Source organism: Mauremys reevesii, linkage group 4 (genome assembly GCF_016161935.1).
Source record: "Mauremys reevesii isolate NIE-2019 linkage group 4, ASM1616193v1, whole genome shotgun sequence".
Lineage (NCBI taxonomy): Eukaryota > Metazoa > Chordata > Testudines > Geoemydidae > Mauremys > Mauremys reevesii.
Genome location: NC_052626.1, coordinates 147070029 through 147200306, shown reverse-complemented (window position 1 = coordinate 147200306; position 130278 = coordinate 147070029). Strand labels below are relative to the sequence as shown.

General features: G+C 45.1%; 11 protein-coding genes and 4 pseudogenes across 13 annotated transcripts; 14 read left to right on the top strand and 1 right to left on the bottom strand.

Annotated features, from left to right (window-relative positions):
- Positions 1–3388: 3388 nt before the first annotated feature.
- Positions 3389–4159, bottom strand: LOC120404094 (olfactory receptor 5W2-like). Its single transcript, XM_039536098.1, has one exon. It carries the CDS (start codon positions 4151–4153, stop codon positions 3389–3391), a length of 765 nt encoding a protein of 254 aa, XP_039392032.1. The 5' UTR covers positions 4154–4159.
- A 2860-nt stretch (positions 4160–7019) lies between these two features.
- On the top strand, positions 7020–9935 carry LOC120403462 (olfactory receptor-like protein OLF1). 2 transcript variants are annotated; one of them, XM_039534531.1, is made up of 2 exons: positions 7020–7028; positions 8997–9935. In XM_039534531.1, the coding sequence occupies exons 1-2, from the start codon at positions 7020–7022 to the stop codon at positions 9933–9935; spliced, it is 948 nt and encodes a 315-aa protein (XP_039390465.1). The 2 variants fall into 2 exon arrangements, with proteins under 2 accessions (XP_039390465.1, XP_039390466.1); XM_039534532.1 differs by lacking the exon at positions 7020–7028 and having other exon boundaries at positions 8991–9935.
- Positions 9936–20330: 10395 nt separating this feature from the next.
- Positions 20331–21269, top strand: LOC120403429 (olfactory receptor 8U9-like). Its single transcript, XM_039534499.1, has one exon. It carries the CDS (start codon positions 20331–20333, stop codon positions 21267–21269), a length of 939 nt encoding a protein of 312 aa, XP_039390433.1.
- Positions 21270–30531: 9262 nt separating this feature from the next.
- On the top strand, positions 30532–31467 carry LOC120403449 (olfactory receptor 5W2-like). The gene has a single exon (XM_039534518.1). The coding sequence runs from the start codon at positions 30532–30534 to the stop codon at positions 31465–31467; it is 936 nt and encodes a 311-aa protein (XP_039390452.1).
- Positions 31468–39696: 8229 nt separating this feature from the next.
- Positions 39697–40634, top strand: LOC120403430 (annotated as a pseudogene).
- Positions 40635–46231: 5597 nt separating this feature from the next.
- On the top strand, positions 46232–47176 carry LOC120403478 (olfactory receptor 1038-like). The gene has a single exon (XM_039534549.1). It carries the CDS (start codon positions 46238–46240, stop codon positions 47174–47176), a length of 939 nt encoding a protein of 312 aa, XP_039390483.1. The 5' UTR covers positions 46232–46237.
- Positions 47177–55319: 8143 nt separating this feature from the next.
- LOC120403432 lies at positions 55320–56257 on the top strand (annotated as a pseudogene).
- A 6161-nt stretch (positions 56258–62418) lies between these two features.
- Positions 62419–63357, top strand: LOC120403422 (olfactory receptor-like protein OLF1). The gene has a single exon (XM_039534491.1). The coding sequence runs from the start codon at positions 62419–62421 to the stop codon at positions 63355–63357; it is 939 nt and encodes a 312-aa protein (XP_039390425.1).
- A 10703-nt stretch (positions 63358–74060) lies between these two features.
- Positions 74061–74995, top strand: LOC120404093 (annotated as a pseudogene).
- A 5836-nt stretch (positions 74996–80831) lies between these two features.
- On the top strand, positions 80832–81770 carry LOC120403424 (olfactory receptor 1019-like). The gene has a single exon (XM_039534493.1). It carries the CDS (start codon positions 80832–80834, stop codon positions 81768–81770), a length of 939 nt encoding a protein of 312 aa, XP_039390427.1.
- Positions 81771–86282: 4512 nt separating this feature from the next.
- Positions 86283–89170, top strand: LOC120403463 (olfactory receptor-like protein OLF1). The gene is made up of 2 exons (XM_039534533.1): positions 86283–86291; positions 88232–89170. Exons 1-2 carry the CDS (start codon positions 86283–86285, stop codon positions 89168–89170), a joined length of 948 nt encoding a protein of 315 aa, XP_039390467.1.
- A 6349-nt stretch (positions 89171–95519) lies between these two features.
- LOC120403435 (olfactory receptor 1038-like) lies at positions 95520–96458 on the top strand. Its single transcript, XM_039534504.1, has one exon. The coding sequence runs from the start codon at positions 95520–95522 to the stop codon at positions 96456–96458; it is 939 nt and encodes a 312-aa protein (XP_039390438.1).
- Positions 96459–103418: 6960 nt separating this feature from the next.
- Positions 103419–104357, top strand: LOC120403427 (olfactory receptor 1019-like). The gene has a single exon (XM_039534497.1). The coding sequence runs from the start codon at positions 103419–103421 to the stop codon at positions 104355–104357; it is 939 nt and encodes a 312-aa protein (XP_039390431.1).
- A 4510-nt stretch (positions 104358–108867) lies between these two features.
- On the top strand, positions 108868–111693 carry LOC120403461 (olfactory receptor-like protein OLF1). 2 transcript variants are annotated; one of them, XM_039534529.1, is made up of 2 exons: positions 108868–108876; positions 110755–111693. In XM_039534529.1, the coding sequence occupies exons 1-2, from the start codon at positions 108868–108870 to the stop codon at positions 111691–111693; spliced, it is 948 nt and encodes a 315-aa protein (XP_039390463.1). The 2 variants fall into 2 exon arrangements, with proteins under 2 accessions (XP_039390463.1, XP_039390464.1); XM_039534530.1 differs by lacking the exon at positions 108868–108876 and having other exon boundaries at positions 110749–111693.
- A 9709-nt stretch (positions 111694–121402) lies between these two features.
- LOC120404092 lies at positions 121403–122333 on the top strand (annotated as a pseudogene).
- The last annotated feature ends 7945 nt before the right edge of the window (positions 122334–130278 follow it).

Below are 130278 nucleotides of genomic sequence, written 5' to 3'. Positions count from 1 at the left end.
AAGTAGGATTTAAGTGGTTTTAAGTCGTTAATACACAGAACAAAGTAAGTCACAAAGCTAAATAAAACAAAACACAGAAGGCTAAGCTTAATACACTCAGAAATCAGTTACAAATGTTAACTTCTCACTCCCATTGTTACTTCAGGTAAAATCCTTATCAGGTCCGATGCCTTTTCTGACCTGGGTCCAGCCTGTTCTCACCCACCCCTGTGGCTACAGTCCTTTTGTTTCCAGGTGCTTGCAGGTATCTCTGTGGGGTGGGGAGGTCGTCTCTTAAGCCAGCTGAAGACACTCATTTTTTGCCTTCCTCACTTCATATAGAACATCCCTTTGTTTGGAATTCCAACCTCTCTAGAAAAGTACCAGTTTCAAGATGGATTTCACTATCTGGTGACATGGTCACATGTCACTGTAAGACGCCAGTCTGACGCACCCGATAAGTATTTATGGAAATATGCTTATGAATATAAATATGACATAATTGTAAAATGTTTTATGCTAGATATGCCATGTAACATATGTCAACAAATGTTATGATCTATTGAATACATTCCTCCTATTTGTATGAATGTATCATTTTTGTATTCAAAGTTATGAATATTGGCTATGTACTTGTTTAATTTTAAATACCCTCAGTGAAGCAGTTGGACAGCTTTGTTAGAAAAGACTATTCTCTGTAAGTGCCCAATCAAGAACCACTTAAGCCAACAATAAATTGGAGATTCCAATCCACATCTGAGCTTTCCCAGGAATGTGGCTTGGCTGGTAAGGAACTCAGTCAGGCATGGACATGTGACTCCAAAACTCCATTTTGTAGCTGGGATTCTACGCAGGGACAGGGAGGGGTGTCCATCCCAAAGGATACCTGAAAGAAACTGGAATAAAGGACAGTAACCACAGGGGGTGTGAGTGATTGCTGGACTCAGACTAGAAGGAGACTAGTCTGTAAAAGGAAGCTTCCTGGGTCACCTCTGAGGGTGAGGTTTTATCTATATTCAGTTTTCTTACTGTATGAGGCATAGACTTGCGTGTTCTATTTTATTTTGCTTGATAATTCACTTTGTTCTGTCTGTTACTACTTGGAACCACTTAAATCCTACTTTCTGTATTTAATAAAAATAACTTTTTACTTATTATTTAACCCAGAGTATGTATTAATACCTGGAGGAGCGGGGAGCGAACAGCTGTGTAAATCTATCTATAAGTGTTATAGAGGGCGACAAATTCAAGAGTTTACCCTGTATAAGCTTTATACAGAGTAAAACGGGTTTATTTGGGGTTTGGATCCCATTGGGAGTTGGGCATCTGAGTGTTAGAGACAAGAACATTTTTTAAGCTTCTTTCAGTTAAGCCTGCAGTTTGTGAGACATGATTCAGACCTGGGGGTTTCTGTGATCCAACCAGTCACATTCTTCCTGGGTTGGCGCACAGGAACAAAGGAAGGCTTGCAGGTAAACAGAGCCATTCACAGTTCAGTGATTCTGATGCACCCTTAATGGCCTTCACTTAATATGTCTACATCAGTGATACACGTTTATATCTTATTCTCCTAACTCCAGACATAGAAATAATCCATGTAAACAAATGGGATGAACACACTTGGTAGATTATGATCTTTATAATAATATGTTACATGGGGCACTTAGCATAAAGCATATTCCAGTTATGTCATATTCAGAAGCATATTTTCATCACTAACGAGGGTCAATCGTTAGTGATGAAAATGAGAGAATGAAATTGAGTCATTCTCTCTTTCTTGCCCTGTGATTCTTCCTGTGTTTTATCCACGATGCAACAGCTTCAATGGGAGAGAATGAGGCCATATCTACACTACTGGCTAAATCGGGACTACAACGATAGAAGAAATGGTGTTGATCGAGTAGGTCTGGGGAAGACATGATAAATCAATGGGAGAGTTCTCACCTGTTGAAGTCTGTACTCCAGCTCCTTCAGACACTGTGTTCCATCATGGACCTTTCTCAGGGCTGAGCTACACTAACGCTGTCGGCTGATGTATGTTACACAACTTCAGTTACGTAACTCTCCTGGTGACATAGCACGGTGTGGACACCGCTGTAAGTCAGACTAACTTAGTCAACTTGAAGTAGCGTAACTGAGGCAATTTACAGCAGTAGAGTAGACCAGTCCTGAGAATGATGCAGGACAGCATAGAACCGAGTCGCCAGGGCACTGACCGGCAATGTGGGAGACTCACTTTCAAATGGCTTCTCCCCATCAGACAGACGGGGGAATCTCCCACATCCCATGGTCTAATCACTGGGATAAAGTCTACAAGGGATGCAGAGCCATTACCGCCTCTTCCATCCATTTTGTCAGTCTGGCCCTACATTATCTTTGTTTTTACATTGAAAAGTATCCAGAAAGGAAAGGAAATGTTCCATTTCTGGTCATGCTGAATATTTCCTTTGATCCCAAAGGATATTTTTGTCAATGTTTTATATTTGCCAAACATTTAGGAATTCTCAGATTTGTTTCAGGTTGAATTGAATTTTTCAATTTTTTGTAACCACCCATGAACTAAAAAATCAGCTATTGGCCCAGCTCTATCCATTTCTCATGCACAGTAACCAGAGCTGTACAATTCCCAGAATCCCTATTCTTCAGAGTCCATAATACTTTGCAACTGAACTAAGAGTAAGAACTCACAGCTAACCTGCTGATGTGGTACATACATCCAGTATCTGATATGACTTTTTCTTACTCTTTAATTTATATGGTAGAGAAAACTCACCCTTTCCATATTGTTTTGTATTCAGTTCAGTGCAGATTCTCACAGAGGATGCACACACACCATGCTCTCTTTTGGAAATGTTACCCTTGTTCTTATTTGTTTTGTTGGTCGCTTAACTTAAAATAAAGGCCATTGTGATGGAAATCACTTTTCTCCACCACATGCACGGATACAAAGTAGGTGACAATCTCAACAGCAACTCCACAGAGGACATGAAGGGCTGTGGAGTATCAGGAGGGTGTGCAAAACCCCCTTTGGTTCAGCCATAGAAATAATAAACTTCATACTTGCAACTGCATAACAAAACCAAACTCACTACAAAGCAGAGGGAGATAGATGTGATGCCCCCCTTTTGTTTCCCAATACAAATAGCTCTATGCTTTCAAAGCACATCACAGATATTCACACATGTGAAACAGGCACCTCCTGGAATTTTGCTGGGGTAATACCCTAATAAAGCCCCGATCTTAGTTGGGGCCTGCAGACTTTGTTGGAATACAAAGAAGTTAATAATAAGAACAATACAATAATGAACAATACTATCACGGGCTTTGCGATATTACCTTGCAATGGGCTGGGAATTGAATTCACCTGTTTCCACTTCCCATCACTAAACCAGTACAGAGTTAAACAGATTCAGGAATTGGCTAGGAGTTTATTCATTGCTCTCCTCAGGGCATCCTTCACCTCCGTGTTCCTCAGGCTGTAGATAAATGGGTTCAACATGGGGATCACCAGCGTGTAAAACACTGAGGCCACTTTGTCCGTGTCCATGGAATAGCTTAAGGTGGGACGTAAATACATGAAGAGGAGAGTGCAAAAAAACAGGACCACAGCGGTCAAGTGGAAAGTGCAGGTGGAGAAGGCTTTGCGCCTCCACTCGGCGGAGCGGATCTGCAGGATGGTGGAGGCGATATAGACATAGGAGAGAAGGACAGTTACAAGGCTGCTCACTCCAGTGCAGCACATGATAGCAAACATCAGAATCTCATTGATGCGAGTGTCAGAACAGGAGAGCGCCAGCAGTGGAGGGATGTCACAAAAGAAATGATTGATGATGTTGGAGCTGCAGTATGACAGCCGAAATGAAAAACATGTTTGTATCATTGAATCCACCAACCCCACAGCGTACACCCCAGCCACCAGCTGCTTACAAAGCTGCCTGGACATGGTGACCGTGTAGAGCAGTGGGTAACAGATGGCCACATAACGGTCATATGCCATCACAGCCAGCAAGAAGCACTCAACATCTGCAAAAACAACAGAGAGATACAGTTGCACAGCACAGGCAGTGTAAGAAATGCTTTTCCTCTCGGCTAAGAAATTCAGCAGCATCTTAGGGGAAATTATCGTGGAATAGCAGAGGTCACAGAAAGACAAACTACTGAGGAAAAAATACATGGGGGTGTGGAGTCGAGGGTCAATCTAACAGTCTATAGAGTCAATCGTGATTAACAAGATCATCATCACTATAGACTGTTAGTTTGGGGCACTAAGATGCTCAATTTCATGTCTCTGTTCCAATGGTTATTTAATTTATTATCCACCGTAGAAAAACTTTGAAAGGAGAGATCAAGAGCAACCCAGATTGGAATAGCACATCACTCAGTGGCTGGGATGCTTTCTGTAAATACAGGAAACCCAAGTGCACATCTTTGCCCAGCACTGGACAGAAGGGGAAATTGAACCAGGATCTCCCAACTCATAGGTGAACACCCTAACCATTGAGCAAAAAATTACAAAGAGAGGGAGCATTACCACCTCCTACCAGTGGCTACCTTGTGACCCGCACCTACATCCTCTTCCCCCACAGACATTGTTTTGGGAAAAGGCTATTAGAAGACTTTGTAACACATTGTGAAGAGTTTCAGGTCAACCCCAACTGCATTGTTTTTCACAATAAATTATTCGTCCTGAAGAAATCCACCCATTTCTAGACACTTTCATGTCCCAATGCTGGGAAATTAAACAGACTTTTGGAGAGGTGACCAACACATGAAATGGAATAGATTCACCTCAGTTTTGTATCATATTCAAAAGACCTCAAGGGCGAGACAGCGATCCAGACCAGTTAGTGCTCTGGCCCTCTGTGTTCCATTTCCACAAGGAAAGACATGGTCACAACATTAATTGCATGTGCTGTGCACACCTGTTGTCCTGGGAGAAAAGATGCTCCAGGGAACAAATCTCAAAGTCATTCCAGGAAGCAGCTCCAGAGGTATTAAGGGTAATTTGGTTGTGGTTAGCAAACAGGGCAAGATTCAACTCTTAGTCTGATTTTAGGGTTCTGAGCAGGTACTGCTTCCATCCGCAACTCATTGTAAGTGAAGGGAGGAAAAACAAAGAGGTACCACCAAGTCGTGTCCGTGCATGTGGTGGGGGGTACAATAGAGCTGGATGTCAAGTGTAGGCAGGTGCGTGTCCCTTCCCCTTCCCACTGCTCAGGCTGGCATCCCCCCTTCTCTCAGTGCACGACTCCTTCTGAGACCATAGAATCATAGGACTGGAGGGGACCTTGAGAGGTCGTCTAGTCCAGTCCCCTGCACTCATGGCAGGACTAAGTATTACCTAGACGATCCCTGACAGGTGTTTGTCTAACCTGCTGTTAAAAATCTCCAACAGTGGAGATTCCACAACCTTCCTGGGCAAGTTATTCCAGTGCTTAACCACCCTGACTCTTGGGATGTTTTTCCTATTGTCCAACCTAAACTGCCCTTGCTACAATTGAAGTCCATTGGTTCTTGTCCTATCCTTCCCCCGCCCCCCATTGTTTTGCAATTTTACTCTGTAGCCTGGGCTGATTGAGAGAAAGCAGGCCCAGCTGTGGCCAGGTCCCAATCAGGCCCAGCTGGCCCCTGGTAAGAGGCAATGAGCCAGGAGCCCAAACGGTCTCTCTCTGGCTGTAGAGGGAGAAGGGCCTGGCTGCAGGGAGCTAGACAAGGTACCTCAAGTAGAGCAGGGCTGGGGAAAGGCAGAGGAGCTGGGGATCTCCTGCCTCGAAAGCCCCAGGCTGCCGCCTAGCATTAGGCCAAGAGGTACTGGGGGTTGCAGAGGGCAGCCCAGGGGTAGGCAAAGACAGCAGGTCCAAACTCCTTTCGCTATGATGAGTGGCTGATACTACAGTCTGCCCCAGTGAACAGGGGCTAGATGGAGAATGGGCAGTAGCCAATACAGAGGCAAAGTGGGGATAGGTGGGTGGGGTTCCCCTGGGAGTGGGAGACCCAGTTAACAGAGGCACAAGGGTCCAGGGAGGGACTCAGGGCCAGAGGACAGGCAGATCACTGGCCTGCAGAGGGTGCTCCGGGCTGGAAATTGAGCTAATTCCCGAAGATGACCAGCAAGAGGCGCCGCAGGGGTGAGTCGGCCCGTCTACATACTCCTAAACTTGGTTTCAAGGACTATAAGTTATGGGAAATAAATAAAAGTAACAAAAGAATTGGGAGGGAGCTGTAACATACCAGGGTCCAACCCAGACTAAGCAACAGGTTTGTCACCTGCAACCTTGCAATGCCTTACTGAAGTGGCTTCCAACTGGGCCAGTCACAAACAAATCACATCCTGAGCATCTGTGTGTAACTGCAGCCTGGCCAGGAATAGTTGGGTTACACTCAGGCTCTCACCACCCTTGGTTATCCTGCAGGGTGACCCTAACACGCTCTGCAGTCTTCGATTTCCCTCCCGAATTTCACATCCTGTGCTGCCCAGTCCTCTCCTGGACAATGCAAGTTACATTGTCCATTATTTCATTAATAGCACTAATATGTATGCAACTTAGTTTCTCAGACACTTTTATTGAAACACACTGGATTAGATACAACAATAAAACAAAGTTTATTGACTACAAAGATAATTTTAAGTGAGTACAAATAAGGAGGCATAGAAGTCAGACATAGTTACAAGAAAAATAAAGCTAGAATTCAACTTGTGCCTAAGTTAGCAAATGATGTGAATTTCAAAGCAAAAGTTTCCTCACCATGTGCTTTCAACAGTCTTATTGACCAAATTTCATAAGTAAGGACCCCTCCACGAGTCCAATGGCTGCTTCCTTTATCTCTTCAGATGCAGTGAATCAAGGGGGGGAAGAGAGAGATAGAGAAAGAGAATGAGAGTGGTGCCTTGGGATGTCTATACCCTCTTTTTAGAGTCCTATCCCCCCTTTGAGAAACATTTCCATCTGGTTACTGGAAGACAAAAACTCTATGTAGAAGGATGTTCCCTGCTGCTTTTCCTCACCTTTTTAGGGTACGTTTGTTTCCCTTTCTGCTTAATGACTATGGTTACTGTTTAGATACAAAATTAAGCAGAGCACACATTTCTTTGTTTAAAACAGACCAGTTTGCCAGCCTCGGTTTGGAACATGCATTAATAACACCATACAGTGTCATCTTATAACTTCACATACATTATAAAAAATGTATTAATATTTGCAGTGAGAGTATCAGTATTTCTAGTTGACTCATAGATTTACTGACCATCTTAAAGGTGAGCTCCATGTGCGGATAATATGCCTGCAAGAGGGATAGTTTGTTAACGGCAGAAGTCCGTAACATACTGTGCTCTCCTCCTGAGATCCTCTGGTCACCATGTGGTCTTCATCAGGCAAAAATAAGTGAATCTATCTTTCCGATTTTGGGGAGTAATCTAGCAAGGGAAGGACATAGGATACCATGGTGATTGGCATACTATAAATAGCTAGATTATCTGGAGTACTCTTACATATCTTACAGGTTTTACTCCATCTACTGGGGCCGGGACAATGAGGTGATTCTGAAACCAGGAATGACTGAGAAGACATCAGTTACAGCTGCAAACAATTAGTACGTTTCTCCAATATCTAGCTTTCTGTTTCTTTGATTCCAAATTTATTGCTAAGGCTGGTTGAAAATTTTTCTTGAGAAGATTTTTGGTGTGAAATTGGATTTTCCATTCCACTATTTTTTTTCCATGAAATTCTCTTTTTCCTGGAAATTATAAGATTTCCAATAAAAAATACCAAACTCTCTTCCTCCCTAAATCATGGCTGTGGGATTCTGGAGAAGTTCCAGGGCAGTTCAGCAAGAGGAGAGACCAACATGCATCATGGGGGATGTAATCCAGCTGGGGAGCCTGGCTCATGGAAGAGATTGGTGATGTGTGGTATCTGAGGCACCCCCGTGGTATTTCCGAGTCGAAATATTATGTTTTTAGCAAAAAGGTTTCAGTCTCCTCACACACACAAAACCCCTCTGTGGATCAGCTGTACACAGTACCCAACTTGCACTAAAAACAACACGATGAAATATACCCCTAACCTCATACTCTGTAAATCTGGTAGAAATTGCATCATTTCATAACACAGTAAAAAAGAGTAGGTCAAATTAATCCCCAGGGCACCAATTACACCAAGGTGGCCTTGGTTCACTGAACACATTAATTAGGTGTGGTGTCTCTCTGAGCTCAGGTATTCCCGGTTGCATCAGGAATCATGTCTCACAGATCACACATCTCAGTATAAAACATCCCGAATGCTCCAAACTGGCAGTTTATATCGATGGGGAAATGCCAACACAGCTCTCTCTCTCTTCTCAGCAGGTACGTGCGATTGTCCTGAATTACAGTCACACACACACATGGACACCATGGGGATCAGCAGGTATTGACTTCAAGACCTCCAGCACTGAAAGCCTCAGTCCCAGCTCCTACCCCTTCAGCTAAAGGAGCGACCTCCTTGGTTGGAAAAAATAGGCAATTACATAGCCACTGAAGCCAGTGCTTTCCAGTGTATCTCTGGGTTTTCATACGGGCTAAAGTAAATGCCAAAAAACTTAATTAGCACATTAAGCAACTTTATCCCAAACCGACATGCCAAGCCACAGAGCTCCCCTTGCCCAAAGATAGTAGAAAGATTGACACTCCTTTACAAATAATCTCCTCACACTGAAATAATCTTCACCCTGATTCTCTTACAGCAGAGTCACAAGTCACTGTTTTCTGCTTGGATTAGTGAACAGGAGTGTTCATGTGTGGGGCATGATTAACCTGTGTGTCACTGTATTTATGCAGTGTGTATTTTATCAAACAACAGGAATGACAAGCTGTGAACATCTGTCTCTGTGGACTAAGCCCTTCCCTGAGCGGGTACTGATGTCCATTTAGAAACTGAACTCCATTTATCTTCATTTACTTCATTACAGGGAAGGGACAGGTTTTCCGAACCATCCACCTGTCCAGATCTCTGTAGCTGCCTCATCTCTGTTCAGAGGAGATGGAAAAGGGAAATCACTCGGAGGTGACTGAGTTCATTCTCTCAGGACTGACAGATCGTCCAGAGCTGCAGGTTCCCCTGTTTGTGTTGTTCCTACTGATTTACGGTATCACCCTGTTGGGCAATGGGGGGATGATCTTGTTAATCACGATTGATCCCCGGCTCCAGACCCCCATGTACTTTTTCCTCAGTAATTTGTCTTTCTGTGACCTCTGCTTTTCCTCAATACTTTCCCCTAAGATGCTGCTGAATTTCTTAGCCGAGAAGAAAAGCATTTCTTTCTCTGCCTGCGCTGTGCAAATGAATCTCTGTATCATTTTTGCAGATGTTGAGTGTCTCTTGCTGGCTGTGATGGCATATGACCGTTACGTGGCCATCTGTAACCCGCTGCTCTATACGGTTACTATGTCCAGGCGGCTTTGTAAAGAGTTGGTGGTTGGGGCATACGCTGTCGGGTTGGTGGATTCAGTGATAGAAACGTGTTTTACATTTCGGCTGTCATACTGCAGCTCCAACATCATCAATCATTTCTTCTGTGACATCCCCCCACTGCTGGCGCTCTCCTGCTCTGACACCCGCATCAATGAGATTATGATGTATGTTTTTATGAGCTGCATTATAGTGAGCAGCCTTGTAACTGTCCTCCTCTCCTATGTTTATATCATCTCCACCATCCTGCAGATCAGCTCTGCCGAGGGCCGGCGCAAAACCATCTCCACCTGCTCTTTCCACTTGACTGCTGTGGTCCTGCTTTTTGGCACCCTCCTCTTCATATTTTTACGTCCCCCCTCCAGCTATTCCATGGACACAGACAAAATGGCCTCGCTGTTTTACACGCTGGTGATCCCCGTGTTGAACCCCCTCATCTACAGCCTGAGGAACACGGAGGTGAAGGACGCCGTGAGGAGAGCAATGAATAAACTCCTAACCAATTCCTGAATCTGTTTAACTCTGTACTGGTTTAGTGATGGGGAGTGGGAACAGGTGAATTCAATTCCCAGCCCATTACAATGTAATTTCGCAGAGTCCGTAGGAGTGTTGTTCATTATTCTATTTTTATTATTATTTATTTGTTTGTATTCCAACAAAGTCTGCAGGCCCCAACTCAGATCAGTGGTCAAAACAGAGGAAGAATCACATGGGCAGAAAAGGAGAATTATTCTATAGGCTGGGTGATAGGGGCTTCCACTTAGAGGGTGAGATACTCAACTTCATGTCTCTGTTCCAATGATTATGTATGTATCTATCTAAGTTTGAAAGGAGAGACTGAGAGCAACTCAGACTGGAATAGCACATCCCTCAGGGGCTGGGATGCTTTCTGGAAATGCAGGAAACCCAAGTGCATAGTGTAACGGGTTCGGTCTCAGAGACCCCCACTGGCACTGTCACCTGATGTTCTTAAATTTCCTCTGCTCCTATTTTCCCTGCCAGCTTAATCCTCTGAATCCTGTCTTGTTGAGTCAGACACGCTAGCCTGCTGCAACACAGACCCAGGGTCTGGGCCGCATCCCCAAAACTGGAGATCTAGACTGAGACCAGCTCAGGAGGATACACGTCTCCATCACGCAGACACCCAACTCCCAATGGGATCTAAACCCCAAATAAATCCATTTCACTCTCTATAAAGCTTATACAGGGTGAACTGATAAATGTTCACCCTCTATAGCACTGCAAGAGAGAGAGATGCACAGCTGTTTGCCCTCCAGTAACAATTACTTACACTGTTTATAAATAAACAAAAATGATTTTATTAAGTATAAGAAGTAGGATTTGACTGTTTTTAAATAGTAACAGACAGAACAAAGTAAGTCACAAAGCAAAATAAAGCAAAACACGCAAGGCTAAGCTTTATACACTTAGAAATCAGTTACAAATGTTAACTTCTCACTCCAGTTGTTATTTCAGGTAAAATCCTTCTCAGGGCAGATGCCTTTTCTGACCTAGGTCCAGCCTGTTTTCCCCGACCCCTGGGGCTACAGTCCCTTTGTTTCCAGGTGCTTGCAGGTATCTATCTGGGGTGGGGCGGTCGTCTCTTAAACCAGCTGAAGACACTCATAATTTGCCTTCCCCACTTCATATAGAACATCCCTTTGTTTGGAATTCCAACCCCCTCTAGAAAAGTACCCGTTTCAAGATGGATTTCAGTATCAGGTGACATGGTCACATGTCACTGTAAGACCCGAGTGTGACATTGCACCCCATAATTCTTTATGGAAATATACTTATGAATGTAGATATGACATGACTGGAATATGTTTTATGCTACATATGGCATGTAACATATCGCTGCAAAGGTTATGATCTGCTAAATACATTCCTCCTATTTGTATGCATGTATAATTTTTGTATTCAGAGTTATGAATATTGGCAACGTACTTGCTTAATTTTAAATACCCTCAGTGAAGCAGTTGGTTAGCTTCCTGGGAAAAAACTATTCTCACTAGGTGCCCAGCCAAGAACCACTTAAGCCAACAATAAACTTGGCTGGTGAGGAACTCAGTCATGTATGGACATGTGCCTTGCCCATGTGACTCCAGAACTCCATCTTGGAGCTGGGATTCTATGCAGGGGGAGGGAGGGGTGTCCAGCTACAAGAGAAAGTCGATTTAAACCCCTGGGAGAGCCCTCCATTTTGTCTTCAGCTGGCTCCACCCCTAAGGATACCTTAAAGAAACTGGAACAAATGACAGTAACCACAGGAGGTGTGAGTGACTGCTGGACCCAGATTAGAAGGAGACTAATCTGTAAAAGGAAGCTTATTGGAACTCCTCTGAGGAGGAGGTTTTATCTGTATTCAGTTTTCTTTCTGTATTAGGCATAGATTTCCGTGTCCTATTTTATTTTGCTTGGTAATTCACTTTGTTCTCTCTGTTACTCCTTGGAACCACTTAAATCCTACTTTCTGTATTTAATAAAATCACTTTTTACTTATTATTTAACCCAGAGTATGTATTAATACCTGGAGGGGTGGGGGGCGAACAGCTGTGTAAATCTGTCTATAAGTGTTATAGAAGGCGACCAATTCAATAGTTTACCCTGAATAAGCTTTATACAGGGTAAAATGGATTTATTTGCTGATTGGATCCCATTAGGAGTTGGGCATCTGAGTGTTAGAGACAGGAAAACTTCTTCAGCTGCTTTCAGTTAAGCCTGCAGTTTGTGGGACGTGGCTCAGACCTGGGTCTGTGTTTGTAGCGGGCAAGTGTGTCTGGCACAACCAGGCAGGGTTCTGGAGTCCCAAATTGGCAGGTAAAGCAGGGGCAGAAGCAGTCTTGGCACATCAGTTGGCAGCCCCAAGGGGGTTCTGTGATCCATCTAGTCACATTCTTCCTGGGTTGACTCACAGGAACACAGGAAGGCTTGCAGGTAAACAGAGCCATTCACAGTTCATTGATTCTGAAGCACCCTTAATGGCCTTCACTTAATATGTCTACATCAGTGATACACGTTTATATCTTATTCTCCTAACTGCAGACATGGAAATAATCCATGTAAACAAATAGGAAGAACTCACTTAGTAGATTACAACCTTTCTAATGATATGTTACATGGGGCACTTAGCATAAAGCATATTCCAGTTATGTCGTAGTCAGAAGCATATTTTCATTAAGCATATGGAGTGCAGTGTCACACGTGGCTTTGCCCAGCACTGCAGAGACGGGGGAACTGAACCCGGATCTCCCACCTCACAGGTGAACACCCCAACTATTGGGCTAAAAATTACAAGGGGAAGGACCACGACCGACTCCTACAGTGGCCGTATTGTGACCAGAACCTAAATCCTCCCCCCGCACACTCACATTGCTTTGAGACAAACCTATTAGGAGTATTTATAATGCATTTGTGAATAGTTTCCGGTCAATCCAAACGCTATTGGTTTTGACAATAAATTATTTGTCCAGAAGAAATTCACAGATTTCTAGACACCTTTGTGTCCCAACACTGGGAAATTACTTAAAGAGACATTTGGAGAGGTGACCAACAAATAAAGTGGAATAGATTCACCTCAGTTTTGTATCATATTAAAAGGACCTCACGGGAGAGCCAGCAATCCAGACTAGATGATTCTCTGTCCCTCTGTGTTCCATTTCCACAAGGAAAGACAGGGCAACAACATTAATTGCATGTGCTGTGCACACCTGTTGTCCTGGGAGCTAAGATGCTCCAGAGAGCAAATCTCAAAGTCATCAAAGCCAAATTTAACCTCTGCGACTCAAGCAAGCAGCTCCAGAGATATTAAGGGTAACGTTGGTGTGGTTAGCAAACAGGGCAAGATTCGACTCTAAGTCAGATTTTTGGGTTCTGAGCAGGTACTGCTTCCCTCCTTCTCAGTGCATTGTAAGTGAAGGGTGGAAAAACAAGGAGGTACCACCAAGTCATGGGCAAACAAGTCAGTTTCAGAGCATTTTGGCCTTTAATTGAAATGACAGTGAGCCTTTCATGGGAGGGGAAAGAAGAAATTATCCCGAGAGGGGAAATTTCAACTTTCCTGAACATATTTACCTATCAAAAGAAGCTATGGTGTGCAGCAGCCCCATAGTGGAGATGCTTTCCACATTGATGGAAGGGTTTTTCCTTTGATGTAGTTAATTCATGTCTCTGACAGGCAGTAGCTAGGTCAATGGAAGAATTACACTGAGGGTCAGTACAAGCTAACTGCCTTGTACAGAGTGTGAAAAATTTCCCCACCGGGTGTGCCTTAGTTTTCCCTTCCACTCAGCAGCCTCTCTGGGCTCCCCTCTGAGTCAGACACTCCTGCGTCCCCCAAAAGGGAAGGTGACCTTGCTCCAGTTGTGGGTTCACAGTTACCAGCTATGACAGACCCTTCACAGGCAAGCAAAATCCCCCTCTTTCCCTCAGGTTGGGCTTGCTTCCAGCTACAGAGTCCCTGGCATCTGTTCCCACCACAGCGGTACCAGAACCCCAACTTCCACCTTTGGGGTACATGTTTCTGTGCACCCCAGGGCAGGCCCTGTCCCTGATGACCTGAATCTTCCTGGAAGTCAACCCTGGGACAGATTCTGCCACATCAAAGAAATCATTCCCCAGTAGAAACGGTGCAAAATTGTGTGCCACTGTTGGAAAAGTCTGCTCCGCTTGCAAATCACCACTTTCCATGTGTACCTTAGCTAAAGGTGCAAGGACTTTGTAACCTCCCACCAGTTCTAATTCTGCCATTTTCCCTGGCAACAAATCCTGCTCATGGGTCAGGTCCCTCCTGACCACAGAAATCTCTGCACCCGTGTCCCTCGTTCTTAGAAGTACTTTCCCATTCACTTTAACAGCACGCATATGCTCACTGCTTGGTTGTGTAGAAGCAACCTTTACAAATCCTTCATGAGTTACCCACTGCCTGTTCCCACTCAGCAAGGGACATTTATTCCTCTGCGCCCAGTGGACTTACAATGATAGGACCTCTTGGACTCCTCTGCTTGTACAGGAGATTTGGGTTGAGTAGCAGGGGAATGGGGAGGTGAACTCCCAGTCTCCTTTTTCCCAGGGGTAAAACGGTGATTCTGCTTTCCCCCAGCCCTGTACCCCTCTGCCAGCAGTTTATGTTTAACTGCAGCAGCTTGTGATGGCTCAAAGGAGTTTTCAAACTCAGCCAATCCATCCACTGCATCCACCTTTTTGTCCCACAAATACTGTTTTACATCATCATGGCACATATTCAGGAATCGTTTCTGAGTCACCAAATCACACATTTCTTCCAACCTTGTAATGCCTTTTCCCCTCACCCACTTATCTAACACATCTCTCATTTCATTTATATAAGCCACATTACTCAATCCAGATCCTCTTAAGACTCCTGAATTGAACCCGTAGGTTTCTGGTGTAATCTGAAACTGTTTCAAAACCAGTTCTTTAAATTTACCATAGTTTCAAGCATCATTAATAGGTATCTTATTTACTATGTCCAGAGCTCTTCCAGACAATTTTGCTACCAATGTGGTCATTCTTGGATTGTCAGGAATTGCATGGAAGGTGCACAGTTTCTCAAAGGTGATGAAATATTGGGCAATGTCACTCATCATACTGCAGACCTAGTCATTCCAATTTGTGTATTTTTGGGGAGTGGGGCCAGCTGCTGGAGAGTTTTGTCTCTTCCACTCCATAACAACCAGTTCATGCTTCAGGACCTCAATCTGGGCCTGTATTTCTCTGTCTCTTAACTCCAGGGCCAATTTATCCATGGCTGCCTCTGCTTTCATAGCCCTTTTGTGAAAATCTTCCTCCCTGGCGGCCTCTGCTTCCATAGCCCTTCTGTCCGCAGTTGCCTTGCTTCTTTGAGCTTCAGTTGAAACTCCCGATCCTTTGCTTTCTCTTCTGCTTCCAGTCTGGCCAGCTCTAGTTTAGCAGCTGCCTCACAGGTAGTCATTTTCCTGCTTCCTTGTGCTGGGCCACACCCCTCTGCAGTCCACTCTAACTGAAATGCACTCAGCTCAGGGGCTTCTTAGCTAACAGTCTGAACCACGTCCCGCACAAGCTGCAGGCTTAACTGAAAACAGCTTAAGAAGGGCTCCTGTCTCCAGCACTCAGACACCCAGTTCCCAATGGGGTCCAAACCCCAGTTAAATCTGTTTTGCCCTGTATAAAGCTTATACAGGGTAAACTCATAAATTGTTCGCCCTCTGTAACACTGATAGAGAGAGATGCACAGCTGTTTGCTCTCCTCCCAGGTATTAAAACATACTCTGGGTTAATTAATAAGTAAAAAGTGATTTTATTAAATACAGAAAGTAGGATTTAAGCAGTTCCAAGTAATAACAGACAGAACAAAGTAAATTACCAAACAAAATAAAATAGAACACGCAAGTCTAAGCCTAATACAGTAAAAACTAAATGCAGGTAAATCTCACCCTCAGAGATGTTCCAGTAAGACTATTTCCCAGACTAGACTTAATCCTAATCTGGATCCATCAATCACTCACACACCTGTAATTACTTTCCTTTGTTCCAGTTTCTTTCAGGCATCTCCTTGGGGTGGAGGGGCTATCTTTTGTGACAGCTGAAGACAAAATGGAGGGGTTTCCCCAGGGCCTTATATAGTCTCTCTCTTGTGGGTGGAAACCCCTTCCCATCTCCTCTGCAGAATCCAGCTCCAAGATGGAGGTTTGGAGTCACATGGGCATGCCACATGTCCATGCATGAATCAGTTCCTTACAGGCCAACGCCACATTCCCAGGAAAGCTCAGATGTGGTTTGGCGTCTCTCTAAGTTCATTGTTAGCTTAAGTGTTTCTTGACTGGGCGGTTACTGAGAAAAGTTTTTTCTCAAGAAACTGACCATCTGCTTCACTTAGGCTACTTAAATTCAAACAAGTAGACAGCCAATATTCATAACTTGGAGTAAAAAAATTATACATGCATACAAATAGGATGAACGTATCTAGTAGATCAGGGGTTGGCAACCTATGGCACGTGTGCCAAAGGCGGCACCTGAGCTGATTTTCAGTGGCACTCATACTGCCCGGTTCCTGGCCACCAGTCAAGGGGCTCTTATGCATTTTAATTTAATTTTAAATGAAGCTTCTTAAACTTTTTAAAAACCTTATATACTGTACATATATATTACAGACTTATAGAAAAAGAACTTCTAAAAATGTTAAAATGTATTACTGGCACGCAGAACCTTAAATCAGAGTGAATAAATGACGACTCACAGCACTTCTGAAAGGTTGACGACCCCTGCAGTAGATAATAACCTTTGCAAAGATATGTTACATGGCCTATCTAACATAAATCATATTCCAGTTATGTCATATTTAAAGCCATGAGCATATTTCTATAAGCATTATGGGGTGCAATGTCACACTCTGTTTCATGGACTATAAGTTATAGGAAATAAATAAAATTAAGAAAAGAATCAAGAGGGAGCTAGCATGCTCGGCGATACTTTGTAGCAGCATCTCCAGAGATCTTCAGTGTTAACCATCAGTTTGGGAATATCCTCCTTTTTTCAGCCTGCCACGACATTGGCATTTTCAGTGAGGACTGCCCGAGGCACCTCCGGGTCACAGGAGGCAGAGAAGCCGGAAGGAGGATTTGTGAGCATGACTCCTAGAGGAAGTAGGGGCATAGTGTTTCCTGGGCACAGACCTGGAGTGTCAGACTTGGGAGTTTCTGAATACAGAGATTGCTGGCTGCTGGTTGTTTCTACTGATGTTCAGGGAATCGGGACTTTGTGTACATTCTTTAACACCCATCCACCAAGGATTATACCAAAGAATAGAGCTGACTTGGATCTTCAATTTTTCCTCCTAATACAATCAACCCTGCAATGCCTCACAGGTTGGCACCACTTAGGAGAAGGGGGCACCGACATGCCCCGGAGCACTGATAATACCAGCCAAGCCTGCACACCCCTGGGGGATAATTTCTGCTAACATAGTGAGAAAGAGAAGTGTCATCACTGGGCCTCCCATGGAGATGGGGAGGTGATGACATCCATGTCCTTGTTCATCTGCAGCCATGGATCAGTGCATGGGCCCATCCGTGTGGTGACCTCCCCCTTTCATGTCAATCAAACACTACTGTCACTCAGCACCACACCTTTGGTGTTACTGGGATAGTTTCTAGGTTGGTGGCTGTGTCACACCTTCCTGCAACCTTGTAATGCCTTGCTGAAGTGGCTTCCACCTGGGCCACTCACAAACAACCGTCTAGCAGGCAAATCACGCCCTGAGCATGTGTGTGTAATTGCAGCCGGGCCAGGAATAGTTGGTTATACTGCAAGGTGACCCCAACACACACCCCAGTCTTCGATTTCCCTCCCAAAATGTACATCCTGTGCTGCCCAGTCCTCTCCTGGACAATACAAGTTACATTGTACATTATTTCATTAATAGCACTAATATGTATGCAACTTAGTTTCTCAGACACTTTTATTGAAACACACTGGATTAGATACAACAATAAAACAAAGTTTATTGACTACAAAGATAATTTTAAGTGAGTACAAATAAGGAGGCATAGAAGTCAGACATAGTTACAAGAAAAATAAAGCTAGAATTCAACTTGTGCCTAAGTTAGCAAATGATGTGAATTTCAAAGCAAAAGTTTCCTCACCATGTGCTTTCAACAGTCTTATTGACCAAATTTCATAAGTAAGGACCCCTCCACGAGTCCAATGGCTGCTTCCTTTATCTCTTCAGATGCAGTGAATCAAGGGGAAGAGAGATAGAGAAAGAGAATGAGAGTGGTGCCTTGGGATGTCTATACCCTCTTTTTAGAGTCCTATCCCCCCTTTGAGAAACATTTCCATCTGGTTACTGGAAGACAAAAACTCTATGTAGAAGGATGTTCCCTGCTGCTTTTCCTCACCTTTTTAGGGTACGTTTGTTTCCCTTTCTGCTTAATGACTATGGTTACTGTTTAGATACAAAATTAAGCAGAGCACACATTTCTTTGTTTAAAACAGACCAGTTTGCCAGCCTCGGTTTGGAACATGCATTAATAACACCATACAGTGTCATCTTATAACTTCACATACATTATAAAAAATGTATTAATATTTGCAGTGAGAGTATCAGTATTTCTAGTTGACTCATAGATTTACTGACCATCTTAAAGGTGAGCTCCATGTGCGGATAATATGCCTGCAAGAGGGATAGTTTGTTAACGGCAGAAGTCCGTAACATACTGTGCTCTCCTCCTGAGATCCTCTGGTCACCATGTGGTCTTCATCAGGCAAAAATAAGTGAATCTATCTTTCCGATTTTGGGAGTAATCTAGCAAGGGAAGGACATAGGATACCATGGTGATTGGCATACTATAAATAGCTAGATTATCTGGAGTACTCTTACATATCTTACAGGTTTTACTCCATCTACTGGGGCCGGGACAATGAGGTGATTCTGAAACCAGGAATGACTGAGAAGACATCAGTTACAGCTGCAAACAATTAGTACATTTCTCCAATATCTAGCTTTCTGTTTCTTTGATTCCAAATTTATTGCTAAGGCTGGTTGAAAATTTTTCTTGAGAAGATTTTTGGTGTGAAATTGGATTTTCCATTCCACTATTTTTTTTCCATGAAATTCTCTTTTTCCTGGAAATTATAAGATTTCCAATAAAAAATACCAAACTCTCTTCCTCCCTAAATCATGGCTGTGGGATTCTGGAGAAGTTCCAGGGCAGTTCAGCAAGAGGAGAGACCAACATGCATCATGGGGATGTAATCCAGCTGGGAGCCTGGCTCATGGAAGAGATTGGTGATGTGTGGTATCTGAGGCACCCCGTGGTATTTCCGAGTCGAAATATTATGTTTTTAGCAAAAAGGTTTCAGTCTCCTCACACACACACAAAACCCCTCTGTGGATCAGCTGTACACAGTACCCAACTTGCACTAAAAACAACACGATGAAATATACCCCTAACCTCATACTCTGTAAATCTGGTAGAAATTGCATCATTTCATAACACAGTAAAAAGAGTAGGTCAAATTAATCCCAGGGCACCAATTACACCAAGGTGGCCTTGGTTCACTGAACACATTAATTAGGTGTGGTGTCTCTCTGAGATCAGGTATTCCCGGTTGAATCAGGAATCATGTCTCACAGATCACACATCTCAGTATAAAACATCCCGAATGCTCCAAACTGGCAGTTTATATCGATGGGGAAATGCCAACACAGCTCTCTCTCTCTTCTCAGCAGGTACGTGCGATTGTCCTGAATTACAATCACACACACACACACATGGACACCATGGGGATCAGCAGGTATTGACTTCAAGACCTCCAGCACTGAAAGCCTCAGTCCCAGCTCCTACCCCTTCAGCTAAAGGAGCGACCTCCTTGGTTGGAAAAAATAGGCAATTACATAGCCACTGAAGCCAGTGCTTTCCAGTGTATCTCTGGGTTTTCATACGGGCTAAAGTAAATGCCAAAAAACTTAATTAGCACATTAAGCAACTTTATCCCAAACCGACATGCCAAGCCACAGAGCTCCCCTTGCCCAAAGATAGTAGAAAGATTGACACTCCTTTACAAATAATCTCCTCACACTGAAATAATCTTCACCCTGATTCTCTTACAGCAGAGTCACAAGTCACTGTTTTCTGCTTGGATTAGTGAACAGGAGTGTTCATGTGTGGGGCATGATTAACCTGTGTGTCACTGTATTTATGCAGTGTGTATTTTATCAAACAACAGGAATGACAAGCTGTGAACATCTGTCTCTGTGGACTAAGCCCTTCCCTGAGCGGGTACTGATGTCCATTTAGAAACTGAACTCCATTTATCTTCATTTACTTCATTACAGGGAAGGGACAGGTTTTCCGAACCATCCACCTGTCCAGATCTCTGTAGCTGCCTCATCTCTGTTCAGAGGAGATGGAAAAGGGAAATCACTCGGAGGTGACTGAGTTCATTCTCTCAGGACTGACAGATCGTCAGGAGCTGCAGGTTCCCCTGTTTGTGTTGTTCCTACTGATTTACGGTATCACCCTGTTGGGCAATGGGGGGATGATCTTGTTAATCACGATTGATCCCCGGCTCCAGACCCCCATGTACTTTTTCCTCAGTAATTTGTCTTTCTGTGACCTCTGCTTTTCCTCAATACTTTCCCCTAAGATGCTGCTGAATTTCTTAGCCGAGAAGAAAAGCATTTCTTTCTCTGCCTGCGCTGTGCAAATGAATCTCTGTATCATTTTTGCAGATGTTGAGTGTCTCTTGCTGGCTGTGATGGCATATGACCGTTACGTGGCCATCTGTAACCCGCTGCTCTATACGGTTACTATGTCCAGGCGGCTTTGTAAAGAGTTGGTGGTTGGGGCATACGCTGTCGGGTTGGTGGATTCAGTGATAGAAACGTGTTTTACATTTCGGCTGTCATACTGCAGCTCCAACATCATCAATCATTTCTTCTGTGACATCCCCCCACTGCTGGCGCTCTCCTGCTCTGACACCCGCATCAATGAGATTATGATGTATGTTTTTATGAGCTGCATTATAGTGAGCAGCCTTGTAACTGTCCTCCTCTCCTATGTTTATATCATCTCCACCATCCTGCAGATCAGCTCTGCCGAGGGCCGGCGCAAAACCATCTCCACCTGCTCTTTCCACTTGACTGCTGTGGTCCTGCTTTTTGGCACCCTCCTCTTCATATTTTTACGTCCCCCCTCCAGCTATTCCATGGACACAGACAAAATGGCCTCGCTGTTTTACACGCTGGTGATCCCCGTGTTGAACCCCCTCATCTACAGCCTGAGGAACACGGAGGTGAAGGACGCCGTGAGGAGAGCAATGAATAAACTCCTAACCAATTCCTGAATCTGTTTAACTCTGTACTGGTTTAGTGATGGGGAGTGGGAACAGGTGAATTCAATTCCCAGCCCATTACAATGTAATTTCGCAGAGTCCGTAGGAGTGTTGTTCATTATTCTATTTTTATTATTATTTATTTGTTTGTATTCCAACAAAGTCTGCAGGCCCCAACTCAGATCAGTGGTCAAAACAGAGGAAGAATCACATGGGCAGAAAAGGAGAATTATTCTATAGGCTGGGTGATAGGGGCTTCCACTTAGAGGGTGAGATACTCAACTTCATGTCTCTGTTCCAATGATTATGTATGTATCTATCTAAGTTTGAAAGGAGAGACTGAGAGCAACTCAGACTGGAATAGCACATCCCTCAGGGGCTGGGATGCTTTCTGGAAATGCAGGAAACCCAAGTGCATAGTGTAACGGGTTCGGTCTCAGAGACCCCCACTGGCACTGTCACCTGATGTTCTTAAATTTCCTCTGCTCCTATTTTCCCTGCCAGCTTAATCCTCTGAATCCTGTCTTGTTGAGTCAGACACGCTAGCCTGCTGCAACACAGACCCAGGGTCTGGGCCGCATCCCCAAAACTGGAGATCTAGACTGAGACCAGCTCAGGAGGATACACGTCTCCATCACGCAGACACCCAACTCCCAATGGGATCTAAACCCCAAATAAATCCATTTCACTCTCTATAAAGCTTATACAGGGTGAACTGATAAATGTTCACCCTCTATAGCACTGCAAGAGAGAGAGATGCACAGCTGTTTGCCCTCCAGTAACAATTACTTACACTGTTTATAAATAAACAAAAATGATTTTATTAAGTATAAGAAGTAGGATTTGACTGTTTTTAAATAGTAACAGACAGAACAAAGTAAGTCACAAAGCAAAATAAAGCAAAACACGCAAGGCTAAGCTTTATACACTTAGAAATCAGTTACAAATGTTAACTTCTCACTCCAGTTGTTATTTCAGGTAAAATCCTTCTCAGGGCAGATGCCTTTTCTGACCTAGGTCCAGCCTGTTTTCCCCGACCCCTGGGGCTACAGTCCCTTTGTTTCCAGGTGCTTGCAGGTATCTATCTGGGGTGGGGCGGTCGTCTCTTAAACCAGCTGAAGACACTCATAATTTGCCTTCCCCACTTCATATAGAACATCCCTTTGTTTGGAATTCCAACCCCCTCTAGAAAAGTACCCGTTTCAAGATGGATTTCAGTATCAGGTGACATGGTCACATGTCACTGTAAGACCAGTGTGACATTGCACCCCATAATTCTTTATGGAAATATACTTATGAATGTAGATATGACATGACTGGAATATGTTTTATGCTACATATGGCATGTAACATATCGCTGCAAAGGTTATGATCTGCTAAATACATTCCTCCTATTTGTATGCATGTATAATTTTTGTATTCAGAGTTATGAATATTGGCAACGTACTTGCTTAATTTTAAATACCCTCAGTGAAGCAGTTGGTTAGCTTCCTGGGAAAAAAACTATTCTCACTAGGTGCCCAGCCAAGAACCACTTAAGCCAACAATAAACTTGGCTGGTGAGGAACTCAGTCATGTATGGACATGTGCCTTGCCCATGTGACTCCAGAACTCCATCTTGGAGCTGGGATTCTATGCAGGGGGAGGGAGGGGTGTCCAGCTACAAGAGAAAGTCGATTTAAACCCCTGGGAGAGCCCTCCATTTTGTCTTCAGCTGGCTCCACCCCTAAGGATACCTTAAAGAAACTGGAACAAATGACAGTAACCACAGGAGGTGTGAGTGACTGCTGGACCCAGATTAGAAGGAGACTAATCTGTAAAAGGAAGCTTATTGGAACTCCTCTGAGGAGGAGGTTTTATCTGTATTCAGTTTTCTTTCTGTATTAGGCATAGATTTCCGTGTCCTATTTTATTTTGCTTGGTAATTCACTTTGTTCTCTCTGTTACTCCTTGGAACCACTTAAATCCTACTTTCTGTATTTAATAAAATCACTTTTACTTATTATTTAACCCAGAGTATGTATTAATACCTGGAGGGTGGGGGCGAACAGCTGTGTAAATCTGTCTATAAGTGTTATAGAAGGCGACCAATTCAATAGTTTACCCTGAATAAGCTTTATACAGGGTAAAATGGATTTATTTGCTGATTGGATCCCATTAGGAGTTGGGCATCTGAGTGTTAGAGACAGGAAAACTTCTTCAGCTGCTTTCAGTTAAGCCTGCAGTTTGTGGGACGTGGCTCAGACCTGGGTCTGTGTTTGTAGCGGGCAAGTGTGTCTGGCACAACCAGGCAGGGTTCTGGAGTCCCAAATTGGCAGGTAAAGCAGGGGCAGAAGCAGTCTTGGCACATCAGTTGGCAGCCCCAAGGGGGTTCTGTGATCCATCTAGTCACATTCTTCCTGGGTTGACTCACAGGAACACAGGAAGGCTTGCAGGTAAACAGAGCCATTCACAGTTCATTGATTCTGAAGCACCCTTAATGGCCTTCACTTAATATGTCTACATCAGTGATACACGTTTATATCTTATTCTCCTAACTGCAGACATGGAAATAATCCATGTAAACAAATAGGAAGAACTCACTTAGTAGATTACAACCTTTCTAATGATATGTTACATGGGGCACTTAGCATAAAGCATATTCCAGTTATGTCGTAGTCAGAAGCATATTTTCATTAAGCATATGGAGTGCAGTGTCACACGTGGCTTTGCCCAGCACTGCAGAGACAGGGAACTGAACCCGGATCTCCCACCACAGGTGAACACCCCAACTCTTGGGCTAAAAATTACAAGGGGAAGGACCACGACCGACTCCTACAGTGGCCGTATTGTGACCAGAACCTAAATCCTCCCCCCGCACACTCACATTGCTTTGAGACAAACCTATTAGGAGTATTTATAATGCATTTGTGAATAGTTTCCGGTCAATCCAAACGCTATTGGTTTTGACAATAAATTATTTGTCCAGAAGAAATTCACAGATTTCTAGACACCTTTGTGTCCCAACACTGGGAAATTACTTAAAGAGACATTTGGAGAGGTGACCAACAAATAAAGTGGAATAGATTCACCTCAGTTTTGTATCATATTAAAAGGACCTCACGGGAGAGCCAGCAATCCAGACTAGATGATTCTCTGTCCCTCTGTGTTCCATTTCCACAAGGAAAGACAGGGCAACAACATTAATTGCATGTGCTGTGCACACCTGTTGTCCTGGGAGCAAAGATGCTCCAGAGAGCAAATCTCAAAGTCATCAAAGCCAAATTTAACCTCTGCGACTCAAGCAAGCAGCTCCAGAGATATTAAGGGTAACGTTGGTGTGGTTAGCAAACAGGGCAAGATTCGACTCTAAGTCAGATTTTTGGGTTCTGAGCAGGTACTGCTTCCCTCCTTCTCAGTGCATTGTAAGTGAAGGGTGGAAAAACAAGGAGGTACCACCAAGTCATGGGCAAACAAGTCAGTTTCAGAGCATTTTGGCCTTTAATTGAAATGACAGTGAGCCTTTCATGGGAGTTGATAGAAGAAATTATCCAGAGAGGGGATATTTCAACTTTCCTGAACATATTACCTATCAAAAGAAGCTATGGTGTGCAGCAGCCCCATAGTGGAGATGCTTTCCACATTGATGGAAGGGTTTTCCTTTGATGTAGTTAATTCATGTCTCTTACAGGCAGTAGCTAGGTCAATGGAAGAATTACACTGAGGGTCAGTACAAGCTAACTGCCTTGTACAGAGTGTGAAAAATTTCCCCACCGGGTGTGCCTTAGTTTTCCCTTCCACACAGCAGCCTCTCTGGGCTCCCCTCTGAGTCAGACACTCCTGCGTCCCCCAAAAGGGAAGGTGACCTTGCTCCAGTTGTGGGTTCACAGTTACCAGCTATGACAGACCCTTCACAGGCAAGCAAAATCCCCCTCTTTCCCTCAGGTTGGGCTTGCTTCCAGCTACAGAGTCCCTGGCATCTGTTCCCACCACAGCGGTACCAGAACCCCAACTTCCACCTTTGGGGTACATGTTTCTGTGCACCCCAGGGCAGGCCCTGTCCCTGATGACCTGAATCTTCCTGGAAGTCAACCCTGGGACAGATTCTGCCACATCAAAGAAATCATTCCCCAGTAGAAACGGTGCAAAATTGTGTGCCACTGTTGGAAAAGTCTGCTCGCTTGCAAATCACCACTTTCCATGTGTACCTTAGCTAAAGGTGCAAGGACTTTGTAACCTCCCACCAGTTCTAATTCTGCCATTTTCCTGGCAACAAATCCTGCTCATGGGTCAGGTCCCTCCTGACCACAGAAATCTCTGCACCCGTGTCCCTCGTTCTTAGAAGTACTTTCCCATTCACTTTAACAGCACGCATATGCTCACTGCTTGGTTGTGTAGAAGCAACCTTTACAAATCCTTCATGAGTTACCCACTGCCTGTTCCCACTCAGCAAGGGACATTTATTCCTCTGCGCCCAGTGGACTTACAATGATAGGACCTCTTGGACTCCTCTGCTTGTACAGGAGATTTGGGTTGAGTAGCAGGGGAATGGGGAGGTGAACTCCCAGTCTCCTTTTTCCCAGGGGTAAAACGGTGATTCTGCTTTCCCCCAGCCCTGTACCCCTCTGCCAGCAGTTTATGTTTAACTGCAGCAGCTTGTGATGGCTCAAAGGAGTTTTCAAACTCAGCCAATCCATCCACTGCATCCACCTTTTTGTCCCACAAATACTGTTTTACATCATCATGGCACATATTCAGGAATCGTTTCTGAGTCACCAAATCACACATTTCTTCCAACCTTGTAATGCCTTTTCCCCTCACCCACTTATCTAACACATCTCTCATTTCATTTATATAAGCCACATTACTCAATCCAGATCCCCTCTTAAGACTCCTGAATTGAACCCCGTAGGTTTCTGGTGTAATCTGAAACTGTTTCAAAACCAGTTCTTTAAATTTACCATAGTTTCAAGCATCATTAATAGGTATCTTATTTACTATGTCCAGAGCTCTTCCAGACAATTTTGCTACCAATGTGGTCATTCTTGGATTGTCAGGAATTGCATGGAAGGTGCACAGTTTCTCAAAGGTGATGAAATATTGGGCAATGTCACTCATCATACTGCAGACCTAGTCATTCCAATTTGTGTATTTTTGGGGAGTGGGGCCAGCTGCTGGAGAGTTTTGTCTCTTCCACTCCATAACAACCAGTTCATGCTTCAGGACCTCAATCTGGGCCTGTATTTCTCTGTCTCTTAACTCCAGGGCCAATTTATCCATGGCTGCCTCTGCTTTCATAGCCCTTTTGTGAAAATCTTCCTCCCTGGCGGCCTCTGCTTCCATAGCCCTTCTGTCCGCAGTTGCCTTGCTTCTTTGAGCTTCAGTTGAAACTCCCGATCCTTTGCTTTCTCTTCTGCTTCCAGTCTGGCCAGCTCTAGTTTAGCAGCTGCCTCACAGGTAGTCATTTTCCTGCTTCCTTGTGCTGGGCCACACCCCTCTGCAGTCCACTCTAACTGAAATGCACTCAGCTCAGGGGCTTCTTAGCTAACAGTCTGAACCACGTCCCGCACAAGCTGCAGGCTTAACTGAAAACAGCTTAAGAAGGGCTCCTGTCTCCAGCACTCAGACACCCAGTTCCCAATGGGGTCCAAACCCCAGTTAAATCTGTTTTGCCCTGTATAAAGCTTATACAGGGTAAACTCATAAATTGTTCGCCCTCTGTAACACTGATAGAGAGAGATGCACAGCTGTTTGCTCTCCTCCCAGGTATTAAAACATACTCTGGGTTAATTAATAAGTAAAAAGTGATTTTATTAAATACAGAAAGTAGGATTTAAGCAGTTCCAAGTAATAACAGACAGAACAAAGTAAATTACCAAACAAAATAAAATAGAACACGCAAGTCTAAGCCTAATACAGTAAAAACTAAATGCAGGTAAATCTCACCCTCAGAGATGTTCCAGTAAGACTATTTCCCAGACTAGACTTAATCCTAATCTGGATCCATCAATCACTCACACACCTGTAATTACTTTCCTTTGTTCCAGTTTCTTTCAGGCATCTCCTTGGGGTGGAGTGGCTATCTTTTGTGACAGCTGAAGACAAAATGGAGTGGTTTCCCCAGGGCCTTATATAGTCTCTCTCTTGTGGGTGGAAACCCCTTCCCATCTCCTCTGCAGAATCCAGCTCCAAGATGGAGGTTTGGAGTCACATGGGCATGCCACATGTCCATGCATGAATCAGTTCCTTACAGGCCAACGCCACATTCCCAGGAAAGCTCAGATGTGGTTTGGCGTCTCTCTAAGTTCATTGTTAGCTTAAGTGTTTCTTGACTGGGCGGTTACTGAGAAAAGTTTTTTCTCAAGAAGCTGACCATCTGCTTCACTTAGGCTACTTAAATTCAAACAAGTAGACAGCCAATATTCATAACTTGGAGTAAAAAAATTATACATGCATACAAATAGGATGAACGTATCTAGTAGATCAGGGGTTGGCAACCTATGGCACGTGTGCCAAAGGCGGCACCTGAGCTGATTTTCAGTGGCACTCATACTGCCCGGTTCCTGGCCACCAGTCAAGGGGCTCTTATGCATTTTAATTTAATTTTAAATGAAGCTTCTTAAACTTTTTAAAAACCTTATATACTGTACATATATATTATAGACTTATAGAAAAAGAACTTCTAAAAATGTTAAAATGTATTACTGGCACGCAGAACCTTAAATCAGAGTGAATAAATGACGACTCGGCATAGCACTTCTGAAAGGTTGACGACCCCTGCAGTAGATAATAACCTTTGCAAAGATATGTTACATGGCCTATCTAACATAAATCATATTCCAGTTATGTCATATTTAAAGCCATGAGCATATTTCTATAAGCATTATGGGGTGCAATGTCACACTCTGTTTCATGGACTATAAGTTATAGGAAATAAATAAAATTAAGAAAAGAATCAAGAGGGAGCTAGCATGCTCGGCGATACTTTGTAGCAGCATCTCCAGAGATCTTCAGTGTTAACCATCAGTTTGGGGAATATCCTCCTTTTTTCAGCCTGCCACGACATTGGCATTTTCAGTGAGGACTGCCCGAGGCACCTCCGGGTCACAGGAGGCAGAGAAGCCGGAAGGAGGATTTGTGAGCATGACTCCTAGAGGAAGTAGGGGCATAGTGTTTCCTGGGCACAGACCTGGAGTGTCAGACTTGGGAGTTTCTGAATACAGAGATTGCTGGCTGCTGGTTGTTTCTACTGATGTTCAGGGAATCGGGACTTTGTGTACATTCTTTAACACCCATCCACCAAGGATTATACCAAAGAATAGAGCTGACTTGGATCTTCAATTTTTCCTCCTAATACAATCAACCCTGCAATGCCTCACAGGTTGGCACCACTTAGGAGAAGGGGGCACCGACATGCCCCGGAGCACTGATAATACCAGCCAAGCCTGCACACCCCTGGGGGATAATTTCTGCTAACATAGTGAGAAAGAGAAGTGTCATCACTGGGCCTCCCATGGAGATGGGGAGGTGATGACATCCATGTCCTTGTTCATCTGCAGCCATGGATCAGTGCATGGGCCCATCCGTGTAGTGACCTCCCCCTTTCATGTCAATCAAACACTACTGTCACTCAGCACCACACCTTTGGTGTTACTGGGATAGTTTCTAGGTCGGTGGCTGTGACATACCAGGGTCCAATCCAGACTAATCAGCACCTGTGTCACACCTGCCTGCAACCTTGCAAAGCCTTCCTGAAGTTGCTTCCACCTGGGCCATTCACAAACAACTGTCTAGTAGGCAAATCACACCCTGAGCATGTGTGTGTAACTGCAGCCTGGCCAGGAATAGTTGGGTTACACTCAGGCTCTCACCACCCTTGGTTATTCTGCAGGGGGACCCTAACACACACCCCAGTCTTGGATTTCCCTCCCAAAATGTACGTTCTGTGCTTGCCAGTCCTCTCCTGGATAATACAAGTTACATTGTCCATTATTTCTTTAGAAGCATTAATATGCATGCAACTTAGTTTCTCAGACACTTCTATTTAAACACACTGGATTAGATAAAACAGTAAAACAAAGTTTATTAATAATATGCATGCAAGAGGGATAGTTATGTGAACGGTAGAAGTCCGTAGCATGCTGTGGTCTGCTCCTGAGCTCCTCTTGGTGGTGTGTCGTATCTGAGGCACCCCCGTGGTATTTCCAGTTGAAATATTAAGTTTTTAGCAAAAAGATTTTGGTCTCCACAAAAAACAAACAAACAAAAAAAACCCTTTGTGGATCAGCTCTATGCAGTACCTGGCTTGCACTGACAACAGCGGGATGAAATGTACCCCAACCTCATACTCTGTAACTCTGGTAGAAATTGCATCATTTAATAACACAGTAAGAAAGCGTTGGTCAAATTAATCCCCAAGGCACCAATTACACCAAGGTGACTTTAGTTCACTGAACCTATTAATTAGGTGCTGTGTCTCTCTGAGCTCAGGTATTCCCGGTTGATTCTGGAATCATGTCCCATAGATCACTCATCTCAGTATATAATTTCCTGCATGCTCCAAATTGGCAGTTTCTATTGATGGGGAAATGCCACCATCTCTCTCTCTCTTTTCTCAGCAGGTACGTGCGATTGTCCTGAATTACAGTCACACACACATGGACACCATGGGGATCAGCAGGTATTGAATTCAAGACCTCAAGCACTAAAAGTCTCAGTCCCAACTCCTACCCCTTCACCTAAAGGAGCCTCCTTGGTTGGAAAGAATAGGCAATTACATAGTCACTGAAGCCAGTGCTTTCCAGTGTATCTCTGGGTTTCATACAGGCTAAAGTAAATGCCAAAAAGCTTAATTAGCACATTAAGCAACTTTACCCCAACCCGACATGCCAAGCCACAGAGCTCACCTTGCCCAAAGAGGGTGGAAAGATTGACACTCCTCTACTCTCACCTTTTCTTTAGCTCAGAAATAATCTCTTCAAACTGATTGTCTCATAGCAGAGTCACAAGTCACTGTTTACTGTTCGGATTAGTGAACAGGAGTCTTTGTGTGGGGGGCATGATTAACCTGTGTGTCATTGTATTTGCACAGTGTGTTCATCTTATCAAACACCTGGAATGACGAGCTGTGAACATCTGTCTCTGTGGACTAAGCCCTTCCCTGAGCGGGTACTGATGTCCATTAAGAAACTGATCTCCATTTATCTTCACGTACTTCATTACAGAGAAGGGACAGGTTTTCTGCACCATCCACCTGCCCACAGCTCTGTAGCTGCCTGATCTCTGTTCAGAGGAGATGGAAAAGGGAAATCACTCGGAGGTGACTGAGTTCATTCTCTCAGGATTGACAGATCGTCCAGAGCTGCAGGTTCCCCTGTTTGGGGTGTTCCTAGTGATTTATTATATCACTCTGGTGGGGAATGGGGGGATGATCTTGTTAATCATGATTGACCCCCGACTCCACACCCCCATGTACTTTTTCCTCAGTAATTTGTCTTTCTGTGACCTCTGCTTTTCCTCAATAATTTCCCCTAAGATGCTGCTGAATTTCTTAGCCGAAAGGAAAAGCATTTCTTACACTGCCTGCGCTGTGCAAATGGTTCTCTCTGTTTTTACAGATGTTGAGAGCCTCTTGCTGGCTGTGATGGCGTATGACCGTTATGTGGCCATCTGTAACCCGCTGCTCTATACGGTCACCATGTCCAGGCAGCGTTGTAAACGGATTGTGGCTGGGGTGTACGCTGTGGGGTTTGTGGATTCAATGATATGCATGTGTCTTATGTTTCATCTGTCATTCTGCAGCTCCAACATCATCAATCATTTCTTCTGTGACATTCCCCCACTGTTGGCGCTCTCCTGTTCTGACACCCGCATCAATGAGATTGTGATGTTTACTTTAGTGTGCTGCATTATAGTGAGCAGCCTTGTAACTGTCCTCCTCTCCTATGTCTATATCATCTCCACCATCCTGAAGATCCGCTCTGCCGAGGGCCGGCGCAAAACCTTCTCCACCTGCTCTTTCCACTTGACTGTGGTGGTCCTGTTTTATGGCACCCTCTTGTTCGTGTATTTACATCCTACCTCCAGCTATTCCACGGACACAGGTAAAGTGGCCTCAGTGTTTTACACGCTGGTGATCCCCATGTTGAACCCCCTCATCTACAGCCTGAGGAACACGGAGGTGAAGGACGCCCTGAGGAGAGCAATGAATAAACTCCTATCCAATTCCTGAATCTGTTTAACTCTGTACTGGTTTAGTGATGTGGAATGGAAACAGGTGAATTCAATTCCCATCCAATTGCAATGTAATTTCACAGAGCCCGTGGTAGTATTGTTCATTATTCTATTGTTATTATTATTCAATTGCTTGTATTCCAACAAGGTCTGCAGGGCCCAACTGAGATCAGTGAACAAAAACAGGAAGCATCACAGGAAATGCGGGAAACCCAAGTGCATAGTGTGCCGGATTCGGTCACAGAGACCCTTATTGGGACTGTCATCTTTTCTGCTGAAATTACCTCTGAGACTGTTTCCCTGCCCGCCTGGGCCTTCAGAACCCTGCCTTGTTGGTCCAGACACGCTAGCCTGCTGCAACACAGACCCAGGGCCTGGGCAATGGCCTGAAAGCTGCAGATCTAGACTGAAATGAGCTCAGCAGGTTACCTGTCTCCAGCACACAGACAGCCAGCTCCCAATGGGATCCAAATGCCAAATAAATAAATCTGTTTTACTCTGTATAAAACTTATACAGTGTAACATGATAAATGCTTGCCCTCTATATCCCTGCAAGAGAGCTATGCACACCTGTTTGCCCCCCAGGTAACAATTACTTACACTGAGTTTATAAATAAACAAAAGTGATTTTATTAAGTAGGAAAAGTAGGATTTAAATGGTTTTTAGTAATAACAGACAGAACAGAGTAAGTTACTAAGTGAAACAAAACAAAACACAGAAGGCTAAGCTTAATACACTCAGAAATCAGTTACAGATGTTAACTTCTCACCCAAGTTGTTACTTTAGGTAAAATCTTTCTCAAGTCAGAGGCCTTTTCTGACCTGGGTCCAGCCTGTGCTCACCCATCCTTTGTGGGGAGGGGAGGCTGTCTCTTAAGCCAGCGGAAAAAACTCATTGTTTGCCGTCCCCCACTTGATATAGAACTTCCCCAAGGTGGGAAACCTTTGTTTGGAATTGCACCCCCCTCTGGAAAAGTACCAGCTTCAAGATGGATTTCAGTATCTGGTGACATGGTCACATGCCACTGTAAGACCCCAGTCTCCATTCTTCCAGGGTTGCCCCACATGTACACAGGAAGGCTTGCAGGTAAACAGAGCCATTCACAGATCAGTGATTCTGAAGCACCCTTAATGGGCTTCACGTAATATGTCTACAAGTTTATATCTTATTCTCCTAAATCCAGATATAGAAATAATCCATGTAAACAAATAGGATGAACACACGTAGTAGTTTATAACCTTTCTAATGATATGTTACATGGGGCCGTTAGCACAAAGCATATTGCAGTTATGTCATATTCAGAAGCATATTTTCATAAAGCATATGGAGTGCAATGTACACGTAGCTTTGCACAGCACTGGACAGAAGGGGGAATTGAACCTGGATCTCCCACCTCACAGGTGAGCACCCCAACTATTGGGTTAAAAATTACAACGGGAAGGACCACGACCGCCTCCTACTGTGGCTGCGTTGCGACCGGAACCTAAATCCTCCCCCTGAACACACATGTTGTTTTGAGACAAACCTATTAGGAGTATTTGTAACACATTTGTGCATTGACTCAGCTATCGCATGCAGCAGCCCCATAATGTAGATGCTTTCCACATTGATGGAAGGGTTTTTCCATTGATGTAGTTAATCCATGTCTCCGAGAGGCAGTAGCTATGTCAATGGAAGAATTTCACTGAACATCAGTACAAGCTAACTGCCTCAAACATAGTATGAAAAGTTTCCCTGCTCTCTGTGATGGAGCTCGATTGATATAATTTTTAAGCATAAACCAGGCCTCAGAGAAGCTGACGATCTAAAATACCAGTTGGGAAATCTAGTCCTATCTCCCTGCCAGGGCAGCAGAATCCCCTTCGGTTCACTTTGTTCAGGCTGATTGGAAATATTCCAGCTGTCCCAGCTTCCCAGCAGAGATTATTCTGCGCTCTGATTGAGCTCAGTGTCACTCTGTGTGTGTGTGTGTGTTTTTGGTGTGTAGTGGGCACTGTGTGTGTTATGTGTGTGATGGGGTATACAGTGGAGCTGAATGTCAAGCATAAGCTGGCATTCCCCAAGCCCAGCCCACCCCCCGGTGCAGGGCCCTTTGTGAGATCATGGAATCATAGGACTGGAGGGGACCTTGAGAGGTCATCTATTCCACTCCCCTGCACTCATTGCAGGACTGAATATTATCTAGAGAAATCCTGACAGGTGTTTGTCTAACTCATTCTTAAAAATCTTCAATGATGGACATTCCACAACCTCCCTGGGTCAGTTATTCCAGTTCTGACCCACCTTGATAGTTAGGAAGTTTTTCCTAATGTCCAACCTAAACCTCCCTTGCTGCAATTGAAGCCCATTGTTTCTTCTTCTATTCCTGAACTCTGTTTCATGGACTATAAGATATAGGAAATAAATAAAATTAGCAAAAGAATCTGGAGGGCCCTGGCATGCTTGGCGATATTTTGTAGCAACATCTGCAGAGAACAATTACATTTTTCGCTTCAGCATCACATTGAATGGGCCTCAATTATCGTTTGTCTGGTCTTATTGAACACTTTATATTTTGATCTTCCACAAGCTGTAAGTCTAGCTACTTGGCAACATTAAATAATACAAGCCAGTAAACGAGAGACATGAGAAATGACTGAAAGCAACGGTGGTAAGACTGAAGTCCCAGTGCAGAGGGACAGAGGGAAAGTTAAAAGGTATAACTACAGTGGGAAAGGGTCTGATTTAAGAGGAGACTTGATGAAAAGGGGAGAACTGAGTGGTTCAGGGATACTTTGTGTTGGGCCAGATTTCTCACTGCCCAAACAACTATCCTACTCCAACACACGTACACGGGCCTATTGTCAGAAGAACATATGTCCCTTGTTTTTGATACTTAACCTATCAACAAGTATAAAACCTGAAATAAACAACTAAGGGGCAGAGGTTTTCATTCTACCTCCTTTCCTTTTCACAACCCTCCCACCCCGCCCCACCCCATCCTGTCCCGCTACGACCCAAACAAAAGTTTCCCCTTAGCTCAGGAGACAGCCGAGTGGACTGCAGAAGTGTTCATTTCTCCCTAAACTGTTGACTAAGACAGTGGTTGCCCAATTTTTGTATCAAAGAGGATGGGCAGCTCAAAAAGGCCTGTTGATGAAAGAAGGAAACCCCTAAAGTCCCTTGAATCAGGCCTTGCCAACACCCAAAATCAAGCAGCTAATCAAGGGATGTTATATGGGCCAAGTTGTGGGGACTGAAGAAACAAATGTACCATTGACACAACTGGTGTTTGAGAGAGAGGAACCAGGCCCTTAAACATAAGGCTTTTGGACATGAGAAGACAATCTGGTGCCCAGTGCTTCTTTAAAGGGTGTGTGGCTATGGGCAATCTGGGGCTATAGATGGTGTAGGTCAGGGGTTCTCAACCTTTTTCTTTCTGAGTCCCCCCCAACATGATTCCCTGCCCCCGCCTGTGCCACAACAATGTTTTTTCTGCATATAAAAGCCATTGCTGGTGTAGGAGGTAGCAAGCCGGGCAATTGCCCAAGGCACCACACCATAGGGGGCCCTGTGAACTGACATTGCTCAGGCTTCAGCTTCAGCCATGAGTGGGGGGCTTTGGGGTTCTGGTCTTCAGCTCTCTGCCCTGTGCCCCAGCAAGTCTTACGCCCACCCAGCTTGGCTGACCCCCAGGGAGCCCTGGACCCCTGATTGAGAACCATGGCACTATCGGTGTGATGGCTGTACTCTGACAGGCTTTGCACTACGGGCAGAATAACTGTGGGTTGATCTGATCATGTGACACGGGCCCCCTGACAGAGTGGACCACATAAAACACATTCTTCACACCGCCATCTTCAACTGACATGTTATTTACAACATGCACACCTTTTTATTTTATTCTGACCCTCACAGTTTTTGTTCCCTTACACACTCTAGCTTTCAGGGTCTTTTTTACAAATTTTTTACTAATCTATTAGAATTCTTTGAAGGGGTCAACAAACATGTGGACAAGGGGGATCCGGTGGACATAGTGTACTTGGATTTCCAGAAAGCCTTTGACAAGGTCCCTCACCAAAGGCTCTTATGTAAATTAAGCTGTCATGGGAAAAAAGGGAAGGTCCTTTCATGGATTGAGAACTGGTTAAAGGACAGGGAACAGAGGGTAGGAATTAAAGGTAAATTCTCAGAATGGAGAGGGGTAACTAGTGGTGTTCCCCAAGGGTCAGTCCTCGGACCAATCCTATTCAATTTATTCATAAATGATCTGGAGAAAGGGGTAAACAGTGAGGTGGCCAAGTTTGCAGATGATACTAAACTTCTCAAGATAGTTAAGACCAAAGCAGATTGTGAAGAACTTCAAAAAGATCTCACAAATTAAGTGATTGGGCAACAAAATGGCAAATGAAATTTAATGTGGATAAATGTAAAGTAATGCACATTGGAAAAAATAACCCCAACTATACATACAACATGATGGGGGCTAATTTAGCTACAACGAGTCAGGAAAAAGATCTTGGCGTCATCGTGGACAGTTCTCTGAAGATGTCCACGCAGTGTGCAGAGGCGCTCAAAAAAGCAAACAAGATGTTAGGAATCATTAAAAAGGGGATAGAGAATAAGACTGAGACTATATTATTGCCCTTATATAAATCCATGGTACGCCCACATCTCGAATACTGTGTACAGATGTGGTTTCCTCACCTCAAAAAAGATATTCTAGCACTAGAAAAGGTTCAGAAAAGGGCAACTAAAATGATTAGGGGTTTGGAGAGGGTCCCATATGAGGAAAGATTAAAGAGGCTAGGACTCTTCAGTTTGGAAAAGAGAAGACTAAGGGGGGACATGATAGAGGTATATAAAATCATGAGTGATGTTGAGAAAATGGATAAGGAAAAGTTATTTACTTATTCCCATAATACAAGAACTAGGGGTCACCAAATGAAATTAATAGGCAGCAGGTTTAAAACAAATAAAAGGAAGTTCTTCTTCATGCAGCGCGCAGTCAACTTGTGGAACTCCTTACCTGAGGAGGTTGTGAAGGCTAGGACTATAACAATGTTTAAAAGGGGACTGGATAAATTCATGGTGGTTAAGTCCATAAATGGCTATTAGCCAGAATGGGTAATAATGGTGTCCCTAGCCTCTGTTCGTCAGAGGATGGAGATGGATGGCAGGAGAGAGATCACTTGATCATTGCCTGTTAGATTCACTCCCTCAGGGGCACCTGGCATTGGCCACTGTCGGTAGACAGATACTGGGCTAGATGGACCTTTGGTCTGACCCGGTACAGCCTTTCTTATGTTCTTATGATGCTTTTTCCTCACCTTTTGGGGCTTCCTTTGTTTCCCTTCCTTCTTGATGACTCTGGTTACTGTTTAGATACAAAATTAAGCAGAGCACACCTGTCTTTTTTTTGCCAGCCTGAGTTTGGGACATGTATTAATAACCTGATACTGTGTAATCTTATAACTTCACATACAGTAGCTCCTCACTTAACATTGTAGTTATGTTCCTGAAAAATGCGACTTTAAGTGAAACGATGTTAAGCGAATCCAATTTCCCCATAAGAATTAATGTAAATAGGGGTGGTTAGGTTCCAGGGAATATTTTTATTTGGCAGACAAAAGGCACTATATACATTTTAAGCAATCATAAACATGCAATTTAATACAGGTATAAGTTTTTAAAACAATGTTAAAGAAACAGTTTAATACTGCAATCATCATTGCTGAGTATGAAGCAATGGGAGGTGCCCCCACCTTACACCGCACAGGCACAGCCCAGTGGCACTGCAGACAATGAGGCAGGCAAGGAGGCTGAAGTTCCGTAGGTTAGGAGAAGCAGGTTGCGCAGCACCAGCGGCAGCTTCCCCTACTCTGCAAGCACCAGGGGCGGGAGGCTTAACCCTCAGCCTGCCCACTCCACCCCTTCCCCCAAGACCCCACCCTTAAGCTGCCTCATCTCCCCCCACCTCCTCCCCCTTTACTCCACACGCCGCATCCTCCCTCCTCCCCCTCCCTCCACTGACTCCTGAATGCTGCAAACCAGCTAATTGCCATGGGCGGGGGGGGGGAGAGGAAGCAGGGGGAAGGCGCTGATCTATGCAGTCTGCCAGCAGGAGGCGCTGCGGGGGCATAGAGGAGCTGATAGAGGGGCTGCCAGCTGTGGACAAACGAGCAGGTTCTGTAATGGAGCGGTGACGTAAGGTCGAAACAATGTTAAGCAAGAAGATGTTAAGTGGAGAGTTACTGTACATTATCAAAAATATTGTATTAATATTTACGATGAGAGCATGACTATTTCTAATTGACTCAGAGCTTTATTTAGCACCTTAAAGCTGAGCTCTGTGTGCAGATAATATGCATGCAAGAGGGATAGTTTGTGAACTGCAGAAGTCTGTAGCATGCTGTGATCTCCTCCTGAGCTCCTCTGGTCATCATGTGGTCTCCATCAAGCAAAATGAGAGAACCTATCTTTCCTACTTTGGGGAATAACCTAGCAAGAGAAGGACAAAGCACACCATGGTGATTGGCATGCTACAAAGAGCTAGATAATCTGGGATACTATTACATATCTTACAGGTTTTACATTCCATCTATTGGGGCCGGGACAACGAGGTGATTCTGAAACCAGGAATGACTGAGAAGACATCAGTTACAGCTGCAAACAATTAGTATGTTTCACCTGCATCTAACTTTCTGTTCCTTTGATTCCAAATTTGTTGCTAAGGCTAGTTGAAAATTTTTCTTGAGAAGTTTTTTTGATGGAAAATTGGATTTTCCATTCAACTATTTTTTCCATGAAATTATCTTTTCCCTGGAAATTATCAGCTTTCCATCAAAATTCCAAACTCCCCTCCTCCCTAAACTGTGGCTGTGAGACTCTGGTGATGATCCAGGGCAGTTCAGGAAGAGGAGAGACCATCACACATCATTAGGGATGTAGTATAGCCTGGGAGCCTGTAACATGGAAGAGATTCGTAGTGTGTGGTATCTCATGCACCCATGTGGCATTTCTGACATGAAATATGAAGTTTTTAACAAAAAGATTTCGGTCTCCACACACAAACCCGCTCTGTGGATCAGCTCTACACAGTACCCGGCTTGTACTGAAAACATCAGGATGAAATATACCTCTAGCCTCATACTCTGTAACTAGGGTACAAATTGCATCATTTAATAACACGGTAGAAAAGAGTGGGCCAAATTAATCCCCAGGGCACCAATTACATCAAGGTGGCTTTGGTTCACTGAATGTATTAATTAGGTGTTATGGCTCTCTGAGCTCAGGTATTCCCACTTGCTTCAGGGATCATGTCCCATAGATCACACATCTCACTATAAAACTTCCCAAATGCTTCAAACTGGCAGTTTCTGTCAATGGGGAAACACCAACACATCCCTCTCTCTCTTCTCAGCAGGTACGTGCTATTGTCCTGAATTACAGTCACACACACAAACAGACACCATGGGGATCAACAGATATTGAATTGAAGACCTCCAGCACTAAAAGCCTCACCCCCAACTCCTACCCCTTCAGCTAAAGGAGCGACCTCCTTGCTTGGAAAATATAGGCAATTACATCGTCACTGAAGCCAGTGCTTTCCATTGTGTCTCTGGCTTTTCATAAAGGCTAAAGTAAATGCCAAAAAGCTTAATTAGCAGAGTAAGCAACTTTACCCCAAACTAACATGCCAAGCCACAGAGCTCCCTTTGCCCAAAGAAGATAGAAAGATTGACACTCCTCTACTCTCACTCCTTTTTGAGTATCAGAGGGGTAGCCGTGTTAGTCTGGTTCTGTAGAAACAGCAAAGAATCCTGTGGCACCTTATAGACTGCAAAACATCTTTAGTCTATAAGGTGCCACAGGATTCTTTGCTGTTCCTTTTTGAGCTTACATATAATCTCCTCACAGTGAAACAATTTTCACCATGATTCTCTTGCAGCAGAGTCAGAAGCCGCTGTTTGCTGCTTGGATTAGTGAACAGGAGTGTTCATGTGTGGGGCATGATTAACCTGTGTGTCATTGTATTTACGCAGTTTCTATTTTATTGAACAACTGGAATGACCAGCTGTGAACATCTGGGTCTGTGGACTAAGCCCTTCCCTGAGCGGATACTGATGTCCATTAAGAAACTGATCTCCATTTATCTTCACTTACTTCATTACAAAGAAGGGACAGGTTTTCTGCACCATGCACCTGCCCACATCTCTGTAGCTGCCTGATCTGTGTTCAGAGGATATGGAAAAGGGAAATCACTCGGAGGTGACTGAGTTCATTCTCTCAGGACTGACAGATCTTCAGGAACTGCAGGTCCTCTGTTTTGGTTGTTGCTACTGTTTTATGGTATCACCCTGGTGGGGAATGGGGGGATGATCTTGTTAATCATGATTGATCCCCGACTCCACACCCCCATGTACTTTTTCCTCAGTAATTTGTTTTTTTGTGACCTCTGCTATTCCTCAACAATTTGCCCTAAGATGCTGCTGAATTTCTTAGCGGACAGGAAAAGCATTTCTTACTCTGCCTGCACTGTGCAAATGTATCTCTCGGACGCTTTTACTGATGTTGAGTGCCTCTTGCTATCTGTGATGGCATATGACCGTTATGTGGCCATCTGTAACCCGCTGCACTATACGGTCACCATGTCCAGGCAGCTTTGTAAGCAGCTGGTGGCTGGGGTGTACGCTGTGGGGTTGGTGAATTCAATGATAAGCACGTTTTTTACATTTCGGCTGTCATTCTGCAGCTCCAACATCATCAATCATTTCTTCTGTGACATCCCTCCACTGCTGGCGCTCTCGTGTTACGACACCCACATCAATGAGATTGTGATGTTTGCTTTCACGAGCTGCATTATAGTGAGCAGCCTTGTAACTGTCCTCCTCTCCTATGTCTATATCACCTCCACCATCCTGGAGATCAGCTCCACCGAGGGCCGGCGCAAAGCCTTCTCCACCTGCACTTTCCACTTGACTGCTGTGGTCCTTCTTTTTGGCACCCTCCTCTTCATGTATTTACGTCCCACCTCCAGCTATTCCATGGACACGGATAAAGTGGCCTCATTATTTTACACGCTGGTGATCCCCATGTTGAACCCCCTCATCTACAGCCTGAGGAACACGGAGGTGAAGGACGCCCTGAGGAGAGCAATGAATAAACTCCTAACCAATTTTTGAACCTGTTTAACTCTGTAATGGGTTAGTGATGGGGAGCGGAAACAGATGAATTCAATTCCCAGCCCATTGCAATGTAATTTTGCAGAGCCCGTGGTCGTATTGTTCATTATTGTATTGTTATTATTATACATTTGTTTGCATTCCAACAAGGTCTGCAGGGCCCAACTGAGATCAGTGGACAAATCATGGGAAGAATCACAGGTCCAGAAAGAGAGAATGATTTTATAAGCTCGTGGCTGGAGGCACCCACCTAGAGTGTGAGATGCTCAACTTCACGTCTCTGTTCCAGTGGTTATTGAATTAATTATCCCCGTTAGAACAACTTTGAAAGGAGAGAGTGAGAGGAACCCAGACTGGAATAGCACATCATTCAGGGGCATATCCATGTGCATAGTGTGACAGGTTTGGTCACAGAGACCCCTATTGGGACTGTCACCTGTTATGCTGAAATTACCTCTGATCCTGTTTTCCCTGCCAGCCTGGGCCTCCAGAATCCTGCCTTGTTGAGCCAGATGTGCTAGCCAGCTGCAACGCAGCCAAAGGGTCAGGGCCTCACACCCGAAACTGCAGATCCAGACTGAAACCACCTCAGCATTATACCTGTCTCCAGCATGCAGACACCCAGCTCCCAATGGGATCTATACCCCAAACAAATCTGTTTTACTCTGTATAAAGCTTGTACAGGGTAAAATGATAAATGTTCACCCTCTATATCACTGCAAGAGAGATGTACATTACTCTTCCCTCCCTCCCGCACCCTGTAACAATTACTTACACTGAGTTTACAAATTAAAAAAGTGATTTTTTTACGTATAAAAAGTAGGATTTAAGTGGTTTTAAGTCGTTAACACACAGAACAAAGTAAGTCACAAAGCTAAATAAAACAAAACACGCAAGACTAAGCTTAATACACTCAGAAATCAGTTACAAATGTTAACTTCTCACTCCCGTTGTTACTTCAGGTAAAATCCTTCTCAGGTCTGATGCCTTTTCTGACCTGGATCCAGCCTGTTCTCACCCACCCCTGTGGCTACAGTCCTTTTGTTTCCAGGTGCTTGCAGGTATCTCTGTGGGATGGGGAGGTCATCTCTTAAGCCAGCTGAAGACACTCATTGTTTGCCTTCCCCACTTCATATAGAACATCCCTTTGTTTGGAATTCCAACCCCCTCTAGAAAAGTACCAGCTTCAAGATGGATTTCACTATCTGGTGACATGCCAGTCTGATGCACCCGATAAGTATTTATGGAAATATGCTTATGAATATAAATATGACATGACTGGAATATGTTTTATGCTAGATATGCCATGTAACATATGTCAACAAATGTTATGATCTATTGAATACATTCCTCCGATTTGTATGAATGTATCATTTTTGTATTCAAAGTTATGAATATTGGCTATGTACTTGCTTAATTTTAAATACCCTCAGTGAAGCAGTTGGACAGCTTCATGAAAAAAGACTATTCTCTGTAAGTGCCCAATCAAGAACCACTTAAGCCAACAATTAATTGGAGATGCCAATCCACATCTGAGCTTTCCCAGGATTGTGGCTTGGCTGGTAACGAACTCAGTGATGCGTGGACATTTGACTTGCCCATGTGACTCCAAACTCCATTTTGTAGAAGGGATTCTACACAGGGACAGGGAGGGGTGTCCACCCCAAGGATACCTTAAAGAAACTGGAATAAAGGACAGTAACCACAGGGGGTGTGAGTGATTGCTGGACCCAGACTAGAAGGAGACTTGTCTGTAAAAGGAAGCTTACTGGGTCACCTCTGAGGGTGAGGTTTTATCTATATTCAGTTTTCTTACTGTATGAGGCATAGACTTGCATGTTCTATTTTATTTCGCTTGGTAATTCACTTTGTTCTGTCTGTTACTACTTGGAACCACTTAAATCCTACTTTCTGTATTTAATAAAAATAACTTTTTACTTATTATTTAACCCAGAGTATGTATTAATACCTGGAGGGGGGGAACAGCTGTGTAAATCTATCTATAAGTGTTATAGAGGGCGACAAATTCAAGAGTTTACCCTGTATACGCTTTATACAGAGTAAAACGGATTTATTTGGGGTTTGGATCCCATTGGGAGTTGGGCATCTGAGTGTTAGAGACAAGAACACTTTTTAAGCTGCTTTCAGTAAAGCCTGCAGTTTGTGAGACATGGTTCAGACTTGGGTCTGTGTTTGTAGCAGGCAAGTGTGTCTGGCACAACCAGGCAGGGTTCTGGAGTCCCAAATTGGCAGGGACAGTTTAATACTACGATCATCATTGCTGAGTATGAAGCAATGGGAGGTGCTCCTGCCTAACCCCACACAGGCACAGCCCAGTGGCACTTCCCCTACTGTGATGCCCCAGGGGCGGGGAGCTCAACACTCGGCCTGCCCATTCCACCTCTTCCCTCAAAACTCTACCCTTAACCTGCCTCTTCTCTCCTGCACCTCCCCCACTTTACTCCACACGCAGTGTCCTTGCTCCAACCCCTCCCTCCCCTGCCTCCTAAACACCGCAATCCAGCTGATTGTCGTGGGCGAGGTGGGGGGAGCAGGGTGAAGGCGCTGATCTGTGGGGTCTGCCAGCGGAAGGCGCTGTGGGGGGGTGTATGGGAGCTGATACGGGGGCTGCCAGCTGTGGACAAAGCAAGCAGCCAAACAGTGTTATAGCGTAGCATTGCACAATTTTAAATGAGCAGGTTCTGTAATGGATCAGGAAAGTAAGATCGAAACAATGTTAAGCGAGAGGATGTTAAGTGGAGAGTTACTGTATATAATCAAAAATATTGTATTAATATTTACGATGAGAGCATGACTATTTCTCATTGACTCATAGCTTTATTTAGCATCTTAAAGCTGAGCTCTGTGTGCAGTTAATATGCATGCAAGAGGGATAGTTTTGTGAACTGCAGAAATCAGTAGCATGCTGTGGTGTCCTCCTGAGCTCCTCTGGTCATCATGTCATCTCCATCAAGCACAATGAGTAAACCTATCCTTCCTACTTTGGGAAGTGAGCTAACAAGGGAAGGACATAGAATACCATGGTGATTGGCGTGTGTGATGTTATTCATATAATCTGGGACCATACAGAACATGGTTGCAACCAAGGTCCTGTAGTGGCACCAAATCTTATGTAAAGGGGGTCATATAAGGTGTCTAAAACCAGGTTATGGGTTGCTGGTTATGATTATGCTGTCTGTATGTATCATTTTGTAGTTGAAGTTATGAGTATTGGCTCAATACTGTCTGTATTTCAAATTTGTGCTCTGCTTCTGGGAAACATCCCAGACAAGTTGGTGTTAGCTCTGCCTAGCCTGCTTGATGACCCATTAAGGACCATCAGCTACACAATTGACCCTTGTAACTCAGCAAAGTATGCAGGGACTTGCCCATGTGACTCCAGACTCCATTTTGCTATAATTTCCCACAGTAAGAACAGAGGTGTGTTCTTACACCTGGGAAAAGCCTAAAAAAGGCTGATGCCTCGTCTCCATTTTGTCTTCAATCCTGCTTTTTACCTCTAGAGAAACTTTGCTACAAACTGAAGCTCTGAACAAAGGATTGAATGACCCATCTCAGCTATGGATGTTCTCCAGAGACTTGATTTGAACCTGCAGTTTACTCTATCACTGCTACAAGCCTAAACTAAGAACTTTGCCATTACTGTATGTATTTGATTCCATTTAACCAATTCTAGCTCTCATCTATATCTTTTTTTTATGAATAAACCTTTAGATTTTAAATTCTAAAGGATTGGCAACAACATGATTTGTGGGTAAGATCTGATGTGTATATTGACCTGGGTCTGGGGCTTGATTTTTTGGGATCGAGAGAACCATTTTCTTTTATTGGGGTACTTGTTTTCATAACCATTCATCCACAGGACGAGTGGCACTGGTGGTGATACTGGGAGACTGGAGAGTAAAAGGAAATTGCTTGTGTGACTTGTGGTTAGCCAGTGGGATGAAATCAAATTCCTCTTTGTCTGGCTGGTTTGGTTTGCCTTATAGGTGGAGAAACCCCAGCCTTGGGCTCTAACTGCCCTGTTTAAGCAATTGGTCCTGAATTGAGACTCTCAGTTGGGTCCCGCCAGAACCAGCATCATCAAAGGGTACTATAAAAAGATAGATAATCTGGAGTACTCTTACAGGTTTTACATTCCACTTATTGGGGCCGGGACAATGAGGTGATTCTGAAACTAGGAATGACTGACAAGATATCAGTTACAGCTGGAAACAATTAGTACATTTCACCTGTATCTAACTTTCTGTTCCTTTGATTCCAAATTTGTTGAAATTTTTTTATGAGATGTGTTTTTCATGGGAAATTGGATTTTCCATTCAACTATTTTTTCCATGAAATTCTCTTTTACCTCGAAATTATAAGTTTCCCATCAAAATACCAAACTCCCCTCCTCTCTAAACTATGGCTGTGGGACTCTGGTGATGTTCCAGGGCAGTTCAGCAAGAGGAGAGACAATCATGCATCATGGGGGATGTGATCCAGCCTGGGAGCCTGGCCCATAGAAGAGATTGGTGCTGTGTGGTATCTGATGCAACCCCGTGGTATTTCCAAGCAAAAAGATTCAGTCTCCACAAACAACACCCCTTTGTGGATCAGCTCTACACAGTACACGGCTTGCTCTGAAAACAGGAAGATGAAATACACCCCTAACCTCATACTCTGTAACTCTGGTAGAAAATGCATCATTTAATAACACAGTAGGAAAGAGTGGGCCAAATTAATCCCCAGGGCATGAATTAAACTGAAGGTGTCTTTGGTTCACTGAATGCATTAATTAGGTGTTATGGCTCTCTGAGCTCAGGTATTCCCACTTGCTCCAGGAATCATGTCCCACAGATCATACATCTCAGTATAAAACTTCCCGAATCCTCCAAACTGGCAGTTTCTGTCGCTGGGGAAACACCACCACATCTCTCTCTTCTCAGCAGGTACGTGCTATTATCCTGAATTACAGTCACACACACTCATACATACATCATGGTGATCAGCAGGTATTAAATTCAAGATCTCCTGCATTAAAGCCTCAGTCTCAACTCTACCCCTTCAGCGAAAGGAACAACCTCCTGGGGTGATAAAAATAGGCAATTACATAGTCACTGAAGCCAGTGCCTTCCATTGTGTTTTCATACAGGCTAAACTAAAGGCCTAAAAGCTTAATCAGCACAGTAAGCAACTTTATCCCAAACTGGCATTGCAAGCCACAGAGCTCCCTTTGCCCAAAGAGGGTGGAAAGATTGATACTCCTTTCCTCTCACCCCTTCTTTAGCTAAGAAATAATCTCTTCAGATTGATTCTCTCACTGTTTTCTGTTCGGATTAGTGAACGGGAGTGTCGGGGGGGGCATGATTAACCTGTGTGTGATTGTATTTCCACAGCATGTACGTTGTATCAAACATCTGGAATGACCAGGTGTGAACATCTGGCTCTGTCAACTAAGCCCTTCCCTGAGCAGCTACAGATGTCCATTAAGAAACTGATCTCCATTTATCTTCACTTACTTCATTACAGAGAAGGGACAGGTTTTCTGCACCATCCACCTGCCCACATATCTGTAGCTGCCTGATCTCTGTTCAGAGGAGATGGAAAAGGGAAATCACTCGGAGGCAACCGAGTTCATTCTCTCAGGACTGACAGATCGTCCAGAGCTGCAGGTTCCCCTGTTTGGGGTGTTCCTAGTGATTTATTGTATCACCCTGGTGGGGAATGGGGGGATGATCTTGTTAATCATGATTGATCCCCGACTCCACACCCCCATGTACTTTTTCCTTAGTAGTTTGTCTTTCTGTGACCTCTGCTATTCCTCGACAATTTCCCCTAAGATGCTGCTGAATTTCTTAGCCGAGAGGAAAACCATTTCTTACACTGCCTGTGCTGTGCAACTGTATCTCTTTGTCTCTTTTGCAGACGTTGAGTGCCTCTTGCTGGCTGTGATGGCGTATGACCGTTATGTGGCCATCTGTAACCCGCTGCTCTATACGGTCACCATGTCCAGGCAGCTTTGTAAACAGCTGGTGGCTTTGGTGTACACTGTGGGGTTTATGGATTCAATGATACACACGTGTTTTACATTTCGGCTGTCATTCTGCAGCTCCAACATCATCAATCATTTCTTCTGTGACATCCCCCCACTGCTGGCGCTCTCGTGTTCTGACACCCGCATCAATGAGATTTTGTTGTTTGCTTTCACATGCTGCATTACAGTGAGCAGCCTTGTGCCTGTCCTCCTCTCCTATGTCTATATCACCTCCACCATCCTGCAGATCCGCTCTGCCGAGGGCCGGAGCAAAACCTTCTCCACCTGCTCTTTCCACTTGACTGCTGTGGTCCTTCTTTTTGGCACCCTCCTCTTCATGTATTTACGTCCCACCTCCAGCTATTCCATGGACACAGACAAAGTGGCCTCAGTGTTTTACACGCTGGTGATCCCTATGTTGAACCCCCTCATCTACAGCCTGAGGAACACGGAGGTGAAGGACGCACTGAGGAGAGCAATGAATAAACTCCTAACCAATTCCTGAATCTGTTTAACTCTGTACTGGTTTAGTGATGGGGAGTGGAAACAGGGAATTCAATTCCCAGCCCATTGCAATGTAATTTTGCAGAGCCCATGGTAGTATTGTTCATTATTGTATTGTTATTATTATTAATTTGTTTGTATTCCAAAAAGGTTTGCAGGGCCCAACTTAGATCAGTGTACACATCACGGGAAGAATCAGAGGTTCAGAAAGAGAGAATGATTTATGAACTTGTGGCTAGGGGCATCCACTTGGAGTGTGAGATGCTCTACTTCATGTCTCTTCCAATGGTTATTGAATTAGTTATCCACCGCAGATCAACTTTGAAAGGAGAGATTAAGAGGAACCCATACTGGAATAGCACATCATTCAGGGGCATATCCATGTGCATAGTGTGACAGGTGTGGTCACAGAGACCCCTATTGGGATTGTCACCTGATGTGCTGAAATTACTTCTGATCCTGTTTTCCCCGGCAGTCTGGGCCTCCAGAACCCTGCCTTGTTGAGGCAGACACGCTAGCATGCTGCAACGCAGCCAAAGGGTCAGGGCCACACACCCCAAACTGCAGATCTAGACTGACACCACCTCAGCATTATCCCTGTCTCCAGCATGCAGACACCCAGCTCCCAATGGGATCTAAATCCCAAGCAAATCCGTTTTACTCTGTATAAAGTGTATACAGGGTAAAATGATAAATGTTCCCCCTCTATATCACTGCAAGAGAGATATGCACAGCTGTTTGCCCCTCCCTCCCAGGTAACAATTACTTACACTGAGTTTATAAATAAACAAAAGTGATTTTATTAAGTATAAAAAGTAGGATTTAAGTTGTTTTAAGTAGTAACAGACAGAACAAAGTAAGTCACAAAGCTACATAAAACAAAAAAAGCCAGGCTACGCTTAATACACTCAGAAATCAGTTATAAATGTTAACTTCTCACTCCCGTTGTTACTTCAGGTAAAATCCTTCTCAGGTCCGATGCCTTTTCTGACCTGGGTCCAGTCTGTCCTCCCGTACCCCTGTGGTTACAGTCCTTTTGTTTCCAGGTGCTTGCAGGTATCACCGTGGGATGGGGAGGTCGTCTCTTAAGCCAGCTGAAGACACTCATTGTTTGCCTTCCACACTTCATATAGAACATCCCTTTGTTTGGAATTCCAACCCCCTCTAGAAAAGTACCAGCTTCAAGATGGATTCCAGTATCAGCTGACATGGTCACATGTCACTATAAGACACCAGTCTGACACACCCCATAAGTCTTTATGGAAATATGCTTATGAATATAAATATGACATGACTGGAATATGTTTTATGCTAGATATGCCATGTAACATATGTTGGCAAAGGTTATGATCTACTGAATACATTCCTCCTATTTGTATGCCTGTATCTTTTTTGTATTCAAAGTTACGAATATTGGCTAGGTACTTGTTTAATTTTAAATACCCTCAGTGAAGCAGTTGGACAGCTGCGTAAGAAAAGACTATTCTCAATCAAGAACCACTTAAGCCAACAATAAACTTGGAGATTCCAATCCACATCTGAGCTTTCCCAGGAATGTGGCTTGGCTGGTAAGGAACTCAGTCATGCCTGGACATGTGAGTCCAAAACTCCATTTTGTCGCTGGGATGCTACGCAGGGAGGGGTGTCCACTCCAAAGGATACCTTAAAGAAACTGGAATAAAGGACAGTAACCACAGGGGGTGTGAGTGATTTCTGGACTCAGACTAGAAGGAGACTAGTCTGTAAAAGGAAGCTTACTGGGTCACCTCTGAGGGCAGTGATGAGCTGTCAAAATCTTAATAACCGGTTTCTAATAAATTTTCTGATTTAAGGGCGGGGAGTGGGGGAGGGGCCGGGGCGGGGGAAGACATACTCGTGGGACCGGGGGACCCTGCAGGGCCTGGGGAAAATTGCTCCCCGCCAGCGGCCCTAGAGCTTGCAGCCCCCCCCCCCCGCTTACCTTGCCTGCAGCTCAAAGCAGCAGGACGACTAAGGAGCTCAGCTGAGCCGCCCAGCTGGTGCCGGCAGCTGGTCCCGCTGCAGCTGGGGGAGAAATGGGGGAGGGACCAGGGGAACCTCAGCCTCCCCAGCTGGGGATCCTGGGAGCAACAGGATGGTCCAGCCCACGGACTGGAGTTCTTTGCCCACCCACTGGCCCTTTAACAACCGGTTCTCCATGGTGGTCTAATTTTAGCAACCGGTTCTTGGGAACTGGTGGGAACCCGCTCCAGCTCACCACTGTCTGAGGGTGGGATTTTATCTATATTCAGTTTTCTTACTGTATGAGGCATAGACTTGCGTGTTTTTTTTTATTTTACTTGATAATTCACTTTGTTCTGTCTCTTACTACTTGGAACCACTTAAATCCTACTTTCTGTATTTAATAAAATCACTTTTTACTTATTATTTAACCCAGAGTATGTATTAATACCTGGGGGGGGGGGAAACAGCTGTGTAAATCTATCTATAGTGTTATAGAGGGTGACAAATTCAAGAGTTTACCCTGAATAAGCTTCATACAGAGTAAAACGGATTTATTTGGGGTTTGGATCCCATTGGGAGTTGGGCCTCTGAGTGTTAGAGACAAGAACACTTTTTAAGCTGTTTTCGGTTAAGCCTGCAGTTTGTGAGACATGGTTCAGACCTGGGTCTGTGTTTGTAGCAGGCAAGTGTGTCTGTCACAACCAGGCAGGGTTCTGGAGTCCCAAATTGGCAGGTAAAGCAGGGGCAGAAGCAGTCTTGGCACATTAGTTGGCAGCCCCAAGGGGGTTACTGTGATCCATCTAGTCACATTCTTCCTGGGTTGGCCCACAGGAACACAGGAAGGCTTGCAGGTAAACAGAGCCATTCACAGTTCATTGATTCTGAAGCACCCTTAATGACCTCCACTTAATATGTCTACATCAGTGATACATGTTTATATCTTATTCTCCTAACTCCAGACATAGAAATAATCCATGTAAAGAAATGGGATGAACACACTTAGTAGATTACAACCTCTCTAATGATATGTTACATGGGGCACTTAGCATAAAGCATATTCCAGTTATGTCGTAGTCAGAAGCATATTTTCATAAAGCATTTGAGTGCAGTGTCACACGTGGCTTTGCCCAGCACTGGAGAGAAGTGGGAACTGAACCTGGAGCTCCCACCACACAGGTGAGCACCCCAACTATTGGGCTAAAAATTACAAAGGGAAGGACCGGCACCTGAATCCTCCCCCCGCTCCACGCATTGTTTTGGGACAAAGCTATTAGGACTATTTATAAAAAATTTATGAATAGTTTTGAGTCAATACAAATGATTTTATTTTTGACAATAAATTATTAGTCCAGAAGAAATTCATCATTTTCTAGACACCTTTTTGTCCCAACTCTGGGAAATTACTTAAGGAGACATTTGGAGAGGTGACCAACAAATAAAGTGGAATACATTCACCTCAGTTTTGTACCATATTAAAATTACCTCACATGAGAGACAGCTATCCAGGCCAGCTGATTCTCTGTCCCTCTGTGTTCCATTTCCACAAGGAGAGACATGGCAACAACATTAATTGCATATGCTGTGCTCATCTGTTGTCCTGGGAGCAAAGATCCATGGGGAGTAGTGGGGGCAAAAGACATATCTGGCTTTAAGACTAAGCTTGATAAATTTATGGAGGGGATGGCATGATGGGATAGCCTAATATTGGCAATTAATTTGGCAATTGATCTTTGATTATCAGCAGGTAAGTATGCCCAGTGGTCTGTGATAGGATGTTAGATGGGTTGGGATCTGAGTTACTACAGAGAATTCTTTCCTGGGTGCTGGCTGGTGAGTCTTGCCCACATGCTCAGGGTTTAACTGATCGCCATATTTGGGGTCGGGAAGGAATTTTCCTCCAGGGCAGATTGGCAGAGGCCCTGGAGGTTTTTCGCCTTCCTCTGCAGCATGGGGCACGGGTCACTTTCTGGAGGATTCTCTGCAGCTTGAGGTCTTCAAACCGCAATTTGGGGACTTTGATAACTCAGACATAGGCTAGGGGTTTGTTTTAGAAGTGGATGGGTGGGATTCTGTGGCCTGCATTGTGCAGCAGGTCAGACTAGATGATCATAATGGTCCCTTCTGACCTTAAAGTCTATGAGTCTATGAGTCTATAATCCTCTGCAGAGTAAATCTCAAACTCATCAAAGCTAAATGTAACCTCTGCCACCCAAGGAAGCAGCTCCAGAGGTATTAAGGGTAACGTTGGTGTGGTTAGCAAACAGGGAAAGATTCGACTCTAAGTCTGATTTTAGGGTTCTGAGCAGGTACTGCTTCCGTCCTTCTCAACTCACTGTAAGTGAAGGGAGGAAAAACAAAGAGGTGCCACTAAGTCATGGGCAAACAAGTCAGTTTCAGAGCACTTCAGCCTTTAATTGAAATGACAATGAGCTGTTCATGGGAGGAAGGAAGGAATTATCCTGAGAGGAGAAATTTCAAATTTTCTGAACCTATTTACCTTTCAAAAGAAGGAAAGAGCTTTACCAAGGGAGGGAGAAGAGTGACTGGACAAGGAGAGAAAAATAGCTTTAATAGGAAGGGGGAAAACTCCCCCATTGATTCAGGGAATGTCTAAGCTGAAGCCATTACATTGACTCAGCTATGGCATGCAGCAGTGCCATAGTGTAGATGCTTTTCACATTGCCGGAATGGGTTTTTCCATTGAGGTAATTAATCCACATCTTCGAGAGGCAGTAGCTAGGTCAATGGAAGAATTACACTGAGGATCAGTACAAGCTAACTGCCTCAAACATGGTATGAAAAGTTTCTCAGTCCTGTGCCACAGAGCTCGGTTGATCTAATTTTTAAGCATAAAGCAGACGTAAGAGAAGCTACTGATAGAAAAGACCAGTTGGGAAAAGTAGTCCTATCTGCATGCCAAGGAAGAAGAATCCCCTTCGGTTCTTTTTGTTCAGGCTAGCTGGAAATATTCGAGCTGTCCCAGCTTCCCAGGAGAGATGATTCTGCATTCTGACCAAGCTCAGTGTCCAGCTGTGTGTGTGTAGTGGGGACTCTGTGTGTGTGTGTTTGGTGTGCAGTGGACACTGTGTATTGTGTGTGTGTGTGTAGTGGGCACTGTGTATTGTGTGTGTGTGTGTGTGTGTGTGTGTTTGGTGTGCCGTGGGCACTATGTGTGTGATGGGGGATACAGTGGAGCTGAATGTCAAGTATAGGGAGGTGTGTGTCCCTTGCCCTGCCCAGTCCTCAGGCTGGTGTTCGCCCAGTGAAAGGCTCTTTGTGAGATCATAGGACTAGGAGGGACCTCGAGAGGTCATCTATTCCAGTCCCCTGCACTCATGGCAGGACCAAATATTATCTAGACCATCCCCGACAGGTGTTTGTCTAACCTGCTCTTAAAAATCTCCAGTGGTGGAGATTCCACAACCTTCCTGGGCAAGTTATTCCAGTGCTTAGCCACTCTCACTGTTGGGATGTTTTTTCCTAATGTCCAGCCTAAACTGCCCTTGCTGAAATTGAAGTCCATCGGTTCTTGTCTTAACCTTCCCCCTCTCACCCACTGCTTTGCAATTTTATTGCTAAACTCTGTTTCACGGACTATAAATTACGGGAAATAAATAAAATTAACAAAAGAATCAGGAGGAAGCTGGCATGCTTGGAGATATTTTGTAATAGCATCTGCAGAGATGCTGCAGAGATCTTCAGTGTTAACCACCAGTTTGGGGAATATCTTCCTTTTTGCAGCCTGCCCTTGTTACACCCCAAGGCCCCCTTTCTTAGGGAGTCCATTGGGAAGGCAGATTAGCATTGTGTATTGCTAATGCTGTTGCTAGCATTGCAAACCTGTTTGGGGAGTGTTAAAGGTGTGTGAGTGGGGAGTGAAAGTTTTTTTGCAGGTACAAAAGGCCAAGTGGGGCGGGAGGGGAGCAAAGAATGGGTTAATTTAACACTGCAGCTAGGAAGCTTAGTTTATAAATAAAAAGCTAACTTTAGCCTGAGACCAGCTGCTATCTGCCAAGACAGAAGGGGGGAAGTTTAATCCCCCCCCCAACCAGCGGTAAAAAAAATTGTTAAACAAAATGCAGGGGCCGGGGGGAAAAATGGCAAAGGTCAGCCAGGAACAAACAAAGAACTGTTTTACAGCCCTGAAACTGGTTGTTTGGGGAAAGCTTAAAAAAAAACATGGAAGACCAGTATAATCTGACAGAAAGGGCACCAGGAGCAGAAGTTCCCGAACAGAGCACCCCACCCCCACCCTGAGGAGCCAGAACTTAAAACCCTTCTGAAAGCTGAAGCAATTTGGAGAGCCCAGTGGGTTTTTGGATGGCCTGGGCCCAGGACAGCACTACGGTTCACCTTTCCCCCCACCCTTCTCACTTTACACCCAGACTTGGCCAGTCTGGGTTGTGCATGTGTAAGTATGAAAGTGGGTTAGGGCTTGGGGCATTGACGTTTTCTTTCTTCCCCTGAGTAACGTGAAAGCGTTCCCAGCACTCTCTGCTGTTGTTTTATTATTTTATCAATAAAGATTTAAAATTTAGACCCTTGGTGTGCCTCGTCATCTCCTCCCCCCAAAAAATCCTGTGGCCCAGCCTCATCAACTGTGGCCCCAGGCAGATTGCTAACAAAAATCTGTCACACCCTGACTTTGGCATTTTCACTGATGACTGCCCCAGGCACCTCCAGGTCACAGGAGGCAGAGAAGCCAGGAGGAGGAGTTATATGTATGAGTCCTAGAAGAAGTAGGGGCATAGTGTTTCCTGGGCACTGACCTGGAGTGACAGACTTGGGAGTTTCTGAATACAGAGATTTCTGGCTGTTGGCTGTTTCTACTGGTGTTCAAGGAACGAAGACTTTGCGTACATTCTTTGTAACCCCTCCCTCAAGGATTATACCAAAGAATAGACTTTATAAGCTTCCCATCAAAATACCAAACTCCCCTCCTCTCTAACCCATGGCTGTTGGACTCTGGTGATGTTCCAGGGCAGTTCAGCAAGAGGAGAGACCATCATGCATAATGGGGGATGTGGTCCAGGCTGGGAGCCTGGCCCACAGAAGAGATTGGTGCTGTGTGGTATCTGATGCACCCCTGTGGTATTTCCAAGCAAAAAGGTTTCAGTCTCCACAAACAACACCCCTTTGTGGATCAGCTCTACACAGTACACAGCTTGCACTGAAAACAGGAAGATGAAATAAACCCCTAACCTCATACTCTGTAACTCTGGTAGAAATTGCATCATTTAACAACGCAGTAGGAAAGAGTGGGCCAAATTAATCCCCAGGGCATGAATTAAACCGAAGGTGTCTTTGGTTCACTGAATGCATTAATTAGGTGTTATGGCTCTCTGAGCTCAGGTATTCCCAGTTGCTACAGGAATCATGTCCCACAGATCACACATCTTAGTATAAAACTTCCCAAATCCTCCAAACTGGCAGTTTCTGTCGCTGGGGAAACGCAAACACATCTCTCTCTTCTCAGCAGGTACGTGCTATTATCCTGAATTACAGTCACACACACACATACATACATCATGGTGATCAGCAGGTATTAAATTCAAGACCTCCAGCACTGAAAGCCTCAGCCTCAACTCCTACCCCTTCAGCTAAAGGAACGACCTCCTTGCTTGGAAAAAATTGGCAATTAAATAGTCACTGAAGCCAGTGCTTTCCATTTTCTCTCTGGGTTTTCATACAGACTAAAGTAAATGCCAGAAAGCTTAATTAGCAGAGTAAGCATCTTTACCACAAAGCAACATGCCAAACCACAGAGCTCACCTTGCCCAAAGAGAGCAGAAAGATTGACACTCCTTTACTCTCACCCCTTCTTTAGCTAAGGAATAATATCTTCAGATTGATTCTCTCACAGCAGATTCACAAGTCACTGTTTTCTGTTTGGATTAGTGAATACGACTGTTTGTGTGTGGGGCATGATTAACCTCCGTGTCATTGTATTTGCACTGTGTGTGCATGTTATCAAACACCTGGAATGACCAGCTGTGAACATCTGGCTCTGTGGATTAAGCCCTTCCCTGAGCAGGTACTGATGTCCATTAAGAAACTGATCTCCATTTATCTTCACTTACTTCATTACAGAGAAGGGACAGGTTTCCCGCACCATCCACCTGCCCACATCTCTGTAGCTGCCTGATCTGTGTTCAGAGGAGATGAAAAAGGGAAATCACTCGGAGGCAACCGAGTTCATTCTCTCAGGATTGACAGATCGTCCAGAGTTGCAGGTTCCCCTCTTTGGGGTGTTCCTACTGATTTATGGTATCACCCTGATGGGGAATGGGGTGATGATCTTGTTAATCACGATTGACCCCCGACTCCACACCCCCATGTATTTTTTCCTCAGTAGTTTGTCTTTCTGTGACGTCTGCTATTCCTCGATAATTTCCCGTAAGATGCTGCTGAATTTCTTAGCCGAGAGGAAAAGCATTTCTTACACTGCTTGTGCTGTGCAACTGTATCTCTCTGTCATTTTTGCAGATGTTGAGTGCTTCTTGCTGGCCCTGATGGCGTATGACCGTTATGTGGCCATCTGTAACCCGCTGCTCTACACGGTCACGATGTCCAGGCAACTTTGTAAACAGCTGGTGGTCGGGGTGTACACTGTGGGGTTGGTGGATTCAATGATACAAACGTGTTTATATTTTGGCTGTCATTCTGCAGCTCCAACATCATCAATCATTTCTTCTGTGACATCGCCCCTCTGCTGGCGCTCTCCTGTTCTGACACCCACATCAATGAGATTCTGATGTTTGCGTTCATGTGCTGCACTGGAGTGAGCAGCCTTGTGACTGTCCTTCTCTCCTATGTCTATATCGCCTCCACCATCCTGCAGATCCGTTCTGCCGAGGGCCGGCGCAAAGCCTTCTCCACCTGCTCTTTCCACTTGACCGCGGTGGTCCTGTTTTTTTGCACTCTTCTCTTCATGTATTTACGTCCCACCTTAAGCTATTCCATGGACACGGACAAAGTGGCCTCAGTGTTTTACACGCTGGTGATCCCCATGTTGAACCCATTTATCTATAGCCTGAGGAACACGGAGGTGAAGGACGCCCTGAGGAGAGCAATGAATAAACTCCTAACCAATTCCTGAATCTGTTTAACTCTGTACTGGTTTAGTGATGGGGAGTGGAAACAGGTGAATTCAATTCCCAGCCCATTGCAAGGTAATATCGTAAAGCCTGTGATAGTATTGTTCATTATTGTATTGTTCTTATTATTAACTTGTTTGTATTCCCACAAAGCCTGCAGGCCCCAACTAAGATCGGGGCTTTATTAGGGTATTACCCCAGCAAAATTCCTGTGATGTGCATTGAAAGCATAGAGCTATTTGTATTGGGAAACAAAAGGGGGGCATCACATCTATCTCCCTCTGTTTTGTAGTGAATTTTGTTTTGTTATGCAGTTGCAAGTATGAATTTTATTATTTCTATGGCTGAACCAAAGGGGATTTTGCACACCCTCCTGATACTCCCCAAACCTGCTCAATCAACACCATTTCATCTATCGCAGTAGTCTCGACTTAGCCAGTAGTGTAGATATGGCCTCATTCTCTCCACTGAAGTTGTTGCATTGTGGATAAAATACAGGAAGAATCACAGGGCCAGAAAGAGAGAATGACTCTATAGACTGGTAGTTCGGGGCACTGAGATGCCCAACTTCATGTCTTTGTTCCAATGGTTATTTAATTTATTATCCACTGTAGAAAAACTTTGAAAGGAGAGATCAAGAGCAACCCAGATTGGAATAGCACATCACTCAGTGGCTGGGATGCTTTCTGTAAATACAGGAAACTCAAGTGCACATCTTTGCCCAGCACTGGACAGAAGGGGAATTGAACCAGGATCACCCACCTCACAGGTGAACACCCTAACCATTGAGCAAAAAATTATAAAGAGATGGAGCATCACCACCTCCTACCGGTGGCTGCTTTGCTCCCCTCCACACACATTGTTTTGGGAAAAGGCTATTAGAAGACTTTGTAACACATTGTGAAGAGTTTCAGGTCAACCCCAACTGCATTGTTTTTCACAATAAATTATTATGTCCCAAAGAAATTCACCCATTTCTAGACACTTTCATGTCCCAATGATGGGAAATTACTTAAAGAGACTTATGGAGCGGTGACCAACACATGAATTGGAATACATTCACCTCAGTTTTGTATCATATTCAAAAGACCTCAAGGGTGAGACTGCGATCCAGACCAGTTGGTGCTCTGGCCCTCTGTATTCCATTTCCACAAGGAAAGACACGATCACAACATTAATTGCATGTGCTGTGCACACCTGTTGTCCTGGGAGAAAAGATGCTCCAGGGAACAAATCTCAAAGTCATCCCAGGAAGCAGCTCCAGAGGTATTAAGGGTAATGTGGTTGTGGTTAGCAAACAGGGCAAGATTCAACTCTTAGTCTGATTTTAGGGTTCTGAGCAGGTACTGCTTCCATCCGCAACTCATTGTAAGTGAAGGGAGAAAAAACAAAGAGGTACCACCAAGTCATGTCTGTGCATGTGGTGGGGGTACAGTGGAGCTGAATGTCAAGTTTAGGCAGGTGCATGTCCCTCACCCTGCCCACTGCTCAGGCTGGCATCCCCCCTCCTCTCAGTGCAGGGCTCCTTCTGAGACCATAGAATCATAGGACTGGAGGGGACCTTGAGAGGTCGTCTAGTCCAGTCCCCTGCACTCATGGCAGGATTAAGTATTACCCTAGACGATCCCTGACAGGTGTTTGTCTAACCTGCTATTAAAAATCTCCAACAGTGGAGATTCCACAATCTTCCTGGGCAAGTTATTCCAGTGCTTAACCACCCTGACTCTTGGGATGTTTTTCCTATTGTCCAACCTAAACTGCCCTTGCTACAAATGAAGTCCATCGGTTCTTGTCCTATCCTTCCCCCGCCCCCATTGTTTTGCAGTTTTACTCTGTAGCAGGGTGGTCCCCTGCTCCTGCCCTTCAGGGCTTAAAACAGCCCAGGAGAGGGCTGTGGCTGGGGCAAGAAGCCTGGGCTGATTGAGAGAAAGCAGGCCCAGCTGTGGTCAGGTCCCAATCAGGCCCAGCTGGCCCCTGGTAAGAGGCAATGAGCCAGGAGCCCAAACGGTCTCTCTCTGGCTGTAGAGGGAGAAGGGCCTGGCTGCAGGGAGCTAGACAAGGTACCTCAAGTAGAGCAGGGCTGGGGACAGGATGAGGCGCTGGGGAGCTCCTGCCTGGAAAGCCCCAGGCTGCGGCCTAGCATTAGGCCAAGAGGTACTCGGGGTTGCAGAGGGCAGCCCAGGGGTAGGCAAAGACAGCAGATCCAAACTCTTTTGCCTGTGATGAGTGGCTGATACTACAATCTGCCCCAGTGAACGGGGGCTAGATGAAGAATGGGCAGTAGCCAATACTGAGGCAAAGTGGGGATAGGTGGGTGGGGTTTCCCTGGGAGGGGGAGACCCAGTTAACAGAGGCAGCAGGGTCCAGGGAGGGACTCAGGGCCAGAGGACAGGCGGATCACTGGCCTGCAGAGGGTGCTCCGGGCTGGAAATTGAGCTAATTCCCGAAGATGACCACCAAGAGGCACCGCAGGGGTGAGTCGGCCTGTCTACATACTCCTAAACTTGGTTTCAAGGACTATAAGTTATGGGAAATAAATAAAATTAACAAAAGAATCGGGAGGGAGCTGTAACATACCAGGGTCCAACCCAGACTAAGCAACAGCTTTGTCACCTGCAACCTTGCAATGCCTTGCTGAAGTGGCTTCCAACTGGGCCACTCACCAACAAATCACATCCTGAGCATGTGTGTGTAACTGCAGCCTGGCCAGGAATAGTTGGTGTCATAGGTCTCACCCCCACTTAGAGATGTTGGGTTCCAATATGGGGACCTGTATGAATCCTTCTTCTAAACTAAAATCCTAGTTTAGATCTGGTAAAGCTGCCACCACTCAATCAGGTACGTGGATTGGGACACAGTCCTTCCCCAAAATCCTTGGGGATCCCAAGAACCCCAAATCCATGGAATTCTTACACCCAGGAGAAATAAACCATTCCCCCCTGCTTTCTCCCCCCCTCCCTTTTCCTAGGAGAGATACCGGGATCCAACTACAGAGGGATACCTCCCTCCTCTCCTTTCCCTGAGAATCCACCCAAGGAAAGACCAACCAAGTCCTTAATAGAAAATAATTTATTAAAGAATTAAAAAAGAAAGTCACTATCTCTGTAACCAAGACGGAACAATATACAGGTCTAAACTTACCAATCTCTGGAGAGAATCCCCCCTCCTTTCTTTTTCAGTAAAAGCAATAATAGTACAGAATTAAAGAAATTCCTTCAGCAACACACAATTGCAAATGTATAAATCAAATTATAAGACTAATCCGCCTTTCTAATTAATACTCACTATTGAATAGTAGAAACTATTCCAGGAGAACTTGGAGACATGACTGGCCTCTCTTAGATCCAAAAAGAGAACTCTAACAAAGAACACAGACAAAGGCTTCCCTCCACAGAGATTTGAAATTATCTTGTCTCTGATTGGTCCTCTGGTCAGGTGGTCATCAGGTACTGCATGTTAACCCTTTACAGGTAAAAGAGACCTTAACCCTTAACTATCTGTTTATGACAGTTGGGTTACACTCAGGCTCTCACCACCGTTGGTTATACTGCAGGGTGACCCTAACACGCTCCACAGTCTTCGATTTCCCTCTCAAAATTTTACATCCTGTGCTGCCCAGTCCTACCCTGGACCATACAAGTTACATTGTCCATTATTTCTTTAATAGCACTAATATGTATGCAACTTAGTTTCTCAGACACTTTTATTTAAACACACTGGATTAGATACAATAATAAAACAAAGTTTATTGACTACAAAGATAATTTTAAGTGAGTACAAATAAGGAGGCATAGAAGTCAGACATAGTTACAAGAAAAATAAAGCTAGAATTCAACTTGTTCCTTAGTTAGCAAATGATGTGAATTTCAAAGCAAAAGTTTCCTCACCATGTGCTTTCAACAGTCTTATTGACCAAATTTCATAAGTAATGACCCTTCCACCAGTCCAATGTCTGCTTCCTTTATCCCTTCAGATGCAGTGAATCAAGGAGGGGAAGAGAGAGAGAGAGCGAGGTGCCTTGGGATGTCTATACCCTCTTTTTAGAGTCCTATCCCCCCTTGAGAAACATTTCCATCTGGTTACTGGAAGACAAAAACTCTGTGTAGAAGGATGTTCCCTGCTGCTTTTCCTCACCTTTTAGGGTACGTATGTTTCCCTTCCTGCTTAATGACTATGGTTATTGTTTAGATACAAAATTAAGCAGAGCACACATTTCTTTGTTTAAAACAGACTAGTTTGCCAGCCTTGGTTTGAAACATGTGTTAATAACACGATACAGTGCCATCTTATAACTTCACATACATTATAAAAATATATTAATAATTGCGTTGAGAGTATGAGTATTTCTAGTTGACTCATAGATTTACTGACCATCCTAAAGATGAGCTCTATGTGTGGATAATATGCCTGCAAGAGGGATAGTTTCTTAACTGCAGAAGTCCGTAGCATGCTGTGGTCTCCTCCTGAGATCCTCTGGTCACCGTGTGGTCTCCATCAGGCAAAAATAAGTGCATCTATCTTTCCGATTTGGGGGAGTAATCTAGCAAGGGAAGGACATAGGATACCATGGTGATTGGCATGCTATAAATAGCTAGATTATCTGGAGTACTCTTACATATCTTACAGGTTTTACATTCCATCTACTGGTGCCGGGACAATGAGGTGATTCTGAAACCAGGAATGACTGAGAAGACATCAGTTACAGCTGCAAACAATTAGTACGTTTCTCCAGTATCTAGCTTTCTGTTCCTATGATTCCAAATTTATTGCTAAGGCTGGTTGAAAATTTTTCTTGAGAAGATTTTTGGTGGGAAATTGGATTTTCCATTCAACTATTTTTTCCCCATGAAATTCTCTTTTTCCTGGAAATTATAAGATTTCCAATAAAAAAATACCAAACTCTCTTCCTCCCTAAATCATGGCTGTGGGACTCTGGAGAAGTTCCAGGGCGGTTCAGCAAAAGGAGAGACCAAAATGCATCATGGGGGATGTAATCCAGCCGAGGAGCCTAGCTCATGGAAGAGATTGGTGGTGTGTGGTATCTGAGGCACCCCGTGGTATTTCCGAATCGAAATATTACGTTTTTAGCAAAAAGGTTTCGGACGCCACAAAAAAATAACCCTCTGTGGATCAGCTGTACACAGTACCCAACTTGCACTAAAAACAACACGATGAAATATACCCCTAACCTCATACTCTGTAACTCTGGTAGAAATTGCATCATTTCATAACACAGTAAGAAAGAGTAGGTCAAATTAATCCCCAGGGCACCAATTACACCAAGGTGGCTTTGGTTCACTGAACACATTAATTAGGTGTGGTGTCTCTCTGAGCTCAGGTATTCCCAGTTGCTTCAGGAATCATGTTTCACAGATCACACATCTCAGTATAAAACATCCCGAATGCTCCAAACTGGCAGTTTCTATCGATGGGGAAACGCCAACACATCTCTCTCTCTCTTCTCAGCAGGTACGCGCGATTGTCCTGAATTACAGTCACACACACACACATGGACACCATGGGGATCAGCAGGTACTGAATTCAAGACCTCCAGCACTGAAAGCCTCAGTCCCAGGTACTATCCCTTCAGCTAAAGGAGCGACTTCCATGGTTGGAAAATATAGGCAATTACATAGTCACTGAAGCCAGTGCTTTCCAGTGTATCTCTGGGTTTTCATACGGGCTAAAGTAAATGCCAAAAAAATTAATTAGCACATAAAGCAACTTTAGCCCAAACCAACATGCCAAGCCACAGAGCTCCTTGCCCAAAGATAGTAGAAACATTGACACTTCTTTACGGTCTCTCTTTTTTGAGCTTACAAATAATCTCCTCACACTGAATTAATCTCCCCCTGATTCTTTTACAGCAGAGTCAAAAATCACTGTTTGCTGCTTGGATTAGTGAACAGGAGTGTTCGTATTTGGGGCATGATTAACCTGTGTGTCACTGTATTTATGCAGTGTGTACGTTATCGAACAACTTGAATGACCAGATGTGAACATCTGGCTCTGTGGACTAAGCCCTTCCCTGAGCAGATACTGATGTCCATTTAGAAACTGATCTCCATTTATCTGCATTTACTTCATTACAGAGAAGGGAAAGGTTTTCCGAACCATCCACCTGTCCAGATCTCTGTAGCTGCCTGATCTGTGTTCAGAGGAGATGGAAAAGGGAAATCACTCGGAGGTGACTGAGTTCATTCTCTCAGGACTGACAGATCGTCAGGAGCTGCAGGTTCCCCTCTTTGGGGTGTTCCTACTGATTTATGGTATCACCCTGGTGGGGAATGGGGGGATGATCTTGTTAATCACGATTGATCCCCGTCTCCACACCCCCATGTACTTTTTCCTCAGTAATTTGTCTTTCTGTGACCTCTGCTTTTCCTCATTAATTTGCCCTAAGATGCTGCTGAATTTCTTAGGCGAGAGGAAAAGCATTTCTTACACTGCCTGCGCTGTGCAACTGTATCTCCTTATCATTTTTGCAGACGTTGTGTGCCTCTTGCTGGCTGTGATGGCGTATGACCGTTATGTGGCCATCTGTAACCCGCTGCTCTATACGGTCACCATGTCCTGGCAGCTTTGTAAAGAGTTGGTGGTTGGGGCATACGCTGTGGGCATGGTGGATTCACTGATACACACGTGCCTTACATTTCGGCTGTCATTCTGCAGCTCCAACATCATCAGGCATTTCTTCTGTGATATCCCCCCACTGCTGGCGCTCTCCTGTTCTGACACCCGCATCAATGAGATTGTGATGTTTGCTTTCACATGCTGCATTCAGGTGATCTGCTTTGTGCCTGTCCTCCTCTCCTATGTCTATATCATCTCCACCATCCTGCAGATCCGCTCTGCCGAGGGCCGGCACAAAGCCTTCTCCACCTGCTCTTTCCACTTGACTGCTGTGGTCCTGCTTTTTGGCACCCTCCTCTTCGTGTATTTACGTCCCACCTCCAGCTATTCCATGGACACAGACAAAGTGGTCTCGCTGTTTTACACGGTGGTGATCCCCATGCTGAACCCCTTCATCTACAGCCTGAGGAACACAGAGGTGAAGGACGCCCTGAGGAGAGCAATGAATAAACTCCTAACAGATTCTTGAAACTCTCTAACTCTTTACTGGTTTACTGATGGAGTAGAAACAGGTGAATTCAATTCCCAACCAATTGCAATGTAATTTCAGAGCCCATAGGAGTATTGTTCATTATTCTATTGTTATTATTTTTCATTTGTTTGTAGTGCAACAAGGTCTGCAGGCCCCAACTCAGATCAGTGGTCAAAACAGAGGAAGAATCACATGGGCAGAAAAGGAGAATTATTCTATAGGCTGGGGGATAGGGGCTTTCACTTACAGGGTGAGATACTCAACTTCATGTCTCTGTTCCAATGATTATCTATCTATCTATCTATCTATCTATCTAAGTTTGAAAGGAGAAACTGAGATCAACTCAGACTGGAATAGCACATCCCTCAGGGGCTGGGATGCTTTCTGGAAATGCAGGAAACCCAAGTGCATAGTGTGACGGGTTCGGTCTCAGAGACCCCCACTGGGACTGTCACCTGATGTTCTTAAATTTCCTCTGCTCCTATTTTCCCTGCCATCTTAGTCCTCTGAATCCTGTCTTGTTGAGTCAGACACGCTACCCTGCTGCAACACAGACCCAGGGTCTGGGCCGCATCCCCAACACTGGAGATCTAGACTGAGACCAGCTCAGCAGGATGCACGTCTCCATCACGCAGACACCCAACTCCCAATGGGATCTAAACCCCAAATAAATCCATTTTACTCTCAGCTGTTTGCCCCTCCCTCACAGGTAAAAATTACTTACACTGTTTATAAATAAACAAAAATGATTTTATTAAGTATAAGAAGTAGGATTTGACTGGTTTTAAATAGTAACAGACAGAACAAAGTAAGTCACAAAGCAAAATAAGCAAAACACGCAAGGCTAAGCTTTATACACTTAGAAATCAGTTACAAATGTTAACTTCTCACTCCAGTTGTTATTTCAGGTAAAATCCTTCTCAGGGCAGATGCCTTTTCTGACCTAGGTCCAGCCTGTTTTCCCTGACCCCTGTGGCTACAGTCCTTTTGTTTCCAGGTGCTTGCACGTATCTTTTTGGGGTGGGGAGGTCTTCTCTTAAGCCAGCTGAAGACACTCATAATTTGCCTTCCCTACTTCATATAGAACATCCCTTTGTTTGGAATTCCAACCCCCTCTAGAAAAGTACCAGCTTCAAGATGGATTTCAGTATCAGGTGACAGGGTCACATGTCACTGTAAGACCCGAGTGTGACATTGCACCCCATAATTCTTTATGGAAATATACTTATGAATGTAGATATGACATTACTGGAATATGTTTTATGCTACATATGGCATGTAACATATCGCTGCAAAGGTTATGATCTGCTAAATACATTCCTCCTATTTGTATGCATGTATAATTTTTGTATTCAGAGTTATGAATATTGGCGAGGTACTTGCTTAATTTTAAATACCCTCAGTGAAGCAGTTGGTTAACTTCCTGGGAAAAGACTATTCTCACTAGGTGCCAGTCAAGAACCACTTAAGCCAACAATAAACTTGGAGACGTCAATCCATATCTGAGCTTTCCCAGGAATGTAGCTTGGCTGGTGAGGAACTCAGTCATGTATGGACATGTGCCTTGCCCCTGTGACTCCAGAACTCCATCTTGGAGCTGGGATTCTATGCAGGGGGAGGGAGGGGTGTCCACCTACAAGAGAAAGTCAATTTAACCCCTGGGAGACTCCTCCATTTTGTCTTCAGCTGGCTCCACCCCTAAGGATACCTTAAAGAAACTGGAACAAATGACAGTAACCACAGGGGGTGTGAGTGATTGCTGGACCCAGACCTAGAAGGAGACTAATCTGTAAAAGGAAGCTTATTGGAACTCCTCTGAGGAGGAGGTTTTATCTGTATCAGTTTTCTTACTGTATTAGGCATAGATTTCCGTGTCCTATTTTATTTTGCTTGGTAATTCACTTTGTTCTCTCTGTTACTCCTTGGAACCACTTAAATCCTACTTTCTGTATTTAATAAAATCACTTTTTACTTATTATTTAACCCAGAGTATGTATTAATACCTGGAGGGGCGGGGGGCAAACAGCTGTGTAAATCTGTCTATAAGTGTTATAGAGGGCGACCAATTCAATAGTTTACCCTGAATAAGCTTTATACAGGGTAAAATGGATTTATTTGCTGATTGGATCCCATTAGGAGTTGGGCATCTGAGTGTTAGAGACAGGAAAACTTCTTCAGATCCTTTCAGTTAAGCCTGCAGTTTGTGGGATGTGATTGAGACCTGGGTCTGTGTTTGTAGCAGGCAAGTGTGTCTGGCACAACCAGGCAGGGTTCTGGAGTCCCAAATTGGCAGGGAAATCAGGGGCAGAAGCAGTCTTGGCACATCAGTTGGCAGCCCCAAGGGGGTTTCTGTGATCCATCTAGTCACATTCTTCCTGGGTTGGCCCACAGGAACACAGGAAGGCTTGCAGGTAAACAGAGCCATTCACAGTTAATTGATTCTGAAGCACCCTTAATGGCCTTCACGTAATATGTCTACATCAGTGATACACGTTTATATCTTATTCTCCTAACTGCAGACATGGAAATAATCCATGTAAACAAATAGGATAAACTCACTTACTAGATTACAACCTTTCTGATGATATGTTACATGGGGCACTTAGCATAAAGCATATTCCAGTTATGTCGTAGTCAGAAGCATATTTTCATAAAGCATATGGAGTGCAGTGTCACACGTGGCTTTCCCCAGGACTAGAGAGAAGGGGGAACTGAACCCGGATCTCCCACCTCACAGGTTAACACCCCAACTATTGGGTTAAAAATTACAACGGGAAGGACCACGACTGCCTCCTACAGTGGCTGTGTTGTGACCGGCACCTAAATCCTCCCCCGGCACACTCACATTGTTTTGGGACAAACCAATTAGGAGTATTTATAATGCATTTGTGAATAGTTTCCGGTCAATCCAAACGGTATTGGTTTTGACAATAAATTATTTGTCCAGACGAAATTCACCCATTTCTAAACACCTTTGTGTCCCAACTCTGGGAAATTACTTAAAGAGACATTTGGAGAGGTGACCAACAAATAAAGTGGAATAGATTCACCTCAGTTTTGTATCATATTAAAAGGACCTCACGGGAGAGCCAGTGATCCAGACTAGATGATGCTCTGGCCCTCTGTGTTCCATTTCCACAAGGAAAGACAGGGCAACAACATTAATTGCATGTGCTGTGCACACCTGTTGTGCTGGGGGCAAAGATGCTGCAGAGAGCAAATCTCAAAGTCATCAAAGCCAAATTTAACCTCTGCGACTCAAGCAAGCAGCTCCAGAGATATTAAGGGTAACGTTGGTGTGGTTAGCAAACAGGGCAAGATTCGACTCTAAGTCAGATTTTTGGGTTCTGAGCAGGTACTGCTTCCCTCCTTCTCAGTGCATTGTAAGTGAAGGGTGGAAAAACAAAGAGGTACCACCAAGTCATGGGCAAACAAGTCAGTTTCAGAGCATTTTGGCCTATAAATGAAATGACAGTGAGCCTTTCATGGGAGGGGAAAGAAGAAATTATCCCGAGAGGAGAAATTTCAACTTTCCTGAACATATTTACCTATCAAAAGAAGCTATGGTGTGCAGCAGCCCCATAGTGGAGATGCTTTCCACATTGATGGAAGGGTTTTTCCTTTGATGTAGTTAATTCATGTCTCTGACAGGCAGTAGCTAGGTCAATGGAAGAATTACACTGAGGGTCAGTACAAGCTAACTGCCTTGTACAGAGTGTGAAAAATTTCCCCACCCGGTGTGCCTTAGTTTTCCCTTCCACACAGCAGCCTCTCTGGGCTCCCCTCTGAGTCAGACACTCCTGCGTCCCCCAAAAGGGAAGGTGACCTTGCTCCAGTTGTGGGTTCACAGTTACCAGCTATGACAGACCCTTCACAGGCAAGCAAAATCCCCCTCTTTCCCTCAGGTTGGGCTTGCTTCCAGCTACAGAGTCCCTGGGATCTGTTCCCACCACAGCGGTACCAGAACCCCAACTTCCACCTTTGGGGTACATGTTTCTGTGCACCCCAGGGCAGGCCCTGTCCCCTGATGACCTGAATCTTCCTGGAAGTCAACCCTGGGACAGATTCTGCCACATCAAAGAAATCATTCCCCAGTAGAAACGGTGCAAAATTGTTTGCCACTGTTGGAAAAGTCTGCTCCGCTTGCAAATCACCACTTTCCATGTGTACCTTAGCTAAAGGTGCAAGGACTTTGTAACCTCCCACCAGTTCTAATTCTGCCATTTTCCCTGGCAACAAATCCTGCTCATGGGTCAGGTCCCTCCTGACCACAGAAATCTCTGCACCCGTGTCCCTCGTTCTTAGAAGTACTTTCCCATTCACTTTAACAGCACGCATATGCTCACTGCTTGCTTGTGTAGAAGCAACCTTTACAAGTCCTTCATGAGTTACCCACTGCCTGTTCCCACTCAGCAAGGGACATTTATTCCTCTGCGTCCAGTGGACTTACAATGATAGGACCTCTTGGACTCCTCTGCTTGTACAGGAGATTTGGGTTGAGTAGCAGGGGAATGGGGAGGTGAACTCCCAGCCTCCTTTTTCCCAGGGGTAAAACGGTGATTCTGCTTTCCCCCAGCCCTGTACCCCTCTGCCAGCAGTTTATGTTTAACTGCAGCAGCTTGTGATGGCTCAAAGGAGTTTTCAAACTCAGCCAATCCATCCACTGCATCCACCTTTTTGTCCCACAAATACTGTTTTACATCATCATGGCACATATTCAGGAATCGTTTCTGAGTCACCAAATCACACATTTCTTCCAACCTTGTAATGCCTTTTCCCCTCACCCACTTATCTAACACATCTCTCATTTCATTTATATAAGCCACATTACTCAATCCAGATCCCCTCTTAAGACTCCTGGATTGAACCCTGTAGGTTTCTGGTGTAATCTGAAACTGTTTCAAAACCAGTTCTTTAAATTTACCATAGTTTCAAGCATCATTAATAGGTATCTTATTTACTATGTCCAGAGCTCTTCCAGACAATTTTGCTACCAGTGTGGTCATTCTTGGATTGTCAGGAATTGCATGGAAGGTGCACAGTTTCTCAAAGGTGATGAAATATTGGGCAATGTCACTCATCCTACTGTGGACCTAGTCATTCCAATTTGTGCATTTTTGGGGAGTGGGGCCAGCTGCTGGAGAGTTTTGTCTCTTCCACTCCATAACAACCAGTTCATGCTTCAGGACCTCAATCTGGGCCTGTATTTCTCTGTCTCTTAACTCCAGGGCCAATTTATCCATGGCTGCCTCTGCTTTCATAGCCCTTTTGTGAAAATCTTCCTCCCTGGCGGCCTCTGCTTCCATAGCCCTTCTGTCCGCAGTTGCCTTGCTTCTTTGAGCTCAGTTGAAACTCCCGATCCTTTGCTTTCTCTTCTGCTTCCAGTCTGGCCAGCTCTAGTTTAGCAGCTGCCTCACTGATAGTCATTTTCCTGCTTCCTTGTGCTGGGCCACACCCCTCTGCAGTCCACTCTAACTGAAATGCACTCAGCTCAGGGGCTTCTTAGCTAACAGAGACTTTCCCAGCTTCCAGTGTTCAGCCTTTCTGCGCAGTCTGCAACTTGTGCAGTTCCAGCTTCCTCTGAACTTCATTCTTGCTTATTTTTCTGTCCCTTTTTCCCTTCTCTGAAGTAAGCAATCAGAAAATAACAAACCAGTAACCACTTTGTCTGTTCTCCACCCACCACACCCAAACCTCACTTAACATCACTACTAGTGTCTCAGAGCAATCAGCTGTGCACAGATCCTGCTCGACTTCACCACTGTGATGGGTTGGGTCACAGAAACCCCCTTGGGGCTGCCACCCGATGCCCTGAGACTACCTCTGAGCCTGTTTTCCCTGCCAGCTTGGGACTTCAGTACCCTGCCTTGTTTGAGACAGACACGCTTGCCTGCTGCAAACACAGATCCAAGTCTCACCCACGTCCCGCACAAGCTGCAGGCTTAACTGAAAACAGCTTAAGAAGGGCTCCTGTCTCCAGCACTCAGACACCCAGTTCCCAATGGGGTCCAAACCCCAGTTAAATCTGTTTTGCCCTGTATAAAGCTTATACAGGGTAAACTCATAAATTGTTCGCCCTCTGTAACACTGATAGAGAGAGATGCACAGCTGTTTGCTCTCCTCCCAGGTATTAAAACAAGCTCTGGGTTAATTAATAAGTAAAAAGTGATTTTATTAAATACAGAAAGTAGGATTTAAGCAGTGCCAAGTAATAAGAGACAGAACAAAGTGAATTACCAAACAAAATAAAATGGAACACGCAAGTCTAAGCCTAATACAGTAAAAACTAAATGCAGGTAAATATCACCCTCAGAGATGTTCCAGTAAGACTATTTCCCAGACTAGACTTAATCCTAATCTGGATCCATCAATCACTCACACACCTGTAATTACTGTCCTTTGCTCCAGTTTCTTTCAGGCATCTCCTTGGGGTGGAGGGGCTATCTTTTGTGACAGCTGAAGACAAAATGGAGGGGTTTCCCCAGGGCCTTATATAGTCTCTCTCTTGTGGGTGGAAACCCCTTCCCATCTCCTCTGCAGAATCCAGCTCCAAGATGGAGGTTTGGAGTCACATGGGCATGCCACATGTCCATGCATGAATCAGTTCCTTACAGGCCAACGCCACATTCCCAGGAAAGCTCAGATGTGGTTTGGCGTCTCTCTAAGTTCATTGTTAGCTTAAGTGTTTCTTGATTGGGCGGTTACTGAGAAAAGTTTTTTCTCAAGAAGCTGACCATCTGTTTCACTTAAGCTACTTAAATTCAAACAAGTAGACAGCCAATATTCATAACTTGGAGTAAAAAAATTATACATGCATACAAATAGGATGAACGTATCTAGTAGATCAGGGGTTGGCAACCTATGGCATGTGTGCCAAAGGCGGCACCTGAGCTGATTTTCAGTGGCACTCATACTGCCCGGTTCCTGGCCACCAGTCCAGGGGCTCTTATGCATTTTAATTTAATTTTAAATGAAGCTTCTTAAACTTTTTAAAAACCTTATATACTGTACATATATATTACAGACTTATAGAAAAAGAACTTCTGAAAATGTTAAAATGTATTACTGGCACGCAGAACCTTAAATCAGAGTGAATAAATGACGACTCGGCAGAGCACTTCTGAAAGGTTGCCGACCCCTGCAGTCGATAATAACCTTTGCAAAGATATGTTACATGGCCTATCTAACATAAATCATATTCCAGTTATGTCATATTTAAAGCCATGAGCATATTTCTATAAAGCATTATGGGGTGCAATGTCACACTCTGTTTCATGGACTATAAGTTATAGGAAATAAATAAAATTAAGAGAAGAATCAAGAGGGAGCTAGCATGCTCGGCGATACTTTGTAGCAGCATCTCCAGAGATCTTCAGTGTTAACCATCAGTTTGGGGAATATCCTCATTCTTTCAGCCTGCCACGACATTGGCATTTTCAGTGAGGACTGCCCGAGGCACCTCCGGGTCACAGGAGGCAGAGAAGCCAGAAGGAGGAGTTGTGAGCATGACTCCTAGAGGAAGTAGGGGCATAGTGTTTCCTGGTCACAGACCTGGAGTGTCAGACTTGGGAGTTTCTGAATACAGAGATTGCTGGCTGCTGGTTGTTTCTACTGATGTTCAGGGAAGCGGGACTTTGTGTACATTCTTTAACACCCATCCACCAAGGATTATACCAAAGAATAGAGCTGACTTGGATCTTCAATTTTTCCTCCTAATACAATCAACCCTGCAATGCCTCACAGGTTGGCACCACTTAGGAGAAGAGGGCACCGACATGCCCCGGAGCACTGATAATACCAGCCAAGCCTGCACACCCATGGGGGATAATTTCTGCTAACATAGTGAGAAAGAGAAGTGTCATCACTGGGCCTCCCATGGAGATGGGGAGGTGATGACATCGATGTCCTTGTTCATCTGCAGCCATGGATCAGTGCATGGGCCCATCCCTGTGGTGACCTCACCCTTTCATGTCAATCGAACACTACTGTCAGTCAGCACCACACCTTTGGTGTTACTGGGATAGTTTCTAGGTTGGTGGCTGTGACATACCAGGGTCCAACCCAGACTAATCAGCACCTGTGTCACACCTGCCTGCAACGTTGCAAAGTCTTCCTGAAGTGGCTTCCACCTGGGCCACTCACAAACAACTGTCTAGCAGGCAAATCACACCCTGAGAATGTGTGTGTAACTGCAGCCTGGCCAGGAATAGTTGAGTTACACTCAGACTCTCACCACCCTTGGTTATACTGCAGGGTGACCCTAATACACACACCAGTCTTTGATTTCCCTCCCAAAATGTACGTCCTGTGCTGCCCAGTCCTCTCCTGGACAATACGTTACATTGTCCATTATTTCTTTAGAGGCATTAATATGCATGCAACGTAGTTTCTCAGACACTTCTATTTAAGCACACTGGATTAGATAAAACAATAAAACAAAGTTTATTGATAATATGCATGCAAGAGGGATAGTTTTGTGAACTGTAGAAGTCCATAGCATGCTGTGGTCTCCTCCTGAGCTCCTCTTGGTGGTGTGTGGTATCTGAGGCACCCCCGTGGTATTTCCAGTTGAAATCTTAAGTTTTTAGCAAAAAGATTTTGGTCTCCACAAAAAACAAACAAACAAACAAAAAAACCCTTTGTGGATCAGCTCTATGCAGTACCTGGCTTGCACTGACAACAGCGGGATGAAATGTACCCCAACTTCATACTCTGTAACTCTGGTAGAAATTGCATCATTTAATAACACAGTAAGAAAGCGTTGGTCAAATTAATCCCCAGGGCACCAATTACACCAAGGTGGCTTTGGTTCACTGAACCCATTAATTAGGTGCTTTGTCTCTCTGAGCTCAGGTATTCCCGGTTGCTTCTGGAATCATGTCCCATAGATCACACATCTCAGTATAAAATTTCCCACATTCTCCAAACTGGCAGATTCTATTGATGGGGAAATGCCACCACCTCTCTCTCTCTCTCTTCTCAGCAGGTATGTGCTATTGTCCTGAATTACAGTCACACACAGTGGTGAGCTGCAGCCGGTTCCCACTGGTTTGCGAGAACCGGTTGTTAAATTTAGAAGCCCGTTTAGAACTGGTTGTCCCTCGAGGGACAACTAGTTCCAAAGGGGCTTTTAAATTTAACAAAAGCTCTAGCAGCTCCCTAGCCTTCCCCCGGCCCCAGCTCACCTCACTCCGCCTCTGCCTCCTCTTCTGAAGCTTCTCCGGCTTCTCCTCCCCCTTCCCACCTTCCTGCGAATCAGCTGTTTGCGTGGGAAGCCTGGGAGGGCTGAGAAGGAAGCAGTGGCTTTCACCAGGTGAGCTTGAGCTGGGGCTGGGGGGCGTGGGCCAGAGGAGGAGGGCTCGAGCACTGCGCCGCCCGGCGAGGTCACGGCCGGACCCGGGGGCTGAGCAGCGCGGCTCCTGCCCCCCGGGTCCAGCCGCAACCTCGCTGGGCAGTGCGGCACGGCTCCTGCCCGGCCCCCGGGTCTGGCCCCAACCTCGGCCGGGCGGCGCGGCTCCTGCCCAGTCCTCGGGTCCGACCCCGACCTCAGCCAGGTGGCTCCAGTCCCAGCCCAAATCCCAGCCCAGCTGGGCCCCCACCTCCAGGCAGCACGGTAAGGGAGCAGGGAGGGCGTGTAGGATAGAGGGCAGGGGAGTTGGGGCGGTGGATTAGTGTCGGGGCAGTCAGAGGGCAGGGAACAGGGGGATTGAACGGGTCAAGGGTCCCGAGGGGGCAGTCAGGAAGGAGCAGGGGTTGGATGGGGCGGTGGGGGGGAGTTAGGGGTAGGGATTCCAGGAACAGTCAGGGGACAGAGAGAAGGGGTGGTTGGATGGGGTAGGGGTCCCGGGGTGCCATCAGGAATGAGAGAAGGGGTTGGATGGGGTGGCAGGGGCAGTCAGGGGACAGGGAAGGGGGGTGGATAGGTCAGGGGTCCCGGGGGGGCTGCCAAGGAACATGGGGGGGTTGGATGGGGCAGCAGTCCCTGGGGGGGCATGACCCCCTCGTGGGGTGAGGAGAAGGGAACCGGTTGTTAATATTTTGGCAGATCATCACAGATCACACACACGCGGACACCATGCGGATCAGCAGGTATTGAATTCAAGACCTCTAGCACTAACAGCCTCAGTCCCAACCCCTACCCCTTCACCTAAAGGAGTGACCTCCTTGGTTGGAAAAAATAGGCAATTACATAGTCACCAAAGCCAGTGCTTTCCATTGTATCTCTGGATTTTCATACAGGCTAAAGTAAAGGCCCAAAAGCTTAATTAGCACAGTAAGCAACTTTACCCCAACCCGACATGCCAAGCCACAGAGCTCCCCTTGCCCAAAGAGGATGTAAAGATTGACAGTCCTCTACTCTCACCCCTTCTTTTGCTAAGGAATAATCTCTTCAAACTGTCTCACAGCAGAGTCACAAGTCACTGTTTTCTGTTTGGATTAGTGAACACGACTGTGTGTGGGGCATGATTAACCTCCGAGTCATTGTATTTGCACAGTGTGTGCATCTTATCAAACACCTGGAATGACCAGCTGTGAACATCTGGCTCTGTGGACTAAGCCCTTCCCTGAGCGGGTACTGATGTCCATTAAAAAACTGATCTCCATTTATCTTCACTTACTTCATTACAGAGAAGGGACACGTTTCCCGCACCATCCACCTGCCCACATCTCTGTAGCTGCCTGATCTCTGTTCAGAGGAGATGGAAAAGGGAAATCACTCGGAGGTGACTGAGTTCATTCTCTCAGGACTGACAGATCGTCCGGAGCTGCAGATTCCCCTGTTTGTGGTGTTCCTAATGATTTATGGTATCACCCTGGTGGGGAACGGGGGGATGATCTTGTCAATCATGATTGATCCCCGACTCCACACCCCCATGTACTTTTTCCTCAGTAATTTGTCTTTCTGTGACCTCTGCTTATCCTCGATAATTTCCCTAAGATGCTGCTGAATTTCTTAGCCGTGAGGAAAAGCATTTCTTACACTGCCTGCGCTGTGCAAATGGTTCTCTCTGTTTTTACACATGTTGAGTGCTTCTTGCTGGCTGTGATGGCATATGACCGTTATGTTGCCATCTGTAACCCGCTGCTCTATACAGTCACCATGACCAGGCAGCGTTGTCAATGGATTGTGGCTGGGGTGTACGCTGTGGGGTTTGTGGATTCAATGATATGCATGTGTTTTACATTTCAGCTGTCATTCTGCAGCTCCAACATCATCAATCATTTCTTCTGTGACATCCCCCCATTGTTGGCGCTCTCCTGTTCTGAGACCCGCATCAATGAGATTCTGATGTTTACTTTCACTTGCTGCATTACAGTGATCATCTTTGTCACTGTCCTCCTCTCCTATGTCTATATCATCTCCACCATCCTGCATATCCGCTCTGCCGAGGGCCGGCGCAAAGCCTTCTCCACCTGCTCTTTCCACTTGACTGTGGTGGTCCTGTTTTATGGCACCCTCTTGTTCGTGTATTTATGTCCTACCTTCAGCTATTGCATGGACACAGGTAAAGTGGCCTCAGTGTTTTACACGCTGGTGATCCCCATGTTGAACCCCCTCATCTACAGCCTGAGGAACAAGGAGGTGAAGGACGCCCTGAGGAGAGCAATGAATAAACTCCTAACCAATTCCTGAATCTGTTTAACTCTGTACTGGTTTAGTGATGTGGAATGGAAATAGGTGAATTCAATTCCCATCCAATTGCAATGTAATTTCAGAGAGCCCGTGGTAGTATTGTTCATTATTCTATTGTTATTATTATTAAATTGCTTGTATTCCAACAAGATCTGCAGGGCCCAACTGAGATCACTGAACAAAAACAGGAAGCATCACAGGAAATGCAGGAAATCCAACTGCATAGTGTGCCGGATTCAGTCACCGTGAGCCTCATTGGGACTGTTATCTTTTCTGCTGAAATTACGTCTGAGTCCGTTTTCCCTGCCGGCCTGGGCCTCCAGAACCCTGCCTTGTTGAGCCAGACATGGTACCCTGCTGCAACACTGACCCAGGGCCTGGGCCATGGCCTGAAAGCTGCAGATCTAGACTGAAATGAGCTCAGCAGGTTACCTGTCTCCAGCACACAGACAGCCAGCTCCCAATGGGATCCAAACGCCAAATAAATCTGTTTTACTCTGTATAAAGCTTATACAGTGTAACATGATAAATGCTTGCCCTCTATAACCCTGCAACAGAGTTATGCACAGCTGTTTGCCCCCCGGGTAACAATTACTTACACTGAGTTTATAAATAAATAAAAGTGACTTTATTAAGTAGGAAAAGTAGGATTTAAATGGTTTTTAGTAATAACAGACAGAACAGAGTAAGTTACAAAGTGAAACAAAACAAAACACAGAAGGCTAAGCTTAATACACTCAGAAATCAGTTACAGATGTTAACTTCTCACCCAAGTTGTTACTTCAGGTAAAATCTTTCTCAGGTCAGAGGCCTTTTCTGACCTGGGTCCAGCCTGTGCTCACCCATCCTTTGTGAGGAGGGGAGGCTGTCTCTTAAGCCAGCGGAAAAAACTCATTGTTTGCCGTCCCCCACTTGATATAGAACTTCCCCAAGGTGGGAAACCTTTGTTTGGAATTGCACCCCCCTCTGGAAAAGTACCAGCTTCAAGATGGATTTCAGTGTCTGGTGACATGGTCACATGTCACTGTAAGACCCCAGTGTCCATTCTTCCTGGGTTGGCCCACGCACACACTGGAAGGCTTGCAGGTAAACAGAGCCATTCCCAGATCAGTGATTCTGAAGCACCCTTAATGGCCTTCACTTAATATGTCTACATCAGTGATACAAGTTTATATCTTATTCTCCTAACTCCAGACATAGAAATAATCCATGTAAACAAATGGGATGAACACACTTGGTAGATTATGATCTTTATAATAATATGTTACATGGGGCACTTAGCATAAAGCATATTCCAGTTATGTCATATTCTGAAGCATATTTTCATAAAGCATTTGAGTGCAGTGTCACACGTGGCTTTGCCCAGCGCTGGAGAGAAGGGGGAATTGAACCTGGATCTCCCACCTCACAGGTGAGCACCCCAACTATTGGGCTAAAAATTACAAAGGGAAGGACCGGCACCTGAATCCTCCCCCCACTCCACGCATTGTTTTGGGACAAAGCTATTAGGAGTATTTGTAACACATTTAAGAATAGTTTTAGGTCAATCCAAACGATATTATTTTTGACAATAAATTATTAGTCCCGAAGAAATTCACCAATTTCTAGACACCTTTTTGTCCCAACTCTGGGAAATTACTTAACGAGACATTTGGAGAGGTGACCAACAAATAAAGTGGAACACATTCACCTCAGGTTTGTATCATATTAAAATCACCTCACGTGAGAGACAGCTATCCAGGCCAGCTGATTCTCTGTCCCTCTGTGTTCCATTTCCACAAGGAGAGACACAGCTACAACATTAATTGCATGTGCTGTGCTCACCCATTGTCCTGGGAGCAAAGATCCTCTGCAGAGTAAATCTCAAACTCATCAAAGCTAAATGTAACCTCTGCCACCCAAGGAAGCAGCTCCAGAGGTATTAAGGGTAACGTTGGTGTGGTTAGCAAACAGGGAAAGATTCGACTCTAAGTCTGATTTTAGGGTTCTGAGCAGGTACTGCTTCCGTCCTTCTCAACTCACTGTAAGTGAAGGGAGGGAAAACAAAGAGGTGCCACTAAGTCATGGGCAAACAAGTCAGTTTCAGAGCACTTCAGCCTTTAATTGAAATGACAATGAGCTGTTCATGGGAGGGGAAGGAAGGAATTATCCTGAGAGGAGAAATTTCAAATTTTCTGAACCTATTTACCTTTCAAAAGAAGGAAAGAGCTTTACCAAGGGAGGGAGAAGAGTGACTGGAAAAGGAGAGAAAAATAGCTTTAATAGGAAGGGAGAAAACTCTCCCATTGATTCAGGGAATGTCTAAGCTGAAGCCATTACATTGACTCAGCTATGGCATGCAGCAGTGCCATAGTGTAGATGCTTTTCACATTGCCGGAATGGGTTTTTCCATTGAGGAAATTAATCCACATCTTCGAGAGGCATTAGCTAGGTCAATGGAAGAATTACACTGAGGGTCAGTACAAGCTAACTGCCTCAAACATGGTATGAAAAGTTTCTCAGTCCTGTGCCACAGAGCTCGGTTGATCTAATTTTTAAGCATAAAGCAGACGTAAGAGAAGCTACCGATAGAAAAGCCCAGTTGGGTAATCTAGTCCTATCTGCCTGCCAAGGCAGCAGAATCCCCTTCGGTTCTTTTGTTCAGGCTACTTGAAATATTCCAGCTGTCCCAGCTTCCCAGGAGAGATGATTCTGCATTCTGACCAAGCTCAGTGTCCAGCTGTGTGTGTGTAGTGGGGACTCTGTGTGTGTGTGTGTTTGGTGTGCAGTGGGCACTGTGTATTGTGTGTGTGTGTAGTGGGCACTGTGTATTGTGTGTGTGTGTGTGTGTGTTTGGTGTGCCGTGGGCACTATGTGTGTGATGGGGGATACAGTGGAGCTGAATGTGAAGTATAGGGAGGTGTGTGTCCCTTGCTCTGCCCAGTCCTCAGGCTGGTGTTCCCCCAGTGAAAGGCTCTTTGTGAGATCATAGGACTAGGAGGGACCTCAAGAGGTCATCTATTCCAGTCCCCTGCACTCATGGCAGGACCAAATATTAACTAGATCATCCCCGACAGGTGTTTGTCTAGTCTGCTCTTAAAAATCTCCAGTGGTGGAGATTCCACAACCTTCCTGGGCAAGTTATTCCAGTGCTTAGCCACTCTCACTGTTGGGATGTTTTTTCCTAATGTCCAGCCTAAACTGCCCTTGCTGAAATTGAAGTCCATCGGTTCTTGTCTTAACCTTCCCCCTCTCACCCATTGATTTGCAATTTTACTGCTAAACTCTGTTTCACGGACTATAAATTACGGGAAATAAATAAAATTACCAAAAGAATCAGGAGGAAGCTGGCATGCTTGGAGATATTTTGTAACAGCATCTGCAGAGATCTTCAGTTTTAACCACCAGTTTGGGGAATATCTTCCTTTTTGCAGCCTGCCCTTGTTACACCCCAAGGCCCCCTTTCTTAGGGAGTCCCTTGGGAAGGCAGATTAGCATTGTGTATTGCTAATGCTGTTGCTAGCATTGCAAACCTGTTTGGGGAGTGTTAAAGGTGTGTGAGTGGGGAGTGAAAGTTTTTTTGCAGGTACAAAAGGCCAAGTGGGGCGGGGTGGGGGGAGCAAAGAACAGGTTAATTTAACACTGCAGCTAGGAAGCTTAGTTTATAAATAAAAAGCTATCTTTAGCCCGAGACCAGCTGCTATCTGCCAAGACAGAAGGGGGGAAGTTTAATCCCCCCCCCAACCAGCGGTAAAAAAAATTGTTAAACAAAATGCAGGGGCCGGGGGGAAAAAATGGCAAAGGTCAGCCAGGAACAAACAAAGAACTGTTTTACAGCCCTGAAACTGGTTGTTTGGGGAAAGCTTAAAATAAACCATGGAAGACCAGTATAATCTGACAGAAAGGGCACCAGGAGCAGAAGTTCCCGAACAGAGCACCCCACCCCCACCCTGAGGAGCCAGAACTTAAAACCCTTCTGAAAGCTGAAGCAATTTGGAGAGTCCAGTGGATTTTTGAATGGCCTGGGCCCAGGACAGCACTACGGTTCACCTTTCCCCCCACCCTTCTCACTTTACACCCAGACTTGGCCAGTCTGGGTTCTGCATGTGTAAGTATGAAAGTGGGTTAGGGCTTGGGGCATTGACGTTTTCTTTCTTCCCCTGAGTAACGTGAAAGCGTTCCCAGCACTCTCTGCTGTTGTTTTATTATTTTATCAATAAAGATTTAAAATTTAGACCCTGGGTGTGCCTCGTCATCTCCTCCCCCCAAAAAATCCTGTGGCCCAGCCTGATCAACTGTGGCCTCAGGGAGATTGGTAACAAAAATCTGTCACATCCTGACTTTGGCATTTTCACTGAGGACTGCCCCAGGCACCTCCAGGTCACAGGAGGCAGAGAAGCCAGGAGGAGGAGTTATATGCATGACTCCTAGAAGAAGTAGGGGCATAGTGTTTCCTGGGCACTGACCTGGAGTGACAGACTTGGGAGTTTCTGAATACAGAGATTTCTGGCTGTTGGCTGTTTCTACTGGTGTTCAAGGAACGAAGACTTTGCGTACATTCTTTGTAACCCCTCCCTCAAGGATTATACCAAAGAATAGACTTTATAAGCTTCCCATCAAAATACCAAACTCCCCTCCTCTCTAACCCATGGCTGTTGGACTCTGGTGATGTTCCAGGGCAGTTCAGCAAGAGGAGAGACCATCATGCATCATGGGGGATGTGGTCCAGCCTGGGAGCCTGGCCCACAGAAGAGATTGGTGCTATGTGGTATCTGATGCACCACTCAGGTATTTCCGAGCAAAAAGATTTCAGTCTCCACAAACAACACTCCTTTGTAGATGAGCTCTACACAGTACACGGCTTGCACTGAAAACAGGAAGATGAAATCTACCCCTAACCTCATACTCTGTAACTCTGGTAGAAATTGCATCATTTAACAACACAGTAGGAAAGAGTGGGCCAAATTAATCCCCAGGGCATGAATTAAACCGAAGGTGTCTTTGGTTCACTGAATGCATTAATTAGGTGTTATGGCTCTCTGAGCTCTGGTATTCCCAGTTGCTCCAGGAATCATGTCCCACAGATCACACATCTTAGTATAAAACATCCCGAATGCTCCAAACTGGCAGTTTCTGTCGCTGGGGAAACGCAAACACATCTCTCTCTTCTCAGCAGGTACGTGCTATTGTCCTGAATTACAGTCACACACACACATACATACATCATGGTGATCAGCAGGTATTAAATTCAAGATGTCCAGCACTAAAAGCCTCAGCCTCAACTCCTACCCCTTCAGCTAAAGGAACGACCTCCTTGCTGGGAAAAAATAGGCAATTACATAGTCACTGAAGCCAGTGCTTTCCATTGAATCTCTGGGTTTTCATACAGGCTAAAGTAAATGTCAATAAGCTTAATTAGCAGAGTAAGCAACTTTACCCCAAAGCAACATGCCGAACCACAGAGCTCACCTTCCACAAAGAGAGTAGAAAGATTGACACTCCTTTACTCTCACCCCTTCTTTAGCAAAGGAATAATCTCTTCAGATTGATTCTCTCACAGCAGAGTCACAAGTCACTGTTTTCTGTTCGGATTAGTGAACACGACTGTTTGTGTGTGGGGCATGATTAACCTCCGTGTCATTGTATTTGCACAGTGTGTGTATGTTATCAAACACCTGGAATGACCAGCTGTGAACATCTGGCTCTGTGGATTAAGCCCTTCCCTGAGTGAGTACTGATGTCCATTAAGAAACTGACCTGCATTATCTTCACTTACTTCGTTACAGAGAAGGGACAGGTTTCCCGCACCATCCACCTGCCCACATCTCTGTAGCTGCCTGATCTCTGTTCAGAGGAGATGGAAAAGGGAAATCACTCGGAGGCAACCGAGTTCATTCTCTCAGGACTGACAGATCGTCCAGAGCTGCAGGTTCCCCTCTTTTGGGTGTTCCTACTGATTTATGGTATCACCCTGATGGGCAATGGGGTGATGATCTTGTTAATCACGATTGACCCTCGACTCCACACCCCCATGTATTTTTTCCTCAGTAGTTTGTCTTTCTGTGACATCTGCTATTCCTCGATAATTTCCCCTAAGATGCTGCTGAATTTCTTAGCCGAGAGGAAAAGCATTTCTTACACTGCCTGTGCTGTGCAACTGTATCTCTCTGTTGTTTTTGCAGATGTTGAGTGCTTCTTGCTGGCTGTGATGGCATATGACCGTTATGTGGCCATCTGTTACTCACTGCTCTACACGGTCACCATGTCCAGGCAGCTTTGTAAGCAGCTGGTGGCTGGGGTGTACGCTGTGGGGTTGGTGGATTCAATGATACAAACATGTTTTTCATTTCGGCTGTCATACTGCAGATCCAACATCATCAATCATTTCTTTTGTGACATCCCTCCACTGCTGGCGCTCTCCTGTTCTGACACTCGCATCAATGAGATTCTGATGTTTGCTATCATGTGCTGCACTGGAGTGAGCAGCCTTGTAACTGTCCTTCTCTCCTATGTCTATATCGCCTCCACCATCCTGCAGATCCGCTCCGCCGAGGGGAGGCGCAAAGCCTTCTCCACCTGTACTTTCCACTTGACCGCTGTGGTCCTGTTTTTTTGCACTCTCCTCTTCATGTATTTACGTCCCACCTTAAGCTATTCCATGGACACGGACAAAGTGGCCTCAGTGTTTTACACGCTGGTGATCCCCATGTTGAACCCATTTATCTACAGCCTGAGGAACACGGAGGTGAAGGACGCCCTGAGGAGAGCAATGAATAAACTCCTAACCAATTCCTGAATCTGTTTAACTCTGTACCGGTTTAGTGATGGGGAATGGAAATAGGTGAATTCAATTCCCAGCCCATTGCAAGGTAATATCGCAAAGCCCATGATAGTATTGTTCATTATTGTATTGTTCTTATTATTAACTTGTTTGTATTCCAACAAAGTCTGCAGGCCCCAACTAAGATCGGGGCTTTATTAGGGTATTACCCAAGCAAAATTCCAGGAGGTGCCTGTTTCACATGTGTGAATATCTGTGATGTGCTTTGAAAGCATAGAGCTATTTGTATTGGGAAAGAAAACGGGGGCATCACATCTATCTCCCTCTGCTTTGTAGTGAGTTTGGTTTTGTTATGCAGTTGCAAGTATGAAGTTTATTATTTCTATGGCTGAACCAAAGGGGATTTTGCACACCCTCCTGATACTCCACAGCCCTTCATGTCCTCTGTGGGGTTGCTGTTGAGATTGTCACCTACTTTGTATCCGTGCATGTGGAGGAGAAAGGTGATTTCCATCACAATGGCCTTTATTTTAAGTTAAGTGACCAACAAAACAAATAAGAACAAGGGTAACATTTCCCAAAGAGAGCATGGTGTGTGTGCATCCTCTTGAGAATCTGCACTGAACTGAATACAAAACAATATGGAAAGGGTGAGTTTTCTCTACCATATAAATTAAACAGAAAGAAAAAGTCATATCTGATACTAGATGTATGTACCACATCAGCAGGTTAGCTGTGAGTTCTTACTCTTAGTTCTGTTGCAAAGTATTATGGACTCTGAAGAATAGGGATTCTGAGAATTGTACAGCTCTGGTTACTGTGCATGAGAAATGGATAGAGCTGGGCCAATAGCTGATTTTTGATTTCATGAGTGGTTACAAAAAATTGAAAAATTCAGTTCAACCTGAAAGAAATCTGAGAATTCCCTAAATGTTTGGCAAATATAAAACATTGACAAAAATTTCCTTTGGGATCAAAGGAAATATTTAGCATGACCAGAAATGGAACATTTCCTTTACTTCCTGGATACTTTTCAATGTAAAAACAAAGATAATGTAGGGCCAGACTGACAAAACGGATGGAAGAGGCGGTAAGGGCTCTGCTTCCCTTGTAAACTTTATCCCAGTGAATAGATCACTCCCGTGGGATGTGGGAGATACAGGTCAATTCCCCCCTCTGTCTGATGGGGAGAAGCTATTTGAAAGTGGGTCTCCCACATTGCCGGTCAGTGCCCTGGCGACTCGGTTCTGTTCTGTCCTGCATCATTCTCACGACTGGTCTACTCTACTGCTGTAAATTGCCTCAGTTACGCTACTTCAAGTTGACTAAGTTAGTCTGACTTACAGCGGTGTCCACTCTGTGCTATGTCACCGGGAGAGTTACGTAACTGAAGTAGTGTAACATACATCAGCCGACAGCGTTAGTGTAGCTCAGCCCTGAGAAAGATCCATGATGGAACAGTGTCTGAGAGAGCTGGAGTACAGACTTCAACAGGTGAGAACTCTCCCATCGATTTAGCATGTCTTCCCCAAACCTGCTCAATCAACACCATTTCATTTATCGCAGTAGTCTCAATTTAGCCGGTAGTGTAGATATGGCCTCATTCTCTCCACTGAAGTTGTTGCATTGTGGATAAAACACAGGAAGAATCACAGGGCCAGAAAGACAGAATGACTCTATAGACTGGTAGTTTGGGGCACTGAGATGCTCAACTTCATGTCTTTGTTCCAATGGTTATTTAATTTATTATCCACTGTAGAAAAACTTTGAAAGGAGAGATCAAGAGCAACCCAGATTGGAATAGCACATCACTCAGTGGCTGGGATGCTTTCTGTAAATACAGGAAACTCAAGTGCACATCTTTGCCCAGCACTGGACAGAAGGGGGAATTGAACCAGGATCACCCACCTCACAGGTGAACACCCTAACCATTGAGCAAAAAATTATAAAGAGAGGGAGCATCACCACCTCCTACCAGTGGCTACTTTGCGACCCGCACCTACATCCTCCTCCCCCACACACATTGTTTTGGGAAAAGGCTATTAGAAGACTTTGTAACACATTGTGAAGAGTTTCAGGTCAACCCCAACTGCATTGTTTTTCACAATAAATTATTCGTCCCGAAGAAATCCACCCATTTCTAGACACTTTCATGTCCCAATGATGGGAAATTACTTAAATAGACTTTTGGAGCGGTGACCAACACATGAATTGGAATACATTCACCTCAGTTTTGTATCATATTCAAAAGACCTCAAGGGTGAGACTGCGATCCAGACCAGTTGGTGCTCTGGCCCTCTGTATTCCATTTCCACAAGGAAAGACAAGGTCACAACATTAATTGCATGTGCTGTGCACACCTGTTGTCCTGGGAGAAAAGATGCTCCAGGGAACAAATCTCAAAGTCATCCCAGGAAGCAGCTCCAGAGGTATTAAGGGTAATGTGGTTGTGGTTAGCAAACAGGGCAAGATTCAACTCTTAGTCTGATTTTAGGGTTCTGAGCAGGTACTGCTTCCATCCGCAACTCATTGTAAGTGAAGGGAGGAAAAACAAAGAGGTACCACCAAGTCATGTCTGTGCATGTGGTGGGGGTACAGTGGAGCTGAATGTCAAGTTTAGGCAGGTGCATGTCCCTCGCCCTGCCCACTGCTCAGGCTGGCATCCCCCCTCCTCTCAGGGCAGGGCTCCTTCTGAGACCATAGAATCATAGGACTGGAGGGGACCTTGAGAGGTCGTCTAGTCCAGTCCCCTGCACTCATGGCAGGATTAAGTATTACCCTAGACGATCCCTGACAGGTGTTTGTCTAACCTGCTGTTAAAAATCTCCAACAGCGGAGATTCCACAATCTTCCTGGGCAAGTTATTCCAGTGCTTAACCACCCTGACTCTTGGGATGTTTTTCCTATTGTCCAACCTAAACTGCCCTTGCTACAATTGAAGTCCATCGGTTCTTGTCCTATCCTTCCCCCACCCCATTGTTTTGCAATTTTACTCTGTAGTGGGGTGGTCCCCTGCTCCTGCCCTTCAGGGCTTAAAACAGCCCAGGAGAGGGCTGTGGCTGGGGCAAGAAGCCTGGGCTGATTGAGAGAAAGCAGGCCCAGCTGTGGCCAGGTTCCAATCAGGCCCCTGGTAAGAGGCAGTGAGCCAGGAGCCCAAACGGTCTCTCTCTGGCTGTAGAGGGAGAAGGGCCTGGCTGCAGGGAGCTAGACAAGGTACCTCAAGTAGAGCAGGGCTGGGGAAAGGCAGAGGAGCTGGGGAGCTCCTGCCTGGAAAGCCCCAGGCTGCCGCCTAGCATTAGGCCAAGAGGTACTGGGGGTTGCAGAGGGCAGCCCAGGGGTAGGCAAAGACAGCAGGTCCAAACTCTTTTGCCTGTGATGAGTGGCTGATACTGCAGTCTGCCCCAGTGAACAGGGGCTAGATGGAGAATGGGCAGTAGCCAATACTGAGGCAAAGTGGGGATAGGTGGGTGGGGTTCCCCTGGGAGCGGGAGACCCAGTTAACAGAGGCAGCAGGGTCCAGGGAGGGACTCAGGGCCAGAGGACAGGCGGATCACTGGCCTGCAGAGGGTGCTCCGGGCTGGAAATTGAGCTAATTCCCGAAGATGACCAGCAAGAGGCGCCGCAGGGGTGAGTCGGCCCATCTACATACTCCTAAACTTGGTTTCAAGGACTATAAGTTATGGGAAATAAATAAAATTAACAAAAGAATCGGGAGGGAGCTGTAACATACCAGGGTCCAACCCAGACTAAGCAACAGCTTTGTCACCTGCAACCTTGCAATGCCTTACTGAAGTGGCTTCCAACTGGGCCACTCACAAACAAATCACATCCTGAGCATGTGTGTGTAACTGCAGCCTGGCCAGGAATAGTTGGGTTACACTCAGGCTCTCACCACCCTTGGTTATCCTGCAGAGAGACCCTAACACACTCCGCAGTCTTCGATTTCCCTCCCGAATTTTACATCCTGTGCTGCCCAGTCCTCTCCTGGACAATACAAGTTACATTGTCCATTATTTCATTAATAGCACTAATATGTATGCAACTTAGTTTCTCAGACACTTTTACTTAAACACACTGGATTAGATACAACAATAAAACAAAGTTTATTGACTACAAAGATAATTTTAAGTGAGTACAAATAAGGAGGCATAGAAGTCAGAGATAGTTACAAGAAAAATAAAGCTAGAATTCAACTTGTGCCTAAGTTAGCAAATGATGTGAAATTCAAAGCAAAAGTTTCCTCACCATGTGCTTTCAACAGTCTTATTGACCAAATTTCCTAAGTAAGGACCCCTCCACCAGTCCAATGTCTGCTTCCTTTATCCCTTCAGATGCAGTGAATCAAGGGGGGGAAGAGAGAGAGACAGCGTGGTGCCTTGGGATGTCTATACCCTCTTTTTAGAGTCCTATCCCCTCTTTGAGAAACATTTCCATCTGGTTACTGGAAGACAAAAACTCTATGTAGAAAGATGTTACCTGCTGCTTTTCCTCACCATTTTAGGGTACGTTTGTTTCCCTTCGTGCTTAATGACTATGGTTACTGTTTAGATACAAAATTAAGCAGAGCACACATTTCTTTGTTTAAAACAGACCAGTTTGCCAGCCTTGGTTTGGAACATGCATTAATAACACCATACAGTGTCATCTTATAACTTCACATACATTATAAAAATATATTAATATTTGCAGTGAGAGTATGAGTATTGCTAGTTGACTCATAGATTTACTGACCATCTTAAAGGTGAGTTCCATGTGCGCATAATATGCCTGCAAGAGGGATAGTTTAACAACTGCAGAAGTCCGTAGCATACTGTGGTCTCCTCCTGAGATCCTCTGGTGTGAGTGAATCTATCTTTCCGATTTTGGGGAGTAATCTAGCAAGGGAAGGACATAGGATACCATGGTGATTGGCATGCTATAAATAGCTAGATTATCTGGAGTACTCTTACATATCTTACAGGTTTTACTCCATCTACTGGGGCCAGGACAATGAGGTGATTCTGAAACCAGGAATGATTGAGAAGACATCAGTTACAGCTGCAAACAATTAGTACGTTTCTCCAATATCTAGCTTTCTGTTTCTTTGATTCCAAATTTATTGCTAAGGCTGGTTGAAAATTTTTCTTGAGAAGATTTTTGGTGTGAAATTGGATTTTCCATTCCACTATTTTTTTTCCATGAAATTCTCTTTTTCCTGGAAATTATAGGATTTCCAATAAAAAATACCACACTCTCTTCCTCCCTAAATCATGGCTGTGGGACTCTGGAGAAGATCCAGGGCAGTTCAGCAAAACGAGAGACCAACATGCATCATGGGGGATGTAATCCAGCCGGGGAGCCTGGCTCATGGAAGAGATTGGTGGTGTGTGGTATCTGAGGCACCCCCATGGTATTTCCGAGTCGAAATATTACGTTTTTAGCAAAAAGGTTTCGGTCTCCCCAAAAAAATAACCCTCTGTGGATCATCTGTAAAAAGTACCCAACTTGCACTAAAAACAACACGATGAAATATACCCCTAACCTCATACTCTGTAAATCTGGTAGAAATTGCATCATTTCATAACACAGTAAAAAAGAGTAGGTCAAATTAATCCCCAGGGCACCAATTACACCAAGGTGGCCTTGGTTCACTGAACACATTAATTAGGTGTGGTGTCTCTCTGAGCTCAGGTATTCCCGGTTGCTTCAGGAATCATGTCTCACAGATCACACATCTCAGTATAAAACATCCCGAATGCTCCAAACTGGCAGTTTCTATTGATGGGGAAACGCCAACACATCTCTCTCTCTCTTCTCAGCAGGTACGTGCGATTTTCCTGAATTACAGTCACACACACGCATGGACACCATGGGGATCAGCAGGTATTGACTTCAAGACCTCCAGCACTGAAAGCCTCAGTCCCAGCTCCTACCCCTTCAGCTAAAGGAGCGACCTCCTTGGTTGGAAAAAATAGGCAATTACATAGCCACTGAAGCCAGTGCTTTCCAGTGTATCTCTGGGTTTTCATATGGGCTAAAGTAAATGCCAAAAAACTTAATTAGCACATTAAGCAACTTTATCCCAAACCGACATGCCAAGCCACAGAGCTCCCCTTCCCCAAAGATAGTAGAAAGATTGACACTCCTTTACAAATAATCTCCTCACACTGAAATAATCTTCACCCTGATTCTCTTACAGCAGAGTCACAAGTCACTGTTTTCTGCTTGGATTAGTGAACAGGAGTTTTCGTGTGTGTGGGGCATGATTAACCTGTTTGTCACTGTATTTATGCAGCGTGTATTTTATCAAACAACAGGAATGACCAGCTGTGAACATCTGTCTCTGTGGACTAAGCCCTTCCCTGAGCGGGTACTGATGTCCATTTAGAAACTGAACTCCATTTATCTTCATTTACTTCATTACAGGGAAGGGACAGGTTTTCCGAACCATCCACCTGTCCAGACCTCTGTAGCTGCCTGATCTCTGTTCAGAGGAGATGGAAAAGGGAAATCACTCGGAGGCAACCGAGTTCATTCTCTCAGGACTGACAGATCGTCCAGAGCTGCAGGTTCCCCTGTTTGTGGTGTTCCTACTGATTTACGGTATCACCCTGTTGGGGAATGGGGGGATGATCTTGTTAATCACGATTGATCCCCAGCTCCAGACCCCCATGTACTTTTTCCTCAGTAATTTGTCTTTCTGTGACCTCTGCTTTTCGTCAATAATTTCCCCTAAGATGCTGCTGAATTTCTTAGCAGAGAGGAAAAGCATTTCTTACTCTGCCTGCGCTGTGCAAATGAATCTCTGTATCATTTTTGCAGATGCTGAGAGCCTCTTGCTGGCTGTGATGGCATATGACCGTTATGTGGCCATCTGTAACCCGCTGCTCTATACGGTCACCATGTCCAGGCAGCTTTGTAAAGAGTTGGTGGTTGGGGTGTATGCTTTGGGGTTGGTGGATTCAGTGATAGAAACGTGTTTTATATTTCGGCTGTCATTCTGCAGGTCCAACATCATCAATCATTTCTTCTGTGACATCCCCCCACTGCTGGCGCTCTCTTGCTCTGACACCTGCATCAATGAGATTGTGTTGTTTGCTTTCACAAGCTGCATTACAGTGAGCAGCTTTGTGACTGTCCTCCTCTCCTATGTCTATATCATCTCCACCATCCTGCAGATCCGCTCTGCCGAGGGCCGGCGCAAAGCCTTCTCCACCTGCTCTTTCCACTTGACTGCTGTGGTCCTGTTATATGGCATCCAATTTTTCATGTATTTACGTCCCCCCTCCAGCTATTCCATGGACACAGACAAAGTGGCCTCGCTGTTTTACACGCTGGTGATCCCCATGTTGAACCCCCTCATCTACAGCCTGAGGAACATGGAGGTGAAGGATGCCCTGAGGAGAGCAATGAATAAACTCCTAACCAGTTCCTGAATCTGTTTAACTCTGTACTGGTTTAGTGATATGGAGTGGAAACAGGTGAATTCAATTCCCAGCCCATTACAATGTAATTTCGCAGAGTCCGTAGGAGTGTTGTTCATTATTCTATTGTTATTATTATTAATTTGTTTGTATTCCAACAAAGTCTGCAGGCCCCAACTCAGATCAGTTGTCAAAACAGAGGAAGAATCACATGTTCAGAAAGAAAGAATTATACTATAGGCTGGTGGATAGGGGCTTCCACTTAGGCCTGGTCCACACTAGGACTAGGAATTTAGCAGCATTAATTCGAATTAACCGTGCACCGGTCCACACCAGGAAGCCATTTAATTCAACCTAGAGGGCTCTTTAGTTCGAATTCGGTACTCCACCCCGACGAGGGGAGTAGCGCTAAATTCGACATGGCTATGTCGAATTAGGCTAGGTGTGGATGCAAATCGAACTTACTAGCTCCGGGAGCTATCTCACACTGCACCACTCTGTTGACGCTCTGGACAGCAGTCCGAGCTCAGATGTTCTGATCAGCCATACAGGAAAAGCACCGGGAAAATTTGAATTCCTTTTCCTGTCTGGCCAGTTTGAATCTCATTTCCTGTGTGGACGTCGTGGCGAGCTCAGCAGCACTGGCAGCGATGCAGAGCTCTCCAGCAGAGGAGTCCATGCAATCTCAGAGTAGAAAGAGGGCCCCAGCATGGACTGACCGGGAAGTCTTGGATCTGATCACTGTGTGGGGCGATGAGTCTGTGCTTTCGGAGCTGCGCTCCAAAAAACGGAATGCAAAGACCTACGAGAAGGTATCCTCTGAGTGCCATGCAAAGCCATGGCACTCAGAGGATATAGCCGGGATGCAACACAGTGCCACGTGAAAATCAAGGACCTGAGACAAGGCTACCAAAAAATCAAAGCGGCAAACGGACGCTCCGGAGCCCAGCCCCAGAAATGCCGCTTCTACGAGGCACTGCATGCCATTCTCGGTGGGTCTGCCACCACTGCCCCACCAGTGACCGTGGACTCTGAGGATGGGATAGTGTCGAGGGGCAGTTTCTCGGCGATGTTCACCAATGGGGAAGATGAGGAAGGGTTTGTGGAGGACGAGGCAGGCGACAGCTCTTACAATACTGCTTTCCCCGACAGCCAGGATCTCTTCATCAGCCTCACAGAGATCCCCTACCAACCCTCCCCGGCCGTTAACCCGGACTCCGAATCAGGGGAAGGATCAGTCGGTAAGTGCTATAAACATGTAAACATTTATTTTTTAACAAAACAGGAATAAAAACTATATAAAAAGAAGGTCGATTCATATAGGGATCGAACAGAAATCCTCTTGGGACAGTTCTACGAAGCTCTCTGAGAGGTACTCGAAAAGCCTCCGCAGGAGGTTCCTGGGGAGAGGTGCCTTGTTGGGTGCGCCGTGGAAGCACACTCTTCCGCGCCAGGCCATCCTGAGGTATAATGGGAGCATCGCCTCGACCAGCATGGCAGCATAGGGCCCTGGTCTGTGCAGGGATTCACGCAGCATTCGCTCTCTGTTTCTCCTGGAGACCCGCCTCAGGGTGATCTCGCTCGGCGACTGCTGCATCTAATTAGGGGAATTACTTTAATGTTACTATTGTGAATGCTTGACTTTTCCTTTGCATAACAATGACCGTCGTTTAACAGCCACATGTTGTAGGCTGCAGAGGAAAAGCATACAGGGATCTTTCCCGGGGACAGCCGCGAGGGGCTGGAACAGGGTCAGACTTTATGCTTTCCAGATTGCCTGCAGCAGGAGGGCACTGCTATCCATTAACTGTTAAGCAGCCTAAAGTTTACGGCTTACCAGGCCTGGCTGCTACACGGATTCTGCTGTCCTGCCCGCTTGTCCGATCTCCAGTGCAAGACCCCAGGCAATGAAAGCCAATGCCGAAAATTCGAACTTGTCCTGAGCACATGAGATTAGGTGCCCTGTATGGTCTTGTTCACAGAAACTGAGTAGACTGTGTTCAGTGTTCGCAAACATGTATCTTTGGAAGGAAATCACTTCCTTTTTCCCATCACACAGCTGCGGCTCTTTCCCGAACTGCCCCGGCATCCCCCTCACAGAGGCTGGCGCAGATTAGGCGGCGAAAGAAAAAGACTCGGGACGAGATGTTCGCTGAACTGATGGCCTGCTCCAGAGCCGAGGCGGCCCAGCAGAGCCAGTGGAGGGAGACCTCTCTCAGCAGCAGCGCTCACACAGCGAACGGGAGGACAGGTGGCGGCAGGAAGACCAGCAGGCGACTCAAACGCTGCTTGGCCTAATGAGGGAGCAAACGGACACGCTCCGGCGCCTTGTGGATGTTCTGCAGGACCGCAGGCAGGAGCAGAGAGCCCCCCTGAACTGTATCTGCAACCGCCCTCCCCCGCCACAAAGTCCTGTCCCCTCCTCACCCAAAATCACAAGAAGGAGGGGCGCTAGGGGCCATGAAAACTGTCACTCCACCCCAGCAGAGCGCTCATGTAACAAACAGCTCTCATTCCCTAAAGTATGAGAATTGCTTGCCTTCCTGGCTCACCCGATCCCAAATCCCAGTTTCATCCCCCAACTGTGTAGTTGAGTATTAAAAACAGTTTGCTGTTCATTACTGTTTCCGTCATGTTTCTTTGCAGAAGAGTTTGTGTGAAGGGGAGGGGAGGGGTTTCTTAATTGCATAGGACAGCCACCATTAACAGGGTACAGACATGGGGGCAGGATCAACAGCAGGTCACACACAGAGTGCAGTCACTAGGCACCCAGGTCACTCTGCGAGGTGTCTGCTGCCCCAGGTCAGTCTGTGAGGTGTATGTTGCCCCAGGGTCCGAGCGCCTGGCATCCACAAATGGCAAGGCAGGCTGCCCTTACCATGCCCTTCCACCCTAGCCATGAACCTCTCCGATGCCCTGAGCCCCAGCCAGAGCCACCATCCCCCCACACCTACTCACCCTTTCCACACAATCCTCACCCCTTCCTGCAAACCCACCCCTTCCTGCACACCCTCCGGTAACCGTCCTCCCCCCCAAGGACCGCTGTAGGAGCAGGAGCCTGTCAGTCCTCGAGTGTAGAAGCGGTCTGTACATCACTGCACACCATACCCACCACAGTCTGCGTCCCTGTTGGAACCCTTGAACGAGAATTTGTTAGTAAAGAAAACTTTGTTAATTAAAAATGTTCCAATAACTTTATTTTTAAACGTCTGTTGGAAGGGGGGAAACCTGTTGAACGGGGTATGTAACCGCTGAAAAAAGTCAATAGTAACTGAAACAGGGGCAGGTTCAGCTTCTCTGTAAAGAGACTGGACAGTCATAGGTTACCCTGCTCTCTGAGGAACCTAGCTTTCAAAGCCTCCCGGATGCACAGCGCTTCAAGCTGGGCTCTTCTAATGGCACGGTGTCTGGCTGAGCGTAATCAGCAGCCAGGCGATTTGCCTCAACCTCCCATCCCGCCATAAAGGTCTCCCCCTTGCTCTCACAGAGATTGTGGAGCACACAGCAAGCTGCAATAACAATGGGGATATTGGTTTCGCTGAGATCCGAGCGAGTGAGTAAGCTCCTCCATCTCCCCTTGAGACGTCCGAAAGCACACTCCACCACCATTCTGCACTTGCTCAGCCGGTAGTTGAAGAGCTCCTTGTCACTGTCCAGGGCGCCTGTATAGGGCTTCATGAGCCAGGGCATTAGCGGGTAGGCTGGGTCCCCGAGGATCACTGTAGGCATCTCCACATCCCCAACAGTTATTTTGTGGTCCGGGAAGAAACTACCTTCCTGCAGGCGTCTAAACAGACCAGAGTTCCTGAAAACACGCGCGTCATGAACCTTGCCCGGCCACCCGACGTAGATGTTGGTAAAACGTCCCCTATGGTCCACCAGTGCTTGCAGCACCATTGAAAAGTAGCCCTTTCGGTTAATATACTGGCTGGCCTGGTGGGCCGGTCCCAGGATAGGGATGTGAGTGCCATCTATAGCCCCACCGCAGTTTGGGAATCCCATCGCGGCGAAGCCATCTATGATGACCTGGACGTTTCCCAGGGTCACTACCTTTGAGAGCAGTAGGTCAACGATTGCGTGGGCTACTTGCATCACAGCAACCCCCACGGTAGATTTGCCCACGCCAAAGTGGTTCGCTACTGACCGGTAGCTGTCTGGCGTGGCAAGTTTCCAGAGGGCTATGGCCACTCGCTTCTGCACAGTCAGGGCTGCTCGCATCCGGGTGTCCTGGCGCTTCAGGGCAGGGGCTAGCAAGTCACACAGTTCAAGGAAAGTGCCCTTACACATCCTGAAGTTTCGCAGCCACTGTGATTCATCCCAGACCTGCAGCACTATGCGGTCCCACCAGTCCGTGCTTGTTTCCTGGGCCCAGAATCACCGTTCCAGAGCATGAACGTGACCCATTGCCACCATGATCTCCGCGGCGTGGGATCCCGTGCTTTGTGAGAGGTCTGTGCCACTCTGACACTTCATGTCCTCACCACGCTGCCGGAGCCTCCTCGCCCGATTTCTCAGCAGCTCACTGTGGAAGAGGTGGACGATAAGGTGCGAGGAGTTGACAACGGCCATAAGTGCAGCGATGATTGCAGCGGGCTCCATGCTCGCAGTGCTGTGGCGTCCGCGCTGTCACTGACCAGAAAAGTGCGGTAACAGATTTCCCGCCGGCGCTTTCAGGGAGAGAGGGCAGGAGTGACGGTTGAATGACGACAGTTACCCAAAACCACCCTCGACACATTTTTCCCCCAGCAGGCATTGGGGGCTCTACCCAGCATTCCAATGGGCAGCGGGGACTGCGGGAACTGTGGGATAGCTGCCCAGAATGCACCGCTTCCAATATCGACGCTTGCCCCGTTAGTGTGGACTCACAAAGTCGAATTAGTGTCCTTAGTGTGGATACACAAATTCGAATTCATAAGGTCGAATCCACAAATTCGACCTAAGTTAAATTGAACTACTCTTGTAGTGTAGACATACCCTAACTTTCTGTTCCTTTGATTCCAAATTTGTTGCTAAGGCTAGTTGAAAACTTTTCTTGAGAAGTTTTTTTCCATGAAATTATCTTTCCCCTGGAAATTATCAGCTTTCCATCAAAATTCCAAACTCCCCTCCTCCCTAAACTGTGGCTGTGGGACTCTGGTGATGATCCAGGGCAGTTCAGGAAGAGGAGAGACCATCATGCACGATTAGGGATGTAGTACAGCCTGGGAGCCTGTAAAATGGAAGAGATTCGTAGTGTGTGGTATCTGATGCACACATGTGCCATTTCTGACTTGAAATATGAAGTTCTTAACAAAAAGATTTTGGTCTCCACAAACAAACCCGCTCTGTGGATCAGCTCTACACAGTAGCCAGCTTGTACTGAAAACATCAGGATGAAATATACCTCTAGCCTCATACTCTGTAACTCTGTTAGAAATTGCATCATTTAATAACACGGTAGAAAAGAGTGGGCAAAATTAATCCCCAGGGCACCAATTACACCAAGGTGACTTTGGTTCACTGAATGTATTAATTAGGTGTAATGGCTCTCTGAGCTCAGGTATTCCCACTTGCTTCAGGGATCATGTCCCATAGATCACACATCTCACTATAAAACTTCCCGAATGCTCCAAACTAGCAGCTTCTATTGATGGGGAAACACCAACACATCTCTCTCTCTCTTCTCAGCAGGTACGTGCTATTGTCCTGAATTACAGTCACACACACAAACGGACACCATGGGGATCAACAGATATTGAATTGAAGACCTCCAGCACTAAAAGCCTCAGCCCCAACCCCTACCCCTTCAGCTAAAGGAGCAACCTCCTTGCTTGGAAAATATAGGCAATTACATAGTCACTGAAGCCAGTGCTTTCCATTGTGTCTCTGGCTTTTCATAAAGGCTAAAGTAAATACCAAAAAGCTTAGCAGAGTAAGCAACTTTACCCCAAACCGACATGCCAAGCCACAGAGCTCCCTTTGCCCAAAGAAGATAGAAAGATTGACACTCCTCTACTCTCACTCCTTTTTGAGCTTACAAATAATCTCCTCACAGTGAAAACTTTTTCACCATGATTCTCTTACAGCAGGGTCACAAGTCATTGTTTGCTGCTTGGATTAGTGAACAGGAGTGTTCATATGTGGGGCATGATTAACCTGTGTGTCATTGTATTTACGCAGTTTCTATTTTATTGAACAACTGGAATGACCAGCTGTGAACATCTGGCTCTGTGGACTAAGCCCTTCCCTGAGCGGATACTGATGTCCATTAAGAAACTGATCTCCATTTATCTTCACTTACTTCATTACAGATAAGGGACAGGTTTTCTGCACCATGCACCTGCCCACATCTCTGTAGCTGCCTGATCTGTGTTCAAAGGAGATGGAAAAGGGAAATCACTCGGAGGCGACTGAGTTCATTCTTTCAGGACTGACAGATCGTCCGGAACTGCAGGTCCCCCTGTTTGTGGTATTCCTACTGATTTATGGTATCACCCTGGTGGGGAATGGGGGGATGATCTTGTTAATTATGATTGACCCCCGACTCCACACTCCCATGTACTTTTTCCTCAGTAATTTGTTTTTCTGTGACCTCTGCTATTCCTCAACAGTTTGCCCTAAGATGCTGCTGAATTTCTTAGTGGAGAGGAAAAGCATTTCTTACACTGCCTGCGCTGTGCAAATGAATCTCTCGGACTCTTTTACTGATGTTGAGTGCCTCTTGCTGGCTGTGATGGCATATGACCGTTATGTGGCCATCTGTAACCCGCTGCACTACACGGTCACCATGTCCAGGCAGCTTTGTAAGCAGCTGGTGGCTGGGGTGTACGCTGGGGGGTTGGTGGATTCAATGATAAACACGTTTTTTACATTTCGGCTGTCATTCTGCAGCTCCAACATCATCAATCATTTCTTCTGTGACATCCCTCCACTGCTGGCGCTCTCCTGCTCTGACACCCACATCAATGAGATTGTGATGTTTGCTTTCACGAGCTGCATTATAGTGAGCAGCCTTGTGACTGTCCTCCTCTCCTATGTCTATATCACCTCCACCATCCTGCAGATCCGCTCTGCCGAGGGCCGGCGCAAAGCCTTCTCCACCTGCTCTTTCCACTTGACTGCTGTGGTCCTGCTTTTTGGCACCCTCCTCTTCATGTATTTACGTCCCCCCTCCAGCTATTCCATGGACACAGATAAAGTGGCCTCATTATTTTACACGTTGGTGATCCCCATGTTGAACCCCCTCATCTACAGCCTGAGGAACACGGAGGTGAAGGACGCCCTGAGGAGAGCAATGAATAAACTCCTAGCCAATTCTTGACGCTGTTAAACTCAGTACATGTTTAGTGATGGGGAATGGAAACAGGTGAATTCAATTCCCAGCCCATTGCAATGTAATTTTGCAGAGCCCAAAGTCGTATTGTTCATGATTGTATTGTTATTATTGTAAATTTGTTTGTATTCCAAAAAGGTCTGCAGGGCCCAACTGAGATCAGTGGACAAATCATGGGAAGAATCACAGGTCCAGAAAGAGAGAATGATTTTATAAGATCATGGCTGGAGGCACCCACCTAGAGTGTGAGATGCTCAAATTCACATCTCTGTTCCAGTGGTTATTGAATTAGTTATCCACAGTAGAACAACTTTGAAAGGAGAGATTGAGAGGAACCCAGAATGGAATAGCACATCATTCAGGGGCATATCCATGTGCATAGTGTGACAGGTTTGGTCACAGAGACCCCTATTGGGACTGTCACCTGTTATGCTGAAATTACCTCTGATCCTGTTTTCCCTGCCAGCCTGGGCCTCCAGAACCTTGCCTCGTTGAGCCAGATGTGCTAGCCAGCTGCAACACAGCCAAAGGGTCAGGGCCTCACACCCCAAACTGCAGATCCAGACTGAAACCACCTCAGCATTATACCTGTCTCCAGCATGCAGACACCCAGCTCCCAATGGGACCTAAACCCCAAACAAATCTGTTTTACTCTGTATAAAACTTATACAGGGTAAAATGATAAATGTTCACCCTCTATATCACTGCAAGAAAGATATACAAAACTCTTCCCTCCCTCTCCAACCCCATAACAATTACTTACACTGAGTTTATAAATAAACAAATGTGATTTTATTAAGTATAAAAAGTAGGATTTAAGTGGTTTTAAGTCATTAACACACAGAACAAAGTAAGTCACAAAGCTAAATAAAACAAAACACAGAAGGCTAAGCTTAATACACTCAGAAATCAGTTACAAATGTTAACTTCTCACTCCCATTGTTACTTCAGGTAAAATCCTTATCAGGTCCGATGCCTTTTCTGACCTGGGTCCAGCCTGTTCTCACCCTCTCCTGTGGCTACAGTCCTTTTGTTTCCAGGTGCTTGCAGGTAGCTTTGTGGGGTGGGGAGGTCGTCTCTTAAGCCAGCTGAAGACACTCATTTTTTGCCTTCCTCACTTCATATAGAACATCCCTTTGTTTGGAATTCCAACCTCTCTAGAAAAGTACCAGTTTCAAGATGGATTTCACTATCTGGTGACATGGTCACATGTCACTGTAAGACGCCAGTCTGACGCACCCAATAAGTATTTATGGAAATATGCTTATGAATATAAATATGACATAATTGTAAAATGGTTTATGCTAGATATGCCATGTAACATATGTCAACAAATGTTATGATCTATTGAATACATTCCTCCTATTTGTATGAATGTATCATTTTTGTATTCAAAGTTATGAATATTGGCTATGTACTTGTTTAATTTTAAATACCCTCAGTGAAGCAGTTGGACAGCTTTGTTAGAAAAGACTATTCTCTGTAAGTGCCCAATCAAGAACCACTTAAGCCAACAATAAATTGGAGATTCCAATCCACATCTGAGCTTTCCCAGGAATGTGGCTTGGCTGGTAAAGAACTCAGTCATGCATGGACATGTGACTTGCCCATGTGACTCCAAACTCCATTTTGTAGCTGGGATTCTATGCAGGGACAGGGAGGGGTGTCCACCACAAAGGATACCTTAAAGAAACTGGAATAAAGGACAGTAACCACAGGGGGTGTGAGTGATTGCTGGACTCAGACTAGAAGGAGACTATTCTGTAAAGGAAGCTTACTGGGTCACCTCTGAGGGTGAGGTTTTATCTATATTCAGTTTTCTTACTGTATGAGGCATAGACTTGCGTGTTCTATTTTATTTTGCTTGATAATTCACTTTGTTCTGTCTGTTACTACTTGGAACCACTTAAATCCTACTTTCTGTATTTAATAAAAATAACTTTTTACTTATTATTTAACCCAGAGTATGTATTAATACCTGGAGGGGCGGGGGGCGAACAGCTGTGTAAATCTATCTATAAGTGTTATAGAGGGCGACAAATTCAAGAGTTTACCCTGTATAAGCTTTATACAGAGTAAAACGGATTTATTTGGGGTTTGGATCCCATTGGGAGTTGGGCATCTGAGTGTTAGAGACAAGAACACTTTTTAAGCTGCTTTCAGTTAAGCCTGCAGTTTGTGGGACATGGTTCAGACCTGGGGGTTTCTGTGATCCATCTAGTCACATTCTTCCTGGGTTGGCACAGGAACACAGGAAGGCTTGCAGGTAAACAGAGCCATTCACAGTTCAGTGATTCTGATGCACCCTTAATGGCCTTCACTTGATATGTCTACATCAGTGATACACGTTTATATCTTATTCTCCTAACTCCAGACATAGAAATAATCCATGTAAACAAATGGGATGAACACACTTGGTAGATTATGATCTTTATAATAATATGTTACATGGGGCACTTAGCATAAAGCATATTCCAGTTATGTCATATTCAGAAGCATATTTTCATAAAGCATATGGAGTGCAGTGTCACACGTGGCTTTGCCCAGGACGGGAGAGAAGGTGGAATTGAACCGGGAGCTCCCACCTCACAGGTGAACACCCCAACTATTGGGCTAAAAATTACAAAGGGAAGGACCGGCACCTGAATCCTCCCCCATCCTTCACGCATTGTTTTGGAACAAAGCTATTAGGAGTATTTGTAACACATTTATGAATAGTTTCGGGTCAATCCAAACGGTATTGTTTTTGACAATAAATTAATAGTCTAGAAGAAATTCACCAATTTCTAGACACCTTTTTGTCCCAACTCTGGGAAATTACTTAACGAGACATTTGGAGAGGTGACCATCAAATAAAGTGGAACACATTCACCTCAGTTTTGTATCATATTAAAATTACCTCACGTGAGAGACAGCTATCCAGGCCAGCTGATTCTCTGTCTCTCTGTGTTCCATTTCCACAAGGAGAGACACAGCTACAACATTAATTGCATGTGCTGTGCTCACCCATTGTCCTGGGAGCAAAGATCCTCTGCAGAGTAAATCTCAAACTCATCAAAGCTAAATGTAACCTCTGCCACCCAAGGAAGCAGCTCCAGAGGTATTAAGGGTAACGTTGGTGTGGTTAGCAAACAGGGAAAGATTCGACTCTAAGTCTGATTTTAGGGTTCTGAGCAGGTACTGCTTCCATCCTTCTCAACTCACTGTAAGTGAAGGGAGGAAAAACAAAGAGGTACCACTAAGTCATGGGCAAACAAGTCAGTTTCAGAGCACTTCAGCCTTTAATTGAGATGACAATGAGCTGTTCATGGGAGGGGAAGGAAGGAATTATCCTGAGAGGAGAAATTTCAAATTTTCTGGACCTATTTACCTTTCAAAAGAAGGAAAGAGCTTTACCAAGGGAGGGAGAAGAGTGACTGGAAAAGGAGAGAAAAATAGCTTTAATAGGAAGGGAGAAAACTCTCCCATTGATTCAGGGAATGTCTAAGCTGAAGCCATTACATTGACTCAGCTATGGCATGCAGCAGTGCCATAGTGTAGATGCTTTTCACATTGCCGGAACGGGTTTTTCCATTGAGGTAATTAATCCACATCTTCGAGAGGCAGTAGCTAGGTCAATGGAAGAATTACACTGAGGATCAGTACAAGCTAACTGCGTCTAACATGGTATGAAAAGTTTCTCAGTCCTGTGCCACAGAGCTCGGTTGATCTAATTTTTAAGCATAAAGCAGACGTAAGAGAAGCTACCAATAGAACAGCCCAGTTGGGAAATCTAGTCCTATCTGCATGCCAAGGCAGCAGAATCCCCTTCGGTTCTTTTTGTTCAGGCTAGTTGGAAATATTCCAGCTGTCCCAGCTTCCCAGGAGAGATGATTCTGCATTCTGACCAAGCTCAGTGTCCAGCTGTGTGTGTGTAGTGGGGACTCTGTGTGTGTGTGTGTTTGGTGTGCAGTGGGCACTGTGTGTGAGTGTAGTGGGCACTGTGTATTTAGTGCATGTGTGTGTGTTTGGTGTGCAGTGGGCACTGTGTATTGTGTGTGTGTGTAGTGGGCACTGTGTATTGTGTGTGTGTGTGTGTGTGTGTGTGTTTGGTGTGCCGTGGGCACTATGTGTGTGATGGGGGATACAGTGGAGCTGAATGTCAAGTATAGGGAGGTGTGTGTCCCTTGCTCTGCCCAGTCCTCAGGCTGGTGTTCCCCCAGTGAAAGGCTATTTGTGAGATCATAGGATTAGGAGGGACCTCGAGAGGTCGTCTATTCCAGTCCCCTGCACTCATGGCAGGACCAAATATTATCTAGACCATCCCCGACAGGTGTTTGTCTAGTCTGCTCTTTAAAATCTCCAGTGGTGGAGATTCCACAACCTTCCTGGGCAAGTTATTCCAGTGCTTAGCCACTCTCACTGTTGGGATGTTTTTTCCTAATGTCCAGCCTAAACTGCCCTTGCTGAAATTGAAGTCCATCGGTTCTTGTCTTAACCTTCCCCCTCTCACCCATTGCTTTGCAATTTTATTCCTAAACTCTGTTTCACGGACTATAAATTACGGGAAATAAATAAAATTACCAAAAGAATCAGGAGGAAGCTGGCATGCTTGGAGATATTTTGTAACAGCATCTGCAGAGATCTTCAGTTTTAACCACCAGTTTGGGGAATATCTTCCTTTTTGCAGCCTGCCCTTGTTACACCCCAAGGCCCCCTTTCTTAGGGAGTCCATTGGGAAGGCAGATTAGCATTGTGTATTGCTAATGCTGTTGCTAGCATTGCAAACCTGTTTGGGGAGTATTAAAGGTGTGTGAGTGGGGAGTGAAAGTGTTTTTGCAGGTACAAAAGGCCAAGTGGGGCGGGGTGGGGGGAGCAAAGAACAGGTTAATTTAACACTGCAGCTAGGAAGCTTAGTTTATAAATAAAAAGCTATCTTTAGCCCGAGACCAGCTGCTAACTGCCAAGACAGAAGGGGGGAAGTTTAATCCCCACCCCAACCAGCGGTAAAAAAAATTGTTAAACAAAATGCAGGGGCCGGGGGGAAAAAATGGCAAAGGTCAGCCAGGAACAAGGAAAGAACTGTTTTACAGCCCTGAAACTGGTTGTTTGGGGAAAGCTTAAAATAAACCATGGAAGACCAGTATAATCTGACAGAAAGGGCACCAGGAGCAGAAGTTCCCGAACAGAGCACCCCACCCCACCCTGAGGAGCCAGAACTTAAAACCCTTCTGAAAGCTGAAGCAATTTGGAGAGCCCAGTGGATTTTTGGATGGCCTGGGCCCAGGACAGCACCACGGTTCACCTTTCCCCCCACCCTTCTCACTTTACACCCAGACTTGGCCAGTCTGGGTTCTGCATGTATAAGTATGAAAGTGGGTTAGGGCTTGGGGCATTGACGTTTTCTTTCTTCCCCTGAGTAACGTGAAAGCGTTCCCAGCACTCTCTGCTGTTGTTTTATTATTTTATCAATAAAGATTTAAAATTTAGACACTTGGTGTGCCTCGTCATCTCCTCCCCCCAAAAAATCCTGTGGCCCAGCCTGATCAACTGTGGCCTCAGGCAGATTGGTAACAAAAATCTGTCACATCCTGACTTTGGCATTTTCATTGAGGACTGCCCCAGGCACCTCCAGGTCACAGGAGGCAGAGAAGCCAGGAGGAGGAGTTATATGCATGACTCCTAGAAGAAGTAGGGGCATAGTGTTTCCTGGGCAATGACCTGGAGTGACAGACTTGGGAGTTTCTGAATACAGAGATTTCTGGCTGTTGGCTGTTTCTACTGGTGTTCAAGGAACGAAGACTTTGCGTACATTCTTTGTAACCCCTCCCTCAAGGATTATACCAATGGGGGATGTGGTCCAGCCTGGGAGCCTGGCCCACAGAAGAGATTGGTGCTATGTGGTATCTGATGCACCACTCTGGTATTTCCGAGCAAAAAGATTTGTCTCCACAAACAACACCCCTTTGTAGATGAGCTCTACACAGTACACGGCTTGCACTGAAAACAGGAAGATGAAATATATCCCTAACCTCATACTCTGTAACTCTGGTAGAAATTGCATCATTTAATAACACAGTAGGAAAGAGTGGGCCAAATTAATCCCCAGTGCATGAATTAAACCGAAGGTGTCTTTGGTTCACTGAATGCATTAATTAGGTGTTATGGCTCTCTGAGCTCAGGTATTCCCTGTTGCTCCAGGAATCATGTCCCACAGATCACACATCTCAGTATAAAACCTCCAGAATGCTCCAAATTGGCAGTTTCTGTCACTGGGGAAACGCAAACACATCTCTCTCTTCTCAGCAGGTACGTGCTATTATCCCGAATTACAGTCACACACACACATGCATACATCATGGTGATCAGCAGGTATTAAATTCAAGACGTCCAGCACTAACCCCTTCAGCTAAAGGAACGACCTCCTTGCTGGGAAAAAATAGGCAATTACATAGTCACTGAAGCCAGTGCTTTCCATTGTGTCTCTGGGTTTTCATACAGGCTAAAGTAAAGGCCAAAAAGCTTAATTAGCAGAGTAAGCATCTTTACCCAAAAGCAACATGCCAAACCACAGAGCTCACCTTGCCCAAAGAGGGTAGAAAGATTGACACTCCTTTACTCTCACCCCTTCTTTAGCAAAGGAATAATCTATTCAGATTCATTCTCTCACAGCAGAGTCACAAGTCACTGTTTTCTGTTCAGATTAGTGAACACGACTGTTTGTGTGTGGGGCATGATTAACCTCCGTGTCATTGTATTTGCACAGTGTGTGCATCTTATCAAACACCTGGAATGACCAGTTGTGAACATCTGGCTCTGTGGATTAAGCCCTTCCCTGAGTGAGTACTGATGTCCATTAAGAAACTGACCTGTATTATCTTCACTTACTTCGTTACAGAGAAGGGACAGGTTTCCCGCACCATCCACCTGCCCACATCTCTGTAGCTGCCTGATCTCTGTTCAGAGGAGATGGAAAAGGGAAATCACTCGGAGGCAACCGAGTTCATTCTCTCAGGACTGACAGATCGTCCAGAGCTGCAGGTTCCCCTCTTTTGGGTGTTCCTACTGATTTATGGTATCACCCTGATGGGCAATGGGGTGATGATCTTGTTAATCACGATTGACCCTCGACTCCACACCCCCATGTACTTTTTCCTCAGTAATTTGTTTTTCTGTGACCTCTGCTATTCCTCAACAATTTCCCCTAAGATGCTGCTGAATTTCTTAGCCGAGAGGAAAAGCATTTCTTACACTGCCTGTGCTGTGCAACTGTATCTCTCTGTTGTTTTTGCAGATGTTGAGTGCTTCTTGCTGGCTGTGATGGCATATGACCGTTATGTGGCCATCTGTTACCCACTGCTCTACACGGTCACCATGTCCAGGCAGCTTTGTAAGCAGCTGGTGGCTGGGGTGTACGCTGTGGGGTTGGTGGATTCAATGATACAAACATGTTTTTCATTTCGGCTGTCATTCTGCAGCTCCAACATCATCAATCATTTCTTCTGTGACATCCCCCCACTGCTGGCGCTCTCCTGTTCTGACACTCGCATCAATGAGATTCTGATGTTTGCTATCATGTGCTGCACTGGAGTGAGCAGCCTTGTAACTGTCCTTCTCTCCTATGTCTATATCGCCTCCACCATCCTGCAGATCCGCTCCGCCGAGGGGAGGCGCAAAGCCTTCTCCACCTGCACTTTCCACTTGACCGCTGTGGTCCTGTTTTTTTGCACTCTCCTCTTCATGTATTTACGTCCCACCTTAAGCTATTCCATGGACACGGACAAAGTGGCCTCAGTGTTTTACACGCTGGTGATCCCCATGTTGAACCCATTTATCTACAGCCTGAGGAACACGGAGGTGAAGGATGCCCTGAGGAGAGCAATGAATAAATTCCTAGCCAATTCCTGAATCTGTTTAACTCTGTACTGGTTTAGTGATGGGAAGTGGAAACAGGTGAATTCAATTCCCAGCCCATTGCAAGGTAATATCGCAAAGCCCGTGATAGTATTGTTCATTATTGTATTGTTCTTATTATTAACTTCTTTGTATTCCAACAAAGCCTGCAAGCCCCAACTAAGATCGGGGCTTTATTAGGGTATTACCCCAGCAAAATTCCAGGAGGTGCCTGTTTCACATGTGTGAATATCTGTGATGTGCTTTGAAAGCATAGAGCTATTTGTATTGGGAAACAAAAGGGGGGCATCACATCTATCTCCCTCTGCTTTGTAGTGAGTTTGGTTTTGTTATGCAGTTGCAAGTATGAAGTTTATTATTTCAATGGCTGAACCAAAGGGGGTTTTGCACACCCTCCTGATACTCCACAGCCCTTCATGTCCTCTGTGGAGTTGCTGTTGAGATTGTCACCTACTTTGTATCCGTGCATGTGGTGGAGAAAAGTGATTTCCATCACAATGGCCTTTATTTTAAGTTAAGCGACCAACAAAACAAATAAGAACAACGGTAACATTTCCAAAAGAGAGCATGGTGTGTGTGCATCCTCTGTGAGAATCTGCACTGAACTGAATACAAAACAATATGGAAAGGGTGAGTTTTCTCTACCATATAAATTAAAGAGTAAGAAAAAGTCATATCAGATACTGGATGTATGTACCACATCAGCAGGTTAGCTGTGAGTTCTTACTCTTAGTTCAGTTGCAAAGTATTATGGACTCTGAAGAATAGGGATTCTGGGAATTGTACAGCTCTGGTTACTGTGCATGAGAAATGGATAGAGCTGGGCCAATAGCTGATTTTTTAGTTCATGGGTGGTTACAAAAAATTGAAAAATTCAATTCAACCTGAAACAAATCTGAGAATTCCCTAAATGTTTGGCAAATATAAAACATTGACAAAAATATCCTTTGGGATCAAAGGAAATATTCAGCATGACCAGAAATGGAACATTTCCTTTCCTTTCTGGATACTTTTCAATGTAAAAACAAAGATAATGTAGGGCCAGACTGACAAAATGGATGGAAGAGGCGGTAATGGCTCTGCATCCCTTGTAGACTTTATCCCAGTGATTAGACCATGGGATGTGGGAGATTCCCCCCTCTGTCTGATGGGGAGAAGCCATTTGAAAGTGAGTCTCCCACATTGCCGGTCAGTGCCCTGGCGACTCGGTTCTATGCTGTCCTGCATCATTCTCAGGACTGGTCTACTCTACTGCTGTAAATTGCCTCAGTTACGCTACTTCAAGTTGACTAAGTTAGTCTGACTTACAGCGGTGTCCACACCGTGCTATGTCACCAGGAGAGTTACGTAACTGAAGTTGTGTAACATACATCAGCCGACAGCGTTAGTGTAGCTCAGCCCTGAGAAAGGTCCATGATGGAACACAGTGTCTGAAGGAGCTGGAGTACAGACTTCAACAGGTGAGAACTCTCCCATTGATTTATCATGTCTTCCCCAGACCTACTCGATCAACACCATTTCTTCTATCGTTGTAGTCCCGATTTAGCCAGTAGTGTAGATATGGCCTCATTCTCTCCCATTGAAGCTGTTGCATCGTGGATAAAACACAGGAAGAATCACAGGGCCAGAAAGAGAGAATGAGTCTATAGACTGTTAGTTTGGGGCACTAAGATGCTCAATTTCATGTCTCTGTTCCAATGGTTATTTAATTTATTATCCAACGTAGAAAAACTTTGAAAGGAGAGATCAAGAGCAACCCAGATTGGAATAGCACATCACTCAGTGGCTGGGATGCTTTCTGTAAATACAGGAAACCCAAGTGCACATCTTTGCCCAGCACTGGACAGAAGGGGAAATTGAACCAGGATCTCCCAACTCATAGGTGAACACCCTAACCATTGAGCAAAAAATTACAAAGAGAGGAGCATTACCACCTCCTACCAGTGGCTACCTTGCGACCCGCACCTACATCCTCTTCCCCCACACACATTGTTTTGGGAAAAGGCTATTAGAAGACTTTGTAACACATTGTGAAGAGTTTCAGGTCAACCCCAACTGCATTGTTTTTCACAATAAATTATTCGTCCTGAAGAAATTCACCCATTTCTAGACACTTTCATGTCCCAATGCTGGGAAATTAAACAGACTTTTGGAGAGGTGACCAACACATGAAATGGAATAGATTCACCTCAGTTTTGTATCATATTCAAAAGACCTCAAGGGCGAGACAGCGATCCAGACCAGTTGGTGCTCTGGCCCTCTGTGTTCCATTTCCACAAGGAAAGACATGGTCACAACATTAATTGCATGTGCTGTGCACACCTGTTGTCCTGGGAGAAAAGATGCTCCAGGGAACAAATCTCAAAGTCATTCCAGGAAGCAGCTCCAGAGGTATTAAGGGTAATTTGGTTGTGGTTAGCAAACAGGGCAAGATTCAACTCTTAGTCTGATTTTAGGGTTCTGAGCAGGTACTGCTTCCATCCGCAACTCATTGTAAGTGAAGGGAGGAAAAACAAAGAGGTACCACCAAGTCGTGTCCGTGCCTGTGGTGGGGGGTACAATAGAGCTGGATGTCAAGTGTAGGCAGGTGCGTGTCCCTTCCCCTTCCCACTGCTCAGGCTGGCATCCCCCCTCCTCTCAGTGCACGACTCCTTCTGAGACCATAGAATCATAGGACTGGAGGGGACCTTGAGAGGTCGTCTAGTCCAGTCCCCTGCACTCATGGCAGGACTAAGTATTACCTAGACGATCCCTGACAGGTGTTTGTCTAACCTGCTGTTAAAAATCTCCAACAGTGGAGATTCCACAACCTTCCTGGGCAAGTTATTCCAGTGCTTAACCACCCTGACTCTTGGGATGTGTTTCCTATTGTCCAAGCTAACCCCCCCTTGCTGCAATTGAAGTCCATCGGTTCTTGTCCTATCCTTCCCCCATCCCCCAATTTTTTACAATTTTACTTTGTAGTGGGGTGGTCCCCTGCTCCTGCCCTTCAGGGCTTAAAATAGCCTAGGAGAGGGCTATGGATGGGGCAAGAAGCCTGGGCTGACTGAGTGAAAGCAGGCCCAGCTGTGGCCAGGTCCCAATCAGGCCCAGCAGGCCCCTATAAGAGGCAGTGAGCCAGGAGCCCAAACGGTCTCTCTCTGGCTGTAGAGGGAGAAAGGCCTGGCTACAGGGAGCTAGAAAAGGTACCTGAGTGGAGCAGGGCTGCGGAAAGGCTGAGGAGCTCCTGCCTGGTAAGCCCCAGCCTGCGGCCTAGCATTAGGCCAAGAGGTACTCGGGGTTGCAGAGGGCAGCCCAGGGGTAGGCAAAGACAGCAGGTCCAAACTCTTTTGCCTGTGATGAGTGGCTGATACTACAGTCTGCCCCAGTGAACGGGGGCTAGATGGAGACTGGGCAGTAGCTAATACTGAGGCAAAGTGGAGATAGTTGGGTGGGGTTTCCCTGGGAGGGGGAGACGACCCAGTTAACAGAGGCACCGGGTCCAGGGAGGGACTCGGGGCCAGAAGACAGGTGGATCACTGGCCTGCAGAGGGTGCTCCGGGCTGGAAATTGAGCTAATTCCTGAAGACGACCAGCAGGAGGCGCCGCAGGGGTGAGTCGGCCCGTCTACGTACTCCTAAACTTGGTTTCAAGGACTATAAGTTATGGGAAATAAATAAAATTAACAAAAGAATCGGGAGGGAGCTGTAACATACCAGGGTCCAACCCAGACTAAGCAACAGCTTTGTCACCTGCAACCTTGCAATGCCTTACTGAAGTGGCTTCCAACTGGGCCACTCACAAACAAATCACATCCTGAGCATGTGTGTGTAACTGCAGCCTGGCCAGGAATAGTTGGGTTACACTCAGGCTCTCACCACCCTTGGTTATACTGCAGGGTGACCCTAACACACTCCACAGTCTTCGATTTCCCTCCCGAATTTCACATCCTGTGCTGCCCAGTCCTCTCCTGGACAATACAAGTTACATTGTCCATTATTTCATTAATAGCACTAATATGTATGCAACTTAGTTTCTCAGACACTTTTATTGAAACACACTGGATTAGATACAACAATAAAACAAAGTTTATTGACTACAAAGATAATTTTAAGTGAGTACAAATAAGGAGGCATAGAAGTCAGACATAGTTACAAGAAAAATAAAGCTAGAATTCAACTTGTGCCTAAGTTAGCAAATGATGTGAATTTCAAAGCAAAAGTTTCCTCACCATGTGCTTTCAACAGTCTTATTGACCAAATTTCATAAGTAAGGACCCCTCCACGAGTCCAATGGCTGCTTCCTTTATCTCTTCAGATGCAGTGAATCAAGGGGGGGAAGAGAGAGATAGAGAAAGAGAATGAGAGTGGTGCCTTGGGATGTCTATACCCTCTTTTTAGAGTCCTATCCCCCCTTTGAGAAACATTTCCATCTGGTTACTGGAAGACAAAAACTCTATGTAGAAGGATGTTCCCTGCTGCTTTTCCTCACCTTTTTAGGGTACGTTTGTTTCCCTTTCTGCTTAATGACTATGGTTACTGTTTAGATACAAAATTAAGCAGAGCACACATTTCTTTGTTTAAAACAGACCAGTTTGCCAGCCTCGGTTTGGAACATGCATTAATAACACCATACAGTGTCATCTTATAACTTCACATACATTATAAAAAATGTATTAATATTTGCAGTGAGAGTATCAGTATTTCTAGTTGACTCATAGATTTACTGACCATCTTAAAGGTGAGCTCCATGTGCGGATAATATGCCTGCAAGAGGGATAGTTTGTTAACGGCAGAAGTCCGTAACATACTGTGCTCTCCTCCTGAGATCCTCTGGTCACCATGTGGTCTTCATCAGGCAAAAATAAGTGAATCTATCTTTCCGATTTTGGGGAGTAATCTAGCAAGGGAAGGACATAGGATACCATGGTGATTGGCATGCTATAAATAGCTAGATTATCTGGAGTACTCTTACATATCTTACAGGTTTTACTCCATCTACTGGGGCCGGGACAATGAGGTGATTCTGAAACCAGGAATGACTGAGAAGACATCAGTTACAGCTGCAAACAATTAGTACGTTTCTCCAATATCTAGCTTTCTGTTTCTTTGATTCCAAATTTATTGCTAAGGCTGGTTCAAAATTTTTCTTGAGAAGATTTTTGGTGTGAAATTGGATTTTCCATTCCACTATTTTTTTTCCATGAAATTCTCTTTTTCCTGGAAATTATAAGATTTCCAATAAAAAATACCAAACTCTCTTCCTCCCTAAATCATGGCTGTGGGATTCTGGAGAAGTTCCAGGGCAGTTCAGCAAGAGGAGAGACCAACATGCATCATGGGGGATGTAATCCAGCTGGGGAGCCTGGCTCATGGAACAGATTGGTGATGTGTGGTATCTGAGGCACCCCCATGGTATTTCCGAGTCGAAATATTATGTTTTTAGCAAAAAGGTTTCAGTCTCCTCACACACACACAAAACCCCTCTGTGGATCAGCTGTACACAGTACCCAACTTGCACTAAAAACAACACGATGAAATATACCCCTAACCTCATACTCTGTAAATCTGGTAGAAATTGCATCATTTCATAACACAGTAAAAAAGAGTAGGTCAAATTAATCCCCAGGGCACCAATTACACCAAGCTGGCCTTGGTTCACTGAACACATTAATAAGGTGTGGTGTCTCACTGAGCTCAGGTATTCCCGGTTGCATCAGGAATCATGTCTCACAGATCACACATCTCAGTATAAAACATCCCGAATGCTCCAAACTGGCAGTTTATATCGATGGGGAAACGCCAATACATCTCTCTCTCTCTTCTCAGCAGGTACGTGCGATTGTCCTGAATTACAGTCACACACACACATGGACACCATGGGGATCAGCAGGTATTGACTTCAAAACCTCCAGCACTGAAAGCCTCAGTCCCAGCTCCTACCCCTTCAGCTAAAGGAGCGACCTCCTTGGTTGGAAAAAATAGGCAATTACATAGCCACTGAAGCCAGTGCTTTCCAGTGTATCTCTGGGTTTTCATACGGGCTAAAGTAAATGCCAAAAAACTTAATTAGCACATTAAGCAACTGAAATAATCTTCACCCTGATTCTCTTACAGCAGAGTCACAAGTCACTGTTTTCTGCTTGGATTAGTGAACAGGAGTGTTCATGTGTGGGGCATGATTAACCTGTGTGTCACTGTATTTATGCAGTGTGTATTTTATCAAACAACAGGAATGACAAGCTGTGAACATCTGTCTCTGTGGACTAAGCCCTTCCCTGAGCGGGTACTGATGTCCATTTAGAAACTGAACTCCATTTATCTTCATTTACTTCATTACAGGGAAGGGACAGGTTTTCCGAACCATCCACCTGTCCAGATCTCTGTAGCTGCCTCATCTCTGTTCAGAGGAGATGGAAAAGGGAAATCACTCGGAGGTGACTGAGTTCATTCTCTCAGGACTGACAGATCGTCCAGAGTTGCAGGTTCCCCTGTTTGTGTTGTTCCTACTGATTTACGGTATCACCCTGTTGGGCAATGGGGGGATGATCTTGTTAATCACGATTGATCCCCGGCTCCAGACCCCCATGTACTTTTTCCTCAGTAATTTGTCTTTCTGTGACCTCTGCTTTTCCTCAATACTTTCCCCTAAGATGCTGCTGAATTTCTTAGCCGAGAGGAAAAGCATTTCTTTCTCTGCCTGCGCTGTGCAAATGAATCTCTGTATCATTTTTGCAGATGTTGAGTGTCTCTTGCTGGCTGTGATGGCATATGACCGTTACGTGGCCATCTGTAACCCGCTGCTCTATACGGTTACTATGTCCAGGCAGCTTTGTAAAGAGTTGGTGGTTGGGGCATACGCTGTCGGGTTGGTGGATTCAGTGATAGAAACGTGTTTTACATTTCGGCTGTCATACTGCAGCTCCAACATCATCAATCATTTCTTCTGTGACATCCCCCCACTGCTGGCGCTCTCCTGCTCTGACACCCGCATCAATGAGATTATGATGTATGTTTTTATGAGTTGCATTATAGTGAGCAGCCTTGTAACTGTCCTCCTCTCCTATGTGTATATCATCTCCACCATCCTGCAGATCAGCTCTGCCGAGGGCCGGCGCAAAACCATCTCCACCTGCTCTTTCCACTTGACTGCTGTGGTCCTGCTTTTTGGCACCCTCCTCTTCATATTTTTACGTCCCCCCTCCAGCTATTCCATGGACACAGACAAAATGGCCTCGCTGTTTTACACGCTGGTGATCCCCGTGTTGAACCCCCTCATCTACAGCCTGAGGAACACGGAGGTGAAGGACGCCGTGAGGAGAGCAATGAATAAACTCCTAACCAATTCCTGAATCTGTTTAACTCTGTACTGGTTTAGTGATGGGGAGGAACAGGTGAATTCAATTCCCAGCCCATTACAATGTAATTTCGCAGAGTCCGTAGGAGTGTTGTTCATTATTCTTTTTATTATTATTTATTTGTTTGTATTCCAACAAAGTCTGCAGGCCCCAACTCAGATCAGTGGTCAAAACAGAGGAAGAATCACATGGGCAGAAAAGGAGAATTATTCTATAGGCTGGGTGATAGGGGCTTCCACTTAGAGGGTGAGATACTCAACTTCATGTCTCTGTTCCAATGATTATGTATGTATCTATCTAAGTTTGAAAGGAGAGACTGAGAGCAACTCAGACTGGAATAGCACATCCCTCAGGGGCTGGGATGCTTTCTGGAAATGCAGGAAACCCAAGTGCATAGTGTAACGGGTTCGGTCTCAGAGACCCCCACTGGCACTGTCACCTGATGTTCTTAAATTTCCTCTGCTCCTATTTTCCCTGCCAGCTTAATCCTCTGAATCCTGTCTTGTTGAGTCAGACACGCTAGCCTGCTGCAACACAGACCCAGGGTCTGGGCCGCATCCCCAAAACTGGAGATCTAGACTGAGACCAGCTCAGGAGGATACACATCTCCATCACGCAGACACCCAACTCCCAATGGGATCTAAACCCCAAATAAATCCATTTTACTCTCTATAAAGCTTATACAGGGTGAACTGATAAATGTTCACCCTCTATAGCACTGCAAGAGAGAGAGATGCACAGCTGTTTGCCCTCCAGTAACAATTACTTACACTGTTTATAAATAAACAAAAATGATTTTATTAAGTATAAGAAGTAGGATTTGACTGTTTTTAAATAGTAACAGACAGAACAAAGTAAGTCACAAAGCAAAATAAAGCAAAACACGCAAGGCTAAGCTTTATACACTTAGAAATCAGTTACAAATGTTAACTTCTCACTCCAGTTGTTATTTCAGGTAAAATCCTTCTCAGGGCAGATGCCTTTTCTGACCTAGGTCCAGCCTGTTTTCCCCGACCCCTGGGGCTACAGTCCCTTTGTTTCCAGGTGCTTGCAGGTATCTATCTGGGGTGGGGCGGTCGTCTCTTAAACCAGCTGAAGACACTCATAATTTGCCTTCCCCACTTCATATAGAACATCCCTTTGTTTGGAATTCCAACCCCCTCTAGAAAAGTACCCGTTTCAAGATGGATTTCAGTATCAGGTGACATGGTCACATGTCACTGTAAGACCCGAGTGTGACATTGCACCCCATAATTCTTTATGGAAATATACTTATGAATGTAGATATGACATGACTGGAATATGTTTTATGCTACATATGGCATGTAACATATCGCTGCAAAGGTTATGATCTGCTAAATACATTCCTCCTATTTGTATGCATGTATAATTTTTGTATTCAGAGTTATGAATATTGGCAACGTACTTGCTTAATTTTAAATACCCTCAGTGAAGCAGTTGGTCAGCTTCCTGGGAAAAGACTATTCTCACTAGGTGCCCAGTCAAGAACCACTTAAGCCAACAATAAACTTGGAGACGTCAATCCATATCTCAGCTTTCCCAGGAATGTGGCTTGGCTGGTGAGGAACTCAGTCATGTATGGACATGTGCCTTGCCCATGTGACTCCAGAACTCCATCTTGGAGCTGGGATTCTATGCAGGGGGAGGGAGGGGTGTCCAGCTACAAGAGAAAGTCGATTTAAACCCCTGGGAGAGCCCTCCATTTTGTCTTCAGCTGGCTCCACCCCTAAGGATACCTTAAAGAAACTGGAACAAATGACAGTAACCACAGGAGGTGTGAGTGACTGCTGGACCCAGATTAGAAGGAGACTAATCTGTAAAAGGAAGCTTATTGGAACTCCTCTGAGGAGGAGGTTTTATCTGTATTCAGTTTTCTTTCTCTATTAGGCATAGATTTCCGTGTCCTATTTTATTTTGCTTGGTAATTCACTTTGTTCTCTCTGTTACTCCTTGGAACCACTTAAATCCTACTTTCTGTATTTAATAAAATCACTTTTTACTTATTATTTAACCCAGAGTATGTATTAATACCTGGAGGGGTGGGGGGCGAACAGCTGTGTAAATCTGTCTATAAGTGTTATAGAAGGCGACCAATTCAATAGTTTACCCTGAATAAGCTTTATACAGGGTAAAATGGATTTATTTGCTGATTGGATCCCATTAGGAGTTGGGCATCTGAGTGTTAGAGACAGGAAAACTTCTTCAGCTGCTTTCAGTTAAGCCTGCAGTTTGTGGGACGTGGCTCAGACCTGGGTCTGTGTTTGTAGCGGGCAAGTGTGTCTGGCACAACCAGGCAGGGTTTTGGAGTCCCAAATTGGCAGGTAAAGCAGGGGCAGAAGCAGTCTTGGCACATCAGTTGGCAGCCCCAAGGGGGTTCTGTGATCCATCTAGTCACATTCTTCCTGGGTTGACTCACAGGAACACAGGAAGGCTTGCAGGTAAACAGAGCCATTCACAGTTCATTGATTCTGAAGCACCCTTAATGGCCTTCACTTAATATGTCTACATCAGTGATACACGTTTATATCTTATTCTCCTAACTGCAGACATGGAAATAATCCATGTAAACAAATAGGAAGAACTCACTTAGTAGATTACAACCTTTCTAATGATATGTTACATGGGGCACTTAGCATAAAGCATATTCCAGTTATGTCGTAGTCAGAAGCATATTTTCATTAAGCATATGGAGTGCAGTGTCACACGTGGCTTTGCCCAGCACTGCAGAGACGGGGGAACTGAACCCGGATCTCCCACCTCACAGGTGAACACCCCAACTATTGGGCTAAAAATTACAAGGGGAAGGACCACGACCGACTCCTACAGTGGCCGTATTGTGACCAGAACCTAAATCCTCCCCCCGCACACTCACATTGCTTTGAGACAAACCTATTAGGAGTATTTATAACGCATTTGTGAATAGTTTCCGGTCAATCCAAACGCTATTGGTTTTGACAATAAATTATTTGTCCAGAAGAAATTCACCGATTTCTAGACACCTTTGTGTCCCAACACTGGGAAATTACTTAAAGAGACATTTGGAGAGGTGACCAACAAATAAAGTGGAATAGATTCACCTCAGTTTTGTATCATATTAAAAGGACCTCACGGGAGAGCCAGCAATCCAGACTAGATGATTCTCTGTCCCTCTGTGTTCCATTTCCACAAGGAAAGACAGGGCAACAACATTAATTGCATGTGCTGTGCACACCTGTTGTCCTGGGAGCAAAGATGCTCCAGAGAGCAAATCTCAAAGTCATCAAAGCCAAATTTAACCTCTGCGACTCAAGCAAGCAGCTCCAGAGATATTAAGGGTAACGTTGGTGTGGTTAGCAAACATGGCAAGATTCGACTCTAAGTCAGATTTTTGGGTTCTGAGCAGGTACTGCTTCCCTCCTTCTCAGTGCATTGTAAGTGAAGGGTGGAAAAACAAAGAGGTACCACCAAGTCATGGGCAAACAAGTCAGTTTCAGAGCATTTTGGCCTTTAATTGAAATGACAGTGAGCCTTTCATGGGAGGGGAAAGAAGAAATTATCCCGAGAGGGGAAATTTCAACTTTCCTGAACATATTTACCTATCAAAAGAAGCTATGGTGTGCAGCAGCCCCATAGTGGAGATGCTTTCCACATTGATGGAAGGGTTTTTCCTTTGATGTAGTTAATTCATGTCTCTGACAGGCAGTAGCTAGGTCAATGGAAGAATTACACTGAGGGTCAGTACAAGCTAACTGCCTTGTACAGAGTGTGAAAAATTTCCCCACCGGGTGTGCCTTAGTTTTCCCTTCCACACAGCAGCCTCTCTGGGCTCCTCTGAGTCAGACACTCCTGCGTCCCCAAAGGGAAGGTGACCTTGCTCCAGTTGTGGGTTCACAGTTACCAGCTATGACAGACCCTTCACAGGCAAGCAAAATCCCCCTCTTTCCCTCAGGTTGGGCTTGCTTCCAGCTACAGAGTCCCTGGCATCTGTTCCCACCACAGCGGTACCAGAACCCCAACTTCCACCTTTGGGGTACATGTTTCTGTGCACCCCAGGGCAGGCCCTGTCCCCTGATGACCTGAATCTTCCTGGAAGTCAACCCTGGGACAGATTCTGCCACATCAAAGAAATCATTCCCCAGTAGAAACGGTGCAAAATTGTGTGCCACTGTTGGAAAAGTCTGCTCCGCTTGCAAATCACCACTTTCCATGTGTACCTTAGCTAAAGGTGCAAGGACTTTGTAACCTCCCACCAGTTCTAATTCTGCCATTTTCCCTGGCAACAAATCCTGCTCATGGGTCAGGTCCCTCCTGACCACAGAAATCTCTGCACCCGTGTCCCTCGTTCTTAGGAGTACTTTCCCATTCACTTTAACAGCACGCATATGCTCACTGCTTGGTTGTGTAGAAGCAACCTTTACAAATCCTTCATGAGTTACCCACTGCCTGTTCCCACTCAGCAAGGGACATTTATTCTTCTGCGCCCAGTGGACTTACAATGATAGGACCTCTGGGACTCCTCTGCTTGTACAGGAGATTTGGGTTGAGTAGCAGGGGAATGGGGAGGTGAACTCCCAGTCTCCTTTTTCCCAGGGGTAAAACGGTGATTCTGCTTTCCCCCAGCCCTGTACCCCTCTGCCAGCAGTTTATGTTTAACTGCAGCAGCTTGTGATGGCTCAAAGGAGTTTTCAAACTCAGCCAATCCACCCACTGCATCCACCTTTTTGTCCCACAAATACTGTTTTACATCATCATGGCACATATTCAGGAATCGTTTCTGAGTCACCAAATCACACATTTCTTCCAACCTTGTAATGCCTTTTCCCCTCACCCACTTATCTAACACATCTCTCATTTCATTTATATAAGCAACATTACTCAATCCAGATCCCCTCTTAAGACTCCTGAATTGAACCCCGTAGGTTTCTGGTGTAATCTGAAACTGTTTCAAAACCAGTTCTTTAAATTTACCATAGTTTCAAGCATCATTAATAGGTATCTTATTTACTATGTCCAGAGCTCTTCCAGACAATTTTGCTACCAATGTGGTCATTCTTGGATTGTCAGGAATTGCATGGAAGGTGCACAGTTTCTCAAAGGTGATGAAATATTGGGCAATGTCACTCATCATACTGCAGACCTAGTCATTCCAATTTGTGTATTTTTGGGGAGTGGGGCCAGCTGCTGGAGAGTTTTGTCTCTTCCACTCCATAACAACCAGTTCATGCTTCAGGACCTCAATCTGGGCCTGTATTTCTCTGTCTCTTAACTCCAGGGCCAATTTATCCATGGCTGCCTCTGCTTTCATAGCCCTTTTGTGAAAATCTTCCTCCCTGGCGGCCTCTGCTTCCATAGCCCTTCTGTCCGCAGTTGCCTTGCTTCTTTGAGCTTCAGTTGAAACTCCCGATCCTTTGCTTTCTCTTCTGCTTCCAGTCTGGCCAGCTCTAGTTTAGCAGCTGCCTCACAGGTAGTCATTTTCCTGCTTCCTTGTGCTGGGCCACACCCCTCTGCAGTCCACTCTAACTGAAATGCACTCAGCTCAGGGGCTTCTTAGCTAACAGAGACTTTCCCAGCGTCCAGTGTTCAGCCTTTCTGGGCAGTCTGCAACTTGTGCAGTTCCAGCTTCCTCTGAACTTCATTCTTGCTTATTTTTCTGTCCCTTTTTCCCTTCTCTGAAGTAAGCAATCAGAAAATAACAAACCAGTAAGCACTTTGTCTGTTCTCCACCCACCACACCCAAACCTCACTTAAAATCACTACTAGTGTCTCAGAGCAATCGGCTGTGCACAGATCCTGCTCGACTTCACCACTGTGATGGGTTGGGTCACAGAAACCTCCTTGGGGCTGCCACCCGATGCCCTGAGACTAACTCTGAGCCTGTTTTCCCTGCCAGCTTGGGACTTCAGTACTTTGCCTTGTTTGAGCCAGACACGCTTGCCTGCTGCAAACACAGATCCAAGTCTGAACCACGTCCCGCACAAGCTGCAGGCTTAACTGAAAACAGCTTAAGAAGGGCTCCTGTCTCCAGCACTCAGACACCCAGTTCCCAATGGGGTCCAAACCCCAGTTAAATCTGTTTTGCCCTGTATAAAGCTTATACAGGGTAAACTCATAAATTGTTCGCCCTCTGTAACACTGATAGAGAGAGATGCACAGCTGTTTGCTCTCCTCCCAGGTATTAAAACATACTCTGGGTTAATTAATAAGTAAAAAGTGATTTTATTAAATACAGAAAGTAGGATTTAAGCAGTTCCAAGTAATAACAGACAGAACAAAGTAAATTACCAAACAAAATAAAATAGAACACGCAAGTCTAAGCCTAATACAGTAAAAACTAAATGCAGGTAAATCTCACCCTCAGAGATGTTCCAGTAAGACTATTTCCCAGACTAGACTTAATCCTAATCTGGATCCATCAATCACTCACACACCTGTAATTACTTTCCTTTGTTCCAGTTTCTTTCAGGCATCTCCTTGGGGTGGAGGGGCTATCTTTTGTGACAGCTGAAGACAAAATGGAGGGGTTTCCCCAGGGCCTTATATAGTCTCTCTCTTGTGGGTGGAAACCCCTTCCCATCTCCTCTGCAGAATCCAGCTCCAAGATGGAGGTTTGGAGTCACATGGGCATGCCACATGTCCATGCATGAATCAGTTCCTTACAGGCCAACGCCACATTCCCAGGAAAGCTCAGATGTGGTTTGGCGTCTCTCTAAGTTCATTGTTAGCTTAAGTGTTTCTTGACTGGGCGGTTACTGAGAAAAGTTTTTTCTCAAGAAGCTGACCATCTGCTTCACTTAGGCTACTTAAATTCAAACAAGTAGACAGCCAATATTCATAACTTGGAGTAAAAAAATTATACATGCATACAAATAGGATGAACGTATCTAGTAGATCAGGGGTTGGCAACCTATGGCACGTGTGCCAAAGACGGCACACGAGCTGATTTTCAGTGGCACTCATACTGCCCGGTTCCTGGCCACCAGTCAAGGGGCTCTTATGCATTTTAATTTAATTTTAAATGAAGCTTCTTAAACTTTTTAAAAACCTTATATACTGTACATATATATTACAGACTTATAGAAAAAGAACTTCTAAAAATGTTAAAATGTATTACTGGCAGGCGGAAACTTAAATCAGAGTGAATAAATGACGACTCGGCACAGCACTTCTGAAAGGTTGCCGACCCCTGCAGTAGATAATAACCTTTGCAAAGATACGTTACATGGCCTATCTAACATAAATCATATTCCAGTTATGTCATATTTAAAGCCATGAGCATATTTCTATAAAGCATTATGGGGTGCAATGTCACACTCTGTTTCATGGACTATAAATTATAGGAAATAAATAAAATTAAGAGAAGAATCAAGATGTAGCTAGCATGCTCGGCGATACTTTGTAGCAGCATCTCCAGAGATCTTCAGTGTTAACCACCAGTTTGGGGAATATCCTCCTTTTTTCAGCCTGCCACGACATTGGCATTTTCAGTGAGGACTGCCCGAGGCACCTCCGGGTCACAGGAGGCAGAGAAGCCGGAAGGAGGATTTGTGAGCATGACTCCTAGAGGAAGTAGGGGCATAGTGTTTCCTGGGCACAGACCTGGAGTGTCAGACTTGGGAGTTTCTGAATACAGAGATTGCTGGCTGCTGGTTGTTTCTACTGATGTTCAGGGAATCGGGACTTTGTGTACATTCTTTAACACCCATCCACCAAGGATTATACCAAAGAATAGAGCTGACTTGGATCTTCAATTTTTCCTCCTAATACAATCAACCCTGCAATGCCTCACAGGTTGGCACCACTTAGGAGAAGGGGGCACCGACATGCCCCGGAGCACTGATAATACCAGCCAAGCCTGCACACCCCTGGGGGATAATTTCTGCTAACATAGTGAGAAAGAGAAGTGTCATCACTGGGCCTCCCATGGAGATGGGGAGGTGATGACATCCATGTCCTTGTTCATCTGCAGCCATGGATCAGTGCATGGGCCCATCCGTGTGGTGACCTCCCCCTTTCATGTCAATCAAACACTACTGTCACTCAGCACCACACCTTTGGTGTTACTGGGATAGTTTCTAGGTCGGTGGCTGTGACATACCAGGGTCCAATCCAGACTAATCAGCACCTGTGTCACACCTGCCTGCAACCTTGCAAAGCCTTCCTGAAGTTGCTTCCACCTGGGCCACTCACAAACAACTGTCTAGTAGGCAAATCACACCCTGAGCATGTGTGTGTAACTGCAGCCTGGCCAGGAATAGTTGGGTTACACTCAGGCTCTCACCACCCTTGGTTATTCTGCAGGGGGACCCTAACACACACCCCAGTCTTGGATTTCCCTCCCAAAATGTACGTTCTGTGCTTGCCAGTCCTCTCCTGGATAATACAAGTTACATTGTCCATTATTTCTTTAGAAGCATTAATATGCATGCAACTTAGTTTCTCAGACACTTCTATTTAAACACACTGGATTAGATAAAACAGTAAAACAAAGTTTATTAATAATATGCATGCAAGAGGGATAGTTATGTGAACGGTAGAAGTCCGTAGCATGCTGTGGTCTGCTCCTGAGCTCCTCTTGGTGGTGTGTCGTATCTGAGGCACCCCCGTGGTATTTCCAGTTGAAATATTAAGTTTTTAGCAAAAAGATTTTGGTCTCCACAAAAAACAAACAAACAAAAAAAACCCTTTGTGGATCAGCTCTATGCAGTACCTGGCTTGCACTGACAACAGCGGGATGAAATGTACCCCAACCTCATACTCTGTAACTCTGGTAGAAATTGCATCATTTAATAACACAGTAAGAAAGCGTTGGTCAAATTAATCCCCAAGGCACCAATTACACCAAGGTGACTTTAGTTCACTGAACCTATTAATTAGGTGCTGTGTCTCTCTGAGCTCAGGTATTCCCGGTTGATTCTGGAATCATGTCCCATAGATCACATCTCAGTATAAAATTTCCTGCATGCTCCAAATTGGCAGTTTCTATTGATGGGGAAATGCCACCATCTCTCTCTCTCTTTCTCAGCAGGTACGTGCTATTGTCCTGAATTACAGTCACACACACATGGACACCATGGGGATCAGCAGGTATTGAATTCAAGACCTCAAGCACTAAAAGCCTCAGTCCCAACTCCTACCCCTTCACCTAAAGGAGCAACCTCCTTGGCTGGAAAAAATAAGCAATTACATAGTCACTGAAGCCAGTGCTTTCCATTGTATCTCTGGGTTTTCATACAGGCTAAAGTAAATGCCAAAAAGCTTCATTAGCACAGTAAGCAACTTTACCCCAACACAACATGCCAAGCCACAGAGCTCACCTTGCCCAAAGAGGGTGGAAAGATTGACACTCCTCTACTCTCACCTTTTCTTTAGCTCAGAAATAATCTCTTCAAACTGATTGTCTCATAGCAGAGTCACAAGTCACTGTTTACTGTTCGGATTAGTGAACAGGAGTCTTTGTGTGTGGGGCATGATTAACCTGTGTGTCATTGTATTTGCACAGTGTGTTCATCTTATCAAACACCTGGAATGACCAGCTGTGAACATCTGTCTCTGTGGACTAAGCCCTTCCCTGAGCGGGTACTGATGTCCATTAAAAAACTGATCTCCATTTATCTTCACGTACTTCTTTACAGAGAAGGGACAGGTTTTCTGCACCATCCACCTGCCCACAGCTCTGTAGCTGCCTGATCTCTGTTCAGAGGAGATGGAAAAGGGAAATCACTCGGAGGTGACTGAGTTCATTCTCTCAGGATTGACAGATCGTCCAGAGCTGCAGGTTCCCCTGTTTGGGGTGTTCCTAGTGATTTATTATATCACCCTGGTGGGGAATGGGGGGATGATCTTGTTAATCATGATTGACCCCCGACTCCACACCCCATGTACTTTTCCTCAGTAATTTGTCTTTCTGTGACCTCTGCTTTCCTCAATAATTTCCCCTAAGATGCTGCTGAATTTCTTAGCCGAAAGGAAAAGCATTTCTTACACTGCCTGCGCTGTGCAAATGGTTCTCTGTTTTTACAGATGTTGAGTGCCTCTTGCTGGCTGTGATGGCCTATGACCGTTATGTGGCCATCTGTAACCCGCTGCTCTATACGGTCACCATGTCCAGGCAGCGTTGTAAACGGATTGTGGCTGGGGTGTACGCTGTGGGGTTTGTGGATTCAATGATATGCATGTGTTTTATATTTCAGCTGTCATTCTGCAGCTCCAACATCATCAATCATTTCTTCTGTGACATTTCCCCACTGTTGGCGCTCTCCTGTTCTGACACCCGCATCAATGAGATTGTGTTGTTTGCTTTCACTTGCTGCATTACAGTGAGCATCTTTGTGACTGTCCTCCTCTCCTATGTCTATATCATCTCCACCATCCTGAAGATCCGCTCTGCCGAGGGCCGGCGCAAAACCTTCTTCACCTGCTCTTTCCACTTGACTGTGGTGGTCCTGTTTTATGGCACCCTCCTCTTCATGTATTTACGTCCTACCTCCAGCTATTCCGCGGACACAGGTAAAGTGGCCTCAGTGTTTTACACGCTGGTGATCCCCATGTTGAACCCTCTCATCTACAGCCTGAGGAACACAGAGGTGAAGGACTCCCTGAGGAGAGCAATGAATAAACTCCTAACCAATTCCTGAATCTGTTTAACTCTGTACTGGTTTAGTGATGTGGAATGGAAACAGGTGAATTCAATTCCCATCCAATTGCAATGTAATTTCACAGAGCCCATGGTAGTATTGTTCATTATTCTATTGTTATTATTATTAAATTGCTTGTATTCCAACAAGGTCTGCAGGGCCCAACTGAGATAAGTGAACAAAAACAGGAAGCATCACAGGAAATGCAGGAAACCCAACTGCATAGTGTGCCGGATTTGGTCACAGAGAGCCTCATTGGGACTGTCACCTTTTCTGCTGAAATTACGTCTGAGCCCATTTTCCCTGCCGGCCTGGGCCTTCAGAACCCTGCCTTGTTGATCCAGACACGCTAGCCTGCTGCAACACAGACCCAGGGCCTGGGCCATGGCCTGAAAGCTGCAGATCTAGACTGAAATGAGCTCAGCAGGTTACCTGTCTCCAGCACACAGACAGCCAGCTCCCAATGGGATCCAAACGCCAAATAAATAAATCTGTTTTACTCTGTATAAAACTTATACAGTGTAACATGATAAATGCTTGCCTCTATATCCCTGCAAGAGAGCTATGCACAGCTGTTTGCCCCCCAGGTAACAATTACTTACACTGAGTTTATAAATAAACAAAAGTGATTTTATTAAGTAGGAAAAGTAGGATTTAAATGGTTTTTAGTAATAACAGACAGAACAGAGTAAGTTACAAAGTAAAAGAAAACATAATACAGAAGACTAAGCTTAATACATCAGAAATCAGTTACAGATGTTAACTTCTCACCCAAGTTGTTACTTTAGGTAAAATCTTTCTCAGGTCAGAGGCCTTTTCTGACCTGGGTCCAGCCTGTGCTCACCCATCCTTTGTGGGGAGGGCAGGCTGTCTCTTAAGCCAGCGGAAAAAACTCATTGTTTGCCTTCCCCCACTTGATATAGAACTTCCCCAGGGTGGGAAACCTTTGTTTGGAATTGCACCCCCCTCTGGAAAAGTACCAGCTTCAAGATGGATTTCAGTATCTGGTGACATGGTCACATGCCACTGTAAGACCCCAGTCTCCATTCTTCCAGGGTTGCCCCGCATGTACACTGGAAGGCTTGCAGGTAAACAGAGCCATTCACAGATCAGTGATTCTGAAGCACCCTTAATGGGCTTCACGTAATATGTCTACAAGTTTATATCTTATTCTCCTAAATCCAGATATAGAAATAATCCATGTAAACAAATAGGATGAACACACTTAGTAGTTACAACCTTTCTAATGATATGTTACATGGGGCCGTTAGCACAAAGCATATTGCAGTTATGTCATATTCAGAAGCATATTTTCATAAAGCATATGGAGTGCAATGTACACGTAGCTTTGCACAGCACTGGACAGAAGGGGGAATTGAACCTGGATCTCCCACCTCACAGGTGAGCACCCCAACTATTGGGTTAAAAATTACAACGGGAAGGACCACGACCACCTCCTACAGTGGCTGCGTTGCGACCGGAACCTAAATCCTCCCCCTGAACACACACGTTGTTTTGAGACAAACCTATTAGGAGTATTTGTAACACATTTGTGCATTGACTCAGCTATCGCATGCAGCAGCCCCATAATGTAGATGCTTTTTACATTGATGGAAGGGTTTTTCCATTGATGTAGTTAATCCATGTCTCCGAGAGGCAGTAGCTATGTCAATGGAAGAATTTCACTGAACATCAGTACAAGCTAACTGCCTCAAACATAGTATGAAAAGTTTCCCTGCTCTCTGTGATGGAGCTCGATTGATATAATTTTTAAGCATAAACCAGGCCTCAGAGAAGCTGACGATCTAAAATACCAGTTGGGAAATCTAGTCCTATCTCCCTGCCAGGGCAGCAGAATCCCCTTCGGTTCACTTTGTTCAGGCTGATTGGAAATATTCCAGCTGTCCCAGCTTCCCAGCAGAGATTATTCTGTGCTCTGATTGAGCTCAGTGTCACTCTCTGTGTGTGTGTGTGTTTTTGGTGTGTAGTGGGCACTGTGTGTGTTATGTGTGTGATGGGGTATACAGTGGAGCTGAATGTCAAGCATAAGCTGGCATTCCCCAAGCCCAGCCCACCCCCCAGTGCAGGGCCCTTTGTGAGATCATGGAATCATAGGACTGGAGGGGACCTTGAAAGGTCATCTATTCCACTCCCCTGCACTCATTGCAGGACTGAATATTATCTAGAGAAATCCTGACAGGTGTTTGTCTAACTCATTTTTAAAAATCTTCAATGATGGACATTCCACAACCTCCCTGGGTCAGTTATTCCAGTTCTGACCCACCTTGATAGTTAGGAAGTTTTTCCTAATGTCCAACCTAAACCTCCCTTGCTGCAATTGAAGCCCATTGTTTCTTCTTCTATTCCTGAACTCTGTTTCATGGACTATAAGATATAGGAAATAAATAAAATTAGCAAAAGAATCAGGAGGGCGCTGGCATGCTTGGAGATATTTTGTAGCAACATCTGCAGAGAACAATTACATTTTTCGCTTCAGCATCACATTGAATGGGCCCTCAATTATTGTTTGTCTGGTCTTATTTAACACTTTATATTTTGATCTTCCACAAGCTGTAAGTCTAGCTACTTGGCAACATTAAATAATACAAGCCAGTAAACGAGAGACATGAGAAATGACTGAAGGCAACGGTGTCCCAGTGCAGAGGGACGGAGGGAAAGTTAAAAGGTATAACTACAGTGGGAAAGGGTCTGATTTAAGAGGAGACTTGATGAAAAGGGGAGAACTGAGTGGTTCAGGGATACTTTGTGTTGGGCCAGATTTCTCACTGCCCATACAACTACCCTACTCCAACACACGTACACGGGCCTATTGTCAGAAGAACATATGTCCCTTTTTTTTATACTTACCCTATCAACAAGTATAAAACCTGAAATACACAACTAAGGGGGCAGAGGTTTTCATCCTATCTCCTTTCCTTTTCACAACCCTCCCACCCCGCCCCACCCCGTCCCGTCCCGCTACGACCCAAACAAAAGTTCCCCCTTAGCTCAGGAGACAGCCAAGTGGACTGCAGAAGTGTTCATTTCTCCCTAAACTGTTGACTAAGACAGTGGTTGCCCAATTTTTGTATCAAAGAGGATGGGCAGCTCAAAAAGGCCTGTTGATGAAAGAAGGAAACCCCTAAAAGTCCCTTGAATCAGGCCTTGCCAACACCCAAAATCAAGCAGCTAATCAAGGGATGTTATATGGGCCAAGTTGTGGGGACTGAAGAAACAAATGTACCATTGACACAACTGGTGTTTGAGAGAGAGGAACCAGGCCCCTTAAACATAAGGCTTTTTGGACATGAGAAGACAATCTGGTGCCCAGTGCTTCTTTAAAGGGTGTGTGGCTATGGGCAATCTGGTGCTATAGATGGTGTAGGTCAGGGGTTCTCAACCTTTTTCTTTCTGAGTCCCCCCCAACATGATTCCCTGGCCCCCCCTGTGCCACAGCAACATTTTTTCTGCATCTAAAAGCCATTGCTGGTGTAGGAGGTAGCAAGCAGGGTAATTGCCCAAGGCCCCAATTTCTCACTGCCCAAACAGGGGGCCCTGTGAACTGACATTGCTCAGGCTTCAGCTTCAGCCATGAGTGGGGGGCTTTGGGGTTCTGGTCTTCAGCTCTCTGCCCTGTGCCCCAGCAAGTCTTACGCCCACCCAGCTTGGCTGACCCCCAGGGAGCCCTGGACCCCTGATTGAGAACCATGGCACTATCGGTGTGATGGCTGTGCTCTGACAGGCTTTGCACTACGGGCAGAATAACTGTGGGTTGATCTGATCATGTGACACGGGCCCCCTGACAGAATGGACCACATAAAACACATTCTTCACACCGCCATCTTCAACTGACATGTTATTTACAACACACGCACCCTTTTATTTTATTCTGACCCTCACGGTTTTGTTCCCTTACACACTCTAGCTTTCAGGGTCTTTTTTTAGAAATGCTTCTTCTTTCTAAACAGGGTTTTGAAATTTGCTGAAGGAAGAAGATGTTAAATATTTCCCCATCAGTCTGATTGTTTCATCTCACCCTCTGTCTTTTGGCTCCTCTGCCTCTGTCACTTTGTCCACCTACTCTGCCACTTGAGCTATTCTGTGTCCCCCTCCTTTGCTGCCTACTGCCCGTGTCCACCAAAGAGTCTAGGGGTGGGAGACTGAGGAGAATACTTGGTCTCCATGGGGAAAAATAACACCAGGAGAGATGCCAGTCTGTAGCTCGTGGAAGGTCTGAGGTTTTGATGTGTCGATCCTGTTATTTCAGCCCCTCCATCTCCCACCCTGTCTTCCAACTGTGGTCAATGCCAGGTGATGCTTCAGAGGGAATGAACAGAACAGGGCAATTATTGAGTGATTAGTTCTCTGTCATCCAAGCCCAGTTTCTGGCAGTTAGAAGCTTAGGATAACCAGAGCAGGGGGTAAAAGCCATTGAAGGACTTTTCCTCTATCAACTTAGCTCATTCTTTTTTCTTTTTTTTTTTTCAACCTGGTTATAGTTTTGCTCTTCCAACATCCCCTGGCAACAAGTTCCACAGGCTGATTCTGCATTGTGTGAAGAAGAGTTCCCTTTTGTTTGTTTTAAACCTACTGCCTATTCATTTCAGGGAGGGAGGGGAGAGGAGCTGAGGTGATGTACCTTCCCCATTGCTGCCAGGAGAGGAGGAGGAAGGTGCAGAGGAGCCATCTTGTTCCCACTCCTCAAAGGAGGAGAGGGATAGGAGCAGAGCAATGGTCCTGACCCTACTGCTTACAGGAGGGGCGGGGGCTGGAGCAGAGGGTGGCCTTTGAGTGGGGTAATGAATCTGACCGAAGTCCGCATGCAGATAACGTTAGAACGATGGAAGACTTCTTCCATCGACCTAGCTACCATCTCTCCAGGAGGTGGATTAACTATGCTGATGGGAGAGTCTCTCCCATTAGGGTAGGTAGCCTCTACACTGAAGTGCAGCAGCAGTGTTGCTGTAGTGTTTCAAGTGTAGACAAGTCCTAAGTTTCTGCTACCAAAATCAGCTAGGCGCCTAAAATTCAGCCACTAGGCATGTGCACAGCTTCCTCAGCCCCCAGATGGATAAGCAACTCAGCACAAACCACCCTGCCTGTAAGGCTGGCAGTAGTCCTACCGCTCTTTTAAGGATGAGTAAATTCAAAAATACTGTTACCCAGGGTTTTCAGATCCCACAGCATCAGTAATTTAACTGTTTCACTCCAGATGGTGTCAGGAATAAATCAATGGGAACACAGTGCTCTGGCTGAGGAAAAATTAACACAAGCAAGTGCAGTCTTATCTAAAACTACAATTTATTAGCTATTAAGCACTCACAGGCAGAAGCAATCGGTTTAGAACATCCCAGATATAGTTACCATCAGTCTAAGATGGTTTTAAATCATCACCAGCTGGATTTCCAGGGACGCTCTTTTCCTTCCAAAAGAAAAAGCTCCCTCAGACTGCTCCGAGATATTTACTTTTACCTAATCTTTTATAGCTAACTCTATCAAAGTGCATAACCTATCGTGACTCCTAGTGGCACAGCATATTAACCTCTACTGGGTCACCAATTCTCCTAATTTCAACAAACTACTCATTATCTCAAAACATTTCTAGTGTTTCTAGCCATAACAACAACATGTCTAGGCACCAGCGTCCCAAGCATGTGCTTGCGGAGGCACTTTTCAAGGGGCAGCACTCTGGCACTTTTTCTTTTTTTCTTTTTTCTTTTGCTTCGGTGGCAGCACTCTGGCTTTTTTTTTTCTTCGATGGCGGCAAAAAACCCGGAGCCAGCCCTGCCTAAAACATCGCTATCCACTCACTTTTCTCCAAAACTTTCTGTCACATCCTCCTATTCTAAATAACAAACAGCAAATATGCAGCTGTCCGACCCTGTCTCACAAAGGCTATTATTCCTAGCGATATGATGTTTGGTTTTCAGTTGGCAGCGGCTGCACATACAAAATGTCTGACAGCAGTACTGTCAGGTTCTGGGGTACACACAGGAATGTCAAAATCCAGGGCAACAATACTAGTCAACATTTTTGAATCATAGAATATCAGGGTTGGAAGAGATCTCAGGAGGTCATCTAATCCAACCCATTGTTCAAAGCAGGACCAATTCCCAACTAAATCATCCCAGCCAGGGCTTTGTCAAGCCGGGCCTTAAAAACATCTAAGGATGGAGATTCCACCATTTCCCTAGGTAACCCATTCCAGTGCTTCACCACCCTCCTAGTGAAATAGTGTTTCCTAATATCCAACCTTTTATCCCACATGCGAGCTTTTATAATTTCTAGTGACCACAGTTGCATCCAGATTTTCAGCCAACTTCTTCATTAGGGCACAGAAACACGCACTTCAGCAAACCTTCCCTTCATAGGATCAATTCTCAGAAAGAATTTCTCTCTGTAATTTCTATGATCTTCAAGTTTTTCTGAGGATAGAGGACTGTTGCCTACATGCAGTGAAAGGTTTGCATAAGCCAGATGAACACCATTCCCTCCCCATCATCCTTCTTTATTCATTTATTCAAATCCACCACAAATAGTATATGCCTCCACACATTTATTTATTGCCATAATTCATTTCCTTCTTTCAGTCCTTTTGGGAGCAACCGTAATATTTTGTAATAGAACTACTGGCAAATAAACACTTGCCTTTCTCATGTTCTGTCCCACTTTCTAGAAGAATAAAAAAGCTGTGGAAAGAGGTGCATGCAGTTAAAATGGTCCTCAGCATCTGCTCTGCTGCTGAGATAATGTCATTGGGTTTCCCTGTGGTGCTGTTTGCATACATGGAATGTTGGTTCCACCCACTGAAATGGTTGTTAAAAAAAACAGAACATAAGGGGTTTTGGGTACTGGGTCAGACCAATTGTCCATCTAGCCCAGTATCCCGTCTACCGACAGTGGCCAATGCCAGATGCCCCAGAGGGAGTGAACCTAACAGGTAATAATCAAGTGATCTCTCTCCTGCCATCCATCTCCACCCTCTGATAAACAGAGGCTAGGGACACCATTCCTTACCCATCCTGTCTAATAGCCATTAATGGGCTTACCCTCCATGAATTTATCCAGTTCTCTTTTAAATGCTGTTATAGTCCTAGCCTTCACAACCTCCTCAGGCAAGGAGTTCCACAAGTTGACTGTGCGCTGCGTGAAGAAGAACTTCCTTTTATTTGTTTTAAACCTGCTGCCCATTAATTTCATTTGGTGGCCCCTAGTTCTTATATTATGGGAATAAGTAAACAACTTTTCCGTATCTACTTTCTCCACATCACTCATGATTTTATACATCTCTATCATATCCCCCCTTAGTTGCCTCTTTTTCAAGCTGAAAAGTCCTAGGCTCTTTAATCTCTCCTCATATGGGACCCATTCCAACCCCCTAATCATTTTAGTTGCCCTTTTCTGAACCTTTTCTAATGCCAATATATCCTTTTTGAGATGAGGAGACCACATCTGTACGCAGTATTCAAGATGTGGGTGTACCATCAAGTTATATAAGAGCAATAATATATTCTCTGTCTTATTCTCTATCTCCTTTTAAATGATTCCTAACATCCTTTTTGCTTTTTTGACCGCCTCTGCACACTGCGTGGACATCTTCAGAGAACTGTCCACAATGACTCCAAGATCTTTTTCCTGATTTGTTGTAGCTAAATTAGCCCCCATCATATTGTATGTATAGTTGGGGTTATTTTTTCCAATGTGCATTACTTTACATTTATCCACATTAAATTTCATTTACCATTTTGTTGCCCAATCACTTAGTTTTGTGAGATCTTTTTGAAGTTCTTCACAGTCTGCTTTGGTCCTAACTATCTTGAGCAGTTTAGTATCATCTGCAAACTTTGCCACCTCACTGTTTACCCCTTTCTCCAGATCATTTATGAATAAATTGAATAGGATTGGTCCTAGGACTGACCCTTGGGGAACACTGCTAGTTACCCCT

What these genes read in the sequence shown, in the direction of transcription:
- LOC120404094 (XM_039536098.1), bottom strand. Translation starts at nt 4,153, where the DNA reads ATGTATTTTTTCCTCAGTAGTTTGTCTTTCTGTGACCTCTGCTATTCC.
- LOC120403429 (XM_039534499.1), top strand. Translation starts at nt 20,331, where the DNA reads ATGGAAAAGGGAAATCACTCGGAGGTGACTGAGTTCATTCTCTCAGGA.
- LOC120403449 (XM_039534518.1), top strand. Translation starts at nt 30,532, where the DNA reads ATGGAAAAGGGAAATCACTCGGAGGTGACTGAGTTCATTCTCTCAGGA.
- LOC120403478 (XM_039534549.1), top strand. Translation starts at nt 46,238, where the DNA reads ATGGAAAAGGGAAATCACTCGGAGGCAACCGAGTTCATTCTCTCAGGA.
- LOC120403422 (XM_039534491.1), top strand. Translation starts at nt 62,419, where the DNA reads ATGGAAAAGGGAAATCACTCGGAGGTGACTGAGTTCATTCTCTCAGGA.
- LOC120403424 (XM_039534493.1), top strand. Translation starts at nt 80,832, where the DNA reads ATGGAAAAGGGAAATCACTCGGAGGCAACCGAGTTCATTCTCTCAGGA.
- LOC120403435 (XM_039534504.1), top strand. Translation starts at nt 95,520, where the DNA reads ATGGAAAAGGGAAATCACTCGGAGGCGACTGAGTTCATTCTTTCAGGA.
- LOC120403427 (XM_039534497.1), top strand. Translation starts at nt 103,419, where the DNA reads ATGGAAAAGGGAAATCACTCGGAGGCAACCGAGTTCATTCTCTCAGGA.